We start from the raw sequence: 144,179 nt of genomic DNA on the forward strand, positions 1-144,179 counted from the left end.
ACCTCATTCATCCAGAGGGGCACGGTTGGCCCAGTCGTCTAAGGCGCCGCGATTCGCTGTGCAGAGTTGCGTCCCTTGGGCACGCCAGAAACCTATGATTGTGGGTTCGAATCCCGGTAAGCCCCGAATATGTTTCTAGGTTTGTCTAAGACCTGCATCAACTCGGGCTTTCCTCCCACATTAAGCTGACACGCCGTGATATAACTGGAATAATGTTAAAAGCGGCGTTAAACCGACCTCACTCACTCATTCATCTAGAATAAATTTGAGAAATAATCTTCCTTCGTGTGGTGGAACAAGCCAGTGATTGGTCAGTCGGACCCAGGCCTACCCGTTATGGCCACTGCTAATTGCCAATGTTACCGTGGATGTTGTAGGTGGGTGTAGGGTCCCCTGTCGATAGCTTCACGAGTGCCAGTTAAGGAGTTACAGACATCGTTACAGCGTTACATTGCAAGTGCAGATATAAGATGACGGCTCACCCAGTGCGTAGGCGTGGCAGCTTTGTACGGCTTCCGTGCGTGATAAATATTTGTGTATTGAGCGCCGTACGACCAATTTTTCTGCTTATGTAACACTATAAGTATATGGAATAGAGTTAAGTTGGTTGGTTGGTTTGTTGTTTAACGCCGCACCCAGCAATATTCCAGATATATGACGGCGGTCAGTAACTAATCGACCAGATTGACCAGACAATCCAGTGATTAATATCATGAGCATCGATCCACGCAATTGGGATCGATGACATCAACCAAGTCAGCGAGTCTGACCACACGATCCCGTTAGTCGCCTTTTACGACAAGCATAGTCGCCTGTAACGGCATTGCTGGCCGGCAGAGGTTAGGCTTGTGCAACAAAGTGCCACTGCCATTGTGGTTTTCCCTGGATTATGACTTATTCTGAGGACAATAAAATGTTGACTGTGTATGTGTCTCTAGGGCTCTAGGTAGGTGTGTGTGTGTCTTGTGGTGTTTGGGCACGAAGGTACTGGCTCAAATTAATAACATTTCTGGTTGGAGTGAAGATTGTCGCGAATTAGTGGCTAGTCCACCTGTTCACTCAGTAAGTGAATTGCAAGCTTACTTTTGACTCAAACTGAGGGGACCCGGCAGCGTAAGCTGTGTTTTAAATAACTTTAGCAAGTGTAGAATATCGTCTAGTAATCACAAATATTTTTATATTCTAAGATGCATTTCTAAGAACAAGATCCCTGATAAAATCATCCATGTTTCGACCAATTATAGCCGTTAGATGCCTGACCACTTGTAAGAAGTAAGTAAATGGCTCAAGCATTTGTTGTTTTATGTCAATAATGTCATTGGCACTATTTAGCGCAATAATTGAGTTCGGGGAATTTCATTGGGAAATGTTTTCTTCAAGATTTGCCAGGAGCAATTATCTCTCAATTACCTCGCCAAGCCGTGCGAGGCCGGTGATGATCCCGACGTTAATCGCCGTCAATTGTTATCAATTAATGGTGGCAATTGGTGTACCTCTTCACCTGAACTACGGTAATCCCCTCGTTCTTGGTGCTGACTGTAAGGGATGAGCGAGAGGTACAATGTCAGTACCCGAGGGCCTTGGACCTATTACCGTAGTTCCTCCAACAAGCACAAAGAGTGATCTTCGTTTAACAGCTTTTATTCCCACTTTGTGTTGCCGGTCAACCCACTCTAGTTGTCACTTAAATACAAGACTTCGGCCGCAAAGCTTCAGTCTCAGTCGAAATGCTGGTGCTTAAGTTTGGTTTCTGGTTCGAAAGATCGTGACAACAAGCCGAGAACGGAGTACCAGTCCAGATGTCGTCTCCCCAGCCGCTCTCTAGCCGCTCCCTAGCCGCTCTCGATCTGGGGGCTTTTTCCCCTATTTAAACCGGTACCTACGTCACAGTTCTACTCATTTGTCCATGTATCATTGTCAACCACCTTTCCCCCCACACTAGATCATTCTAACCCACTCTTGACTAACATCAAGGTCCTTTTTAGGACTTGTGGTAATGTGACCACCTCAACCTCCGGAATCTGGACTATTCCCCCCCAAAACCATATATGAACCCGAGGGCAATTTCCTCTACGTTTCCTCTCCCAATCTATTTTGTCTCTGGCAACCTGCACATTCCCTTGCTATGTTACTTTTATTGTTTTGCTCTAGTACTCCGACCCTCGACCCACTACTGTCACCCCTGGTTATTAGTGACCCAGTATGTTCCCTGTGCTCTTCAACTCCAACATCGCCTGCCCTCAATATATCTTCCCATGTGTTATACCTATATCTTACTGTTTTAGCCCCTGATATTGCCTACTTATATAATTACTGTAGATGTCTTATTGAGTTGCTAATTACCATTATTTCATGCCTATAATACTAAAATTGATATATGGATTACTGAAAATCAGTGATGACACCAGGTAATGACGAAAAAGAAGGTACCGGTAGCACCCGCCACTCACACAATTTGCATAAAAGAGGCAAAGCATTGCGTTACCTGGCGCTGCCCAACAACAGTACGCCTGCCATACAACAGCGACCCGTCGAGCCCCGACCAGACAATCAAGTGATGGACAAGACAACCCAGTGACACGATTGCACATTTACCGAATTTGTTGAAACTAAAAGCCCTATGTTAATGTTGAATTACGTCTGCAATGTACAAGTGCAGAGATTCTGCTGCGCACAAGTAAAGAGAAACGTTTGACAAATATTTTCACTTTGCAACACAATGGGGGTAACATTTCATTTGCAGTTGCTCAGCATAATAGATAAATCCCACTGAGCTCATGCTGAAGCTTGGGGACCAGCAGACACACCAACGCAGTTCAGTAACTATATAACGCCAGAAAATAACCAGTCTCGATTATCTGCTGAAACAGTTTCTAGTGGGCGTAAAGGACAAACAAAGCGGTGAAAATAACATGAATGGATCAGCGACCATAGAATTTGCCTGAAAAGTAAATGTTTGTTTGTTGTCTGACGTCGCTTAGCAGTATTCAACAACCACAGCTTGTAGCATAAACTAAAAAGTAAAATCTTATTTTTATGCTGTGAGCCTGGAGACCGTTGGCGTGGATAGGTTGCTATGAGCGCGGCATGTATTTATCTATTTCACCACAGACGCTTTTGCCAAACATTTCATATCTCTTTGTAAAGTACCCAACAGGGCAAACAATTCAAACGATCTCACAGGCACATTCACTGGGGATCGGAGCGACGCTATTCTTGTACAATAAAAAAAACCAACATGCTCGTTTTTCATTTGAATGAAATTGATATGAAATATTTTTTAGTCTTTTCTTATTTCTGTCCTGTGAATATGATTTATGATATATATTTAGTGAGGAGAAATTATTTACTTCCAGTTATATGAGTTTAACAAGTTTAACTGAATGTTGAATTTGAATTCACTCTTTCACACATTCACGTATGCACGACCGCCTCCATGGTCTAGGGGTAGAGCGTCTGCCAGGAGAGAGAAGGTCAGTGGTTCGATCCTACACCGCGTCATACCAAAATACGTTAAACGATGGTACTTCTTGTTACCCTGCCTGACACTCGACATTAAGGGGATAACACAAGGACTGCTGGATTTTGAGTCAGTGTACTGTGTCTGAGTGGGTTATCCATGTTAACGTACCAGTTTACAAGGATGCAATTATGAATATACGAAACGATATTTCATGCCATTGTACCATATGCTTGAATCTAAAAACTAAATTCTAAACTATTCTGGACAAGCTTAGGAAACAAACATATCAAGGAATCAAGACACGTTTAAACAAATGGTTTAATGATAATGAGAAATAAGTTATCATACAACATAGTTAGTACCTATGAGCCATTTTTTATGGGGCAGCAAGTGCTCTCTACTAATATGAAGACAGTGAGTGAGTGAGTTGGGTTTAACGCCGCTTTTAACAGTATTCCAGTTATATCACGGCGTGTCAGCTTAATGTGGGAGGAAAGCCCGAAGTGATGCAGGTCTCAGACGTTTACCACTTCGGTGAAACCCACGAGTACGGGTATGGTACTGACAAACCTTGAAACAATTGGGGCGAACCGGGATTCGAACCCACAATCATAGGTTTCTGGCGTGCCCAAGGGACGCAACTCCTTAGACGACTGGGCCACCCGTGCCCCCTAATAATTGAAGACAGGGTTTATATTGGCTGAATAATGATAAGGCCCAGGTGTTAGGATACTCACCATCTTGTATTGGCACTTTTCAAATATTCATTTATGGCGTGACATGCTGAGACGATAACTTTTGGAACATTAGTTCTTGAAATGTAGTTTCCTTTAGGTACGCAGAATGTGCGATATATATTATAAGAGACGCAAAAGTAGTAAAATCGTAAATATCGGTGTTGCCGATATCCATACAAAATTAATACCAAAAATGTTTGCATGGATTAGGCTTGATTTTTTGTTGAAAAGATGGGAATATCGCAAAAACAAAACCACATGAGACACACCAACACGACATGCATGTGCAACATCACTTGTTGGGCTATGAAAACGTTGGGTTTTCATTTGCATGCCATCACAATCTTACAGCAAGTGAACAGCGAAAACACGACTGACGGAAGTCCAACAAAACAGCGCCATCGGCCGACTGCATACAGGAGAATCATCTTAAGCATTATCCAGGTTTTTCCACGTAGCACCAAATAGTACCAAGCACCATTACAAAACTGTGGAACCGTTATCAGACACGCTTGACAACACGTGGCCTTTCCAGATCCGGTCGACCACGTATCACTACCAGGGCACAGAACAGATTCATAAGGCACGTAAAACTTACGTGAAAGAACCACCACGACCGCCTCTACAACTACGGAAATACAAGGTAGGATACATCAGCCCAGACAGTGAGGAACCGTTCACTCGCTGAAAGTATTCGCGCTAGACGACCAGTTCGAGGGGTCTACATGGTCTGCTGCTACGTTTATGGTGTCAAGGTCACAGAGTATTGAAGGCAGGGCGGGACAACTTAGGAATGGCCAGGAGTCCGAACTTGACCACACAGAAGGAAGCGAGCTACAAAAACATGTTTTATATCATTGGAAAGATCTCGAGGAGACGAATCCCAATTATATGTGTCCCAGTGTGTACACATGTTTACAAGCTCAAAAATTGGCTCAGAAAATGCATTACTGCAGAAATTTCTGGCAGAATTTTTTTTTTCTGCAGAAATTTCTGGCAGTATTTTTTTTTCCTACAGAAATTTCTGGCAGAATTTTTTTTTTTCTACAGAAATTTCTGGCAGAATTTTTTTCTGCAGTAATATTTAGCAGGATTGTTTAAATTCAGGAGAAATAAGGTTCAATCATTGGATAGTTTAATCTGGAGTTGCTTTAAATGACCTTTTTCCCCCCCCAAAAGTTTTAGTTCACATGATTACAAGCACAAAAAATAAAACTAATTTCGTGAGATCTTTCAAAAACATATTTATTCACATGCTATATTACAAGACATGTCCTTGGGCGACTTTGCACTATGTCTCATGGGTGAGGCGATGTTTCCAGCGATGGGTCCTATCACAGAAGAAAATAGCTGTATAGATGAGTGGATCCATATTGTCTAATATAGCATCAGATAAATTGCAGCCTATATGCAGCCTAGAGTTTACAATAGAGCCTACGGCATAAGACGTATAATGAATGTAAATAGTCTACTTTACTTACGTTTTCTTCTCAACATACTTGAAATGAATTCTTTTTTTCGTCTGGTCATTGAAACCTATGTGCACATATTCTGAAAAGATATGAAAAAACATTAAAATGCTTTTCATTTCAGTAATAAACACATACCACATGCCTTAGCCACATGAACAATGTAAGAGAGGTGAGGTGAGTTGAAATTGGGTTTAACGGCGTGTCCAAGATTAGTGCACATATATGGCGGCGTGCATGCACGTACCTGTGTGTGTGTGTGTGTGTGTGTGTGTGTGTGGCTGCTTGTACTAGTCCGGACTGATTCTAGCCCACTAAAATACCATTCCGCAGTTTAACATGAATACCCTACTCAGTACACAGTACATGACTCCAAGCTGACTAGTCCCTGTTTTAGCTCCCTAATGCAGAGCGCGAGACAGGGTAACAACAAGTACCTTCTTTTAACGTCTTTTGGTATGACGAGGCCAGGGATTGACAATGTAAGAAATTATTGATGGTATGAAAATCATTAATCATGTTGTAATCTGTGTGAAAACTTTTATAACTGATTATGTTTATGCTCTATCTTTGTATTCTGCTTACCTCTAACCTAATCTTGTTTGTTGATAGCCACTCGTCTAAGTTGTAGCCAGTCCAATGTAGGTTCACTTTCTCCTTTTGGACCGATAATATTTTGGCTTTATACCTGTATTTGTTTTATAAAGATAAAAAATAAATCATGATTGAGGCAGAAAATGAAGGATAACATGAATTTCCATTTTCACTGTTCTGTAAATAACTGTTGCCCCACTGACATTTTCCCAGAATCTATTATTAGCAGATGGAAAACACAACACTACTGGAATACAAAGTGTATAGAAGTTCTTTTAAAAACAATAAGTCAAACCAACCAACTCAAACCACTATGCACTTCCTGTCAGAAAACATTTAACTGCTATCACATGTCTCCCTAATTTCGATAATACAATAACAAGTTCTTTTCAGTAATTATAAGCATGAACTGGACTTCAAAAGAACATCAAATTATAAGAATCATACTACTCAGATGCTACCAACATGTGTTAATCTGCATGTCATCACATAAAATGTCAGCTTAAAACCCAGAGGTTTCGAAAGAGATGAAAACTGGAGTTACTTGGCATAGGTTGTAGCTGGGTAACAGATGGGAATCATCAGACAGAAAGGACATATGTTATTCAGCATAAACTCCAGAAATGGTTCCGTAATGAACACAAATGTCATTTTCACTACTGCCACAATGCATTTATGTGAGCAATTTCAAGAGTCACAAAAAGTGTGATCCTTCAAGCAAAGTTTCTGTTTCAAAGAGCTAAAAAGTTCAGATGAAATGCCTAGTATGAAAAAGGGGGACAGACAATTGATTTTCAGTCAGGAGAGTTAAAGCAATTAATTGATATGAAATAATAAATATTGATACATAAGGAAGATCATGATCCATCAGTATCTTAGCAAATCGTTGCAATCTGAACATAATCATAAAAAAATACTTGTGTGAAACGTGATGAAAACAATTCAATATATGAAATTTCCTTCAACAATGCAAACAGTAATTACATACCAAAAGCCATCCTCCTCAATGCCTCCACAATCATGCCAACATTGAATTTGCAGGGGGACATCTATGGACAAAATCAGTGTTATATGTGTTTATATTAAAGCATGGTACTAAGTGGACAAAGAGGATTCAGTCATTTCTGTATATTCTATTTTGAAGTTTTCAATTTATATTTTAACAATTTAAAGCAAGGGCATATCAGATTGTTTGAACTGGATACTGATAATTCATATCTTATACCAGATGCTGTATGACAAATAAGCCAAATAAGGGAAGAAAGATACACAAATACAATCCACATTGTATTAACACAGTGCCTGTACCATTGCCTGTGTTAATTTCCAGTTTTTCACAATACTGATCTTGCTATAGGAAATGTGGTGATTATCATTTGGATAAGACAGTGAATCATTAGCTCTAATCTGAATGAAACCCATGTGGATAGTAATGTTGCCAAGGATCATAATCAGGGTGAGTCATCAATTTCAGTTATAGGCATGCACAGCAACAGTGTCCATGGCCCATGAAAATCCACATACATATATACACTAGCATATGAACATGTCAGTTACTGCCCATTATTTCTACAATCTGCTCACCTTTTTATTGTGCCGCCTTCTTTGCAAGTATGTCTCAACCTGAAAGAGAATCAAACAGTTGGTTTACATATATCAGGAACTATCTACCATTTTTAACATATTAGGGTTTAGTCAATTAACTATAAATCAGTTACATATATATTAACTTACCATTTTCTCAGTTTGCACAATCTTAGATGCCTGAAAATAATAGGTCAGATTAATTAGAAGCATAAAAGGTCATAAAAAGATCCTAAAATGGGTCCTTTTTATAGAATTGGTACTTAAAATGTAGTCTACACCAAAACAAACAATCAGGTGCTTGATCAGTCTGCCTGACATGTATTTGACATTGATATTCCTTTTCTATGACCTGGCACTTAGTTCAGAGAAGATGACAAACGGAAGTTTTATAACTGACAGATAGATTGAGGAACATTGCAGTGAGAGCATTTATTTGTGTTAAAAAATTAACTATTACCAAAAACAACATTATATTCATATTCAAGACATGCAGTCACTGAGCCTTACCATCACAGCAATAACATTACTTTTCAAGCTAATATAGTAATTTATTTAATATACCGGTATGTTGTTCATGAAATGATTAAAGTTTAATTACCTTTCAACTCTTTTGTGGTGCTCTTCCTTTGTAATAAATCACCTGAAAATAGTAGTTTTTCGAAAAAATACCCTAGTAGGTACATAAAGTTACATAAATTGCATACTTCTCTTATCATAGGTATTCAAAATAGCTTATTTGATCATGTGGATCATAATAACTTTCAGTTACATACATGTAGTAATATTTTAGTATAATTAAGAATAACAAACCATGTGTACACACAATGTTTAATATGCACTGTAAAATGAGGTTAAAGTAGTATCAAATCTGACAAAGTACTTACTGGAAGATCCTGGCATTCCATGATGGGTAGATTCTAATAAAAGAAACATATCATATGGGTGTATGGTTCCAAAATATGTTACTCACTAGTCAGTTGAACTTCTCAAACAATTAACACACTTCACTTCACATTAAGTATATGCAGATACATGCAAAAAGAAAACTGCTGAATATTGGGTCAAAATAGCTTTATAAACTCATGGCATTTTAAGTCTAGGGCAAGATTAAGTATACGGTCATAAAGAAGTTAGTGAGTTTAACACCGCTTTTAACAGTATTACAGTTACATGTATATCGCGGCGTGTCAGTTTAATGTGGGAGGAAACCCCGAAGTGATGCAGGTCTCAGACGTTTACCACTTCGGTGAAACCCACGAGCACTGGTATGGTGCTGACAAACCTAGAACCGGGGCAAAACAGGAGTCGAACCCACAATCATAGGCTTCTGGTGTGCCCAGGGGATGCAACTCTGTACAGCGAATTGCGGCGCCATAGATGAATAGGCCACATGTGTCCCCGGTAACAACAGTATGCAAACTTTACAGGTACAGGTGGGCTATCTGGGTTTCTGTTTCTGCTTTACTAACCTCATGACATTCCTGTGCTGATTCCTCATGGAGTAACCCCTGCAACATAATGTCAACGTCAAACTAATTCGGTTGAAAAGTGTACATTATATATAAATGACATTTTTTCTGAGGATAAATAAAATGCCTAGTTCAGACTATCCACTCAAAGAATCAGCAACTGGGCTTCATTGCTCATCCAATATTAGGAGCCTGTACATGTCATGTAGGTTGCTGTTGTCATCATGTCACCGCTAATGGCCTCATGACCAAGATGAAATAATTAAGTAATTGTCCCTGATAAGCCCCAAACATAAAGTAAAAGTATTAGCTCATATGAGGTGACATGGTTCATTTTCATTGAGTATGAATTGTTGTAACTCACCTGAACTAGGGTCACTTGTAGGTCCTGGTCATCATCATTGAATGCATAAACCTGTAAACAAGACAATGCAACAAATACAGAGGTCCTTATCATATATCTCTTATTTTGTAGGAGAAGATAGGGCTCTTATGCTACTGAACTGGGGAATTTCAGGTTAGAATTGGTCCACAGCAACCCATGTTGACAGTGTCATGGCATGGTGGCATGGATTGTTGCTCATAACAACAATCACCGGACCAGGCTGTCTTCAAATGGCTTGAATATTGACTGACTGACTGACTGATATAAAAGATTTAACGTGCGCTTTCCGACTACAGCGTATTTCGCACACGGGCCTGGCCGGACCATTTAGTGTATTCCGAGAAGGGTGAAAGTGGTGTGTGCAACCCAAGAGGGGGCTTTTAGGGGTTGCTTATATTGATTTTTTGAAATTTTTAAATTTGGAATAAATGCCGAGGTGGGTGGAGGAGGGAACTAAGGGAGCCGGGTGAGGTGCGTGTTTGTATGTTTATTGGATTTTGGATTGGTAGATTAATTAATTTTTAGATGCGCTTAATTAGGTCTGTTTTGATTAGGAATACGCCTAGGGCCTTGAAGTTTTCTAGTTTATTTTGAGGGTTTAGTATTTCATCTAGAGTAGGAACCTTATTTAGATTGAGGGCGGTTTGTAGTGTGGTTCTGTGTGTTTGATAGTGGGTGCAGTGAATGAGTGCGTGTTCTGTGGTTTCGGGTTGTTTGCAGTGGGGGCAGTTGCCTGTGGTGTGTCTTTTAAGTTGTTTTAGGTGGTTATTTAGGTTGGTGTGTCCTGTTTGGAGTTTTGTAATTAATCTGTCAATTTTTTTAGAGGGGTGTAGGATTTTAGGTTTGGCTAGTGGTTTTCTGAGCACTTTTTTTATTTGGCTATTTGAGTTTTGATATTGATTATGCCATTTTTTGGTTATTTTTTGTTTGTTTACACTTTTAATTTCTGATTTTGAGATGGGTAGGTTTAGGCTTATTTCTGGTATTTTGAGAGATAATTTAGCTGCTTTATCGGCGCTTTCATTGCCGTAAATTCCTACGTGGGCGGGGATCCACAAGAAGGTTATTTGTTTGCCTGCTTTTGTTAGGTCGTTGGAGCTTTTAAGTATTTGGTTTATTAATTTAGGTCGTTTTTTGGTATTTTTGTTTTGGAGGGCTTGTAGTCCACTAAGGGAGTCAGTGAGAATTAGGATTTTTTTGTTGTTTTTAGATTGTTGGTTATGCAGGGCTGTGGCCATGCCCATAAGTTCGGCCGTGAATATTGATTGGTTGTTAGGGAGTCGGTAAGATTGTGTGGATATAACTGGTTGTGTGGTATGGACTCCGAAGCCTGTGTGGTTGGAGATCGGGTCTGAAGATCCGTCAGTGTATATGTGACACCAATTTGGCCAATTTTCGTGTATGTATGCAAGTGTGGTGGTTTTAGCTATGTTTGGGTCGGTTTGTTTATTTATTTGGTTAGCTAGCGTTGTGTCTATTTGGGGTATTTTGAGTTTAGGGGTGAAGATATTTGATTTTTTGCAGTTTTGTTTAAGATTTTGAGTTTGGTGTTCATTGAGGTAGTTAGTTATTCTTTGGGATATTGGGGTGAGTAAGGGGTGTTTGCGAGCTAGAGCTTGGTTTCTTGGGCTAATGTTTTGGTTAATTAGGTTTTGGATGAGAGGGTTTGTTTGGGACGCGGCCCAGAAATTAAGGCTTAGATGTTCCCTGCGTAGATTTAGTGGCATTTCTCCTGTAAGGGCCTGAAGTGAGGTGTAAGAGGTGCCATGTTGGGTGCGTGTAATTAGTTTGAGAGCCTGATATTGTATTGAGTCAAGTTTTTTAGAAAGAGAGTTGTTTAGGGTATTGTATATGGCACAGCCGTAGTCTAGTTTTGATCTAATTAGTGTTGTATATAGTGAGAGGAGAGTATCTTTGGAGGCTCCCCAGTTAGAGCCGGTGAGACATCTTAATGTGTTAAGGTCTTTGCTGCATCTAGTTTTTAGGTTTTGGACGTGAGCCTCCCAGGTGAGGTGTTGATCGAAAATAAGTCCTAAGAATTTTTTTTTTTTTTGTAATTTGATTGTTTGGTTGTTTAGCTGGAGGATTGGGTAGGCAGGTTTCATGTTTTTATGTTTGAATACTATTCCTGTTGTTTTATCTGAGTTAAGGGAGAAGCCCCATTTGTCTGCCCATTGTTGTATTTTATTTAGAGATTTTTGGATTAAGTTTTCTGCCATTTTAATGCTTTTAGTGCGGATCCATAGGGCTCCGTCATCCGCGAATTTTGAAGTGTTTAGTTTAGGGGATAAGCCCTCGAATAGATCATTTATCATTATATTGAAGAGGGTTGGGCTGAGGATGCTGCCCTGGGGAGTGCCATTTTCTAGGGGACACTGGTCCGATAGTGTATGGTCTATACCCACGGTAATTTTGCGATTGTTTAGGAAATCTTGGATGAAGTTTATTATTTGACCTTTTAGTCCTATTTTTTTTAGTTTTTGTATTAGCCCTTGGTGCCATACCATATCGAAAGCTTTAGAGAAGTCGAGGAATATGCCTATGGTGTATTGCTTGTTTAACTGTCCTGTTTTTATATCCTGTTCTAGTCGGGCAAGGTTATCGAGAGTTGATCGGCCAGGAGTGAAGCCGCTTTGGTCAGGGTTTATGATGTTGTTTTGGTCTAGGTAGTGCTGTAGCCTATTTTTAGTCATAAGTTCCATTATTTTGCAGAGATTTGAGGTTAAGGAGATGGGCCTATAGGAGTTTGCCTGATCTGCTGGTTTATTTGGTTTAGGTATTGGGATTACTAGAGCTTCCTTCCATGAGGATGGGACCTGTCCGTTTAGGTAGACTAGGTTGTATAGTTTAAGTAAAGTTTGGAGTAGTTTGGTAGGTAAGTGTTTGATTATTTGGTAAGAGGTGAGGTCTAGGCCAGGGGCTGTTCCTTTTTTTCTATTGTTTAGTACGTGATTTAGTTCTTCTATGGTGTAAGGTTGATTTATTTCTAGGTTGTCTTGTCTGTTTTCTTTGGAGAATTTGGTTTCTTTATTTAGTTTATCTTGGAATTTCTTACTGAAGTTACTGTTGCTGCTAACTTTAGAGAAGTGTTTGGCTAGGTTGTTGGCCTTTTGGGTGGGGTTAGTTGAGTTGTTTATATTGGGGCTTTTTTTGTGCCGTTTGATGCCTCGGATGGCGTGAATTTTGCGCCACACCTTCCTAGCGTCGGTGTGGTGATTTAGCTCCTCACAGAATTTTTTCCAGTTTTTGGTTTTAGCAGTTTTAACTAGGTTTTGCACTTGGTGGTTAAGTTCATGAGCTGTTTTGAGATGAGAGGGGTCTCGTTTAGCTCTGTTGAAAGCTGATTTGCGTTTTAGTCTAGTTAGCTCTATTTCCTCATTCCACCAAGGGACAGTGGGTTTTCCTGGGTTGGATGATTTGAAGGGGATTGCGGATTTGGCTGCGTTGATTATGAAGTTAGTTAGGTTTTGACAGAATGTTTCGGGGTCTGTTGTTTCTAAATCGTTTAGATTAGCTTCGTTGCATAATTCTTGGAATTGGTCCCAGTTGGCGTTTTTGTACTGAAATTTAGGTTCCTGTTTAGGGGTTTGATTTGGTATTTTTATATTTCCTAGGGTTATATTTATGGGAAAGTGGTCGCTGCCTAGAGGTACTGGGTGGACGTCCCACATCAGACTTTGTGCTAAGTCTGGCGTACATATTGTTAAGTCGATAGCCGACATGGTGTGGTGGGTTTTGTCGTACCTAGTTGGTTGGTTATTGTTTAATAGTATTAGGTCATTTTTTTCGATCCACTCTGATATTAGTTGTCCATGGTTGTCTAGTTTATCTGCAATGCCCCAGGTAGGATGATGGGCATTGAAGTCTCCTAGGAAGATGGTTGATTTATTTCCTAATTGGTAAAGGACATCTAGGTCTGTATCTTTAATTGGTTTTAGTGTTGAGTGATAGATGTTAATGATTTTTATTTTTTGGTTATTGATGGTGACTTGGATTCCATTAGCTTCTAGATTAGGAGTGTTTACTTTAACTTCCTCGTAGTTAATATCCTCTCTAACGTAGATGATTAGACCTCCTCCTGTTCTGCCTGGCATGGTTTTGGACCTGTCGGTTCTCACTGCGTTATAATTTGGTAGGTTGAATTTAGTTTTATGTGAGAATTTGGTTTCTTGAATACAAGCTACATGGGGACCTTTATCTATTTTGAATTTAGCTTTGAGTTCAGAACCATGGCCGGCGAGGCCATTGGCATTCCATTGAAAAATGTTTAGGCCTTCCATTGGGAAAATGGGTGGATTTATGTTTGGTTTAGGCTTGGTTTAGGTATTTACTTTAGTAGGTTATTAAGGTTGCTGCTGAAACGTTCGAAAGAGGTGGTGACGAGTTTTAGTTTATGTGCTACACCAAAGAAGGCTTTGGAGCTGGCTTCTGGATTAGACTGCTTTAACACGTAAGCTAGTAGGAGGACTAAGTTGTTCAGATTTTTGCTTGCTACGTTTTGGGTGAGTTTTTTTCTATAGCTTTTGGTTTTTGGGGCTGACAAGGTAAGCTCGTTTATTTCCTCTGAGGATGTGTACTGGTCCTCTTCGGTTAAGTTGTCTTTAGTTTGGTCAATCTGTTCGGTGGTGGGTTGCATGCTGGGTTTGGGTGCGAGAGTCTGAGTGGTTTCTGTAGTTTCCCTGTTGACTGGGTGTTCGGGGGTTGCCTGTAGGTTTGGGAGTGTTGTTGCCCTTGTGGCTGTGATGGCTTGTGTTGGTGCTGGTTGTGTGGTGGTCGTTGTGCGTTGGGTTTTGCTTGCGGGTGTAGATGTGGTAATTGTAGGGTGAGAGGCGGGGAGGGTGAGAGTGTGAGTTTGTGGGATGTGTGGGGTGTTTATTTCATTTGCGGTGTATGCGTCTCGCTGATTTGGGTCCCATACGGAGACTGGGTATACTGTTTTGCGTGCGTGAGTGTTGTTGTTTGGGGGTGGTGTTGGTAGTAGTGGTTTGTATGCTTGCAGTGTGGGTTTTTTGGTTTGGATTTTGGCCGTGTTTATGTCTATATGTCTGTTGGCCTGTTGGGTGAGTGATAGTCTGTGGGGGCATTGGTTGGAGAGTGATGAGTGTTTTATGGATTTGCAGTGGATGCACCAGGGTGTGCATATGCCTGGGCAGTCCGTTTGAGCACAGTTTTTGCATTTAGTTTTTTTGAAAGTACATTGGTTAGCGGTGTGATTATATTGTAGGCAATTAGAACATTGCTTTACTTGCTTGATGTATGGTTTGACCTCTAAGTTATGGTTAGCGCCGAAAGTGATATGTTTGGGGGCTTCAGGGTGTTTAGCTGTTTTTTTGAAGTTTATTATTACAATAGGTGTGGGGGTGGTTTTCCCGTTTCTGTTTGATTTAATCCTGCGGAGGCTAGTTATTTGTGGTTGGGTTTGGATAGTGTTAGCTTCTTTGGCGTATATGTCGAGGTCCTCGTCGGTTTCCCTTGGGTGCACTCGAATAACTCCCCTAGTGTATATTTGCCAGTTAGGTTTAGAGCTATTTACGGTGAATTGGAATATTTGTTTAATTTTAGTTGCTGCTATGTAGGATTCTTGATTTGGGAAGATTATCTGATATCCTTTGAAACTACGTTTGATGTTTAGGTAATTGATTTTTTGTTGCCTTAGCCACATGCCTATTTTATTTATGGTCAGTGTTGGAGCTAGTTGTACTGAGGGGGTGGCCGAAAAAAAGTAGAGGGCCCATGTGGTGATGAGGGCTGCGGGTGAGAGGGTGTGTGAGGTAGGTGATGCCGATGCGTCTAGTTTGCGTTTTTTTGAGTTGCATGCTTGGGGAGGTGGGGTGCTGGGTTGAGTTTCCATGTAGGAGGCTTGAGGGTCTTCATCGCCGTAGCCTGCGGGAATGAGTGAGGGTGTTGCCCTGTCGGAGGTGTTGTGCGCCTCCGCAGGTGTAGGGGATGTAATGCCAGATATTTCGCATATCTCGATTTGTCTTTGGTCTGTCATGCTGGGATTGGGTGTATAGGATGTGTGTGTGAGTTTTGGTGTTTGAGGTGAGGGGTTGTGGATGGAGTGTTTTGGAAGGGGTGAGTAGTGTTTGCGGTGTTTTGGTTGTTTTGGGTTTGTGAGTTGTTTAAAGCTTTAAGAGATTAATTGGAGGGCTTGTGTTTTAATTTGAAGTGTTTGAGTTTGTTTAGGTGGGCTTTGTGAGTGTAGTTTTAGGTTTGGGCTTGGGTGTGAGCGTTGATTAGGAGGTGTAGGTTGTTGTGAATGGATGGGTGAGTGGTTATATAATTACCTTTGAAGTTCTCCCTGGGCTTGCTATCAGCGGTGCTGTGCGTGGGCTTGAGGAGGCTCTGGAGGCTTGGAGAGGTGTTGCTGGCTTGGAGTACAAACTGCAACTGCTTGAATATTGCCAAGTGTGGCATTAAATAACACGAGGGACTGAACTTGTCATGATATACATAATGCACAAACCACCCAGAGCGCCATGCGGCCAGCCTGGTACAGGACTAGGATGCTCCTCACCACTGACACCAGCTGATCACTGCGCCGGAATGTATATTTGGCGTTGCTGTTCAATTTCGAATTTCCGATAGGCCTGTCTCTACTCAAGAAAATAAAGAAATGTCTTGAATTTCCGACAGCATAACCTGGTGTCCGATCTTAAAAAAGTTCGGAACGAGTGTGAAGCCATGATAGAAATATTATTATTAATGATTGAAGCCACCTTCCCAAATGTGTGTGCTGCATAAGCTGGAGTGGTTCCCCTTTGATTTTCCAAAATATGAATCGACAAACGAAAAGAAAAGTAACTCGGCCACCCCAGGGACTAATGATATTTTATCATTATTGAAGTATACCGTATACAGTCTGATTGATGAGTGACCAGGTGAAGAACCAACACCCTCCCTAAACCCTCCCCCCTCCCCATAGTAGCACGCTCACGGTTTTCAATATATACAATAACATACTAGATGCGAACTGTTTAACTGACAACTGTTAATTGGTATTGGTCAAGCCTCAGTGAATTTGCTTTTGGAGTGTGTGTGTGTGCATGGGGGGGGGGGGGGGGGGAGGGCAAGTCGGAATAAGGATAAGATAATGATCACATAAATTTTATTGGAGGCTTTGAAAGTTGAGGATCGGCGAAACCGTAACACACAGTGTAATTAACAAAACGATCACATGGCATGATAAAGGTGGCGCTGATAAACAATACCCTTCGACCACGCGCGCGAGACAATGTATCACCGTATGAAGTGACAATACCCGAGAAAATTTAATTGCCTTGTTGGCAGGAAGTCTGGCGGCACAGCACGTACAATATGCATCGCGTGGGTATTCCAAATCGTCCCCCCCCCCCACCCCCCAGCACCAGCTTTGATGGATATGTGTTGATTTTAGGAAAACATTAATACAAATTTGTTATATTCATAAACATCAGGTCTTAATAGTTATTTTTATCGAAATAATTCGAACGTTATAAATAACAGAGTAGCTCGCATGTAAATTATCTAAATACTGCATGGATTGGTAACCGTGTTTTCACTTTCACCGATCACCACAGGCAAATTCATACAGCTACACAAACACAACAAGTGTCGCCATACAGCAACAACACGTAGACAGTATACAAGACATAATAAAACCACAGGAGATGGATCTATCTCCTTTTCAGATTATTTTGTTTGCGTATCTTTTATCAAAATTGGTAGAAATAAATACGCTACACTTAGACTCTTACAAAACGCGTTTCGCATGTCAGCAAAGCCACACATTTAAATTGTATATTTCCACGTTCTAGGGTCGGCGTATCCAGAAATAAAACAATACATATTTTGACGACTTACCTGTATCGTAACTGCAAGACGGTAACCAGACGTAACATTGCTGACTGCGCGTGGTTCGGGATCTTTGCTGTGGCTGAAATAAAGAGTGCTATTTTTCACAGAAAGAGACCACGTTGCTTGTGCCATTGTGCAAAGACTTTTCAGGAATGCGAAGGTACTATTCTTACTTACTTACTTACTTTGGAGATTTAACGTGCGCTTTCCGACTGATGCGTATTTCGCACACGGGCCCGGCCAGGCCATTTAATGTGTTTCCGAAAGGGGCGAGGGTGGTCTGTGCAACCCAAGAGGGGGCTTTAGGGGTTGCTTATATAGAATTTGGGAATTTTGAGATTTGGAATAGATGCCGATGGGGTGGGTACTATTCTGAATATACACGAATATATACAAGTCACAAGCCAAAGAAGGTATTTACATGAAAGATATTTCAAATCTCGATGTTAGAGACCCTGAGAAATGTAGATTTAACTGAATCCAATCCAATCAAGTGTTACTATCATTCATTACAAATGGATAATACGATATTGCATTATAGAGAGGGTAATTATAGCTACCTGAAGGAGCAACCATTTGTCCACTCTTTGAAGTTGCCGCCAAACCGGACGCGTAAATGTAACTCGCAAGAACACTGTGTACACAGCTTCTTTCTAAATTTGGAGAAGCGTAAGTGTGTTGAAAGAACAATATGAATGTAAGTCAGGCATGAAGTTGCACGGAGGAACCAACGTGAGACTTTATAATCCGACAGTTGTTCATATATGTTATTTAATGCGTGATTGGTATTACTGCTTAACATGTAGGTTTGTATTTATAATAAAAACTATTCGTTTACATTTGCGATACAATATAGAATGTTGAAATAGTTTTGTCCGGATAGCAACATAACTGTTGCATAGGATATGTTGATTAATGATAATACTATATGAAAATTCCTCGAGCTGACTTACACTATGGATAGTGTACAAGACAACAGTTATAGAACATCACGTGTTAAGGTTGATGGAAACGGCAAAATATTTATTTACAATATATGTTTTTCCAGGGGAAGAGCCTGTTACAAAGTCTATGTCTAAAAAAAGAGTAAACTCGCTCCTTGTCGGACAAAACTAAATGTAATTAGGATAACTACCTATGTACATTATCAGTGGATTACTTGAATTGATATCAAATTGTAACCTGAGATGCTGGTGCCAAACCTTACAACAGACTACGTGACCACCCAGTGAACACTCAAGGGGGCGTGATATACACCCTTGTGTTTGATTTGCAAAACCAATCAGCCGTGGACGCCCGACCATAAAAATGGTGTATAAAGATTTAACCCTACCGTGTGCGAAATACGCATCAGTCGAAAAGCGCACGTTAAATCTCCAAAGTAAGTAAGTTTAACCCTAATTACGTATCGTTAAATCTTCGAGAACGTTCAGTCAGGCGGTCAAACGATAACTATTCGACAAGTAGGTAAATCACATCGAAAACCCAAGTTCTGGTCGCAGTGAGAAGCTCTGGATGCCTAAGCAGGGTTCACCAGCTCTGCTTCAACAACGTTATCATGGGTAAGAAGCATTTTATTCTATTTTTGTACACCAAACACTGTATATATCTTGAAGAACGTTGACCTTCTGTTTGTATCATGGTTTCTTTATGAACATATTCATCGAACATGTTGCTACCCATTACAGATATTACAAACCTCATCAACAGTCAAGACAGACACCTTTCTTCAAGAAATCTGCCCAAAAAGAAAAGCACTGAAATTGGTAAGTAATGTTTATGTGCAATATGGTTAAATATAGTTCATTTATTGCATCAGCAATATAAGATAGAGTTGAGCTACGAACGCGAGAATAAACATGTCAGGCGAATGTAGGGGTGAGGTACTCCATCGGTCTTGCGTTTCGCTGGGTGTTTTTACCATCACCGGTGGTGTTGCCAATTTAAATTTCGTTTCGGAATCTAAGCACGATGCATGATTTTTTATCAAAATTTCAACATGAGCTAGGAAAGGAAGAGCCGAAGAGCCAGGGCTCTGTGAAAGTACGCGGATTGTGTAGCCTATATATGGCTTCACGTGACATTATATTGGTGTTACGTACGTAGTATACCAGGTAAGTGTTGCCCTCGTTGCCGGCAAGGCCATGACTTAATTAGGGTGTGAGTTGGTGGGTGGCTCGGGCTACTCTGTGGTGCTTACACAGTAGGCGTGGGGCTAGGCAAGTTTACGAGACACACTGTCGAGTGATCCTAGTGATAGAATCCTTTCTTTGTTTTTTATAGGACATGTCGATATCGAATTTCTAAAAGCCCTGGAATAATGCAAGATCTTTATTAATAATTGCTGTTTCCAACTGGATACATGTAAAAGTGACCTTCAAAATGGAACCGAATTTAGCATGAAAACAAAATTCAATAAACGTAAGGGTTTGACAAGGAGTATTATGGATAAGACCTGATACTAATTATATACAGTCACTACCAGTAGTCTAAGGCATTGCAATTCACCGTGCAAAGTTGTGTCCCTTGGGCACGCCAGAAACCTATGGTTTGAATCCCGGTTCGTCCAATGTTTCTAGGTTGTCAGCACCATATCTGTGCTCGTGGCTTTCCTCCCACATTAAGCTGACACGCCACGATATAACTGGAATACTGTTAAAAGCGGTGTTAAACCAAACTCACTCATTCAAGACTCACAACTTTATCGTTGATCCAATGTTTTCTGGTGCGTGTGGGGCTATGTTAGTGATGAGTCACAACTGTATATTTTAGGTTACCCAAACATGCATCATACATTTTTATTATAAAACGATATGTCATATTGTCATAGGAGCAGTAATCATAACATACAAATAGGTTGACAGCATTGATTGCTAATTCCTATGTAATAAGAACGTGAAGGGGCCCTCACAAGCAGGTGTGTCACGTCTGATTACAGGTGAATGGGTTGTCTGATTACAGGTGAATGGGTTGTCTGATATGGTCGTGTATGATAACACAGTATCACATGCTGAAAGTAATTAGTGCTATTGCACATACACAGTATCAATGAATGTATTTTTTTTAACTATTGTTTCATTATTACTACCAAGCACACATTTGCTATCTGCATAATAAACCTAACTTATTTCTCATCAATTTACAAACAATTTAAACATTATTAATTTTCATTGAAATAACTTGTTGATACAATAAGGCAAAACCTTCACATACGTATATGAATAGACTCCATTCTCTATGCAAAAGCCAAAAGTTGAATGTTGTGCTTACGAAAGGTTGGGAGTGTCAGATCATATGTACCTGGTAACTCTTTCGGGGACAAAGTGTCTTAAAACATAACTTAGGATTTATTCATGTTCAAGGCATCTATTCTCAAATCTCACAAATCATCATCCTTGGTACATAGTTTTTCAACCAAAATTTTGTGAAACAGGAATAATCTTGTGAAAATAATAACATGTTTTTGTTTCCTGAGGTAACAAGGTTATCAAAAACATTGACAAGAATCATTGATCACCAGTCAGAATGTGGATAAGGATTAAGGTACTTTGACAGAATCATTCGTTCTTAAAATCGCGAAATCGTCATTACAAAGCACATCGATAACAGAATTGCGTGGCATAAATTGTGGTTGTAATACAGATGGGATCATGCACTATGAGAGATTCAAATCCACACATCTGTTTGTTTTTATGAAGGCTCACATTTTGCTGTTGTGTTTTATCTCTGCCTGTTTATTTGTCTTTACTGTTTTAGTTCAATTTAATATCCATTTTGATACAAATATTATTAAGTAAGTGAACTAGCCACAAGTTCAAAACATACTTTACATAACTTGTTAACTTTAATATGATATATTGTGTTTACATGTTTTAAGAGTTTGGCATACTAAAGTAGTATGCATAAGAAAAAGACAATGAATAGACATAGTCTGATGTTTGTCAGGTCATTCATACCATTCAGTGTATTCATATTATTATTTCACAAGGGGTTTGTCAGCTAGGTTAAATGTAAGTTTAGGAAAGCGGACAAAAAATCATGTTCATGACTGTCCATCAGTGTAAAATGCATTAAAAAGTTTATTAAAGTCTCGTCACTAACATTGATTTCAGATGTAGAATACGACTTATCTTGACGTGCCTATTTTAAAGTTTTATGATAACAAGAATTTTAAATGGAAGAAATTCAGTAGTCATTGTAAGGGTTATGTAAACTAGATAAATATCTAAATAGATATTTGTAACTCTTGAGTTAAATCTGATAATGATTAACATAACATTCTATTATACAAAATGTTTTTTTATGGAAGCATGTGTACAATGCATGAAAGACAAAGTTGATATTCACGAAAAAAAAATTCAGTAGTGAAATCGTGAGACAAATCAACAATAATTCTTTTTCACAAGCAGTGCTATAAAAGAGATGTTTAATTGATGCTTTATTAAGTTTTTGGATAACCATTAACATTTCAAGAAATCTTTAATCTTAAGTTGCCCCTGCACATCCTTAATGTTTGTCTGCCCTGTTTGCTGATCCCTAAAAGATACTTACATTATATTAATGGCAGATTGCCTTCCAAATATGATGTTTTTATTGGTAATTCATGTTTTATATAAAAATACACATTATAACTTATTTCTACTTATGTCATACAAAAGCAATAACTGCTGATATAGGTTTAGGGAAAATGAATGTAATTTAATAACCAACTGGATACTTTTTACATTATTATTTTAGGGGCGGTCGGGTAGCCTAGTGGTTAAAGCGTTCACTCGTCACGCCGAAGACCCGGGTTCGATTCCCGACATGGGTACAATGTGTGAAGCCCATTTCTGGTGTCCCCTGCTGTGATATTGCTGGAATATTGCTAAAAGCGGCGTTAAACCATACTCACTCACACACACACATTATTATTTTAACTGCCCATTCAAGCAACAACAAAAAACCACACACTTGCGATTCTTATGTCAATTGTTTAAACTTCAATATCATTTAAAAATAAACACTTGGAAATAAAAAAGTTGGAATAATTACATCAGCTTGGAATAATTACGTGAGATAATACTGTTTTAATATCTCAAAGGTTTAATTTTTTTATATACAGCAACATGCGAGCGCGACTGTAACACTGATGCAATTATAGGATCTATAGGCTACATGTATCTGAGAGAATTTGATTAATCTTGACAAATGTTGTATGATTTATTCATCATTCTTGTTGTGAATTTCAACCAGTTCCGAACACTACAGCTGGGGCACTGACAATATGGCCCAAAACATACAGTTTATGTTAAGTGCGCACGACATTGTCACAATACTTAATGATAGAATACCATTTTGAAAATACATGACACTGATCTTATTGCATCACAGTTTTGTGAGATGTTTGTTTATGAATGTTTTTTGTATGGCATCATCAAAATCTTTAAAAATTAAGTTTTCATTAAAACATGACATTTTCAGTATTACATGACATTTTCAGACTAACTAGTGTCTTTAGACTTGAAATTAATATCATTCCCATGTTACTGTCACTTTATCTAACTCTATTAATACCTATATATATGCTACCAATTTTATTCAGTATATCAGGAGATAAAATACTGTGTTTTCAATGTTTCTCTTGGTAACCTGTAAACTGCACTAAATTGAACTTGGAAACGAAAACAGAGAATGAGGTTTCAAATCTTAAATTAAGCATGGATAAATCTACAGGTAACCGTGCTCCACATTAAAAACATGTTGTGTTTATGCTTGTCGTAAGAGGCGACTAACGGGATTGGGTGGTAAGGCTAATTGACATGGTTGACGCTTGTCAACATATCCCAATTCATAGATTGATGTTCATGATGTCAATCACTTTATTGTCTGGTCCAGACTTCTGTACAGACCACCGTCATATAGCTGAAATATTGTTGGAGTGCAGTGTTAAACAAGAAAGTGAACAAACAAACAAAATCACCGACAGTGGTGCTGTATATGCTTAAACAGTTTGTTTACACATAGGTCAGGCATTGAAAGCATGTAACTACCATGAAGTGGGCACCCCAAAAGAAAATTAAGCTAGCCACTAGGATGACATATCACTCACTGTGACACAAAAGATATGACGTAACATTTCGAAAATGAAAAGTGCCAATGTCAAGCCCTCTGTTGTCCTCAAAACTTGAAATTCATTCTCTCTGTAGATTTTTATGGTTTTCTGCACAAAATGTATTGCCACACATCCTTTCAATATTGTAGTGAAACTTTGCATGTTGTATCCTATAAATATAAATATTTTAAAATGCTTATAGACAATGACTGTAAAAAAGTACTACTTTATAAAATATTAGTTTCCGTTTCAAAACAGCCTTTTTAATAAGAGGGGGATTATTGTGATTTCATAACCTGATTGTCCAATCAGAATCAAGTTATTTCCATCAAGTATTTGTGGGAAATCAACTCATCAAAAATGGAATTGGAATTGACTGCCACTTAGCCGTCTTAGATTTAGAACAAATATTCTCCAAAACTTCAAGTGTGTTGATGCCATAACAACAATATTGATAAAGCTATTTACGGCCATTACTTCTTAAGTCATTTCTGTTTGAAAGGTGATACATGTGCTGTAATTTTAGTGCTCTAATGAAATCCAGTATGTAGAGATTGTAATGGGGATCATCACAGATTCTGTTTTCGTAATGTTTTATATTTTGACCATTACATGCCCTTAATTTGCACTCTCTCAAAATGCAATTCTTTGCACAATACAAGTAATCTTCTCAGAGACCACTGGACAATGAAACTTTACCTGATTGACAACCCCAATTTCTTGAATTAGAAATTCACCCATAACTCTGTTATTGCTAAAAATAATGACTTGTTCCTTTTCACATTATAATGACATAATAATTCTTCCAATATTAAGGGTGTTTTTCACTTCTTACTCCTCGGTGTTCGGTTCATGGTTCAGCATCATACACATGCTCATGGGTTTGACCAGTGGTAAATGTCTTAGACCTACATCACACTGGGCTTTCCTCCCACATCAAGTTGACACGCCGTGATATACCTGAAATACTGTTCAAAGCGGCATCTAACCTAACTCACTCACTCATTCCAGGTGAGCGAGTGTTCATGTGCCACAGTGAATAAAAGAAACCATAATTATTATAAGGAAGTATGTTGCACAAAGTTATTTAATTAAATGTTACATCCAGTTTCATAGTAAGTCAATTTGTCCATGTGTCTCTGTAACTGATGGCAACCAATGAAACAACACTTTCAGTACAAAAGTTCCCCCAAAGTACTAGTTACATGTGCCATAAGCCAAAATTAGCTGCCCGCTGTGGCTCATTGTATACTCCTGAATGGAATTTGCTGATATTAGCTATATATATGGCATGCATCACAAAAGGTCTTCAGCAACCCATGCTTGCCATAAGAGGCAACTATGCTTGTTGTAAGAGGCGACTAACGGGATCGGGTGGTCAGGCTCCCTGACTAGGTTGATGCGTGTCATCGTATCCCAATTGCGTAACCTGATGCTCAAGATATCAGTCCCTGGATGGACTGGTCCAAACTCAAATATTTACAGACTGCTGTCATATAGCTGGAATATTGTTATAGAAACAAGCAAACAAACACAACAATAAGTTCACTGCTGCATCCTAGCAACAGTATTTTTGTAAACAAAAAACTAAACCAAAACATATATTACTGTCTACATATCCTATTGGTAGGGAGTTATGTAGATTCTTATTTAGAAACCAATGGAGCTTAGTATCCACAGTGCACATATATGGGTTATGTTATTGTAGTTTGTCCAGTATTATTAGTAAAGGATGTAATGGGATTTGTTTTGTAACGGGATCGTGCCATGTATGTCAAGACATTTGTTTGTACATTATATTTGTAACACACGTTTAGAAGGATAGAAATTTATCTTTGTCTTAGCTAAATGCTTGGTACGGGCCTGTTGAATAAATTCGATGTTTGTCTGGTAGGCTTGTCTAATTTTGGAGGCATTGTGGATTTCTGAGAATGGAAATTGGCAATTGTTATATTTGTATGACTATCCAATTACATTAAAGTTGCAATTTATGTATTGTTCAAATATTTATTTGACATTTCCAGGACCAGTAAAGCTGCAAGATTTTGTCGGCCAGTCAAAAGTGGACGCTGCAATCCAAGGTATCACTTTTAGTGCTATCATGAAGATAGTTATCAATGAAATTATTGGTATATGATTCCACATACAATATCATGTATTGTGTATTTATTCCTTGAGGCTATACTATACAATTCAAAGTAAATGCTGAAATCACAGCAGTGGTTAATATTTTTATAATTTATGTAAATTATTTTAAACCACATTAGAATTGTTTTGAAACAAAAGCATTTCATGTCCAATTGCTCATCCCCAGTATAAAAGAATCTGCACACTATGTTGAAACTTGAAAAATGCATAAGATTGATTTTTCTCTCAATATTCTCAATAATCAAATCAGTATTCTGTAAATAAACAAGTTTTGTACAATTTGATTTGTTTTCATAGTGCTAATACTGATGTAAATACTATTTTCAGGTGAAACTTTCTTTCTCATGGTGGGGCACATGCATGAAGATTTGGATCAACTGTTTAGTGTATTTGCAAGGGAACTTAGACAGAAGCCTGCAACAACCCGCGATGCCCTCCTTCAAGATTGGGGACATCCGGACACCCACCACCAAGCTATCAGACTTCAAGCCCTTCATGCCTGCCCCAAAGGAAGCGACAACCCTCCCAACTAAAGTTTAAGAGGCAATAGAGAAGAACAATGAAAAACTGCAAAAACAATCAAAGGTAATTTCAATAAATATTGCATTTCTTTTGAAATATGTATTGTGATGTGTAATATTAGGGTTAGTCAGCGTTACTTAGAATATGTGTAATGTGGGCAGAGAAACAACCCAACTTCATGAGGTTACTATTTTTGCTTTTATTGTATAGATGCACTGTGATTTTAATTATGTTCTCATATTCTTTACATTTATTTTATTACTTTCAGATCACTCTGACAAAGCACCGAAGACGAGCGTCAGTATCAGAACAATAATGAAGGAGCAGCAAGTATTGCTGAAATGTACATATTTTTTGTCTAAGCTATGTGGCTAAGATATTGCCGAGGATTGCATATATATATATTAGATGAGATGTGCACAATGAAATTTATGAAACAATACATGCAGTTATATCGTAAAATCTTGGTTGTGTTTTTTTTTTTTCCATGTCTGAAGTTAACCCTACTTTCAAAGTACAGTATATCACATGTAGGTTGTTTCTTTGAATTTCAACAGGGGATTATATATTTGGTTGGCCCCATGGAATAATTATGAAATTTATTTTTTGAGAATCACATTCACCTTTAATGTTGTACACTTCAAAGTCGTAAAAAGGCCATTGAAGATGGTCACTGAAATTCTCATAATAATTTAGATAATTATACGGTAAGCTCAAGGTTCAAGGATTTGCATCTGTCTAGTATACAAAGGTATGAGGCCAACATAATATTATTGTTCCATTGTTTAATTCGAGTGACGTCAACTTTTCCTGATAAATTTGGTAAATATAATACCAAGATAAATATATTCAATTGCTGAATTCAATTTAAACTCTCCAAAGATTGATGCTTGATATTACTGCAGAAAAAAATTCTGCCAGGTATTTCCCTAAGAAAAAAAAATTCTGCTGGAAATTTCTGTAGAAAAAGGTCATTTAAAGCATCTCCAGATTAAACTATCCAATGATAGAACCTTATTTCTCCTGAATTTAAACAATCCTGCTAAATATTACTGCAGAAAAAAATTCTGCCAGAAATTTCTGTAGAAAAAAAAAAATTCTGCCAGAAATTTCTGTAGAAAAAAAAAATACTGCCAGAAATTTCTGCAGAAAAAAAAAATTCTGCCAGAAATTTCTGCAGTAATGCATTTTCTGAGCCAATTTTTGAGCTTGTAAACATGTGTACACACTGGGACACACATTATTGGGATTCGTCTCCCCGAGATCTTTCCAATGATATAAAACATGTTTTTGTAGCTCGCTTCCTTCTGTGTGGTCAAGTTCGGACTCCTGGCCATTCCTAAGTTGTCCCGCCCTGCCTTATTGCCACAACTGTGACACATTTGGCTTAGTGATGAGTGGGCAGATTTGGTGGTGGTAGTGTGGTGATGTGGGCAGCCATATCCTATGCTGGTAGAACAGACTTTGTGCAAGTTCAAGGGAATCTAATGGCACAACGTTACACGGATGAGATTCTTCGACCACATGTCCTTCCCATTATGCAACAAGCGAACGTCATTTTCAAACAAGACAACGCCCGACCTCACACGGCAAAGCTGACAACAGCTTTTTAAAGAAATCACAACATCCAGGTCCTGCCATGGCCCTCCAGGTCTCCAGATTAAAACCCAATCGAACTTTAATAGGATGCACTGGATCAACGACTGCGAGCACGTCAGCAACAACCCCAGAACCTCAGACAGTTGGCACAAGCACTGAATGAAGAGTTGATGAACATTCCCCAGGCCACGATTCCTGATCTAATTGCTTCCATCTGACGAAGTTGCCATTCAGTTTTGGACTCTAATAAATCCCATACAAGATATGGAGCAAAGATGACCTTCACCTTGAAACTCTACTGTACCATGTGTGCCATATTGAAACTGGGTCAATGACATTGCTGTGTGCCAATTTTCACAACCGATTACCATCTGTTGATTATTTATATGACATAAAAATATACATCTAAAATCACTTTTGCGTTTCTTTTTTTGCCGTGTATACCTCTTAATTGTGCCGAGCTCAGTTTCTAGGTGAAAGAAGAAAGATACCTGTCTGTTGGTAATTGTGAGCTGGAGGAATAGCTTGATACAACGTTTGTGATATATTTATGGTGAAGAACAGCTTACACATTTGCTTATAAGGTCATGCCTCTGTTTTGAACTAATACATGAAGGTCCCAGGATATTATTGTAAATGTGTTGACTCAAGGTGTGTTCATTTAGTCAGAAATAAAAAAGGCTCGCCATCCTGATGTAAAGAGTCAAGAAAAGCAATGGATTGCAACCTAAAAGCTTATTATAGTTTCCATTCGAAGATGAGGAATGGCGTTTAAATACATATTAATGTCTGATTTTCATCCAACCTTTAAGACTCTTGACTGTGTAGTACTGTATTTTGCACGACTCCGTCAGTCCCACCACATTGTGTGTGACTATGAATTTCCTACGTAAACACAAACTAGGACCAGAACAAACTATTTGTCCACCTTACTACTAAAACTGATAACCCCGAAAGTTTTGAAGGTGTACTTTTTGTGATTTTTTTAAACAGAATATTATCATCCTGACAAGGTAATATGCTAAACTGAACAAATATTGAACCTTGAGCAACACATGGTCCTTTGTGAAGCTTCACTATGAACAGTAAAAACAACAAACGCAATATTTGTGTAGAATAGAATATGGGCGCAGTTTATTACAACATTTGTGACGAAACCCTGGGGTGGGGGGGTGGGGGTAAAGGGGGTAGGGGGGAGTGGGTTAAGACTAATAATAAAATATTAACTGAGCGCCGATATATCAGACGTGAGCATCCCAGATCATAAACAGGAGGGGCTTGTCTCACTGGGTCGCCACAGATGAGTACCCCCCCCCCCCCCCTTGAGCTAGAGTCGACAAGTCGCCGACTCCAATCTGGTAAATATGCACAACCCGGCCAGCCGCCGGTAACCACCACTTCTGGCCAGCCGCCAGTGAAGCCAGCCGTCGGTGAAGCCACAGCCAACTAGCCGCTGGCTAGCACCAACCTACCTTATTGGAGAATGTTATCTGTGAGGGGCATCACATCAACAAATCCATTCTTTCCCACATCAGAAAGGTGAATGTCATCATTGCGATATAAGTTGGAATCGCTTGCTATTATATCATGCTTAATTCGACGTCCCCCTTTTTTCAGATTAAATTCGTAACGACACGGTTTACTCTCTTTCTCTTCCGGTCAATAGCAGCCCCGCTCTGTGCGCCAGTAGTCTCTCAGGCATAGACTCTGTGATACCAGAAACCAACCCTTCTACTTTCTGACTTAAGTTTACACCATTATCCATCACTAGATCGTTTGATCCAAGATGTAATATGAGTACCTGTGGAGGAGGATGTGTCTTGAGTCTATTCTTGATGCATGGTCTCAAGTCGTCCATCTTAATTCCTCTCTTGCCAAGCCACTTTACCTCAGCACCCAGCTGGTCTAGTCGCAAATTCTTCCCAAATCCTAACCGCCGTGAATTCTTCTGAGCCCAATACACATAGGAAGATCCGACGAACCAAACGTCTGAAAAACTTAGTTGACAGGTTAAGCATACACATGAAATGTAACAGTTCCTTATAATAAACCTATTCTGATATATCTTCTGAACGCATCCGATTTCAACCTTTCCCAACACTTAAAGACGTCAGTCGGGACACCCTGTGTAGCTGCAGAAGTAGCTGCACCGATGCGAAAAGAGTGAGACTCCAGACCAACAAACCCTAACGCTTTTGATAACATTGAAGAAAACTGGTATCTTGTAACTAGAAAACCATCAATATGTATGAAAAAACTCTCTTGGGATGATGAATGGGGTCTGATATCCAAATACAATCTCAGCAATGCCACTGGGCAAATTGAAACATCAGCATGGCTCCAACTTGCATTTGAGTTGCTCTCAAATCGGTTTTGGACATGCGAATTGTCATAACAATACTTGATGAATTTAATATCACATCAGATCCCAGCAGTCCCTGATACGCTGGGCCTCTGTTACTCACTAGTTCACCTACGCGCAAGCATCCAACGAATGCCAAGGAGAACATACTCTGAAACAGAATAGCCTTGTACACAGACTTTGAAACAGATCTCAAGGATTCCGTTAACTGTTTTAACAATGGTAAGGTGATAGGAGCTCTTGTATCCGGCTTCTGGGCACTCTTCTTATTCCTTGTAACAACTTCTTGACCACAAAATTCTCTGTAGGGTCTGAAAATGAGGCTAATTTATGATATCTACTGATAGCTGAGATATGCTGATAAGCTGTTGCTGGAGACTTACCCTCCAATGATAGGTTGGCTATGTAATGAGCAATCTGCGCAGCTGGAACCGGCCAGGTCTGATCTAGGTTATTGCTGAAACGAAACTGTTGAAATCCATGCAACGCATACCTGTAGGCCTTATTGGTGTTTTGAGATACTGACATACTTAATAGCCTGTTAGCTTCGTCTTCCATATCTGCCATAGAGAATCTGGTATTGGGGCTGGCTGCGGACAAGCCTGGGGTCTTATAATCCGAAACTGCTGCAACTGAAAACGGGACAAAGAATCTGCTATGCTGTTGCAGCACCCTGGAATATATTGAGATTTCATGATTATGTTAAGCTTCAAGCATTTGAGAGTAAACAAACGGACTAAAACCATTACTCTCGGTGATGACGATGTTAACCTAGTCAGTATATGCACTACTGCCTGGTTATCAGAATTAAATATCACTTTCTTGTTTGTGAGATGTTCCCCCAAAATATGAACTGCCACAAATATTGGGAAAAACTCCATGAATGTGATGTCTGAGGTGTAACCGTGGAGTCTCCATTCCCTGGGCCATAATCCAGCTGCCCACCTGCCTTAGAAGTACAAACCAAATCCACAAGGCTCTCCACCCGCACTATCTGTAAATAACCGTAGAGAGTCACTTGACATCCAGTATTGGTCTGGGAACACTGTATGCCATTGTGACAGCTTAAAAATTCCAGCCATGTATTAATATCTCCCTTCACCCCTCTAGTCAGCCGGATATGCTGATTTGCTCTCATTATATTTCTTATTTAATCTATAAATCGCCTTGAAAATGGGCGTCCCATGGGAATTGCTCGGCAGATAAAGTTCAACAAACCTATAAGTGACTGTATTTCCCTCAACTTCACTTTAATACGATCTGCAAAACCGTGAAGTAAGTTTTTACTGTCGGTATTCTCAATCCATTGTTACAGTATCAATTTCATTTCCAAGGAATGTTAAACAAGTCCATGGAAGCACTGTCTTCTCACAAGCAATAGGAACTCCCAACTTCTGACATAGCAACATGAAGGTGTCAAGAGCGCCTTGGCAATGATTAGGGTTAGGTGAGCTACCAAAAAGAAAGTCATCCAAATAGTGAAGTAATGCCCCTTGTTTCAACCTGCATTGAGTAGCCCAGTGTATAAAACTTGCTACTTTTTCAAACGCTGCACAGCTGGTGCGGCATCCCACTGGGAGGCACATATCTACATAATAGTTATCCTGGAAAAAATATACCTAAGAGATCAAAATCCTGCTTATTGACTGGACACAATCGAAATGCGCTTTTTATGTATGCTTTTGCTAACATTGCCCCTTTGACAAATTGCTGGACTAAGTCCACTGCTTCGTCAAAACTTGTATAAGAGACTGAGGAATACTCATCATCAATAAAATCACTGACTGATGTACCCTCTGGGGATGACAAATGGTGAATTAAACGATATTCTCCTGGTACTTTCTTTCGAACGAGCCCAATTGGTGACACCCTTAAGTTTGGGAGTGGTGGGACACTAAATGGCCCTGCCATCCTACCTGATGTAATTTCTTTCTGTAATTTCTGCTTGACTACTTCTGGTAGCTCTGTACATGATTTCAGTGTGTGAGTGAGTGAGTTGGGTTTAACGCCGCTTTTAACAGTATTCCAGTTATATCACGGCGTGTCAGCTTAATGTGGGAGGAAAGCCCGAAGTGATGCAGGTCTCAGACGTTTACCACTTCGGTGAAACCCACGAGCACGGGTATGGTGCTGACAAACCTAGAAACATAATCGGGGCGAACCGGGATTCGAACCCACAATCAAAGGTTTCTGGCGTGCCCAAGGGACGCAACTCTGCACAGCGAATTGCGGCGCCTTAGACGACTGGGCCCCCCGTGCCCCCTCATGATTTCAAGTTATGGGAATAACATGATTCCTTTGGACCTGTATAATTCACACTAAAACCAATACAAAAACCCCGCCATTGATATTCAGACGTATTTCGGTCTGGGTATTTTTTCAACAAAGCCAATTAATATTCTAGATTGACTGGTGATTAACCTATCAGGCAAAACTAGGTTGCTTTCCCATTTTGGGGGTTACATGTGCCAACTTTGACATATTCTTACAAAGGCGGGAAGGGTGAGGCTTACTGCAACTGGTACACACATGTGCATATCTGCACACACTGCGGCTACATTTCGTCAGATTGAAGTCATAGCATGGAAGCTGGCGTTTTGTCCGCATGTTGGGCTTAACATCTTGGCCTTGCCTGTAGTATATGGATTGATACTAACACTTGATGGATGGTTGGTTGGTTGGTTTGTTGTTTCACGCCGCACTCAGCAATATTCCAGCTATACGACGGCGGTCTGTAAATAATCTGGACCAGACAATCCAGTGATTAATATCATGAGCATCGATCCACACAATTGGGAACGATGACATGCATCAACCAAGTCAGCGAGCCTGACCACCCGATCCCGTTAATCGCCTTTTACGACAAGTATAGTCGCCTTTTACGACAAGAATGGGTTTCTGAAGACCTATTCTATCCCGGATCTTCACGGGTCGGATACATATATATGAATCATTCTCTAAAAGGCATTCTATACAAGTGATGGTTGTTCATAACGCAACTATGTAGTCATTTGATTATATATGAAGGTGCAACTAAAACCAACACAATCCCCATGCACATGCACGTAAAATTACGCTGTGATTTAGAAGGTTTCTGGGAGTGCAGGCGGCTGGAATTTATGTCGTCAATACAATTGTGGTTGATACAAATGACTGTCGTGTTGGTACATGCGTGTTGCTATTGGTGTTTGAATGTTTGGGGTATATATGAGGACTGTGAACGTCAACATAAACACAGGTACACCTAGGTGTCTGTGTGTGACGCCTACCCGGTACAGGGGTGGGATAATAGACCACACAACAGAGAACTGAATTATGTCTGTCTGCTTACAATAAAACTATACCATATAGGCCGTAATAGCGTTTCCGAGGGGAATGAATGTGTATCAATGTTACACATAGTTCACCTTTTATATTACCGCCGGTGACTCCATACCCCATAAACTAATGTACAAAATCAACATGCCCCCACCATATCGCTGTCCATGTCCCTGCTCACGAACGATAGGCTTTTTATCCAGTCAGTCAGTCAGTTCAATTTAAACCTGTATATCAGTGACAATAAGAATGGGAAAGTGGTTGATAAAACAAGGAGTCCAGTGGTTTTTCCAGTGGTTTTGACCATGTTCTCAGAACCTCTTCCACAGTACTACTTTATTTCGTTTTATTTGTTTGTTTGTTGTTTAACGCCAATATTCCAGCTATATGACTGTAAATAATCGAGTCTGGATCAGACAATCCAGTAAAAGACATCATGAGCATCGATACACGCAATTAGGATACGATGCCATGCGTCAACCAAGTCAGCGAGTCTGACCACCCGATCCTGTTAGTCACCTCATACGACAACCATTGTCGCCTTTTAGGCAAGCATGGGTTGCTGAAGACCTATTATTCACCCGGATCTTCAAGGGTCTCTCCATTTCGCAGATGGCTCACTTTGATAAACAATAAACGCGAACGACAAAGTGGGATATATCCTGAAAGTGAGGAAAGTCGTGGAATGCATCGATTGGAGTGAGTGAGTGAGTGAGTTAATATTTAAAGTCACATCGGCAATATTGCAGCCATATCGTGACGAGAAGTTGGTCATAAATAATGCATATATTTAAACTGTATAAAAACCTGTCATCGAAGGACAGTACGATAACTAGCATATCACAGATTAGATTTAAAACTAGTCGAGGCACATTTAAAAGAAGAAAGATTGAGTTGACATCACAATATAAAAATGGGCTTGAGATTGCATCGATTGGATCTCAGTGTTGCCATCTGTGCTTCACCGCGTCAGAACATTTACCGTTATATTCTAATACATTTTAAATCTTATTGTCCGCATACAAATTGTTCTAAACACCAAATTGTTTGTCCACAATATCTTTGAAATGTAACCATTTTAGAGTATGGGGAGTTTGTGTTTTGTCGGGTGATACTGGCCCGTTTCACGTATTTAAGTTCCAAACACCTTTAGATTAAAGAGGTAAACCTTTCATTCCGTTTTGGATTTACAAACATTTCTAAGCGCTTTTGAGCATGTGCAGCATGTGTATAATATCCGAACATAGGTTTTGACAGTGTTGCCTTTTGTAAATGCTTTGTTCACTCGTATCGAAGGTTAAAGCTGAATGACTACTTAGAAACTCTCCTGACGTCCCATGTATGTATCCCCAGATCTTCACACAGGGAGGGATCCTATCGGAGTAGAAAATTGGATATTAATGAACTTGTCCTTCTGAGAATTGTCACCTATTCCCGAGGAAAGCTTAAGCTTCAATATCTATTGAACAAATCAGTTTCAAAGAAAGCGCCTTGCTACAAGGACAAGCAGAATGTGGTACTTTCGTTTCCCCGAGAACTAAAAATTCAAGCTTTTCATTTGTTTGAGGTGTGTCACCAACTAAAGTCCAACAGGGAACACCACATAAAAGGCCATTGTTACCTTAACCGAATCTAAGTGATATGTTAATGGAAAGTAAGTGGTGACAGAAGAAGTGGTAAAAGAGCGCTACATTTACAACTATCCCGCGGTACATTTTACATACAGGCTGTACTGGTCACTGCATGTTGACAAATCTGCGCTACTAGATGCACTCATGTTCATATGCATTTTTCAACATCTGACAAATCTGAGCAATATTAGATATATATCATATTATATTAGAACCAAGCAATATCCAATATCTCTCAGCTCTTATGTTTTTTTATGAGGTCGAGGCACATGGGAAAAGAGTATTTTCAGTTTAAGCAATAAAGAAGGTGAAGATGTATGTTGACATACGAAAACATTCTCTCAATTAATATTTTATTTTTGTTAGTCCCTTCTTCCAACTTCTACCTGGTAGTAGTGTAATTATAAGAAATATACTCATAGACACGTTTCATGCCACGAACTTGAACAAATCAATGCAGTCTCGATAAGGTACAATGTATCTACTGTATCAGAGTCACATGTTTTATAACGCCTATCTAGTTACTGTACTTTAAAAGTACTGATGTTGCCTGGTAGCATATCTATGATGGCATAAACGTTTCTTTCAATAAACAATTTTCAATAAATACGTTACTCAGAGTTATAAAGTTACTTATATAAGTTCATAATTTACACAAATCTTGGTTTGGAATAAGTTTTACAACAAAATAGCTCAATTACTTTCACTGAAATGATTTGAATATGAAGTGCTGACGTTATTCATCCACTGATTTTCCAGTACACTCTACTACTAACAGAAATGTAAACGTAATTGACCATTTCGATGAAATATTTTGAATAACATTATCTGATCTATGTTGTGACCTCGAGTGGTAACGCAAAGCAAAGTCAGGGACAGTTGTGACGTGTGCAGCAAGTGACGTTGGATGACGTCATCGTGTCCGTATAGGCAGACTAGCTGACATCGGTTTTTACAAGACTGTGCCTAGCAAGTCTAGGAATTATTAGACATTAGACATAATCCTAACATATATTTCATAAAAGAACGAGTTTTTTCGAGTGTACGAAATTTTGACCGCGAATGTTAAACCATATTTCACCTCACTTCACCTCGAGTGTACTTGGGCGTATGTCTTGACTGGTTGAAACTTATGTTAGCAGAAGTAATTGATAATCTTATATCATTTTGTGTTTTGGAATATTCAGATGCTGGGAGTTTTGTCATATTTCCAGTATGAGACTAACAATTGTTTACGCACAACTCGGTATTTTCAAAAACTGAGGCAACATTTCTTTCCAGTATGAGGACCACAAAGAAACAATGCAAGTATTTAATATTTAGGGGGCTTGTAAAACAGAACCATTACTATGACACATACATAGAGACCCGTGAAGATCAGGGTTAGAATTGTTTTTCAGCAACCCATGATTGTTGTCGCAAGAGGAGGCTAACGGGATCGGGCGGTCAGGCCTCGCTGACTAGGTTGATACTCGTCATCGTATCCCAATTGCTTATATCGGTTCTCATGATGTCAAGCATTGGACTGTCTGGTCGACACTCGACAGACCGCCGTCATGTAGCTGGGGGTATTAAAGACTTGAAGACCAACCAAACAAACAAATATATATATACGTTTGAGTGTTGGTAATAAGCTGGTTATGAGTTCTGAACTATTATTGTAGGGTTTGGTTTGTTTTACGCCGCACTGAGCAATATTCAAGCTATATGACGGCGGTCTGTAAATAATCGAGTCTGGACCAGACAATCCAGTAATTGACATCTTGAACATCGATACACTCACTTGGGATCGATGACATGCATCAACCAAGTCAGCGAGCCTGACCTCCCGATCCCGTTAGTCGCCTTTTACGACAAGCATAGTCGCCTTTTACGGCAAGCATGGGTTGCTGAAGCCCTATTCTAACCCGGATCTTCACGGGTCCGTTATTGTAGGGATGGAGCTGGGACGTGATATGTCGTCCAATGAATAGATATTCGTGAATAATTACGTTATTCATAGGAATATGTTGCCTTGCCTTTGCTTGTGTTTGTGACGGGTGCTACCGATGGATTCGCTCACATTTTAGCCTTCATCTGATTACCGTCACTATTCTAATAGTGTTGATAATGTTGTTGTCACTAGACAAATGGACTTTTTGCTGAGATTTCATATGATTATGAAAAGGGTTGACACAGAGATTGAATTAAGAGACAATTTCGGAAAATGTACGAACGGAAATATTTGTACAACACACTATTCAGCATTAAACATTCAGTGGTGACGTGATAGAGGAGCAATGACAATCCTATAGACTGTTGATCCAAATGTTGTACAAGAGAAAGACGTTTCAAATGACTTTGTGTTTCAATGCACGATTTGAAGGAAATGGTTCACCTTGACCTACCTAAACTACCCAGAACACAAATGTTTCTTTTGTGTATATCAATAAGTGGCATGCTAACTGATACTGTTTTCGAGGTGTTCTCAAACAATAACTTAACCATGAAACTTAAAACTCTTTTATCAATGAATGGATATAAGATTTTATAGAAGTTCAATCCTTCGTGGGTTTTTTTCATGTCAATGACGTCGACGTCAACACCAGTTGATAAGACTAGCTAAATTATGTTGATACCCGTCGATGAGGTAACGCCGCAGTTTTGCTACTTCAGTTGTACGCTATCAACCAAGTGCCCAAGCTTCTCCGCCGCCATCGTATATACTCAACAAAAAATCAAAGTAAACACAATGGAAAATCGATTTATTGCATTGGAAACATATATGAAATATACAAATTGTAGAAGCACCATGTTTCACCAAAATGGTAAGTGTTCAGTTCGACTGTGACACTTACAGTCCAAACGACGTACCATCGTGCATGTGCATTGTCCTCGTGTTTTCCATGATAGTTTCAGCCCATGAAATACCAGACAAAACACAACCAATGAAAAAGCCAAAGTTGTATACTTTTGTTTCTTTTGTTGAGTATCTGAGTGCGGCGTTACGCAACACACAAACAAGCCGATCGCGAGCTCCTGGCCCCCTGATCCATTCAATTACCTCATACAACAGGCATGGGTTGCTGGGGACCAATTCTAAATTAAAAATCTCAACGGCAATTGGGCCGTGATCACAGGCTGCATTATATGGAATATGTCAATCATATTGCATGGCCCCATATAAACAAACAACGACTGCGTGATCCAAGACACACCAGTACGACAGCCCACATAGTCTGATAACTACAGCTGCTTTGGTGCTCAGTAAGTATACACTTATGTTCAGATATAAGTTTTAGGCACAGTCACAATTTAAGGTACTATGTTTTGTCATATTTGTTAATTCACAATTATGTTATTGAATTATGAATAATTCCAGTAAACTTGTAGTGTTTTCAATGTTCCTCTTTGTGCCAGCAGAGCTGGGTCCTCAGGATTGTCAGAATCCTATAATCGTGGTTGGAAACATGCTCCGGTTATACTTGTTGGTTTGTCTGAACCATACTGTTTTGAATTTCGCCTACAGTTTGATGAAGTTATGATGATGATAAAGTACGGAAGCGTAGTAGGGCCACGGTGAATCTTTTTCTGTCTAAATATCTCCTACGTAGGACATATTATCTCCTACGTAGGACTTAGTATCTCCTACGTAGGAGATAGGAAGTCCTACGTAGGACATACTAAGTCCTACGTAGGAGATAGTAAGTCCTACGTGGGTGATAATAAGTCCTACGTAGGAGATAGTAAGTCCTACGTAGGAGATACTACGTCATACGTAGGTGATTCTAAGTCATACGTAGAAGATACTAAGTCCTACGTAGGAGATGGTGATTCTAGGCCATACTAAATCATACGTAAGAGATAGTATGTCCTACGTAGGAGATAGTAAGTCCTACGTAGGAGATACTAAGTCCTACGTAGGACTTAGTATCTCCTACGTAGGACTTAGTATCTCCTACGTAGGACTTACTATCTCCTACGTAGGACTTACTATCTCCTACGTAGGACTTAGTATCTCCTACGTAGGACTTACTATCTCCACGTAGGACTTAGTATCTCCTACGTAGGAGATGGTTATTCTAAGCCATACTAAGTCATACGTAAGATATAGTTAGTCCTACATAGGAGATAGTAAATCCTACGTAGGAGATAGTAAGTCCTACGTAGGAGATAATAAATCCTACGTGGGAGATAGTAAGTCCTACGTAGGAGATAATAAGTCCTACGTAGGAGATAATAAGTCCTACAGAGGAGATAGTAAGTCATACGTAGGAGATAGTAAGTCCTACGAAGAAGATACTAAGTCCTACGTAGGAGATGGTGATTCTAGGTCATACTAAGTCATACGTATGATATAGTTAGTCATACGTAAGATATAGTTAGTCCTACGTAGGAGATAGTAAGTCCTACGTAGGAGATACTAAGTCCTACGTAGGAGATACTAAGTCCTACGTAGGAGATGGTGATTCTAAGCCATACTAAGTCATACGTAAGATATAGTTAGTCCTACATAGGAGATAGTAAATCCTACGTAGGAGATAGTAAGTCATACGTAGGAGATAATAAGTCCTACGTGGGAGATAGTAAGTCCTACGTAGGAGATAATAAGTCCTACGTAGGAGATAATAAGTCCTACAGAGGAGATAGTAAGTCATACGTAGGAGATAGTAAGTCCTACGAAGAAGATACTAAGTCCTACGTAGGAGATGGTGATTCTAGGTCATACTAAGTCATACGTATGATATAGTTAGTCATACGTAAGATATAGTTAGTCCTACGTAGGAGATAGTAGGTCCAACGTAGAAGATACTACAGTCCGTTTGACTCCAAATGAGAACGATAAATTGCAAAATAACTCGAAATCCAGAAAAGTGTATGAAACATCAATACGGTACTTGACCATGAATACCCTGTACCCAATAAAATCTGAATTTTGTTTATTTTAAGACCCATGACGGATGAAGTTCTTTAAGAAACTATCATGTAATTTTGTATAGAAATGTGTACATGACACGTAGGGGGACAAACCGTAAAGGAGACATGGTTACTTGGCTGCAACGGAGGAACATTACCTTTCCTTCTCGAGCGACGAAACCACAGCTCTATGAAATCATCAAAACTATAAAACCTGACCCCGTGTATAAAGTTGACAGTTACATCAAGGATCAGGGTCACGCTATCTTACGACTGCCACCTTATCACTGCGACCTGAATCCAATCGAGTTGGTATGGGGCATCGTCAAGGGTGACGTTGGACGATCGAACACAACGTTCAAATTACGAGGCGTTGAACAACTCGTAAAGGAATCTCTTGGTCGGGTAACAGTAGAAACATGGAGGCGTTGTGTGGCCACAGTCGTTGACGAGATAGAGCCACGTTATTGGCCAGCAACAGTCCAACCTATAATAGTGGCAGTCGGTTCAGGCACCAGCAGTTCCGACGACGAGATCTATGGCATGAGCGAGTCAGATTGCGACTGAAATTATCATGAGACGGCCCCTCTAACGCTCTGTCATTTCCCCTACCACAGAACGTGCAGTGCATGCGTGTTGGCGCTGTGCCTTCCACGGTTTGTCCCCCTACGTGTCATGTACACATTTCTATACAAAATTACATGATAGTTTCTTAAAGAACTTCATCCGTCATGGGTTTTAAAATAAAAAAAAATCAGATTTTGTTGGGTACAGGGTATTCATGGTCAAGTAACGTATTGATGTTTCATACACTTTTCTGGATTTCGAGTTACGTTGCAATTCATCGTTCTCATTTGGAGTCAAACGGACTGAAGTCCTACGCAGGAGATAATAAGTCCTACGTAGGAGATACTGAGACAAAAAAAAATATTTCACCGTGGCCCTACTACGCTTCCGTAATAAAGGGAGTCGTACCACAGCTTATATAAAAAAAGAATGAACTCTTGTTCTGTAGTTGGTGTTGATGATGTGGATATCCCTGCAGGATGTAGCCCGTGATTCCTATCGCTAAGTCGTGTAAGTCTTGCAGTGTCCTGTGTTTTGGTTCTTCGATTATAGTCCGACATACTGTAAACAGTGCCTCATCATTGTCGTTTTCGGTGTAAAACTCGCTTAGTTTGATGCACGTTCGACAGGATTATTGCTACACGTGGTTGCTTGTACTAATCCGGGCTAATGCCGATTTTATAGTGCTAGCCCACTGAGATACCACGACACAGTTTAACATGAATATCCCACTCAAACACAATATACTGACACCGAGCCGACCAGTCCTTGTTTTAACCCTTTAATGCTGAGCGCCAGACAGGGTACCAACGAGTACCATGTTTTAACGTCTTTTTGTATGACGCAGTCGTGGATCGAAGCCTCTAGACCACGAAAGAGGTCCCATGTGCTTGAACGAAATTACTGAAAACATTATCTCGGATTAACGAATGTGATCTGTAAGAACAACCCACTGACAATAAGCAACCACAAACTTTGGCAGCTGAGGTTCGATTCTAATCACGATATTGTGGGCTCAGTCGCTCTTCCACGTCATGGAACAGGAACATGTCATGGAACAGGAACCTGCTTTCGTCTGAAAGGGATTTTCTTCCAGGTTCTCAGATTCCAAGCCCCATACCTAACGGAACCGCCGATGGTGATCTGTCAGTTGGGTGCATTTGGTGACACTCTTACAAGTGGTTACTCAAGGTTCTGGTGGACAAAGTTGCTTCAGAACGAGACTCGTTGCAAATGGCTACGCCATACATGGATAATATGCAGTTATGTTCTGGCAGTCCCAATTCACAGACCCACCCCCAAATCTGTCATGTAACCTTACGTTGACGTTCGTTAGGGCGCCTCCAGACACGTCCACGCCTATACAGAAAATCCCGAGTGAATCTCGACTCATCAGAAAATAATACACGACACCATCGACACCGTCAACACCATCCCCCAGTTTCCACGCTACAAAGGTGTCTTGGTAGAATGTGGTCGCCGAGCACGCAGATCAGCTGTTTGCAGACATTTATAATTTTCTGGTCAGTAACATATACTGTGGTGGCCTGGCGTAAGTGAACAGTGACTTGACTGACTGTTTAGGCTCACTTCCTTAAAGCCTGGTTTCTGATTATTCAATCCCGGGCTGGCATTGACCTCTGGTCCGCGCCTTGTGCGGGGCGAAGTATTAACATTATGTCTGCAGAAACATGTTCCAAAGTCTGCAACTAGTTCTACTAGTTTGAAGCATGCCAATAACCCTTAGGTGTTCATCACGGTGTTGACGACGCATTTCAAATCTGATCACAAATTCTGCATCAAAGCAAGAGTAGATAGCTTACATGTTCCTGATAATGGAAATCAACAATACTAATGGCTCTGGGAGATTTGAAGACCGTTCACTGAAGTGTCAAAATCTAGAATGATCCCACATCCACGTGCACGGAGGAATTGCATGGCCCACGTGCAATGTTTTGGGGTGTGTTTGGGCGAAACCGTTCTATATTCGGGCGGTTACTTTTCAAAGCTGATCTTACTTCTGATGGCCGACCATGACCATGTGTTTTGTTGGCAGTATGCGGAATCAGAACATCTTCCCGGTATTAATACTCTCTGTTATAACACTGCACTTGTGCATACATGAACAGAATCTATCACTTGTACATAATACCATTCAGATTCAAATTTACTGAATAATGATTCATAACAAATTAAAATCTAGTATATTATATAATATTAAACACTAGCAATGGGCCAAGACTTCAACATTTTCAAAATCTCAGCATGTTTGGAACATGAACGTGTTCACGAAAAGTGAGGAATGTGGTCATTTGTCGTCTTTGTCAGTTAACTCCGTACCTATAAGTCCATTTGAAGTGTTTATGGTTACAGAAGATTTATTGTCGTAATAACTGTTATGTCAAACTTTCGAAAAGTCATGGGGAAATTCAATCTTAGGGCAGTGAAATCAAGCATTAGAAGAAAAATGTCCGTCGTTGTGGGATACCATTAAATTTCTAAAAATACTTACTTTTTTATGCAAATTGTGTGAATGGCGGGTGCTACCGACAGATCAGGTCGTACTTACCCTTTTTCGCGAACTTTCACTGACTTTTGGCGATCCATTCATATAATGTTCACAGTTACTTTGCCCGTTACGCTAAATGGAATCTGTTTCAGCGGATAATCAAGACTGGTTACTCTCTTGCATTGATGCTTTACATTTAAGTGATCAATTACATCGTATCCTGGTGTAACCATGGCAGAGCAAACTACACCAAGCAGATTTCTATTTAGGTTTAGATTTTGAACACGTTTAGAATCTAAGCATTATGCATTCTATACAATTCCAAACAATTAAGGACGTGAACATGTTTCGTAATCAAAACGCAAGAGTAGTTACCTCTTAGTCGTCGTCTTTGTGGGTAGGAACTGCCCACTAAGAATATATAGACATGTGCGATCACTAATTATTACCTGAGATAATTTGAGGATCAGGACTTATGAAAGCAATTTGAACTCGCAGTATTGCTAGAGACCTTAGGTGCAATCGTTACACTATGCAAATAATGTTTTATGGTAATAGGGTTAAGTCATACTTTTAAATTAAGGCTTTTTGTTTTGAAAAATATTTCTTGAAATGCATGACGTAGTTTCCTTCAGGTACTCAATGTGTGCTTTTTTCACAGTTTATTCAATCACCATTCCTCGGACATTATATAATAACGTTCGTTATTCCAACAGAAGATGCAATGGAGGCTAGAAGAAAAACGTTTTCGATGATTAATGAAGAAAAAACTTTAGACATTACAGGTAACATGCGACATGAACTTGAATAATAAAGAAAACACATTAAAAGACTTTATTTATGTGCCATAGTCAACTGGACTATATACATTCCCATACATGTTTTAACACGATCCTAAGTTGCACAGAGCTCAGGTTGATGGTGAAACAGGTTAACCAATTGATAACTGTGATCTAGAGGAACAGATAGAACCGACACTTGTGATATTCTTTTAGGTGGATAGGTACAGGTTATTAATTCATTCTCATGGACATCCCTCTTTTAAGATACTACGAAACAGTGTGGGTTTCAGATTTGTTTATGTTGTCAGAAAGAAATAAGTCGCAGAATGCAATCAGTAGGACTATTTTTGTATTCAATTACATATCAGGATTGACCTTTACATGTGTATTTATTCGGAACATCGCCTTGAAAAAGCGTGTGTATTGTACCATTATTGTTTGCATGATGTCTGGTTCCTGTAGACCATTGCATGTCTTAATTCCAGATGATTGGATGATGTGTAGATCTTGTGACAGACCAAAAGTGCGAGGCCAGTTGCTTCTTTCGTTCGTCAAAATTGTCCGATGTGTCGTTGGATAATTTCTTTGTTATGGAATATTCCATCAGCAGATGAAAAAAGATATTTCAATTTGCACCAAGGATTCCCCTCGTCACGGTATGGCTGAAGTATTGCCGATGTGACGTTAAACTTAAACTCACTCACCCCATCAAGGATTCCTGCATTGTTATTGGTCCGAAATCTACCTCAGACAGAACAATTTATTTGAAATCACTTCTTTCGAAAAACCCACCAGTTGGCAATAACTAATAATAATTCTCCCCATGAAATACCGCAGATTGTTTACAGCGATTGAGGCAGTAAATTAGTTAGAGTCCTCTTTTATCTATTTTCAGGGTTAAAACTCTAAAATGGGAACGATCAGACACGTGCTTGAAGATCCCATGTTGAACCTTGTGTCCAACTTAATGGACAAGACCGTGGATGAAAACGAATTGATTAAGTTTTTAGAGAATAAGAGGGAGCACAAAGGCGAAAAGGGGATCAACAAAGAAAGACTAGTAAGCTATAGATTTACTGATGCGGAGAAGAACAAACGTGATACATTACTAGCGTCAGATTCTGGAGAGTCGCTGCTTCATATTGCCGTCAGCTGTAAAAGGAATAAAGTTGCCAAGTTTTTAATTGATTGTGATCCAGGATTAATCAACTGTAAGAGGGAGGGCGATGAGTACTGTGGACAGACGCCATTCCACATTGCCATTGCCATGGCCAGCTCTGCCACAACAGATCAGCTGGATCTACAGGAAGACATGACTGACATGACAGACATGAAGGATAATCAACGTCCGCAATTTCTTCCGGAATGCATGATTGATGCACTGATAAGGGAAGATAAGAAGAAAATTAATGATAAAAAACATCATAGTTTGCTCAAAAAGGCGATGGGAAGTAAAGTAAGAGGAAAGAAATTAAGAGGCACTGTGATGTTAGGAGGGACACCTTTGTCCATTGCTGCTTTGAAGAATGATGAGACGATGGTAAAACTCCTCCTTAACAATAACGCTGAGCTGCATGATTCAGATAGTGTTGGGAATACAGTTTTTCACTCGCTGGTCCTGTACGCATCTTTCTATCCAGACAAAGAGAGGGACATCATCAACATGATTGATATTTTGGCAAAAAGCGGCAAAAAGCGGCAAAATGTACAACTAGAGAATAAACAAAATCAAACAGCTCTCCATCTTGCTGCCGTGTTGGGTCTGGACAACGTGTTTCAACACATCCTTGATATGGAAGATGCATACAAGTTCTTCACTAGCCACGACGGCGTTTTTGATATCTACGACTGTGATGTAACAGAGATTGACAAGGGAACTTGGGATAAAGCTGTTCTTCAGATGTCGCCTGACTTCATGAACACAGGACACAGAGCTGAGGGGCTGGCAAACGGCAAAGTGGAATGTCCCATAGTGACCTATTGGAAGCAATTTAGACGAAGTACGAACCAGAGTATTTTGGAAATCATAAGCAGTTTGAAGACAGAGAAGGCATGTAATTTTCTGAAAGTCTACACTGTCCGAGAAGTGGTGTACTTAAAGTGGGAGAAGTACTGGCATTGTTACTATGTCGGCCTGCTTCTTCACTTATTGCTAATGAGTACACTCACCTACCATTCTGAACGCAAAACTTTTGTCATCCGCAAAGCTGGAGCAAACCATATGGAGACCTGGAACATCAAGGCTTGGAATGGCGTCTCATTGGTCATAAGCCTCCTTTATATAATTCCAGAATTTCTTCGGAGTTTTGTTTCATGGCAACCTTTTCATTTTACAATACTGCATCACAATGGCATATACCGATGTATATTTGTGCTGTTTGGTTTTGCGTTACTGATTGACACGGCGTGGAATGCTGAAACTGTTACAAGTAATTACTGGCTGGTGATAGCATTGCTCTTTGGTTGGTGGTCAACAACGTTCTTCCTGCGAGGAATCCGACAGTTCAGCTACATAACAGTTATGTTACAGAAGGTCCTCTTTGCGGATATGTTGAAATTTATACCAATCATTTTCATAATGATTTTAGCATTTACTAGTGCAATGCACTATTCCATGTCAATGGCGGAAGGTCCGCCTGGAATCTCAACAAGGGAGAACTCAACATGTTGTGATGAAAACTCAGATTTTGGGAACTTCACTATCAGTCTAATGACGATGTTTAAAATGATGACCGGTCACGAAGAGATAAAAGGGCTTGAGCAAGAATGGGGGCATGGATCTATCCCAGTCTTTGTCCTTTCTGTGATATTCATCCAGATGTTCCTCCTCAACATCCTCATCGCTATAATGACAAAAACATGTGACAACTGCAAGAATACAGATGAACTGCTGTGGCTACAGAGATTGTCCATTGTCTTATTCATTGAAGATATGCTACCTAAATGTCTGAGGACGCCCATCGGGAAAGAGGAAAAGACAGATTATGGCAGTACGCGATATCTTCTTAAAATTGATCGTGTGCGAGTTGGAGACGCTTTATCCGAAGATACGTTTGAAGACACTGTCACGTCGAAGGCTGTTAGATCACTGCACAACCTACTGCACAAAACAAAGGTAGCGGAGGAAATGACAACCAGTAGCGACAGAACCCAAACTGTCCAGTATCTAGTTATTGATGACTATGGGATAAGAACATAAATAAACCAAGACGTCATAGAAAAAGTGACAAGTCACTTACAAAGTTGAAGACTAGATCATTGTCAATAGCTAACATATGACCTAACACATGCACTATTGTGGGCTTCGGGCAAATAGAGGGTTCTTTACTTACAGCTTACAATCATTTGCCTCCTACACAACAACAACTTGTTGTTTGGCATATCTGGAAAAATATTATCTCTAGAAAATGGCTCACTTACACATTTGTTTCTGAGAGGTCTGTGTAAAAGTCTGATTGGTTCAAAATGTGGTGTTTATGAACCCGAAAATGTTCCAGATATGTTAGATAGTTTATTGTGAAGGATTAGAATTTCACCTCTTCAAGATGATATGTTGATGTTATTTGTGAAAACGTCATGACACCTGTGTGTAATCTAGTGTATATATCCAACTGCACCAGATTTATCGGGTAGCCTAGTGGTTTAAGCGTTCGCTTGACATGACGAAGACCGGGTTCGATTCCCGATATGGGTACAATGTGTGAAGCCCATTTCTGGTGTCCCCGCCGTGATATTGCTTGAATATTGCTAAAAGCGGCGTAAAAACTCACTCACTCACTTGCTCCTTCGAAACACAAGAGCGATTGTTTCAGGACGGCGATTGTATAATCTGTAGAAAAATATTGCAGTGCAAGTTGACGCCGGACTTCTGTCACAGTGTTGACACTCATACCTTCGCAAGATATTCTCTAAGATTGACCATAGATTGACAAGATTAGCTTTGTGTATGTGTTACTAATGTTGATATGATTAATTACCAATCCATTTTCGGAAAACAAGCGAAGATACTCAGCGTCACCACACCCGCCACCGATGAATATAAACATCCAAAAGGAACCTCCAAGTTCATACATGTCCTGTGATTATTACCAGAATTTTACAAATGAACATTGACCTATTACGATCCGTGTTTCTTGAACTTGAATTGTTTTTTAAGTATATGTCTTATACGGTTCCTAGTTAATGACAGTTAAGACATGGATGCATGTTTTACTTAAAGGGGAGTGATGTTTAAGTGTGACGCTCACACCTTTTTGATGTGCCATAATTTATATTTATTGGTTGTGTATATTGTTATATTTTGTATTGTCGTCGTTGGTTTGATGTTTAACGCCGCACTCAGCAATATTATAGATATATGACCGTGGTCTGTAAATCGAGTCTGGACCAGACAATCCAGTGATTGACATCATGAGCATCGATCCACGCAATTGGGATACGATGACATGCATCAACCGATGAGAGCCTGACCACCCGATCCCGCTAATCGCCTCTTACGACAAGCATAGTCGTCTTTTACATCAAGCATGGGTTTCTGAAGACCTTTTTCTACCCCGGATCTTCACGGGTCTATATTGTTGTCGTCGACTTCTGGTTATTTTATGATTGTACCACCATGATGTCCGTGGGAATCCCGGGTTTGCGTTGGTCCCCAACAAGCTTTGCTGGTCGCAAGAGGCAAATTAATGGATCGGATGGTCAGGCTCGGTGACTTGGTTCATTACCGTGTCATAATATCCCGACGGCGTGGATAGTTATTATCAAACTATTAAAATCACAGGATTACTTGGTCCAGACTCAATTATTTACAGGCCGCCAGCTGGAATGATGCTGATTGCGACGTTATACAAACAAGAAACAAATCTTTGATGAGGTCATTGTTACACAAGGCTTAGAATACAATAGCTGTGTTCAATACACATCTTCTTCTTTATCTGTAATTGTTTAATGAGCAACTTGTCATGATAACGTGATACCTTTATGAATATACCGTCTAAGTTCGTGAAGAAACGGCTTCCTCACTGGGACCTCTCTACGTTTGTCAATTCAGCGTTGGCTTTCCCACTGGCGTGGTATATGATAACGAGCTGACAGGTATACTAAAACCAGTATATCAGAATAAGGGAGATCCACTTGATGCCAACTCATATCTCCGCATTATGATGTTTAGTTGCAGAAGGTGTTCACTAGTATACTTAACGGTAGATAACAGCTTTGTGATGCACACTATTATGCATATGTGGGCATGTCTATTGATTTTACCAGCAGTTGATTGGTAAATATTATACTAGGTTTGTTTCAAAATTAATAATATATTATAATAATTGCATATACACCCATTTCTATATCGCATTGTACCATAAGCCCATAGCCTTTCAATATTATGAATAAACAATATGAGACGTTTGCCAAATCTTCTAACAACGGGTGAGAACTCTTTCTTATGGGACGGCCAGTTGCAAAATTCCAACAAATATAGAAAAACGTAAATGTATTGCATTACCCAAATTCGATTGCCACCTAGATTTTACTGCAATAGCACGTACGGCAGCGTGGTCTACTATTAGGGCTTTGGGCTTGCTAATTTCCAAAGAAAAGAACAAAGGCGGTATGCATTTCCAAACCTATTCCGAATTGTACGATAGTAAGGTGTGGTCATTTTTTGACTACCGGGCGGCTATTTGGGTTAAATTGCTGAATATCATAGAGCCATTAAATGAAAAGTCTTTTCACTCTAATGACAGCGTAGAAGACGGGATTCATGTTTTGCTTCACTGCGTATCATAGGCAGGACAGGACAGGACAGGACAGGACAGGACAGGACAGGACAGGACAGGACAGGACAGGACAGGACAGGACAGGACAGGACAGGACAGGACAGGACAGGACAGGACAGGACAGGACAGGACAGGGCAGGGCAGGGCAGGGCAGGGCAGGGCAGGCAGGGCAGGACGATATCAGGGCACCTCTTTTTAATGAATGTATTGTTAAGTTAGATAAACCTGATATTGACAAACTTTGTTTTATATATTTAATGATGCCAGTGTGTTTTATACTTTTATACTTTTATACTGCTTTTTAATTCTTAATCGTAGAAAGCATCTTTTATATGGATAACCTTTTATTAGATCATCCTTATTGCATATCTGTACGAATTGTATGATAATTTAACTCTCATAATTCTATTGAATGGTTCTGTACATTTTATCAATGTTTATTTCACAAAGTTGTTTTATGCATGTACATAAGTGAGACATAAGTGTGTGTGTCTGTCTGTACGGATTAATGTCGGCAGTATAGCGCTAGATCACTGAGATACCATGCCGCAGTTTGACATGAATACCCCACTCAGACACATCACACTGACTCCGGGCAGACTAGTCCTTGTTTTAGCCCTTTAATGCCAAGCGCCAGGCAGGGTAACAACAAGCAAGATCTTTAAATGTCACATGGTTGGAGATCAGACCACCGACCTTCTGCTCTCCCAGCAGACACTCTACCCACTGGACCACTAGCGGACAGGTATAATTAAAACAGTATATGAGAAGAAAGAAGACTCACTTGATCATGACTCATTTCGCCGGATTATGATGTTCGTTTGGAAAGCTGTTCACCAGTATTCTTATCGTTACATAACAGCTTTGTGATGCGCGCTATGAATATGAATATCTTTACGAGTTTATTGATTTTACCAAAGCTTTCGATAATGTATGGGTTTAATAGGTTTGTTGTTTAAACTATCAAAAATAGCACATTTGGGCTTTTAGTGAAGTCATGGAGGTTGTTGTAGAGTGTTTGGACGTTTTCCCAGTTGTAAGGCGCAGCAATTCGCTGTGCAGTGTTGCGTCCCTGGGCACACAAGAAACCTATGATTGTGGGTCCGAATCCCGATTCGCCTCGATTATGTTTCTAGGTTTGTCAGTACCATACACGTGCTCGTGGGTTTCACCGAAGTGGTAAACGTCTGTATCACTTGGGGCTTTCCTCCCACATTAAGCTGACACGCCGTGATATTACTGGAATACTGTTAAAAGCAGCGTTAAACACAACTCACTCACACACTCTGATAATAGTTCATGCCATGTAAAAGAGCAAGAAATATACCCTTAACATTTGACTGGTTTCTAAAAGTAGTTCATGTTACAGGAAAGAGCCAGAATTCTAAACATCCATACTCCATACATCCATATTCCACACATCCATATTCCATTAATCCATACTCCACATATCTATATTCCATACATCTATATTCCATACATCCATAGTCAATACATTCATATTCCATACACACATATTCCATACACACATATTCCATAACACCTATATTCCACACATCCATTCATCCATACACCAATATTGCATCCACTCATATTCTATACATCCATATTCCATACATCCATATTCCACACATCCATATTCTACACATCCATATTTCATACACCCATAGTCCATACACACATATTCCGTCAACTCATATTCCATACATCCATATTCCATACATCCATATTTAACACATCCATATTCCACACACCCATATTCCATACACAAATATTTCCTACACCTATTGTCCATACACCAATATTCTATTGTTTTTGTGTGTGTTTATTTGTTATTTTTGGTTTAATTTAATTTTTATTTTATTCTTACTTTTTCAAGTTTGGGAAATTATCTTTGATCATACAGTTATAGAGTGCAGTTCTGACAATGAGTAGATGATCAGAAGATTATATTATCATTGACATAACTGTATAATGTGACAGTTGGTAAACTCATCCTTTTCCCTGTATATGATTATATTGCTTACACATTTGGATACCGTCTTCTTACTATCCTGTATCATAGTTTGTTTGTTTTTCCGTTTTCTACTCCATTGGTCCCAATTATACTCTCGCCCTTCTCATGCTTGATAAGCTCATTGTTTTTATTTTCTTGTTTGTTTAAATATCAACTCACTGTGGTATGAATCAAGACAGAACATAACTACAACAAATAACCAGATAATTTAAACTTGATTCACTACTTGGTACAGGAGGTTATATTTAACAAAACATACCCAATTCTCCACCTCTTGTGTAAAACATTGCGTGTTCGATGGGAGGGGATATTAGTCAATTTTGAAGGAGAATTGGGTTATTTCATTGAAAATTATGTAATGACCTAAGGGGTAAAATTGATGTTAATGTTTATTATGTTTCGATATTGTTCTACATGTTTGGAGTAAGAGGTATACAGAATTATTAACATGCTTGCTTTGTTGTGGCGATATACATCCGCATCTTGGTCCTACCAAATATGGTCGTAGTATCATCCATATCAATGTTTGCAGCTTTAGAGAGAAAATTTATTTAGTTTATGCAGAACTTTACGAATACGATGTTATTTGTATTTCTGAAACATGGCTACACTCCGTTATTTCTGACAAAGCAATTCTTTTACCTGTCTTCTTTCACCCACGATTGCGTAAGGATATAATGACACAGAGTGGTGGGGTCGCCATATATGTACAAGACACAGTATTTTATAAGCACAGGGCTGATTTATAATTACAGGGTCTAGAAGCAGTTTGGGCACAAATATCCACCCCTTATAAGGCATAAATTGTTGGCACGTTCTATAGAGAAGGCACAACAACCTACTACTGGGATTGGTGATTTTAATGTGAATCTATCAAGAGACGTTCATCCCAGTATTGAACAATTAAAGTCAGTTTATTATCTCGAACAGGTAATTAACGAACCAACCCGTGTTACTTCTTCCTCATCAACACTCATAGATCTTGTAGCCTATTGTTTCCTATCCGGACGGAAGCCTAGAAATTGTCCCAGTCCAATGTCTTAATTGAGGTACTTGAAACCAGGAGGCAGGTAACAAGTCGATGTATTGTAACGGAAATTTACAGAACTGATTACCTTAGCAACGACCGGAACAGGATAGTACCTCGTTTCATACGTGTGTTTTTGCATCCGGGCCTTCTGGAAAAGTTTACTTAAGGCCGTGCGTGCCGCACGAGCTTTAGTGAGCGTCTGGCTCCGAGGGCAAGCTTGCCGGGATCTGTCTGTACACACACGTTTTTTCGGTATGGTGAGATAATTGTATTAGTTTTTGCCCAGTCACACCATTTTAGTCTAGGTTATCATGTTTATCATAATGATATAGCGTGTGTTTTACGGTGGCGTTTTCTGCTAGAATCTATGTGCTAGTGTTATTTTGAGACTTTCCCAGTCTTTGAACCCGATGTGTCAACCGAGTGATGTGTCAGATATATTGGAAGACTATGATTATGAAAGCGTTTAACGCCTACAGTGTTGCGGAATTTATAATCACCTTTGTTTGAACTGTAGCATTGATTTTATGAATCTCGAGTGTTGAGGCAGACTTAGTTTAGCTTTGAGCTTTTTCACCACTGAGAAGTATATTGAAGATTGAACGGCTGGAAAGCTAGCCAGATAGACTTACTCCGGGTCCCAATTATGTAATTTGAATACTGTGCCCGGCGAATTTTGCTGTTGTGAAGCATTTAGCTTAGTTTAACATAAACTCAGTGTTTTCTGGCTCATTTGTACTGCCTGTGGTGATCTGTCTTTAAGACAGATAAGAATTTTGCTTGGTCCATCATTGGTGTATTAATACTTCCATTGGTTTATCAGATATTACACAAACACCTCTTGGAACAATGTCTCCATATATTTCTGCGCATGGTTTGTAACCAGTCGTGACCGGACCTGAAACACATGTATATCGTTCGATGTATAGTGACCTAGACTTGTAATAAACCAGTATGTGGAACAATTTTGTTGTTTGTCCCTTATTTTGAAGACTTAAGCATTAATCCCTCGTTCAGACTGCCACACAAACTCGGAGAACCTTTTTGTTAATTTTGATTTGTAAGCGTAACACGAGTTTATGAAACCTCTTGAGGCGGAAATGATGCTATAATGAAGTAAATCGCTTAGAGTATTCCTTCCGCGCTATGCATGTAGATATGTCGCACGTCCGATCTGTTAGATACACACCTTTGGAACAACGATAAGCCTATACATGCACCATTTCCTATAATGTCTCTCTCGGTTACTGATGTCATGCTCCCATGGATTCCGTTTTTCTTTAACAAGAGGAGGTAACTTTCAATACTTTGCATCAGCTGTGACAGTTCAGTGGTAGACATTGTACGAGCGCTTCAATTAGCGTCCACTAACAATCATCACAATTAAACATTATATGCAAACGTTTAGTTTATTGAAAGTCTTTTTCTCATTCATATGAACATACCTTATTACATTCATACTGATGTCTGATTTTGTTTGCTCATATCTTAAATAATACATTACCATTGCATTTCCTTTGTTCCCAATTTGTTCGTATCTTTCTTGGTACAACATCGATGAAATGAAAATATTCGGTCAAGGCCAGTTTCAAACCAGGGCCCCAACCTATTCCACACTATCGAATCATGCTAAACGCGGAGTAACATCCCTTTGTATTTTTGGTAGGTTCTTTTCTTTTACGACAGTGGAGGAAAGCCAGTAAAGCAACTACAACCAGAAATAGAGGCAACAGGTAAACACTTCAACCCAGAACACAAGACTGTCCACTCCGGTGTAACTTCATCTTAAACGTACTCAACTGTATAAACACTGCCCCCCGTCCTGTATATATTCTTGTCAACCATACTCTGTACTTCACTTGCTTTATAACGGTGTTAAAACCTACACCGAAACGTCGTTCATAATTGTAATAAAAAGTTGTTCATCTATATATCTTATCCTTACTGAGTTAGTTCCCTGGAACAGAATAATGTTTATCATTGCTTCCGCTGTCAATACACGCTGTCAGTTTGACCCTTCCAGATGATAGAACGAGTTCCTATTCACGAGAATGCCTGGGAATAAATCTGCTGCTTGTCTTGTCAGTGTAGAAATATTTCCACGTTCTATTCTGGCCGTTCCTTCCACAAGGAAAACGTTCATCGCAATCGACGACGTCACATTGTAGGTGTTGCACACGACGGGGACCCAGTCGCCGGCCACGTCGTGGATGGCTGCTTCTTACTATTGTTAGTGGTAGTGGTAGTGGTAGTGGTAGTAGCAGCAGCAATGGTAGTGGTAGTGGTAGTAGCAGCAGCAGCAGCAATAGTAGTAGTAGAAGCAGCAGTAGTAGAAGTAGTAGTAGTAGTAGTAGTAGTGCCAGTATCAGTTGTCATGGTAGTATTGTCAGACGTGATGGTAAGTAACTAAAGCCACAGGAGCGCTGATGTCAATAGATATGCCATAAACCTATGATTGTGGGTTGGAATCCCGAATCGCTCTGATAATATTTCCAGGTCGATCCACATTATACCCGCGTTCGTGGGAAGGGGTCTAAAACCTGCATCACTTCCGGCTGTCCTCCCACATCAAGCTGACACGCCGTGATACAATTGATATAGTGTTAAACCTTCTCACTTCTCAATAAAGAAAACTCATTACGACAATCATGAACGTTTGTAATGTCATTTCGTAAAATATTGACTTCACCTTAGATTTCAAACCTTTATGTTCAGATTCATTTGCGGAACAAACTGTTTGAGTTTGCATACTCTGAGCAGGTATAGTTACCACCGTGTTGTCACAGGTCACGTGACACCGATATGTCACATGTAGAGACGACGTTTAGTGATCAAGCAGAATGTTAAGGGTTCGTTATCACACTAATCAACACGAAGGGCCCAACACGCCCAGTGTGATTATATGGCGACATATGACAAAGGTTTCAGATGTGATCATGTACTGGTATCAGTCTTGTTCAGGGGAATAAGCGGGAAACTCACAGCTGACGGTAGTTAGTGAGACAGTCATGCCTCACTGATATAGTCACGTGAGTGGGTTAATATCAACATGATAAAACCCCCCTCCCGGTATGTAGGTGAGGTGAAATGGGGTTTAACGTCGCGTCCAAGATTATTGCACTTCTATAGCGACGTGCATGCACGCGTGTGTGTGTGTGTGGCTGCTTGTACTAGTCCGGACTGATACCGATTTATAGTGCTAGCCCACTAAGATACCATGCCGCAGTTTCACATGAATACCCCACTCAGGCACAGTATACTGACTCCGAGCCGACCAGTCCTTGTTTTAGCCCCTTACTGCCGAGCGCCTGGCAGGGTAACAACAAGTACAATCTTTTAAGGTCTTTTAGTAAGACGGGGATCGAACCCCGGTCTCCGGGCGGACGCTCTACCACTAGACCACGGAGGCGGTACATTGCGGTCTGTAAACAATCGACGTGAAAATCAAACACATTTTTTTTCTCTAAATGAAGCTAAACAGTTTTGTTTGACGAGTCATTTTTTTCGGGCCATACATCACATATAGCGAACCTTATATTTAACTAAGGATTTTCTTTAAATTCTAAAATGTCTTCGTACATCTCTTGTATGTCTCACTCTTCGGGATTCCGGGTATATATACGTCTACTGCAACCTATGCTTGTCGAAAATGACGACTAAATGGATCGTGTTGCAAGGCTCAGTGACTTGGTTGATTGCATGTCATCGTATTATAAATGAGTGATTCGATACAAATTATGTAAATCAATGGGTAATTTCAGGCCGACATCAAATAGCTGGAATATGTCTAAGGGATAAAAAGTGACGTGAAACAACAAAAGTTATAGTACATAACTGTCTTTTGAATACGGTATTTTATTGGCAATACTTCATCGTTCTGTATCAATAACTGAACAAAAAAGCTCCGAGGCACACGGACATGTCCCAATATTGACTGATCACAACTGACTATATTAACCGAATCGGACATACAATATTCAAACCTATTCCAAAATGTTTCCCTAGTACTACTACTACTACTACTACTACTACTGTGACGACGACGTGTTCCCTGTTTGACACCGAGTACTACTACTACTACTACTACTACGACGCCGCACTATATGAAGGCAGCCAATAAAAAAATAGTCTGGACCTGACAATCAAGTGATTGATATCATGATCAACATCGATCAACGCAAGTGGGATACGATGACAAGTAAACAACCAAGTCAGTGAGCCTGAACACAAGACCCCCCCCCCCCCCCCCCCCCCCCCCCTTAGCCTTGTGGCCTGAAAGTATTTTAACATTATATTAACGCATGGGCGAGGAAGGTCAGGCTTCACGAGGCTGTGTTGGACACACTGCAGAGGTAGGTCATGCGTCAGGGGGTTGCGGTTGCGGTGGCACACTGGAGAGGTATGTCGTGCCTCATTGGGTTGGGTTGGACACACGGTAGACTTATGTTTTGCCACATGGGGTTGTGGTGGACACACGGGAGTGTTATGTCATGCCTCATTGGGCTGTGCTGGACACACGGTAGACTTATGTTTTGCCACATGAGGTTGTGGTGGACACACGGGAGTGTTATGTCATGCCTCATGGGGTTGCGGTGGACACATGGGAGAGGTATGTCATGCCTCATGAGGTTGTGGTGGACACACGGGAGTGTTATGTCATGCCTCATGAGGTTGTGGTGGACACATGGGAGTGTTATGTCATGCCTCATGGGGTTGTGGTGGACACACGGGAGAGGTATGTCATGCCTCATGGGGTTGTGGTGGACACACGGGAGTGTTATGTCATGCCTCATTGGGTTGTGGTGGACACACGGGAGAGGTAGGTCATGCCTCATGGGGTTATGGTGGACACATAGGGGAGGTAGGCCATGCCTCATGGGGTTGTGGTGGACACACGGGAGAGGTATGTCATGCCTCATGAGGTTGTGGTGGACACACGGGAGTGTTATGTCATGCCTCACGGGGTTATGGTGGACACACTGGAGAGGTATGTCATGCCTCATGGGGTTGTGGTGGACACACGGGAGTGTTATGTCATGTCTCATGGGGTTGTGGTGGACACACGGGAGTGTTATGTCATGCCTCATGGGGTTGTGGTGGACACACGGCAGTGTTATCTCATGCCTCACGGGGTTGTGGTGGACATACGGGAGAGGTATGTCATGCCTCATTTGGTTGTGAAGGACACATGGGAGAGGTATGTCATGCCTCATGGGGTTGTGGTGGACACACGGGAGTGTTATGTCATGTCTCATGGGGTTGTGGTGGACACACGGGAGTGTTATGTCATGCCTCATGGGGTTGTGGTGGACACACGGCAGTGTTATCTCATGCCTCACGGGGTTGTGGTGGACACACGGGAGAGGTATGTCATGCCTCATGGGGTTGTGGTGGACACACGGGAGAGGTAGGCCATGCCTCATTTGGTTGTGAAGGACACATGGGAGAGGTATGTCATGCCTCATGGGGTTGTGGTGGACACATGGGAGAGGTATGTCATCCCTTATGGGGTTGTGGTGGACACACGGGAGAGGTATGTCATGCCTCATTGGGTTGTGGTGGACACACTGGAGAGGTAGGTCATGCCTCATGAGGTTGTGGTGGACACACTGGAGAGGTAGGTCATGCCTCATGAGGTTGTGGTGGACACATGGGAGAGGTATGTCATGCCTCATGGGGTTATGGTGGACACACGGGAGAGGTTTGTCATGCCTCATTGGGTTGTGCTGGACACCCGGGAGTGTTATGTCATGCCTCATTGGGTTGTGGTGGACACACGGGAGGGGTATGTCATGCCTCATTGGGTTGTGGTGGACACACGGGAGGGGTATGTCATGCCTCATTGGGTTGTGGTGGACACACGGGAGGGGTATGTCATGCCTCATGGGGTTGTGGTGGACACACGGGAGTGGTATGTCATGCCTCGTTCGGTTCGGGTGCTTTGCCACCTGGGGTTGTGGTGGACACGTGGGGAGAAATGTCATGCTTCTTGATGCTGGCGTGTTAGCTCAATAAGGAAGGAAAGTGATGCAGATCTCAGACGTATACCACTTTCGTAAAACCCACGAGCACGGGCATGGACCTAGAAGGCCCCCTCTGATGAACCTAGAAGCAACACTTTGTCGAATCGGGATTCGAACCCACGTTCATGCGTTTGTGGCACAGCTCTGCACATTGACTCAGCTTTTAGCAGAGATCTTTCATAGTCATTGAAAGGGATTTGTAGCTTTTGTTAAGGAACATGAATGTGAAAATCCCAGGTAACCAGCTATCAAACATAATACCTGTCTCATGGCAAATAATGGCATAGTTCATGCTTCTTAAATCAAACCCTCCGTTCAAAGTATTCAACTTTCAGCAAGTACACCGCAGTTAATGAGGAATAATGTAGATGCATTTGCACTAGTCGCGCTCGTCCTTGAAAATGTTCATACTAAAAAAAATGAGAAAACTTCGAACCTGTGGCAAGAAAAAAAAACTGCATTTGAAATACTCCAGCAAGCAGGTATTCAGCTTCGGAAATCATGTTTTAAATCTTCTGCCAAACTTGTCACAGCATGCATGCTAGTGTATACAGCAATAAACGATTGGCATACAGTGTACGTTTTAAAGGTGTAGCTTCGTGGGAAATAGACGCCCAGAGTTCTAATCGGTTTAAAATCCAGCTTTAGGTCCCATGCTTGCCAAGTACATTTTAAGCAGGAGTATTTCTCAGAGCTCGGGTTTTGCTTCTTGCCATGGGTCACAAGGTTTGCCGAGCTCATGTTGACAGCGGATCCCTGTCTACTGGATATCGGGGTCTTTGTCTGATAGCGTCACATATTCGAGTTATATGTTCACAGTATTATATTACAGTGCAGATATTGATTGGATCAGGAGCAGGTGCTGCGGTCAAGGTCGAATTTTAACTCAATCTCTAGGAAATATCCGGTTGGCCAGGGCTGTTATACAGCGAGTCAACCAGCAAAAGCATATCTTACATTGTTTGGAAAATAGAAGGTTTAACCAACAAACTGTCAGATATTGGCTTTGTTTCTTTCGTATCTCAACATGACATTGTTGCATTATATGAAACATGGTCCACAGAAAATTACTTTAGTGACATTTTGTTCAGAATATAAACTTTTTGTTTACCAGCCACAACAAAAATGTCCCATTTCGTGAGGTATTCGGGAGGAATACTGGTTTTGATAAAATATTCACTGGTAAGATATGGTGTTGATGTTCGATACGGAGAAACTGCTTTTACTATTCTGTTTGATAAAAGTATAAGGTTTCAGTAGAGATACATTATGTGTGTTTATATTTCCAACCGACCTGGTATGATAACAAAGAGAGACAAAATGTGGGTCGAGATTTTACTGTATTTTTTTTATTGAGTACACTGATAGAGTACCCAGCTGTTTTTATCATTGTACTTGGATTGGTTTGTTGTTTAACACCGCACTCAGCAATATCCCAGCTATATGACGGCGATCTGTAAATTATTGAGTCAGAGTGAGTGAGTGAGTGAGTGAGTGAGTTGGGTTTAACGCCGCTTTTAACAGTATTACAGTTATATCACGGCGTGTCAGCTTAATGTGGGAGGAAAGCCCGAAGTGATGCAGGTCTCAGACGTTTACCACTTCGATGAAACCCACGAGCACGGGTATGGTGCTGACAAACCTAGAAACATAATCGGGGCGAACCGGGATTCGAACCCACAATCATAGGTTTCTGGCGTGCCCAAGGGACGCAACTCTGCACAGCGAATCGCGGCGCCTTAGACGACTGGGCCCCCCGTGCCCCCTTATTGAGTCTGAACCAGACAATCCAGACTGAGTGTTTGACATCATGAGCATCGATGCGTCAACCAAGTCAGTGAGCCTAACCACCCGATCCCGTTAGTCGTCTCTTATGACAAGCATAGTCGCCTTTTACGGCAAGCATGGGTTGCTGAAGACCTATTCTACCCCGGATCTTCACGGGTTCATTGTACTTTGAGACATGAACAGTGGAACCGGTGTGACGTTGAACTATATTTGGAGAACGATTTCACCATGTTGAAGGTAATGATGACTTTGTAGATTTTTTTGCACAATTTGAGATGGAAAGATATTCATGTGACAAATAACTAAATAACTTTGAAAAAAACACTTTTGGAAATGTGTCAATTCTGAACATCTATATTGTGAATGGAAGATTTGGAACTGACTATCAAATCGGTGACTATGCATATATTGGACATTTTACGGTGTAGTGTGATAGATTATGTCTTAGCATCGAGTGACATGTTCCCCGGTACCATCGATTTTGATATATTATCTAGATCGGAATCGCAGCATCTACCTGTACATTTAGGCATTAAAACAAGCTGTTGGACAAAGTCAGACCCCTTGGGTAACCCTAAAGAATACCGACATACATGGAATGTTTTTTCACGGCGTTTTGTCCACAGTATGGGATCCTCTTCGACAACAGACTTATCAGAAAATTCAGCACTGTCTTCTCTTACAGACGTATCTGGTGCAGTCGCATTATTAACTGATGCTATTTCATCAGCCGCTTCTGTGATGAAGACACGAGTTATAACAATAGACGTTCACCGTGGTATGATGATGAATGTCTCTGTAAAAAACATGAACGGTGCCATCAAGGCCGTAGTTAACTTTTTTTGACAGGGTGAGGCTCGCACCAGGTGTTCGTGAAAAGGGTAATGATATCCTGCTCTACCGGTTGCACCCGCCACACACGTGTTTTGCATAAAAAGTAAGTGTTTGATGCATGGCGCCTCACAGCAGTCATCCTTCCATGCGACGGCGGCCTGCAGACAATCTTGCCTGGACCAGACAATCCGGTGACCGCGCACATACTGACGTGAAAAAAAATAAAAAAGATATGTTAATTTTGAATTAAGTCTCCTGTGAACAAGTGGCAGACAGTGGGGGCAGTGTCAATGTCTGGCAGTTCAATCCACTGTTTTATCCGTGTCTACGTCTCTGTCCCTTCCCACGTCCCTTCTGATGAATGTTTTTCCCCCTGCTCCTGCTCCTGCACCTGCCACTACTCCTGTCCCTACTCCTGTCACTGCTCCTTTGATTGCTCCTGTCCCTGTCCTTGTCCCTATTCCTGTCTCTGCCCCTGTCCCTGTCCCAGCCCCTGCCCCCGTCACCGCCCCTGTCCCTGTCCTCGTCTCTCCCCCTGTCCCTGTCCCTGCCCCTGTCCCTGTCCCTGTCCCCGTCTCTCCCCCTGTCCTTGTCCCCGTCTCTCCCCCTGTCCCTGTCCATGCCCCTGCCTCTATCCACCTCCCTGTCCCTGTCCCTGTCCCCGTCTCTCCCCCTGTCCCTGTCCCTACCCCGTCTCCCCCCTGTCCCTGTCCATGCCCCCGCCTCTATCCACCTCCCTGTCCCTGTCCCTGTTCCCGTCTCCCCCCTGTCCCTGTCCCTACCCCCGTCTCTCCCCTGTCCCTGTCCATGCCCATGCCTCTATCCACCTCCCTGTCCCTGTCCCTGTCCCCGTCTCTCCCCCTGTCCCTGTCCCTACCCCGTCTCCCCCTTGTCCCTGCCCCCGCCTCTCCCCCTGTCCCTGTCACTACCCCTGTTCCTGCCCCCGTCTCTCCCCCTGTCCCTGCCCTTGTCCCTGCCCCCGTCTCTCCCCTGTCCCTGTCCCTGTCCCTGTCCACGTCTCTCCCCCTGTCCCTGTCCCTGCCCCCGTCTCTCCCCCTGTCCTTGTCCCTGCCCCCGTCTCTCCCCCTGTCCCAGTCCCTGCCCCCGTCTCCCCCCCTGTCCCTGTCCCTGCCCCCGTCTCTCCCCCTGTCCCTGTCCCTGCCCCCGCCTCTCCCCCTGTCCCTGTCCCTGTCCCCGTCTCTCCCCCTGTCCCTGTCCCTGTCCCCGTCTTTCCCCCTGTCCCGGTCCCTGCCCCCGTCTCTCCCCCTGTCCCTGCCCTTGTCCCTGCCCCCGTCTCTCCCCTGTCCCTGTCCCTGTCCCTGTCCCTGTCCCTGTCCCTGTCCCCGTCTCTCCCCCTGTCCCTGTCCCAGTCCCTGCCCCCGTCTCTCCCCTGTCCCTGTCCTTGCCCCCGTCTCTCCCCCTGTCCCTGTCACTACCCTGTCCCTGTCCCCGTCTCTCCCCCTGTCCCTGTCACTGTCCCTGCCCCGTCTCTCCCCTGTCCCTGTCACTACCCCTGTCCCTGCCCCCGTCTCTCCCCTGTCCCTGTCACTACCCCGTCTCTCCCCCTGTCCCTGTCCCCGTCTCTCCCCCTGTCCCTGTCCCTGCCCCCGTCTCTCCCCCTGTCCCTGTCCCTGACCCCGTCTCTCCCCCTGTCCCTGTCACTACCCCTGTCCCTGTCCCCGTCTCTCCCCCTGTCCCTGTCCCTACCCCCGTCTCTCCCCTGTCCCTGCCCCCGTCTCTCCCCCTGTCCCTGTCCCTGTCCCCGTCTCTCCCCCTGTCCCGGTCCCTGCCCCCGTCTCTCCCCCTGTCCCTGCCCTTGTCCCTGCCCCCGTCTCTCCCCTGTCCCTGTCCCTGTCCCTGTCCCCGTCTCTCCCCCTGTCCCTGTCCCAGTCCCTGCCCCCGTCTCTCCCCTGTCCCTGTCCTTGCCCCCGTCTCTCCCCCTGTCCCTGTCACTACCCTGTCCCTGTCCCCGTCTCTCCCCCTGTCCCTGTCACTGTCCCTGCCCCGTCTCTCCCCTGTCCCTGTCACTACCCCTGTCCCTGCCCCCGTCTCTCCCCTGTCCCTGTCACTACCCCGTCTCTCCCCCTGTCCCTGTCCCTGCCCCCGTCTCTCCCCCTGTCCCTGTCCCTGTCCCCGTCTCTCCCCCTGTCCCTGTCCCTACCCCCGTCTCTCCCCTGTCCCTGCCCCCGTCTCTCCCCTTGTCCCTGTCACTACCCCTGTTCCTGCCCGAGTCTCTCCCCCTGTCCCTGCCCTTGTCCCTGCCCCCGTCCCTCCCCTGTCCCTGTCCCTGTCCCTGTCCCTGTCTCTCCCCCTGTCCCTGTCCCAGTCCCTGCCCCCGTCTCTCCCCTGTCCCTGTCCTTGCCCCCGTCTCTCCCCCTGTCCTGTCACTACCCTGTTCCTGTCCCCGTCTCTCCCCCTGTCCCTGTCACTGTCCCTGCCCCCGTCTCTCCCCCTGATCCTGTCCCTGCCCCCGTCTCTCCCCCTGTCCCTGTCACTACCCCTGTCCCTGTCCCCGTCTCTCCCCCTGTCCCTGTCCATGCCCCCGTCTCCCCCCCGTCCCTGTCACTACCCCTGTCCCTGTCACTACCCTTGTCCCTGTCAATTCAATTCAATTCAATTCTTTATTGTATGAAAGGCCACAGGCCCATATACAACGGAGTTACATAACATATTTTATAAAATACAAAGTCAAGGTAACAATTCACTTCGTAACAAAAAAGCATTTTGTATGTACAAAGCCAGTTGATGTTGAGTTATAAGATCCTTGCAAGACAGTAATGAAAACAATCTTTTAGCATTAAAATGAGATAGAGACCACTGCGGTAAGTACTTGTCTCTTAGATTTTCGTATATAGGGCAAATAAACATGAAATGGTATTCATCTTCGACAACAATGTCACAAAATGGGCATAATCGTATCGATTTTTCAATAGATGAAAATCTCCCTGTGTTAATTTTTAGATCATTCAGGCCAAGTCTGAAACGAATAAGGGTGTTACGAGAATTCCTGTACCGTAAATTTGATAAATAGGATTCTGGTTCAAGCAATGACTTGAATTGGCGATAAGTATCATATCTTGAACTTTCATAAATATCTTAATGCCATTTCTGATGAAACATGTCAATGGCACGCACGCGAAAGTACTTAATGAAAGCATTTGCATTACCAATTGTCTGGGACAGCCAAATGAAACCAAAGCCATGCGTAAAAAGCAATGTACGAATACAAGAAGCCCATGTGTTCTTTCCAAGATTGTCGAGGTGTAGGAGCATGTTGTAGGCTTTCTTGGGTAAACGGTGTTCAGGCATTATTATTATTTTACACCAATACTTCAAACAACGAGTGTAAGATCCAATGTACAATGGGAGTCTCCCGCATTCTCCATAAACCATATTACTTGGTGTTGACATACCAACATTCAAAAACGTTTTACAAGCGAGGAGATGAACCTTTTCAATTGTATAGAACTCTTTACAACCCCATATCTCCGACCCGTATAGTAAAATAGGTTGTATTTGAGAATCAAATAATTTAAAATACATTTTTGGTGAAATAACTCCGAGCTTAGACATAACAAAGTGGACTTGTAACAGAGCTTTCTTTGCTCTGTTTGTGAGATTAATTACTGACTTATTCAGATTCAGTGTATGGGTAAACAATATGCCAAGGTATTTGTATTCATGCACAACATTAATACATGTACCTTTAAAAAAACATTTCTCTCTTGTGGCTACTCGACCACCTCTACGAAATATAACAATATTTGTTTTATCAAGATTAACACTAAGTTTCCATTTATCTGAATATCCCTGTCACTACCCCTGTCCCTGTCACTACCCCTGTCCCTGTCCCCGTCTCTCCCCCTGTCCCTGTCCCCGTCTCCCCCCCCTGTCCCGGCCCCCGTCTCTCCCCTGTCCCTGTCCATGCCCCCGTCTCTCCCCCTGTCCCTGTCACTACCCCTGTCCCTGCCCCGTCTCTCCCCCTGTCCCTGTCCATGCCCCTGCCTCTATCCCTGCTCCTGTCCCTGCCTCTATCCCTGCCTCTATCCCTATCCCTGTCCCTGCCTCTATTCCTGTCCCTGTCCCTGCCTCTATCCCTGTCCCTGGCCCTGCCTCTATCCCTGTCCCTGTCCCTGTCCCTATCCCTGTCCCTGCCTCTATCCCTATCCCTGTCCCTGCCTCTATTCCTGTCCCTGTCCCTGCCTCTATCCCTGTCCCTATCCCTGTCCCTGCCTCTATCCCTGTCCCTGTCCCTGTCCCTGTCCCTGTCCCAGTCCCTGTCCCTGTCCCTGTCCCTGTCCCTGTCCCTATCCCTGTCCCTGTCCCTGTCCCTGTCCCTGTCCCTGCCTCTATCCCTGTCCCTGTCCCTGTCCCTGCCTCTATCCCTGTCCCTGTCCCTGTCCCTGCCTCTATCCCTGTCCCTATCCCTGTCCCTGCCTCTGTCCCTGTCCCTGTCCCTGTCCCTGTCCCTGTCCCTATCCCTGTCCCTGTCCCTGTCCCTGTCCCTGTCCCTGCCTCTATCCCTGTCCCTGTCCCTGCCTCTATCCCTGTCCCTGTCCCTGTCCCTATCCATGTCCCTGCCTCTATCCCTATCCCTGTCCCTGCCTCTATTCCTGTCCCTGTCCCTGCCTCTATCCCTGTCCCTATCCCTGTCCCTGCCTCTATCCCTGTCCCTGTCCCTGTCCCTGTCCCTGTGCCTGTCCCAGTCCCTGTCCCTGTCCCTGTCCCTGTCCCTGTCCCTGTCCCTATCCCTGTCCCTGTCCCTGTCCCTGTCCCTGTCCCTGTCCCTGCCTCTATCCCTGTCCCTGTCCCTGTCCCTGCCCCAGTCCTGTCCCTGTCCCTGTCCCTGCCTCTATCCCTGTCCCTGTCCCTGTGCCTGTCCCAGTCCCTGACCCTGTCCCTGCCTCTATCCCTGTCCCTGTCCCTGTCCCTGTGCCTGTCCCTGTCCCTGTCCCTGTCCCTGTCCCTGTCCCTGCCTCTATCCCTGTCCCTGTCCCTATCCCTGTCCCTGCCTCTATCCCTGTCCCTGTCCCTGTCCCTGTCCCTGTCCCTGCCCCAGTCCTGTCCCTGTCCCTGTCCCTGCCTCTATCCCTGTCCCTATCCCTGTCCCTGTCCCTGTCCCTGTCCCTGCCTCTATCCCTGCCTCTATCCCTGTCCCTGTCCCTGTCCCTGTCCCTGTCCCTGCCTCTATCCCTGCCTATGTCCCTGTCCCTGCCCCTGCCCCTGTCCCTGTCCCAGTCCCTGTCCCTGTCCCTGTCCCTGCCCCTGTCCCTGTCCCTGCCTCTATCCCTGTCCCTATCCCTGTCCCTATCCCTGTCCCTGTCCCTGTCCCTGTCCCTGTCCCTGCCTCTATCCCTGTCCCTGTCCCTGTCCCTGCCCCAGTCCTGTCCCTGTCCCTGTCCCTGCCTCTATCCCTGTCCCTGTCCCTGTGCCTGTCCCAGTCCCTGACCCTGTCCCTGCCCCCGTCTCTCCCCCTGTCCCTGTCCCTGCCCCCGTCTCTCCCCCTGTCCCTGTCACTACCCCTGTCCCTGTCCCCGTCTCTCCCCCTGTCCCTGTCCCTACCCCCGTCTCTCCCCTGTCCCTGCCCCCGTCTCTCCCCCTGTCCCTGTCCCTGTCCCTGTCCCTGTGCCTGTCCCTGTCCCTGTCCCTGTCCCTGTCCCTGCCTCTATCCCTGTCCCTGTCCCTGTCCCTATCCCTGTCCCTGCCTCTATCCCTGTCCCTGTCCCTGTCCCTGTCCCTGTCCCTGCCCCAGTCCTGTCCCTGTCCCTGTCCCTGCCTCTATCCCTGTCCCTATCCCTGTCCCTGTCCCTGTCCCTGCCTCTATCCCTGCCTCTATCCCTGTCCCTGTCCCTGTCCCTGTCCCTGTCCCTGTCCCTGCCTCTATCCCTGCCTATGTCCCTGTCCCTGCCCCTGCCCCTGTCCCTGTCCCAGTCCCTGTCCCTGTCCCTGTCCCTGTCCCTGTCCCTGCCTCTATCCCTGTCCCTATCCCTGTCCCTGTCCCTGACCCTGTCCCTGTCCCAGTCCCTGTCCCTGTCCCTGCCCCTGTCCCTGCCCCAGTCCTGTCCCTGTCCCTGTCCCTGCCTCTATCCCTGTCCCTGCCTATGTCCCTGTCCCTGCCCCTGTCCCTGTCCCAGTCCCTGTCCCAGTCCCTGTCCCTGCCCCTGTCCCTGCCCCAGTCCTGTCCCTGTCCCTGTCCCTGCCTCTATCCCTGTCCCTATCCCTGTCCCTGTCCCTGACCCTGTCCCTGACCCTGCCCCAGTCCCTGTCCCTGTCCCTGTCCCTGTCCCTGCCCCAGTCCTGTCCCTGTCCCTGTCCCTGCCTCTATCCCTGCCTCTATCCCTGTCCCTATCCCTGTCCCTGTCCCTGACCCTGTCCCTGTCCCTGTCCCTGTCCCAGTCCCTGTCCCTGTCCCTGTCCCTGTCCCTGCCCCTGTCCCTGCCCCAGTCCTGTCCCTGTCCCTGTCCCTGCCTCTATCCCTGTCCCTGCCTATGTCCCTGTCCCTGCCCCTGTCCCTGTCCCTGTCCCTGTCCCAGTCCCAGTCCCAGTCCCAGTCCGAGTCCCAGTCCCAGCCTCTATCCCTGCCTCTATTCCTGTCCCTGTCCCTGCCCCTGTCCCTGTCCCTGTCCCAGTCCCAGTCCCAGTCCGAGTCCCAGTCCCAGCCTCTATCCCTGCCTCTATTCCTGTCCCTGTCTCTGCCCCTGTCCCTGTCCCTGTCCCTGTCCCTGTCCCTGTCCCTGTCCCTGTCCCAGTCCCAATCCCAGCCTCTACCCCTGCCTCTATTCCTGTCCCTGTCTCTGCCCCTGTCCCTGCCTCTATCCCTGTCCCTGTCCCTGCCCCTGTCCCTGTCCCTGTCCTTGTGCCTGTGCCTGTCCCTGTCCCTGTCCCTGCCTCTATCCCTGTCCCTGTCCCTGCCCCTGTCCCTGTCCCTGTCCTTGTGCCTGTGCCTGTCCCTGTCCCTGTCCCTGTCCCTGTCCCTGTCCCTGTCCCAGTCCCTGACCCTGCCTCAATCCCTGTCCCAGTCCCTGTCCCTGTCCTTGTCCCTGCTCCTGTCCCTGTCTCTGTCCCTGTCCACCTCCCTGTCCACCTCCCTGTCCCTGTCCCTATCCCAGTCCCTGTCCCTGTCCCTGCACGAGCAGGTTATATCTGGGTCAAGTACACGTGGTTTCATTCACTTGTGTTCAAAAATGGCCGAGGAAGGGGAAGACTTTTTTATTATACAGTCCACATTTATCAATGAAATTTCCGAAATTCTGATAAAGATGATGTAGACGATTTTGCGTTTCGCTTTGGAGAGCCATTGTGTGACCGGGAGATAGAAGAAAAATGTGCCATACAACAAGATTATACCGTGGTGAAGTTGATGAGCAAATGATCTTCGAAGTAACTGGTAGGTATAAAAAAATAAAAAAATATTACATTATCGGACATTTTTTCGGAGAAATCAGTCTACATGGTATTTAATTATTTGGGATACTTGAAATTGCTCGAAATGATCATTGGAACAATGCAGAAAGCCGTAAAATCAATTTGTTTTATCAACTGTTCGTAAGGTATCACAATGGTGATGTAGACTTTTCACCTGCTATAAATCGGGTGACCCTGATGACTGAAGATTTGCTGAAAACCGTTTAAATAAATCTGATAACCGCGATATGACAACAAAATGTTGTATGTTTTGAAATGTTCATAGTATTTTCGAAAAGCCTCTTATCTATATACTCTAGCAAGCGGGTCAGATGAATATGTGTTATAACTGTTTGAACATATGTTTCAGGGCATAGAAGTAATGCCGTACGTACGTATAAACGTACTTCAGACGAGCAAAGGAGGACCCTGTCGGACATCATTGCCAAAAAGAGGAAGCAGCATGTTATCTCTGAGCCGACGCCGATTGTAACTGAAGCCCGAGACTTCCCCCGAAAAAGATAAAATGGACATTGGTCGTCGTTTTGTACTCAATTTCACTTTTCATTAAACCTACTTCATAAGTGTTGCTTTCATTAATTTGCACTTTGAGGCATTTGGGAAACGAGGTTTGTCCCTAGGCCCATCTGCACAACGCGATTTTAGTGCTAAAACTATTTTAAACTATTTAACTTTGGAAACTCAAACATCAGCACTAAAATCGCTTTGCGCATCTGAAGCCAGATCTTGCATGGGAATGCCCAGGTCTTACCAGCAGAATGCCCGGGTCTTACCAGCAGAATGTCCAGGATATACTGCTGGTAAGACCCGGGCATTCTGCTGGTAAGACCCGGGCATTCTGCTGGTAAGACCCGGGCATTCTGCTGGTAAGACCAGGGTATTCTGCTTGTAAGGCCCGGGCATTCTGCTGGCAAGACCAGGGTATTCTGCTGGTAAGACCCGGGCATTCTGCTGGTAAGACCCGGGCATTCTGTCGGTAAGACCCGGGCATTCTGCTGGTAAGACCCGGGCATTCTGCTGGTAAGACCCGGGCATTCTGCTGGTAAGTGGCTGCTTAAAACTTCACCTGACGCTATTGCCACCCTGGCGGGTATCGTATTGCAGATCAGATGCATTTTTTATGGTGAGATTGTGCTTCAGTGACACTCACTCACTCCCAGGGAACGCAGGATACTCCCGGGGAATGTAGTGAGTATTGTACATATCATTGCAAAGGACCGCACTGCTATGCAAGTTGTGACAAGCTGCGCATGATTTTTACACCTGTGTGTGCTCAGCTTGAACATGTTTTAATTCCCGAGGAACAGTCATTCGTTGCATTTGTTTGAGTTGTATTACAGGCCAAAGTCCAACGGTGAGACACAGATAACAAAACAATGTTTTCCTTAACCGAATATATGTAATATGTTATTAGCAAGTAGGCAGAGACAGAAGAAAGGGTTTCTCAATTGCGTGGATCGATGTTCATGATGTCAATCCCTGGATTGTCTGGTCCAGACTCGATTATGTACAGACTGCCGTTATATAGCTGTAATATTGTGCGGCGTTAAACAACAAACAAAACAAGTATAATAGAGGGATATATTGTACAAACGGGCTATCATGGGCAGTGAAGGGATCTGTCCAAAACATTATCCAGTATACCCCGCCACTGACCAAAATGTAAACAGGGTCAATTGTGAGGTTGCCTGCAAGTGACGTCACTGCAAACGCGATGACGTCATCATGTCCGTAAAGTCAGACCATCCGCCTTACATGTATGTTTCTACACGCCTAGCCAGTCCAGGTATTATGAGGCGTTATGATCACTATTCTTCCATAAAGGAACGAGTTATTTCGAGTGTAATTGGATATGTGTCTCGACTGGTTGAAACTTATGCCAGCAGGAGTGCTTGAAAATCTTATGCTAGTCTGTCTACTTCAATGATTCTGTCAGACTTGTGTCAGTTATTTCATAACTCCTGAGGCAATAATTATGACTGAATAGATGTTCGTGAATATGTTATTCATGTGTCAGTAAACTACGGTTACAAAGAACTCGGAGACCACTAATTTTAGATCGTTATAACCGTAGTTCGTTATAAGCATATACACAGCATATATACAGCAAATCGACCGGACCAAAAAGCAGTTCGTTATAACCGTCAGTTCGTATAAACGTAGTGTATAATTGTCTTGCCTTTGCATGTGTTTGTAACGTATACCAGCGGTAGCTATTCTCATTTTTCGGCGAAGCCCATGTACCATCACTATTTGATAGTGATTCGTGGACAAAGTGACTCTGCTTTTAGCACACATCTCTTATAATTATGGAACGTGTTTAATCGCTTTTATGTAAGAGTTATCACAGTGACTGAATCAAAACCGACCTCTGAATAAGTATGAACGGAACGATTTACATGATTCAGTATTCAGTATTAAGCATTCAATGTGTGACGTCACTGGGGAACGAAAATCCTATAGACTGTTGGACCGCCTCCGTGGTCTATTTGATAGGGCGTCTGCCCGGAGAGCGGAAGATCTGTGGTTCGATCCCTGGCTGCGTCCCACCAAAATGCGTTTAAATGTGGTAATTGTTGTTGCCCTGCCTGGAGCTCGGCGTTAAGGAGCTAAAGCCGACTGCTCGAATCGGAGTCAGTATACTGTGCCTAAGTGGGGTATTTATATTAAAATTGCGGCCTGTTATCTCAGTGGGTTAGCGCTATAAAATCGGTATTAGTCCGGGTTACTATACTGAACCGCAAAAAGAAACGTCACTCCATGTAGCATGAAAAGTTGTCATTTAAATATCTGGGTAATTTGTGTCAAAGTCTCTAAACTTTAACATTACCTTGTCCGGAAAAAAATGATGATAAAAAAACAAAGCAAATGACAATAGAACCGATCGCCCCAACGGCCATGGTAACCCGATGCACGTGAGTTCCATGCAAGTTGAAATGCACATGCGTCCTTCACCGACCGCCTTATCCATTCCATGTATCGACGTTTGACGGCAGTTATCAATGCACATGGCGGACACACGAGATACTGATTTGTGATGCCATTTTCTCACAGGCTAGCGTTGTGTTTCACTTTGAGAACATTTGACACTTTAATTTCAACCTTGATGATCAGTTTTTGCGAAGTTTCATCTATTGAATATGTCTCAAAGTATGATTACAGTGTTTGGACAAATAAGGTTTCTCATATATCTTTCCATGGTGACGTTTCTTTTGCGATTCAGTATACAAGCAGTCTCTCGATTCGGGTTCGATTCTCCACATGGGTACATCGCGTGGAGTCCATTTCTGGTGTCACCCCCGTCATATTGCTAGAATATTGCTAAAAGCGGCGCAAAACCATACTCACTCACTCACATGCTGCGTCTAAGGACGTCTGAGTCGAATTTCTGTTTTAATACACGATCTGAAGGAAATAACTGACGTTGACTACCAACCTAAACCACCAAGGCTTCTGTTGAGAATATCAATATGCTGTTTCTATGTGATGCGGTATGTAACTTAAATTAATACATCATGATTCAATCAATGATCCAAAATGATATAAGGTTTTATAGGAATGCAATACTGTCGTGTCTTTTTCATATTAATAGTATAAACATATCATAAAATAATCTCAACAATCTAGCCAGTCCAGGTATTATGACGCGTTATGATCACTACTCTTACATAAAAGAACGAGTTATTTCGAGTGTAATTGGACATGTGTCTCGACTGGTTGAAACTTATGAAACGTTGACTACCAACGTTGACTACCTATAAACATATCATAACATAATCTGAACAATGTTAACACTTGTCGATATGGTAACGAGCACTCTTGCAACTTAACAGTGCAAAGGTCACCAGTCTTCTCCGCCGCCCTAATATAGCTGGAATTTACTGAGTGCGGCGTTAAGCAACAAACAAACAAACCAACCGAGCTCCTAGCCCCCCGATTATCCAGTAACCTTGTAAGACACGCTATGTTTACCGGGGACCAATTATAATCTGTAAAATCTCAACGGCAGTTGGGCCGTAAAGAAACTGCATTGCAATGTAATTGGCCAATCATCTTCCATGGCCCCACATACACAAACAGCTGCTGATCCAAGACAAACTGCACGACAGTCTGCATAGTGGGATCGCTAGAGCTGCATTGGTGCTAAGTAAGTACACACTTCTGTCTAGGCTTTAGATATAGGCTTTCGGCATGAAACTAACTTCTTGTTGGTGGAGGGGGCAAGGATTTATATATGTGTTCAGCTACAGTTATAAAACTACGTAGAATTTTATTTCAAACAGTGAGCCTCAATTTTCTTAAAGATATACACTCTGCAACAATATATTTTTTTCGGGTGCAATTTATTTTTGGTTATAATATTCCACCCAAAGAAACCAGATCGAAATATTTGATCATCCTTTGCTGTATGGGCAAGCACCAATGTCATGAATGCTATGAGATAACTTTTTTCACAATTTTCCAAACTTGTCTTCCTGTTAGTAGCTACCCCCAGTAAATTACACCTAATAGCGTATTTCAGATACATTTCTTATGATTTTCTTTTGAAAACTTGGGGCACGGCTAGCCCAGACATCTGAGGTTCAGCAATTTGTTGTGCAGTGTTGCGTTCATTGGGCTTGCAAGTACCCTAAGATCTTGGGTTTGAATCCCGGTTCGCCCCGATTGTTTCTGTCGGTCAGCACCATACCCGTGCTCGTGGGTCCCGCTTCAAACCAGCATCACTTCGGGTTCTCCTTCCGCAGTAACTGGGATACTGTTAAACCCAACTCACTTACTTCCGAAAAGTTTCTAAGGATTTGAAATATGAGCATTTCATATGTATGTTTTCATCCCTTAGAAAGTTTTGTATGATTTCGGATATCAAGGGTATGTTTTTTAATAGTGTGCATATGGTCATAGGTCGGGTAGCCTAGTGGTTAAAGCGTTCGCTCGTCACGCCGAAGACCTGGGTTCGATTACCGACATGGGTACAATGTATGAAGCCCATTTCTGGTGTCCCCCGCCGTGTTATTGCTGGAATATTGCTAAAAGCGGCGTAAAAAATACTCACTCACTCACTACTAGAAGTTGATGACGGATCAGTAAGGATAAGATTTATTGATGAACATCTTTATTACAATTAATAGCGACGTTTTTCTGTAGATTATAACACCGTTATCAAGTTTGATAACGGTGACTTGCTTGATAACGGTGTTAGAACCAACACCTACATGTTTAAATACACTATTTTAGACCATAGATCTGGTATAATTCCGGATGAATTCACGATGTCTCGTTCTTATGACAGAGAAACAATGCTATGCAAGTTGCCTCAGTTGTCATAATTGCCTGATGTGTTGAATAAACTTTAAAATGGAATACTTCATCCTCTTATGAAAGGGGATGTTTCAGTTTCTACCAAGACATTATGGATTCTTGCATTCTAATTGGATCACAAAGAGAGAAAATATTTATTTAAGAATTGCTCACCTCAAAACCTCACCTGTCGGCAATATCAAATTGTAATTGTACTTGATGAACGTTGTGAAATTCCATGCCTACAGATTGTTCAAGACAATAACTTAGTTAATTAAACTTTGGTTTATTTTCAGGATAAAAACTCTTAAACAGAAAAGATGGCACGAAAAGGTAGAAATAATATGTTCAAATTTGTATCCGACTTAATGAACAAGACCATAGAGGAAGATGCTTTGATTAAATATTTAGGCCAAATGACGGGAAAGAAGAAAGACAAGGTGAAGAACAAAGACAAACTGTCAAGCTACAGATTTAATGATGAGGAGAAGAACAAGCATCAGAAATTGCGAACGACAGATTCAGGAGAGTCGGTGCTTCACATTGCCGTTAGCTGTAAGAGGAATAAAGTTGCCAAGCACATAATTGATTGTGATCCAAGTTTAATAAACTGTGCGAGGAAGCATGATGACTACCGTGGGCAGACGCCATTCCACATTGCCATTGCGATAGCCCGACGTGACACTGCTGACCAGCTAGATTCACAGGATGATCGGCTAGACCTATTGGAATATATGATTAACTCTCTTGATGATGATATGCTCAAGGAAGCGATGGAACGACGTGTTGTAGGAAATAAACTAAGAGGAACTGTGATGTTGGGAGGGACACCTTTGTCCATTGCTGCTTTGAATAATGATGAAGATGTAGTTGACCTTCTCCTGCAAAAAAATGCTGACCTGAAAAGTTCGGACACATTTGGGAATACAGTTTTTCACTCGTTGGTCCTGTACGCATCTTTCTATCCAGAAAAAGAAAGTGCCATCCTCAGCATGTTTGACACGTTGGCAAAAAAGAACAAGAAGTATATGAGCCACACTAATAACAGAGAAAATGTACAACGAGAAAATGCTCGTAAACAAACAGCGCTCCATCTTGCTGCCGAGTTGGGTCTGGACAACGTGTTTAAACACATCCTTGATATGGAAGATGCATACAAGTTCTTCACTAGTCATGACGGCGTTTTTGATATCTACGAGTGTGATATAACAGAGATTGATAAGGTAACCTGGGATAAGGCTGTTCTTCAGATGTCACCTGACTACAGGAATACAGACCACAGAGCCGAGGGGCTGGCAAAAGGCAAAGAGGATTCAGGAATAAAAACCTATTTGAAGAGCTTGAGACAAAATACGAACCAGAGTATTTTGGAAATCATATGCAGTTTGAAGACAACAACGGCTTATGCGTTTCTAAACGACTACACGGTCCAAGAAGTGGTGTTCTTAAAGTGGCAGAAGTACTGTCATTACTACTACATTGGCCTCTTTCTTCACCTGTCACTGATGAGTATCCTCACCTGGCATTTAGATCTCAAAGTGGATGCCATCCTGGATCCTGACCCGACGCAGAAGCAGACCTTGAACCTCAGGGTTTTGAACATCATCTTTATCGTCATAAGTCTCCTTTATGTAATTCTAGAAATTCACAGGACATTCTTTTCGTGGCAACCATTCCATATAACAAGACTGCATCACAATGGAGTATACAGGTGCATATTTGTGCTGTTTGGTTTGGCATTACTGACAGACGCGTCGTGGAATGTTGTATCTGTTACAAACAACTACTGTCTGGTGATAGCATTGATCCTTGGTTGGTGGTCAACAACCTTCTTCCTCCGTGGAATCTCACCTTTCAGCTACGTTACTCTTATGTTACAGAAAGTCCTCTTTGGGGATATGCTGAAATTTATACCAATCATTTTCATAATGATGATAGCATTTACAAGTGCAATGCACAGTGCCTTTGCGGAAACCCAACCTGGAACATTTGGGAACTTCTCTATCAGTCTTCTTACGACATTTAATCTGATGACTGGTCAAGGACAGATAGAAGGACTTGAGGGAGCATCGAGTCATGGGTCCATCCCCGTCTTTGTCCTTTCTGTGATAGTCATCCAAATATTCCTCCTCAACATCCTCATCGCTATAATGTCAAGCACATGCGAAAGCGTTAAGAATTCAAATGAGCTGTTGTGGCTACAGAGATTGTCCATTGTCTTATTCATTGAAGGTATACTACCTAAATGTCTGAAGAAAGTCATCGGGAAAGAGGAAAAGACAGATTATGGCAGTACGAGATATCTTCTCAAAATTGACCGCTTGAGAGAGGTTGACTCCATGGACGACAAGATGTTGAAAGACAGCGTTAATTTGACATCACTGCGCAACTTATTGAACACAAAAGTGTGGGAGACAGCAACACTCCCTGGCGAGAGCACACAGCCCGTCCAGTATCTAGATATTGAGGACTATGGAAAGAGAATATAAATAAATACAGACATCATCGTAAAAGTTAATAGTCACATGCAAAGTCTAACACCATATCCTTGGCAAAAACCTATATATGTGTAGAAACATGCACCATTCGTGCAAGTAGAAGGTTCTTCAGGTACATAATACAATCAGGTTTCAACCCACAACATAGTGTCGGTATATCTGTAAAAATAGTATCTCTTGATAAGGTGAGACAACTTACATCTCTTACTGACGCATTTGTCATTGTAAGGTCTTCATTAGTCTTATTGGTTCCAAATGTGATGTCTTTTCACCCGAAAATGTTCCGGTTTTATCATGAGGTACATTATTTCAATCTCATTTTATAAGATGAGATATCCATGGTATTTGTCAAAACGTCACGATACATGTACACGGTTCAAAAAAAAAAGAAACGCATAGTTAAAAAAATAAGGATATTTATTAAGCGGATGTAAAAATATTTACGCAGAATATGCGTGAACACAATCAAATGAAATTAGACACAGTGATCGACAAAAGCATTGTCGTCATTGTCAGCATTAATTCAGTGCAGTCATTGCACATGTGTAGCCACAAGGGGGCGTCATGGTCAGTACCTGGTCACACCACCTCTTGCAGCCGTCACTGCTCGACACCTCCATGGCACAGATTGCACAAGTCGTCGGATTTTTTCTTTGGGAATTCTTCGCCATTCCTCCCGTAAGGCGTTGGCGAGTTGTGACAGAATGTGGGGACGCTGGTGACGTTGACGGCGCGTCGATCAAGTTCGTCCCACAAATGTTTAATCGGGTTGAGATCAGGCGATTTGGACGGCCATGGAAGGACATTGATGTTCACATTATCAAGGAAATAACTGTTGCACGTAATGTGTGGGGCCGAGCGTTGTCATGTTGGAACAGCTCCCTCTGGCGGTCCAAAGTTGGGAGGAGGTGAGGACGCAGAATTTGGTCTATGTATCGGTTTGCTGTAAGATTGCCCTGGACAACCACTAATTGTGGTCTACTCGTGTAGGATATGGCTCCCCACACCATGACACTCCCTCCACCAAATCGGTCCACCTGTCGAACGCAGTTCGGCGCAAAACGGTACGGTCGACGTCGGTACGCGCGTTGCCTTCCATCCCGTCGTTGAAGAAGAAAACGTGACTCATCGCTAAACCAAACGCGTCGCCAGTTGCCGAGATCCCATGCCTGTACTCTGTTGCACCACCGGACACGTCGTTGACGGTGAAGACGTCGCAAGACAGGTCCAACTTTTGGTCGTCTCGCTCGAATTCCCACTTCCCTCAGACGATTTCTGATGGTTCGGTCGGAAATTCTTCGCATACCAGGCACTTGTCCTGCAGTGTCCGTTGCTGTAGCATATCGATTCCGAAGGTGATGCAACCGGATGTACCGACCCTGAGCAGGGGTGGTCACTCTTGGTCTTCCACTTCTGGGATGATCTTGAGTCGAATTAGTGTGGGTATATCGATACCATAGTCGAGATATGGTGCTTTGTTGCAACGGCAGACTGGGACTCCCCTGCTTCAAACGTCAAATGGCGATATTTCGATCAGCTGCAGTTAATCTTGGCATTTTTCGATCTCCGTTCACGTCAGAAAGTTCGTAATGAACTTTGTACGGTCTTTTATAGACAGTGTCTCTACTCTTGTTTCCAACATTTTGCACGTGCATTGTGCTGAAAACTTTTTCTGAAAGCAATTTCCGTGCATCCTTTGCATTTTTGCTGATAAACGTTTACAAAAACATTTTGAGATGTGTTTGCGCGCTATGCACAACAAACATGACATGATTAACGGGAATCAAACAAAAGAATTGTCTTTATGACCATTGCTGGGAAAAAAATGTAATTGGAATTCTCAAAACACCTATGCTTTTCTTTTTTGAAGAGTGTATTTGCGCTAGATTTAAAGGGATTTTCTCCTGGCCGAAAACAGGCATAGCTCGCACTGAAGTTACGCCATCAGTGTCAAATGAAATAATTCTATATAGTATGAGCAAATGTCAAGCTATTAGTTGAAGCTTTTATAAGTACCTGCAGATGTAGTTGGATGAACTATTTAATTACAATTATTTTTTATCAATTTGTCGGGATTTTTGTCACGTGTCTATGCGATTTTCAAATTATGGATGTCAGTTGTATCCTGGTTTAATTAATTCCTGTAAATATTAACCAAATCTCTCCTGTCAGTCAGTCCATGGTCAGTCTAGAACTTGTTGTGTTTCATCTGCAGTGTGAAGAACCAAGTCTTTTGCTACTTTGAACCAACAGTGAACATATACATATGATGGATTTTTGTCTTTGTCGGACATACTCATTTCTTTGAAACACAAAGACAAATTGGTCAAAGCGATTGTCACACGACACCAATTGTATTTTCTGCATTAAAGTATTGGAGTGCACGCTGCCGCCGGACTCATGTCACAGTGTTGACCCTTACTCCTTTTTTAGATATTCCATAAGCTTCCTCATTCGCTTTGTATACGTGTTCACGTTGTCGATAAGTTTAATTCCATGTGTGTTTAAGCTCCGTTCATCGTTCTGGCTGTGGTGTTTGAACAGTGATCATGAATATGTATTTGATGTGTATTCTTGATAGTATGTATTAATTTTGTGGAACGGGGTACCGATGTTGTCTTCCCTTCCCCCAAGACTACTCCCTGAAGACTGCATAGTGACAGATGGCGGAAGGCAGAAACAAACAGATCCTTCAATTTCTATTGTGTTCCTAAGACGATGTCCAAAACGGAATATACTCAACGTCACCACACCCGCCACCGATGAATATTATCATCCCAAAGGAACCTCCAAGTACACATGTACTGTGACAAGTACCAGCATTTAACAAATGAACTTTACGTTTCACAATTCGTGTTTCTGGTATGTATATTGTAATGTGGATTCTTGTCGACTTCCTTGACCCCTGAGAGGGGCGTTCAGGTAGCCTAGTGGTTAAAGTGTTCGCTCGTCACGCCGAAGACCCGGGTTCGATAACCGACATGGGTACAATATGTAAAGCCTATTTCTGGTGTCCCGAGTCGTGATGTTGCTGGAATATTGCTTAAGGCGGCGTAAAACCATACTCACTTAACTTAACTTAACTTAACTTGACCCCCGGGTAATGAATGTCTAGCTTAAATGAGAGTCATGTTTAAGTGTGACACCCATCCAGAGATGCCATAATGGTTTTGCGTGTTGTTATGTGACTATTTATCGATTTCATGATTGTACCTGAATTTACTTAGGGTTTCCGCGTTCGGAGGTGACACCCAACCACTCCTGCTTGTCGTATGATGGGACTTCATGGATCGGATGATCAGGCTTGGTGACTTGGTTGATTGTGTATGATTGTATCCCGACTGTGTGGATCGATGATCATGATGTCAATCACTGGATTTTCTGGCCTGATTATTTACAGGCCGCCCTCATATAGCTAGGATATTGTTGAATGCGGTGTTAAACAACCAAAAAACACCTGATCAACACATGGTAACAGAACCCTCACAATACATTAGCAGTGGTCAGTGTGACCCCTTCTTAATACATCTACTGTGCAATTGTTGAACGAATAACTTTATGTGTCTTGAACTGTCTAGGTGTAAACGACTTCCTTAGTGGAACCTCTCTATGTTACTCGATTCATATAGCTTTTATTCAAGATTATGTAAGAAAACAATTGTGTTATCAGCATTTAGCTATAGGATATTGATTCTTGTTTTGTTGCAGTTGCTTTCATATTTTGCAATATGTACCCGCGAATGCTTTTTTTAATTAAAAACCTTTGATGACTTGATGAGAATAAATGAATGTGAAAACGAATCTCAATCTGTCTATCTGGCATACCGCCTCTTTGTCATCGCGAGCAGGATGTGCTGCTCAAGAGAACCATAGAGGTCTAGTTGGAACACATCTCATATCATCTGAGTTCGAACTAGAAACTCCACCAATAGTGTTTGGGATGCAAGAGAGGGAATCAAAACGTTTTCAGCCAAGCATACATAGAACTGAAATAGTGTCATGAGTTTTAATTATTTTCAACATAGTTCTCTTGCAGCCCAATACACTTCCCCGGGTTAGTTGCCACTGTTTGCAGGTCAGATTATGGGCTATTTACTAGCCCTTCACAAAGGCAACCAATTCTTCGTCCTCGTTAAGTCTTTGTCCATGCTTTTGTTTCAAGCTTGAAAACAAGTGGTCGTCACTCGGGGCAAGATTGGTAAATAAGGAGAATAGCAGAATAAAATAACAGCCTCACCATAAACCGTTCATCAATATTCTTTGATGACTGAACCCGTGAGGATCCGGGGTAGAATAGGTCTTCAGCAACCCATGTTTGCCGTAAGAGGCGACTAACGGGATCGGGTGGTCAGTCTCGCTGATTTGGTTGATGCATGTGATCGTATCCAAATTGATCGATGCTCATGATGTCAATCACTGGATTGTCTTGTCCAGGTTCGTTTATTTACAGACCGCCGTCGGAATATTGCAGAGTGCGGCGTTAAACAAGAAACAAAAAACTCAGTTTTGTCCATTTCAAAGCTAGGGTAGCTCAGAATCGATGAAATCAATCGATTGAAGCAGGACAAACTGTGAAAGTTGAATGACCCAAAAAATATGATATACTCGTAAGCATAACAACAACCAAGATTTGGCAGGGTCAAAACGTTTTTGGGGCGGTCGGGTAGCCTGGTGATTAAAGCGTTCGCTCGTCACGACAAAGACCCGGGTTCGATTCAATGTGTGAAGCCCATTTCTGGTGTCCCCCGCCGTGATATTGCTGGAATATTTCTAAACGCGGCGTAAAACCATAATCACATACTCACTCACTCACTCACTCACTCATTCACGAGACCATGTAAACACGGACGGACGACCTCCACCTTCCCGGGGGAATTCCCAGCACGAATACATAGAAAAGCGTTCTTGCAGATGAGTAAAACCCTCTTATCTTGAACTCAGCGTGTTAGTTAACATTGAGAAACGTCAGGGAGTTTGACTGCATGATCGTTCACGAATATCCTCACTTCGACCCATCCTAGTCAACAAAAGGAAGAAAGGCACATCCAAACTATCGTAGTATCGACTGGATCCGTGTCTAACCTGACAGTGACAGTCTACAGCAAACTATGAATTTACCTTAATATCTATTGGACACATCTTTTCAATCGCCTTTCAATGATGGGCAGTAGTTGTGTACAGCGGTCCAGAACCGCTCCTGACTTCTGTTTGGTCGAGAGGATCACGTGACCTCTGTGACGTCACATCCGGTTTCGGTTTGGTCAAGTGACCTGCGCATGCGCGCAGGGCATGCTGGGAGTTGCGCGCGCATCCAAGATGGTGTCGCATGCGTTTCCGGTGTCGCGCGCCTCCAAGATGGCGTCTCATCCGTTTCCGGTGGCGTGCTCACCTCCAAGATGGCGTCTCATCCGTTTCCGATGTCGTGCGCCTCCAAGAGGGCGTTGCCTCCGTTTTCCGGTGGCGCGCGTACCTTCAAGAGGGCGTCGCTTCCGTGTCCGGTGGTGCGCGCACCTTCAAGAGGGCGTCGCCTCCGTTTTCCGGGGGAGGAGCAGGAGGATGAGGAGGGAAGGGGTAAAAAACCCAGAGAAGCGGTCGTAAAAGGTGAACAAGATCGCCATGGTTGGTGTGGGTGTGGTGGTTCTAAACATAGACAAGGCGGTGGTGGTGAAGGGAGGAGGGAGGATGGTGGTGAAGGGAGGGAGGGAGGGAGGGAGGAGGTGGGAGGGGAGTCGGGTTCTTTGTTTTGTTTTGTTTTGGTGTGTGTGTGGCGATGGCATGTGGAGATGATAGCTCACTGAGACGAGCTTATCATACACAGTCGACGACTCTGCCACTTTGTTGCTAGGTTGACGTCATATCGGCGAAGGATCTTTTTTTTCCAAACCGGAAATACCCTTATGATGGATGTACAGTCAGTCTGTCTTACAATGGTGTACATTCAGTCTTACAGGGTTGCATGGTGAATATTACATGGGGTGTACACTCAGTCTTACAGGTGTGTACACTTAGTCTTACAGGGGTGTACACTTAGTCTTACAGTGGTGTACACTTAGTCTTACAGCAGTGTACACTCAGTCTTACAGCGGTGTACACTCAGTCTTACAGCGGTGTACACTCAGTCTTACAGGGGTGTACACTCAGTCTTACAGGGGTGTACACTCAGTCTTACAGTGGTGTACACTTAGTCTTACAGGGGTGTACACTCAGTCTTACAGCGGTGTACACTCAGTCTTACAGGGGTGTACACTCAGTCTTACAGCGGTGTACACTCAGTCTTACAGGGGTGTACACTCAGTCTTACAGGGGTGTACACTCAGTCTTACAGTGGTGTACACTTAGTCTTACAGGGGTGTACACTCAGTCTTACAGGGGTGTACACTCAGTCTTACAGGGGTGTACACTCAGTCTTACAGCGGTGTACACTCAGTCTTACAGGGGTGTACACTCAGTCTTACAGCAGTGTACACTCAGCCTCACAGGGGTGTACACTCAGTCTTACAGCGGTGTACACTCAGTCTTACAGCGGTGTACACTCAGTCTTACAGGGGTGTACACTCAGTCTTACAGCAGTGTACACTCAGCCTCACAGGGGTGTACACTCAGTCTTACAGCGGTGTACACTCAGTCTTACAGCGGTGTACACTCAGTCTTACAGGGTTGTACACTCAGTCTTACAGCGATATACACTTAGTCTGACAGGGTTGTACACTAAGTCTTACAGGGGTGTACACTCAGTCTTACGGGGGTGTACACTCAGTTTTACAGCGGTGTACACTCAGTCTTACAGGGGTGTACACTCAGTCTTACGGGGGTGTACACTCAGTCTTACAGGGGTGTACACTTAGTCTGACAGTGTTGTACACTCAGTCTTACAGCGATGTACACTTAGTCTGACAGGGTTGTACACTCAGTCTTACAGGGGTGTACACTTAGTCTGACAGGGTTGTACACTCAGTCTTACAGCGGTGTACACTCAGTCTTACAGGGTTGTACACTCAGTCTTACAGCGGTGTACACTCAGTCTTACAGCGGTGTAAACTCAGTCTTACAGGGTTGTACACTCAGTCTTACAGCGATGTACACTTAGTCTGACAGGGTTGTACACTCAGTCTTACAGGGGTGTACACTCAGTCTTACGGGGGTGTACACTCAGTCTTACGGGGGTGTACACTCAGTTTTACAGCGGTGTACACTCAGTCTTACAGGGGTGTACACTCAGTCTTACAGCGGTGTACACTCAGTCTTACAGCGGTGTACACTCAGTCTTACAGCGGTGTACACTCAGTCTTACAGGGGTGTACACTCAGTCTTACGGGGGTGTACACTCAGTCTTACAGGGGTGTACACTTAGTCTGACAGTGTTGTACACTCAGTCTTACAGCGATGTACACTTAGTCTGACAGGGTTGTACACTCAGTCTTACAGGGGTGTACACTTAGTCTGACAGGGTTGTACACTCAGTCTTACAGCGGTGTACACTCAGTCTTACAGGGTTGTACACTCAGTCTTACAGCGGTGTACACTCAGTCTTACAGCGGTGTACACTCAGTCTGACAGCGATGTACACTTAGTCTGACAGGGTTGTACACTCAGTCTTACAGCGGTGTACACTCAGTCTTACAGGGTTGTACACTCAGTCTTACAGCGGTGTACACTCAGTCTGACAGCGGTGTACACTTAGTCTGACAGGGTTGTACACTCAGTCTTACAGCGGTGTACACTCAGTCTTACAGCGGTGTACACTCAGTCTTACAGCGGTGTACACTCAGTCTTACAGGGTTGTACACTCAGTCTTACAGCGATGTACACTTAGTCTGACAGGGTTGTACACTCAGTCTTACAGCGGTGTACACTCAGTCTTACAGGGTTGTACACTCAGTCTTACAGCGGTGTACACTCAGTCTTACAGGGTTGTACACTTAGTCTGACAGGGTTGTACACTCAGTCTTACGGGGGTGTACACTCAGTCTTACAGCGGTGTACACTCAGTCTTACAGGGGTGTACACTCAGTCTTACAGTGGTGTACAATCAGTCTTACAGCGGTGTAAACTCAGTCTTACAGGGTTCTACAGTCAGTCTTACAGGGGGTTGTACAGTCAATCTTACAGTGGTGTACAACTAGTCGTACAGGGTTGTACAGTCACGTACATGTAATATTGACCATGCAACACTGTATGACTGAATGTACACCACTGTAAGACAGACTGACTGTACATCCATCATAAGGGTATTTCCGGTTTGGAAAAAAAAGATCCGAGACCAGGCGCCAGAACTAACCAATCAGCGTGCTGCGTTTTCGACCAATCAGGAAGCAGGGTTTCAGTGCCTCTCCTACAAAACAAGAGCGAAGCCACGCACACCGTGTGCGACATACGCTTGCAGTCGGAAAGCGCACGTTAAATCTCCAATATAAGAAAGTAAGAAGACGCACACCGTCACAGTCCGAGCACTGAAGGAGAGATCAACCATGTCGCCTCGATGCAACTGTCTGACGTGTCAGACCAACTGTCAACAATGCCAACGGAGGAGGAAAGTCTATTCGTGGACAATAGTGGCCTACCCACGAGGTGAATCGGAGACGATCCTATCGCAGAGCCCACACTGGTTAAAGACCAAGTCTGAGGCTATGGCAGCATTACAACGAACTATTCAACACGGAATTGACGTACCCGACGGTTGGGGTGGTCAATTCCGTGTTGAATAGTTCGTACCCGACGGTTGGGGTGGTCCGTATTATTATCTAGTATCGAGATCAAGGAAATGTAATCAAGGAGACAATCCTTGTCCAGCTTGTTTCCAGTTTGTTTCCAACGGCCCTTTTCAGGGCCACCCATCTCACCCAAAAGAACGCTTTTCATCCTTTGCTTTGTCAACCCAAACAACAATCCAAAACAAAGAACCCACACCCTCCCCAGTCCTCTTGGAGGTACACCATGGTATGTCTCAAAATAAAATAAAATAAATATGTATGTATGTATGTATGTATGGTGGTGTACACGAGTGGCATCACGTTTGCCTGGAGACAGCTAGGAATCAAACACCACGTATGTCTATCGACCAGTAACGTCTGTTTGAAGACACGCATGACACCACGTTTGCATGGAGACACGCGTGACGTTACTTTCGCATCGCGACACGAAGTACATCACGTTTGCAAACGTCACGCATGTATATCGAACTACACTTCTAGTAACGTGTTTGTAGTCACGCGTGGCACAACGTTTTGCATGGAGACACGCATGACACCAAGTTTGCATGGAGACACGAAGTACATCACGTTTAATGGAGACACGCGTGACAGTACACATGTAGACATACACGAGTACCAACTCCTCAGCAGGGATGAGTGAGTGACAACGTCATCATCCTATGGATAAATGTTTGAAGACACGCGTGGCACCACGTTTACATGGAGAGACTTGGTACATCACGTTTACATGGAGAGACTTGGTACATCACGTTTACATGGAGAGACTTGGTACATCACGTTTACATGGAGAGACTTGGTACATCACGTTTACATGGAGAGACTTGGTACATCACGTTTGCATGGATGCAAGTAGTACAGCATGTGTGTTTGAAGACACGAAGTACACCACTTCTGTTTGCAGACACGTGTGACAGTACACATGCAAACATACACAAGTGCCAACTCCTCGGTATAAATAATAATCCTATGGATAAACGTCTGTTTGTAGTCACGCGTGTCACCGCGTTTGCATGGCAACACGAAGTACATGACGCGTACATGAAGACACGTGTGACAGTACACATGTCAACCTACTCGAGAGCCAACTCCTCGGTATAATTCATAGTAATAATCATCCTATGGATCAACGTCAACGTCTGTTTGTAGTCACGCATGGCACCACGTTTGTATGGAAACATGTAGTACATGACGTTTGCATGGAAACGCAAATGGTAACAGATATATAGACATACACGAATGCCAACTCCTCGGCATGGATGAACGAATGACAACGTCATCATCCTAAGGATAAACATGTGTTTGTAGTCACGCGTGACCCACGTTTGCATGGTAACACGAAGTACATGACGTTTGCATGGAGACACACGTGACAGTACGTATGTAGACCTTCACGAGAGCCAACTCCTCGGTATAAATAAACGAGTGACAACGTCATAATCCTATGGATCAACGTCTGTTTGAAGACACACACATGACACTACGTTTTGCATGAAGACATGAAGTACATCACGTTTACATGGAGAGACGTAGTACACCATGTGTGTTTGAAGGCATGAAGTACATCACGTGTGCATGGAGACACGCGTGACAGTACGCATGTCAACATACACGAGTGCTAGCACCTCGGTATAAATGAACGATCGAGTGACAACGTCATCATCCTATGGATAAACGTGTGTTTGTCGTCACGCGTGGCACCATGCTGGCATGGAGACACGAATGACAGTACGCGTACATGAAGACACGCGTGACAGTACGCATTTCAACCTACACGAGTGCCAGCACCTCGGCATAAATGAACGAATGACAACGTCATCAACCTAAGGATAAACATGTGTTTGTAGTCACGCGTGTCGCCGCGTTTGCATGGCAACAGGAAGTACATGACGTGTACATGAAGACACGTGTGACAGTACACATGTCAACCTACACGAGAGCCAACTCCTCGGTATAATTCATAGTAATAATCATCCTATGGATCAACGTCAACGTCTGTTTGTCGTCACGCGTGGCACCCTGTTTGTATGGAGACACGAATGACATTACGTAGGCATATACTTACATCACGTTTATGTCTGTGCCTGTCGATTCACCTTTAGAATTCAGCCAACACCTTTAGCACCTTTAAATTCGCCACTCACCGACTTTTAACTTAGACGAACGGCTGTCATAGTGGGCTACAATAGGGGGTGTAAGTAGGTCACGGGACTACGCGAGACATAACGTTATTTAGTACTTCCGGTGACAAACAACGTCTCGCGGCAATGGCGACAGCAGTGTTACGTCGGACAGGGCCCGGCGAATCATATTTGGAACACGCAGGTGTAACTTAGAAAAACATGACATTGTCACAGGCATTAAAACACTCGAGATGGGGAACATGAATAGCAAGTGTTGGCTTGTCAAAGCAGTTGCAGTGTTGTCAAGACGTCCTATGGTCGATGTGAAACTGGACGCTACCCATTCATAAATATTGAGGTAAGTTTTTTGCACACTTCTGATAAGTTGGTATAATTGTCAGTGTTGATAAGGCAATACTGGTCGGTTCATGGTTCATCATCACACGTACAATGGTGTTGGCGTTGTAAAATGAGCATAAACATTCGTTCTGAAGGTATTTCAATATGCTCTCGGTTTATGCACCATACAATGTTATGGCAAATTTTCATTACATCTATCCTTAACCTTTTCCAATAATAAATGTTCAGCTCTGATAAGGAACGTCACAAAATTATATTTGTAGGTCCAGGGGAGATGACACAAACTATAGTCATATTTAAAGAAGGCCTATCATGTGCATGTTGGCAATGCAAATTTTGTCAATACTTAATGTTGTGCAAGGAGACTTATGGGGAGGCCTGTGTAAATAAATAAGGATATGTGCCAATATCACGATGATAATGTTATGTGCACTAAAAAATCAGGTTTTATTCACACAAAAAAAAATATTAATCTAATTTGTAAATAATGATGATTAAATCCTTGCAGTGTTTGTTTTTAAGATCTCTGAAAAGTGACCTCACTTAAATGTATTCTGTATGATGTGAATAGACTTGATCATTACAACCCCATTTAGCATTTGTTTATCATATTCAGTTGAAGGTACAATGTACATGCTTAATTTATTAAGTATATCTTGATGTGGGCATTGTAAGAAATGACTGGTATTTTAGAAGTATATATTATATGATCTCATTAGTGTTATTTATCTTTTGCAGTTGGGCCATATTTCCATGTTTGAGGGGAGAAAGATTTCCTCATCTGACCCACGAGTAGATGCATATGGATCACCAGAATTACCTTGATGCCAAACATAACTGCACCTCAAGAGCATCTCGGACAATAACATATTTTTGGGAATATTTTGTGGTTAAGCATTGCATTGCCTATGAAAGAACAACTCTTGTTGTGTATACAGATGTAAACATATTAAAGTTCTATCTGAAGTACTGGTTCTGTAAATGATGTCTGTGAACATCAGAATACACCATATACACTGGACACTTGCTGGAACAGGACCTACTTGTCATCAACATGGTGTTGCAGAACATCTTGGGACTCTCCAGTCCAGTGTGAATCTAGATACTGACACCAGTAACAGTGCATGCTGGCACATTTATTTGTTCAGGTTTGGCATTTGGGAATATTTGCCATGAATGTTTAATACTTGTGACCTTGGAATAAAATTACTGAATAGATCTGAAGCTTATTTATTGATTTTTGTCTGGGATAATGCCATACAAAAAAAGTCTTTTTAATATTTCTGGTATCAGCCATGATACTGAATTGATATTGAATATAATATCATAACAATGCACATGGAATGTTTATGGGTCAAGAGTTTCCAAAAAAATACAACAGATGCTTACCAATGAAAATTTAACTTAACCAATGGCATGGCAGTTGTTGCTTTGTGAAATGAATTCTTTGTTGAAATATCAACATGTCTTGTTTTTGCATCGCTGTTTTAGGGTCCAGCATGCAAATTACACTGATTCATAGAACAATAGCCAATAAACATTGACATTTCTTGACCAGATCTTAAAACAGATTGGTCCAAATGGATAGCGAAAAATGTGAAATGTCAGTTACCTCATTTGTTTGACTTGGATTTTGAGCAGAATATTTGAAATACACAAATATATGAAAAATAGGTGCAATTGTTTCTATCTCTGCATCAAGTCAATATGGTTGCACTAAATTTGTGTTCATCAGTGTTGATTGAGTGATAAGGTAAATGTATTAATGTTTTGGACTTGTGGCAATTTTCTTTACTTGGTTCAATTGAGCCTCACAACCAGAAATATTAATTTAAAAAACCCTACCGTTCATCACAATTAATCCTGCTATCAATCACAGTCTGCAGTGTCATAACAATTATATTGCTGACAAGGTGTAACACTTTTATTTCTTCCCTCAGAATAACATTACACTTCATATAATAGTAAGAATCTTTCTTAATGTAGGACATGTCATTGGTGATCGCCTACACAATTCAGTGTATTTGTCTTGCATTTTGGCCACTTCTGACTTGAAGTTGCTGTGTGCTGGATGCTGCTTCGACTTTTGGTTGCTGTACAGCAGAAATTCACTCCTGCATAACCAAGAAAAAAAACATTCATGTTCTGCAACAACATAGAGCTAGACATCAAGTACATACACAGTGTAAAATTACCATTGTCTAACACCAGTTCTATTCATCACCGGACTAACAAATAATGTTTACACAATTTGAAAAATAGGTATATCACTGTGAATATTCATATGGAATACTAACAGCAGTTACTTGTTGCACAAACCTGAAACCACCTAAGACTAAGAGGTCTTCAACTGAATTTCGCAAGTAAAAAAAAAAAAAAAATTTTGACTGACACAATTTCATTATGCCCATAATATTGTATATTCGAATGGAATTCGAAATCAAGGGATATGTGTGTTTTACAGGTTAGGGTTTGATATATTTATTTCAAATACTAAATTATAGTCATCGATATAATGTATTGATTTGGTTTCATGGTTATTTGATTAACTATTGAGTGATTTGTGACACTATAATTTTGTTTATGTTTATAATAGAAGTTTCACATATATTCCTTTTTTGGTGCATGTTGAGAGGACATTTATTTAATTAGCGTAATTATTTTTGGGATTAATATATATATTGGCAGGGCTATGAAAATCATTCATCCAAAATAGGTTATTAAACTTTTAATTATTTCAATAAACCATTTTTGAGTGTGTGTGTGTGTGTGTGTGTGTGTGTGTGTGTGTGTGTGTGTGTGTGTGTGTGTGTCTTCCTTAATTTTTGTCATCCTTTACATTTAGATGAGAGTAAAACTTTAGTTCAAGCCTACCAAAGTGCAAATAATAATAACTCTGCATGTTATTATAACTATTCACATTAAATATACAAACTAATTTTGATAATTACACAACAATTTATGCATATGCTTTATACATTGCATAAACCTTCCTTCATAAAAAACATATTTTAAAAATAAGTTTCTCATCAAAGCTAACAAATGCCATAATGGAAAATTATTTACTTTATTAAAGGTGAGTGACAGAGCAAATATATATATATATATGACCAAATATAATGCATTTTTTAAATTTAAGTTTCAAACATATGACTGGTTTATTAAATACTATAAATACTAAAAAAATAAATTAATAGAATATCCTTAAATATATTTCACGTTTAAAAATATGTTCATAGCATAAATATTCCAAATTTCATCCTCCAAATCTTGCCTAATAATTTAATGCCTATTCAAACTGTCAAAGGCACGGCTTCCTTGACACTGCTCATGCTGTCAGATACCAGAATACCATGGTAAGTTGGGTAATGTGGCCTACCTATTAGTAGTTACATCTTCATAAATAATCTAACATCAGAGAAACATGTAACACATCCTCCGTAATCATAAAACACTGTCCACTGAGACTATAAATACGCGTCTGAACGATAGTACCGCACTGGTTGTTAAAATTATTTTAAAGGTAAAGAAAAGAACACATACCTTTACGAACGGTCCTATGGTTGTCAGTTGTCAATCAGGAACCAATACACCTTGCAGGAATGACAAATAACCGATCATATTATACCGAAATAAGTAAACTTTTACGACTGTCAACAGCGGTGACAACCAAGTATGGTAGTATACTTGGTCCCGTCTACAGAGTTAGCTTTGGCGGTCGCGCATTTCGAAAGCAGAACTAGTTCATGAATATTGGCATGTCACCGGAAATGCTGGTACCGGAAGTAGCGCTTCGCGAGACTTACGGGCCCTATACACGGTCGCCTTGTTGAACGAAACCTTACACCTCAAAGTTGACAAACACATCACCATACCCGATGACATGATTTGTGGCATCCTTCGCCGATATGACGTCAACCTAGCAACAAAGTGGCAGAGTCGTCGACTGTGTATGATAAGCTCGTCTCAGTGAGCTATCATCTCCACATGCCATCGCCACACACACACCAAAACAAAACAAAACAAAGAACCCGACTCCCCTCCCACCTCCTCCCTCCCTTTACCACCGCCACCCTCCCCCCTCCCTTCACCACCACCGCCTTGTCTATGTTTAGAACCACCACACCCACACCAACCATGGCGATCTTGTTCACCTTTTACGCCCGCTTCTCTGGTTTTTTTACCCCTTCCCTCTTCCTCCTCCTGCGACGCCCTCTTGAAGGTGCGCACAGCACCGGACACGGAAGCGACGCCCTCTTGGAGGTGCGCGCACCACCGGAAAACGGAGGCAACGCCCTCTTGGAGGCGCATGACATCGGAAACGGAGGCGACGCCATCTTGGAGGTGAGCACGCCACCGGAAACGGATGAGACGCCATCTTGGATTCGCGCGCAACTCCCAGCATGCGCATGCGCAGGTCACGTGACCTAACCGAAACCGGAGGTGACGTCACAGAAGTCACGTAATCCTCTCGACCAAACAGAAGTCAGGAGCGGTTCTGGACCGATGTACACAACTACTATGGGCCAATTGATCAGTGATGCATGACACTTATAAAATGCATAGGTTCATTAACAACTTCGGAAATCGTTTTCCAATTGTGTAGATCGAAGCGCAAGATATCATTCACTGTCTATTGTCTGGTCCAGACTCGATCATTTACAAACCGCCGTCATATAGCTGGAATATTGCTGAGGGCGGCGGTAATCAATAAATCTATTTTTTAAATACTACATTACCTTAAAACTTTGACCTTCCTTCCTTAAAACTTACCGTAAACGCCTTGGAATACTTGCATATAGTGGATGTATTCCACACTAATGTTTCTCCAAACAGTAGAACATAACACGGAAGAGATCATCATTGGTACTGATGTTTTCGGTGGCGTTTTCAATGTCACTTTTAATTTTTAACCATTGAAGTCGGGAGATTGTGCTAGTCACTCCATGATGTTGATTTCGCCTCTAACAATAAGCATAATCGCCTTTTACGGATTTTATAGGGCTCGTCCCCTGAAATACCATGACGCAGTTGAACAAGAACACCCTACTCAGACACAGTATACTGACTCCGAGCCGACCAGTCCTTGTTTTAACCCTTTAAGGGGCCGTCACACCATGACGTTCTGGTCAACGTTCTCTGAACATTTCAATCGTTCAATTTTTGAGTGTTCTAGAATGAGGATGACACATCTGGCGTGTGATTAACGTGTGCCTAACGCATGACTAGCGTGTGTCTAACGCACGAGAAGCGTGTAACAGCGACCAAGTAAGATACCCCTGAAAACCATTAGCGTGTGCTAACGTGCCACTGGCGCGCGACGAACGATTTGTCATCGTTAGACGAGCGTGTTGAGCGTGTGACTAACGTGTGAATAACGACAGAATAGCGTCTTGCTGGCATGTTATTGTTATGGTGCGCTAGGGAACCGTTCAGCGGTCGTTGACAGGTCGCCAGTGAGTCGTTCAATGCAAAGCAAACGATTAGTAACAACCAAGTAACGCTAGAGTAACGACTGACTAACGATAGCCGAACGCGTGCAACGCTCGGCGAACGTTAGTAAAACGTTCCACGAACGTTCTTAAACGTTCTTCAGCGTTTAAAATTGAACGTTGAAGAACGCTGGTCTCAGTGAGAACTTTTGTGCATGTTCAAAACTTTTATTCCGGACCAGCGTTCTCCGCCGATTCCCGGCGATCACCGACGTTCACTAGCGTTCACACAACGCTCTTCTGGCGCTATCCCAGCGACCATGGGCGACTACCAACGTTTCCTCAAACGTCATAGAACGCTGACTAGAACGTCATAGTGTGACGGCCCCATTAATGCCGAGCGCCAGACAGGGTAACAACAAGTACCATCTTTTAACGTCTACTGGTTAATGCGGCCGGGGATCGAATCCCCGACCTTCGGCTCTCTGGGAAGACGCTCTACCTCTAGACCACGGAGGCGGTACTTTCCACAAGAAATCTTGATCTACCTTCTGATCATTGTGTAATCATTAAATAACCACACACGATCAATAAACATCTAACACGTTATATTGAAACACACATGATTGGGAAGCAGCAATAAATAATAGACCCTATTACATAGGTCAGTGTACTCACGGATATCTAGTATTTGTCACAGTTGAGGCAAGTGTTCCGTTCTTGAAGCCAGGAAACAGTGTTGGAAGGAGGCAGTTCAGCCATATTTCCCGATAAGTATCCCGTCTCACTCACTGGGCTAGTAGATAAGTCGCAACACAAGTTGTGGAAGAAAGGCCTCGGATGGCCTTGGTCACGTATAATCAGCCTTCTTGAGACTTCTACGTCGAAGCGCCTGGAATCATGTAGCCATTTTCCAGAAGTGATGACAACCTATAAGGGGCTGGTCATTTATTATAGGGGAGGGGTTGGGCAGTGAGATAAAGGTGGTGGTCATGAAAAATGACACAGAGAACGAGGGGGATATCGCCAAAATTTGATCCAACTATACTCTATATAAGGGAGCGAGTGGCGGAGGACACGTGAGACTATGAACATTAGTTCAAATAAAAGAAATATAAATGTGGACATTATTTAAGGGCTGGAAATATATTATAGAGAGGGGGGGGGCATGAAAAAATACCATACCACAAATACCACATAAATACCACGAGCACGGGTATGTTGCTGACAAACCTAGAAACATAATTATTTATGGCGAACCCCCATGTCATCCAAAACCTGCCCGGAAAGCTGCAATGAAAGGATTGTAGACTAAGAATTGTTTCATACAGCTTAGAGGTGATGGGCAAAAAGCTGACTGGTCTGTAGTTTTGTTCATCTAGAGGAAACTATTAGGAAAGTAGAGGCTGGTATGGCGACGTTTATTAAGTTACAAATAGGTGGACTAATGAGTTAAATACAAGATGTGAGGAATAAGCATGTGTGATCATCCTCACATTGCCTTGCATGTCCAGACTAACCTCGACAAACATGCCCACACTCACATCGTCAAAAGTGTCAAAATTCACCTTGTTACGCATGAACAAACCCTTTAAGCATGTTCATAATCACCCCGTCCAACATGTCCCATCTCACCCAGTCAAACGTGTCCCCTGTCACCCAATTAAACTTATCCCCTCTCACCGATCAAACATGTCCCATCTCACCCAGTCAAACATGTCCCCTCTCACAGATCAAACATGTTCTCTCATCCATGTCAAACGTGTCCCCTCTCACCTAGTCAAACATGTCCCCTCTCACCGATCAAACATGTCTCCTCTCACCGATCAAACATGTCCCCTCTCACCCAGTCAAACGTGTCCCCTCTCACCGGTCAAACATGTCCCCTCTCACCGATCAAACATGTCCCCTGTCACCTGTCAAACATGTCCCCCCTCACCCAGTCAAACATGTCCCCTCTCACCGATCAAACATGTCCCCTCTCACCAAGTCAAACATGTCCCCTCTCACCCAGTCAAACATGTCCCCTCTCACCGATCAAACGTGTCCCATCTCTACCAGTCAAACATATCCCCTCTCACCGATCAAACATGTTCTCTCATCCATGTCAAACGTGTCCTCTCTCACCCAGTCAAACATGTCCCCTCTCACCGATCAAACATGTCCCCTCTCACCGATCAAACATGTCCCCGATCACCCAGTCAAACGTGTCCCCTCTCACCGATCAAACATGTCTCCTCTCACCCAGTCAAACATATCCCCTCTTACCCAGTCAAACGTGTCCTCTCTCACCGGTCAAACATGTCCCCCCTCACCAAGTCAAATATGTCCCCTCTCACCCAGCCAAAAATGTCCCCGCTCACCCAGTCAACTATGTCCCCTCTCACCCAGTGAAACGTGTCCCCTCTCACCGGTCAAACATGTCCCCTCTCACCCAGTCAACCATGTCCCCGATCACCAAGTCAAACGTGTCCCCTCTCACCGATCAAATATGTCTCCTCTCACCCAGTCAAACATGCCCCCTCTCACCCAGTCAACCATGACCCCGATCACCCAGTCAAACGTGTCCCCTCTCACCCAGTCAACCATGTCCCCTCTCACCCAGTCAAACATGTCCCCTCTCACCCAGTCAACCATGACCCCGATCATCCAGTCAAACGTGTTCCCTCTCACCCAGTCAACCATGTCCCCGATCACCCAGTAAAACGTGTCCCCTCTCACCGATCAAACATGTCTCCTCTCAAACAGTCAAACATGCCCCCTCAAACCCAGCCAAACATGTCTCCCCCCCCCCCCCCCCCCCCGATCAAACATGTCCCCTCTCACCCAGTTGTGAGTGAGTGAGTGAGTAAGTTGGGTTTAACGCCGCTTTTAACAGTATTCCAGTTATATCGCGGCGTGTCAGCTTAATGTGGGAGGAAAGCCCGAAGTGATGCAGGTCTCAGACGTTTACCACTTCGGTGAAACCCACGAGCACGGGTATGGTGCTGACAAACCTAGAAACTTAATCGGGGCGAAATGGAATTCGAACCCACAATCATAGGTTTCTGGCGTGTCCAAGCGACACAACACTGCACAGCGAATCACGGCGCCTTAGACGACTGGGCCATCCGTGCCCCCCTCTCACCCAGTAAAACATGTCCCCTCTCACCGGTCAAACATGTCACTGCTCATCCCATTACATGATTAAGATGATGATGATGTGTGATTGGCAATACCATTTGCTTTAATCTATCGATTGGCATTTACATGACTGACGGTTTTAATTATTTAATCAATACAGACTCCCAGACTTGAAATTCCCAGCAGGGACATGTTACTTGGCCAGCAATCCCAAAATTGGACGGACAGGCACTAGCACAAAGCACGGACAGGTCAACGTGCAACCCTTATTCCTACAAACAAGCACTTTTATCTATACCGTTGCTACGACATCTCTATGCGCGGAATTTCATATTTCTTGGAACCAGCGCTTTTCAGGGAGAGCTGATTTCAAAACAAGGCTAAAATCGTTATCACCTAAGAGACGGTGTAAACAGTAAACAAGTTATGCAAAGGATATAACTCACCACCTTCAGAAGCCTCGTCATATAGTGTTTGCTGGCTGGGACGCACAAGAGCAAGGTATGTAATATGTATGAATTCCCCAGAATAACATGAGCACCATTTTTGGCCTCGTGATCTAACTATATAAGCTCGAAACATTGTTTTCTTATTTTGAAATATTTGTTAATGCATTTTATTCGTCATCTAAACAAGAGCAGATGATTTTGTTTCTTAAATAAATGATGGGTGGCAGCTTAGTTCTAACCACTAAACACCATGTAATGTTTCATATGGGACACTGGAGAGGAAGCCATGTTACGGAATGAATAATTGCAATCATTTGCCATTTACATACTTACACTGTAGCTAAGTGCAATTCTTCATCAATACACGTATCCATGAGTTTCATTTAAATTAGGTCAAATAATGCCGAATTATTGTCGCTACATGTTCCTTATTTCCATTCTTCTTAAAGCTGAGACGGAAGTATGATACAATAAGTCATGGTAATATTGAAAACTTGAAGACTTGAAACCCTTTTATTGCATCTCATGTTTAAAGTAGGAGATCGTAAACGTATGCACAAATAGGGTATCAACTTCCAAGCAAAAATTATTTAAGGATTGATTGTGTATTGTTTTCGGTTCATTGAAGTATGAATAAAAAAGCCGATGTGCAAACTGTATGAATCTGCGTTGCGGATTCATACAATTTGCACATCGGTTTTTCGATTGATACCTCAATGAACCGAAAAAATATACTTATAATAAAAATCGACAACGAAAATATATGTTGTCTTAAATAAGTTAATAAAATAAAAAATTATATAAATCAATGCAGACAAAACGTGACGCGATTGATATATATTCCAGGCGCAGGAATACATACTGTGGCGTGACAGGAATCAGGTTTTATTTAATTATGCACATATCTTGAGTCACTAGCCAATCAACGAAGAATAGCCTCAAGCAAACTTCATAGGACCTGTCAATCAAGGCATGAGGGGCGAGAAGAAGAACTAAAATATCAGGGAGAACGCGGCCGTTTCAAATGACAGGGAAATCACAGTTGAAAAAATGCGAGTTAGAAATGTAGTCCGAAGACATGAAATTTGTGGAACCCAGGCGAGCGGAAAGAATTTAATATTTTACATTCATTTGGAAATGATTGCAGTGACTCTTTCCCAGACGAGCCCCCTTGTTCTGTTTCATTTTGATTCCTAATTTGAAACGTTAAAGTTGACCCAGACATTGGTACAAATATATCACCTTGTCACGCATAACCACAATCATCCTATCAAGCATGTTCCTACTCACGCCGTCCAACTTATCCATGCTTACGCTGTAAACTATGTTTACACTCACCCTGTCAAGCATGTCCCCGATCACCCTGTCAAGCATGTCCACACTCACCCTGTCAAGCATGTCCATCCTCACCCTGTTGAACATGTCCACACTCACCCTGTTGACCATGTGCACACTGACCCTGTCAAGCATGTCCACACTCACCCTGTCAAGCATGTCCCCGATCACCCTGCCAAGCATGTCCACACTCAACCTGTTGAGCATGTCCACACGCACCCTGTTGAGCATGTCCACACTCACCCTGTTGAGCATGTCCACACTCACCCTGTTGAGCATGTCCACACTCACCCTGTCAAGCATGTCCACACTCACCCTGTAGAGCATGTCCACACTCACCCTGTCAAGCATGTCCCCGATCACCCTGTCAAGCATGTCCCCGATCACCCTGTCAAGCATGTCCACCCTCACCCTGTTGAACATGTCCACACTCACCCTGTTGACCATGTGCACACTGACCCTGTCAAGCATGTCTACACTCACCCTGTCAAGCATGTCCCCGATCACCCTGCCAAGCATGTCCACACTCACCCTGTCAAGCATGTCCACACTCACCATGTCAAGCATGTCCACACTCACCCTGTTGAGCATGTCCACACTCACCCTGTCAAGCATGTCCACACTCACCCTGTTGAGCATGTCCACACTCATCCTGTCAAGCATGTCCATATACACCTCGTCCAACGTATCCTCGCTCACCCCATCAAGTATGTCCACATGCACCCCGTGAAGCATATACCCTCTAAAATACTTCAATTATTAACCCTTAGTCCCTCGACAATAATGTTATTGATAATGATAATGACAATTCTTGGAACCAGCGCTTCTCGTGGGGAGCTGTTTTTCAACAAGAGGCAAAATCGTTATCCCCTTGGAGACGGTGTAACAACAAATATGTTGTGCAATGGATATAACAAGCCACCTTCTAAAGACCTTGACTTATGGTGTTTGCTAGGTGGGACGCACAAGAGCCAAATATGTAATATGTATGTATGAGGGCTGGTCAAAAAGTTCTAAGCCTCAAATAACCTTCAAATGTGGGCCGTAACAAAGTGAACTAGTCAATGTAGTACATTGTTTGAGTAGTTCATTGCAAGTGTATTTGGTCTGTTGAGGCCGTTTGTATATTACCGACAGCCAGGTTAACGCCATGGGGTCCAAATGGACACATAACGGAAAATAACGAGTACCGAGCAGTCATCAAGTTTTTAACGTAGGGGTAAAGTACTCCCCAAGAAATTCATGACCGTATGACACAAGTGTATGGGGATAAGTGCACTAGCCATCCACTGTTAAACGTTGGGCAGCTATGTTTAAGGCTGGGAGAACAAGTCTCGATGATGACCCTAGTTCTGGATGTCTCTCAACTTCCACCAATGAAGATTCAGTCAAGGAGGGGGATTTGGGTAGCCTTGTGGTTAAAGCGTTCGCTCGTCACGTCGAAGACCCGGGTTCGACTCCCGACATGGGTACAATGTGTGAAGCCCATTTCTAGTGTCCCCCGCCGTGATATTGCTGGAATATTGCTAAAAACGGCGTAAAACAATACTCACTCAATCAATCAAAGAGGAAAACTAAAAAACTAATACAGTCAGATAGACGAATTACCATTGCTGAACTTGAGGAAGACACAGGTCTCATTCAGGGATCCATTACAAATATTGTTCTATTATCAGAAGCAGCGACAATGCGAAAATGCCACAAGTCTGACCTTGAAAAATGTGGCATTGTCACGGTAGGGTTAATTTTGACGCTTTTTGCTTGTGTTTGTAATGGCGACAACACGACAATGTCCAGGATTATATACTGACATTCAATTAATATTGTTCATATTCAGGCAAGTGTATATGTTCTTAGTGAGTCACATGAATACACAATTAGAAGAAACAAATGTATTATTATAAGGGTGTATTGGTATCCATCAGCAAGTGTGAATCAGGTCATAGCACATCTGTTTAAGAATTCACGTGTCGTCCAGCTTGTCAAATCGCCAATGATCAATTCAAACCTACCTCAAAATGAGGCAGCATGTATATTTATATATATTTATTCAAGCAGAAAACAATGGAGGGGAACCCGGGCATTTCCCTCGAAGCCATGGGTGTCCATCCAGCTTCATAACTTATTACAATATAAAAATAATTTTATGACCCAATAGAAAATGTATCATTGTAGATGAGGTGAGGTGAAATTTAACGTCGCGTCCAAGATTATTGCACTTATATAGCGACGTGCATGTACGTGTATGTGTTTGTGTGGCTGCTTGTACTAGTCCGGACTGACGCCGATTTATAGTGCTAGCTCACTGAGATACCATGCCGCAGTTTAACATGAATACCCCACTCAGACACAGTATACTGACTCCGAGCCGACCAGTCCTTGTTTTAGCCCCTTAATGCCGATCGCCAGACAGGGAAACAACAAGTACAATCTTTTAACGTCTTTTGGTATATCATTGTAGGTAGATGACGTAGTGCTGTTGGTGTCAAGGGCAAAGAATTTACAAAATACGTTAGACTCATGCCATAGACATTGTAAAACTGGAGGATTAATATTCATATTTCCATGGCTAAAGTAATTATTTTTTCATTGATCTAAAGGTGATAACAGAGACAGTTTCAATGTAGGTGAATATACTTTATGAAATGTGGATGCCTATAAAAACCTTGTTGTTATCTTGCAACAAAACCCTTAAATTTACTAGTACAAAGCAATAATTATCAGAACAAGCCACTAAAGCAATGTATTAAATTCTATCCTAAGGACGGAAATTACATGTGTCAATAGGATGTCAACTGCGCCATTTGGACGCTATGGTTGTACCAGTTATTTTGTTACTGTAGAGGAGTAAATCATTTTTAAATCTATCTGACACAGAAACTATTCATTTGTTTTTTCCTGAATCCTAAAAATCACTTTTTCTTGATTTATAATTTAATGAAAATTTGTATAAAAGTTACTTCTTATAACTTTAATGAAAATTTGTAGAAATGTTACACCATGACAGGTGTCTGATTTTGTAGACTATTGAATCTTTTAATTCCGAGTGATTGCATGATGTCTGATTATTGTGGCAGAGAAATAGTGCTGTGCCAGCTGCCTTTCGTGGTTGTCACAATTGTCTTAAATGTCATTGGATAAACTTTGTAATGGAATGTTTCATCATCCAATGAATGGACCTATTTCAATTTCTACCGTGCCATTGTAAATTCCTGCATTTCTATTGATCGGCCATCTACTTTAGACAGACAATATTTATTTGAAATCACTTCGTTCTGAAAACCCACCAGTTTGCAATATCCAATACCAATTTTACTTGATGAACGTTGTGAAATACTGTGACTCTTCATTGTTTGAAGCAAGTGTGGCAATACATAACTCATATTTGGTTACTTTTTTATTTATTTGCAGGGTTAAAACATACGATGTTAAAGATGTCACGAAAAAGTAGCGATCCCATGTTGAGATTTGTGGATGACTTAAAGGACCATTCCGTGACTCAAACCGAATTGTTGAAATCTCTGAAGGAGATCATGGGGAAGAACAAAGACAAGGGGAGGAACAAAGACATTGTGACAAGCTATAGATATAATGATTCCGAGAAGAACAAGCATAAGCAATTTCGACAGTCAGATTCCGGAGAGTCGCTGCTTCACATTGCTGTCAGCTGTGAGAGGAATGAAGTTGCCAAGGAAATAATTAAATGTGATCCAAATTTAATACACTGTTCGAGACTGGACGATGACTACCGTGGACAGACGCCATTCCACATTGCCATAGCCATAGCCGACAGCGGTCAGCAAGACCTACTGAAATACATGATTAACGCACTTAGTGCTGATTTGCGTAAAATATTATTTGCGATTGATAGACAAGTTGTTGGAAAGAAATTAAGAGGCACTGTGATGTTAGGAGGGACATCTTTGTCCATTGCTGCTTTGAAGAATGATAAAAGTATAGTTGAACTCCTCCTTCAGAGTGGTGCTGATCTGAAAGATTCAGACATTTCTAGGAATACAGTTTTTCACTCGTTGGTTCTGTACGCATCTTTCTATCCAAAGAAAGAGCAGGAGATCATCAGCATGTTTACATTTTTGGCAGAAAAGAGCAATGGGAATAAGAGACAAAACATACAACGAGAAAACCTTCGAGGACAAACAGCGCTTCATCTTGCTGCCGAGTTGGGTCTGGACAACGTGTTTAAACACATCCTTAATATGAAAAATGCATACAAGTTCTTCTCTGGTCATGACGGTGTTTTTGATATCTACGAGTGTGATATAACAGAGATTGACAAGGTAACTTGGGTTAAAACTGTTCTTCAGAAGTCGCCTGATCACACAAACATATCACACAGAGCTGAGGGGCTGCAAAACGACGGAGAGGATTGGAAGATACAAAGATATTGGAAGAGATTGAAACAAAATAAGAACCAGAGCATTTTGGAAACCATATGCAGTTTGAAGACAGCAAAGGCCTGTGATTTTCTGAACGACTACACGCTTCAAGAAGTGGTTTATCTAAAGTGGGAGAAGTACTGGCGTTTCTACTATGCTGGCCTCATTTTGCACATATTGCTAATGAGTGTCCTCACCTACCATTCTGCATGTAAACTTGATGTCATCTACAATGCAGGAGAAAAATGTAACTGGAATTTCAGGGCTTGGAATAGCTTCTCAATCATCATTAGTCCCTTTTATATAATTCTAGAATTTCACAGGGCATTCCTTTCATGGCAACCTTTCCATATGACAAGACTGCATCACAATGGAGTATACAGATGGATATTTGTGGTGTTTGGTTTGGCATTACTACTAGACGCGTTGTGGAATGTTGTAACTGTTACAAGCAACTACTGTCTGGTGATAGCATTGCTCCTTGGTTGGTGGTCAACAACCTTCTTCATCCGTGGAATACGACCGCTGACCTACTTAACACTTATGTTACAGAAAGTGCTTTTTGTAGATATGCTGAAATTTATACCAATCATCTTCATAATGTTTTTAGCATTCACTAGTGCAATGCACAGTTCGATGGTGGGAACCGACCCTGGAAACGAAGCATTTGCGAATTTCACTATCAGTCTGGTGACGATGTTTAAAATGATGACTGGTCACGAAGAGGTAAGTGGGCTTCAGGAGGCATGGATGCAGGGATCTATCCCATGCTTTGTCCTTTCTGTCATATTCCTCCAGATGTTCCTCCTCAACGTCCTCATTGCTATTATGTCAGACACGTGCAGTAATGTCAAGAATTCCGAAAACTTGTTGAGGCTACAGAGATTGTCCATTGTCTTATTCATTGAAGATATACTTCCTGGATGTATAAAGAAGCCCCTGGGGGAAGAAGAAAACATTTCTAGCAGTAAGAGATATCATCTCAAAATTGATCGTTTGAGAGGGACAGACGTGTTTGAAGAGGATACCTTTACATTAATGCGCAATTTCATAAAGAACACATCAAAAGTAGAGGAGGTGGCAAGGCCCCATGGCCATGATGTCACAGCACAACCAGTCCAGTATCTAGTTATTGACAACTATGGGACGAGTACATAACAAATCAAGATGTCATCGTCAAAGTGACAAGTCCCATTGAAAGTGTCAGACTGGATGATTGTGAAAACCTATATATGGCTAAGCACTCGCACTATCGTAGAATTCGAGCAGTAGCAGACGAGTGCTCCTTTGTTACGACAACTTAGTGCTCAGCATATCTCTAAAAATGGTATCTCTGTAAAAGGTGCGACATCTGATTTACACGTTTGTTTATCGTGAGGTCTGTGTTCTAGACTCATCATAGGATAGATAATATGATTTGAAGAAGAGAAACATTAATGTAGTGTGCTTCAATATATCCCACTGCGCTAGATTTGTAGAGACTTTTTCACATTATGTATACTTTTCCATTCCACTTGCCGGATTTAGGACGTCACAAATGACGTCATCGACTTTTCACAGACGAGTATCTTCACTTGGAAGAGTAAGAATCGAAAACTACCAACATTTTGTATTTACAATGCCTAAAACTACCATTGTTTTACGCCATCGGTATCAATGAAATATTTGTAAATAATAATGGCAAATATAAAACTATTACTTTAAGGTTTTAAAGTAACTGCATCTGCAGTTGAAAGAACAATGATAACAATGAGTTTTGTCATTTTGTCATGTTTCTTGTGATGTTCATTCAAAATGAATACAGATTATGAATGCCACCTGTAACTTGATTTACTTAAGTCCTGTAAATATTCACCGAATCTCTCCTGTTTGATCAGTCTAGAACTTTATTTCATCCGCAGTTAGAAATTCCGCTATTTAGACCCAAAAGTTAAAGTGAACATTAAAATGTGATGGATGTTTGTCTGGGCCGGACATACAGTCTACTCACTTCTTGGAACACAAGGACAAATTGATGCGAGTGACTTTTGAGCTGCAGCAGAGGAACTGTCTGTATTGAAGTATTGGAGTGCACAGTGTCGACACGTACACCTTTATATCCCCCGCCACGAAGTCGGCCCGTCTGTCCGCTTCTCAAAGGTGACAAATTTTCTCCAAAACCATTTATGTCAGAGAAATGAAATTTTACAAACTGATGTCACTGGTCATGATCTAAAATGAGTTCGAAAATTGATGTCGTAAATTGATTGTTTACAGAGTTGTGGCCCTTGCTCCGTGCTTTTCATCTTATTGCATACTGTCATGATATGGGAACACGTTTTCTCACAAACTACTGAGGTTAGTTGAACGTAATTCTGCATGCTTATCAAAGAGATACTTGTCAAGTTCGGAAATAGGAGCTGCAAATTATATGTGTCCAGAGTTACTGCCCTTGCTCGATACGTTTCAACTTTGTGTATAGTGTCTGCAGTGGGAACAAGTTTTCTCAGAAACTTCTGAAGTTGGCTTATCTAAGAGGCACTTATCAAGACACTTATTTTGTGTAGAGAAGGGGCATTTTGTGTATATCAATTTCATATGTAATTTTTTCTGATGACATAAAGCAGCCCAGGTGCTTAGGTCTTCTTAAGGCTTTATATAGGACTCTTTGTTGGACATGTAGTTTATATTGACTGCTGTATGAACAAAACAATTCTATAGTGCCCAGTGGCGGGGGATAGTGATAAAAATGTTTTCTTGTTTAGATACTGCTTTATCACGATACAGTCGGAATCGTACAAGATTGAGTCATTAGCTTTGTGTGTGTTTACGTTGTCGACAAGTGTAATTCTCATTTGTGTTTGAGCTGGAAACTCCGCTCGTCATTGTGCTTGTGATGTCTGTGAAGCGGTTAGGCTCATCATGTATTTGTTGTCTATTGTTAATTAATGTATTCGATGTTAGGGAATTCCCTTTCCAATAAGAGTGGATTCCCAGAAGACTGCACAGTGGAAAACAGTGGTGGTATATTGAAAGAAACTAACATCTGTTGTACCGAACTTCTAATTCCACCTATTTCCGTAAGAAGACGTCCACTTCAGAGGAAACACATCCCACGAAGCGCAGTTTTGGAAAACTATTTTCACAGAAGACACTCAACGTCATCAGAATCACACCCACCACCGATGAATATAACTAACCCAAAAGAAATTACCAGCATTTCAAAATGACTTTAAAGGTATTACATCCGTGTCCCTTGAAATTAGGAAAATGTTTTAGGCATATGGCGTGTACGGTTCCATGTCAATGACAATTAAGACATGGGTGCATGTCATGCTTAAAGGAGAATCATTAACGTGATATATATATACCGTTTGGATATGCCATATTTCCCAATTGTTGGTTTTGTATATTGTTATAATATTTGTTTCTTTGTTATATTGTTGTCGACTTCTATCTCACAATTGTACTTCCTTAAACCCCAAAGGTTTCCTGGTTAAAATTAGTCCAAACAAATCTTTTGCTGGTCGTAAGAGGCGGATAAATGGATCGGATAATCAGGCTTGTTGACTTAGTTGCTCGCGTGTCACTGTATTCCGACGGCGGTAGATCATTGTTATAATATCAATCACTGGATTCTATGGTTTTGTTTATTGTTATATTTTGTATTGTCGTCGACTTCTGTCTATTTTATGATCGTACTGCCATGATTCCCGTGGGGGCGGTCGGGTAGCCTAGTAGTTAAAGCGTTCGCTCGTAACGCCGGAGACCCGGGTTCGATTCCCGACAATGTGCGAAGCCCATTTCTCGTGTCCCCCGCCGTGATATTGCTGGAATATTGCTAATAGCGGCGTAAAACAATACTCACTCACTCATGATCTCCGTGGGGATCCCGGGTTTGAGTTGGTCCCCAACAAGCTTAGCTGGTCGCAAGAGGCAAATTAATGGATCGGATCGTCAGGCTCGGTGACTTTGTTCATTACCGTGTCATAGTACCCCGACGGCGTGGATAGTTATTATCAAACTATTTAAATCACAGCATTATCTGGTCCAGACTCAATTATTTACAGGCCGCCAGCTGGAATGATCCTGAATGCGACGTTATACAAACAAGAAACAAATCTTTGATGAGGTCATTGTTACACAAGGCTTAGAATACATTGTTTGATAGGCATAACTTAGAAGTTGACGGATGACAAGATAGACACAATTTTATGGATAACAACTTCTTTAATACTGTGAAAAGTGACGTTTCAGTATAGATCGTTATACCGTTGTCAAGCAAGACTGAATGAGGTCTTGCTTGACAACGGTATAAGGATCTATACTGAAACGTCGCTTTTCACAATATTTAAAGAAGTTGTTATCCATAAATTGTGTCTATCTTGCTTAGAATACAGTAGCTGTGCTCAGTACATAACTTCTTCTTTATCTGCAATTGTTAAATGAGCAACTTGTCATGATAATGTGTTCACATATATCGTGAAGAAACGGCTATCTTTACTGTAACCGCTCTGCGTTCCGTATACGTTACTACGTATATTATAACTAGCTGACGGGTATTCTAATAATAAGGACCCCGGCGGTCGCCGTTCTCCGGTGACTTTTTATTCCTTGTCAGAGACTTAATGACACGTACATATTATTCTCTAGCGGTTTAATCGAATACTTGTATCATGTATTGATTTCATATCTGTTATCTGATACATGTTTACTACCTTGTTCATGTATAGAAAATGTTTTCGTAACTGATTTTCAGGCAATAGCGCGATTATCTAACATTTGTAGATATTTCTCGTGTATTTATTGTCACATTTTCCTCCTTGATAATTGTAGATATCTGGTTGTAATTATATCTTTAGTGGTACCGTAGGATAGATTATGTTCAGTGCTTTATGTTGGTACTTACATCTTGTGTTTTGGTTAATAGCTAGTTTGCTGTTCAGGTTTCTCCTACATGTATGTCAGAAAACACACTTTGTTTTGCACTTCAGCATGTAGCATTTCCCCAGTTGACCAGGACGGGTTGTCCTCTCCGAGGTCCGCGCACACATATATAACCTGTGTCACACTGTGTCTTTACCATCAGGGATCGCCAAGGCCGTTAACGGGTCGTTTTGCTACTGGTTGGTCATTCGAAACTCAGGTTTCGTTCGTAAGAAATTACGGGGCAGTTTTAATCTGGTACTGACTTACCCCGGTTGTATTGAGCTAAACATATTACATGTAGCTTGTTGTTTTTGTAGTAATCCGTGGATAACCAGCTTTCCCGTGATTGGCTAGTTAAGGTCAAGTACTTATTAACGATTGGGAGTCAAGTTACTCATTTGGTCAAGTACTTTTCTAAATGATTGTGAGTCTAGATACTCAATAAGTTAAGTATCTTGTATTTGGGGGAAGTTTAGAATTTCCCTGCTCAGTCCAAGTGACTTAAGTCTATTAGAGTAGTTTGCTAATCAGACGTTTTTCGTCTACTTTATTGTCCAAGAGAGTTATTTTCGGGATAGGCCCTCTATGTTTTCTTCTCCCTATTTTACTTAGACGGGGTTATTCACTCATTAGAGTGTTGACTTAATTAACTCTTAGGTATTAATGGGTCGCAGCCGACTTAATTGAGGTGTCTGTGCATTTTGTCAATTGTCTTGTCAAAGTGTTGATTTAGCCACCCTCTTTTGTTTCTGTAATACAGCTGCTTAGCTTGTATATTTGTTCTGGTTTAAATAATCAGTGATCGTTGTTAGTGTAAACTGATTTTTTTATCCTTTCTATTGTCATATATACATACAAGTTACAACTTGCTGATGATAATAAACCTGTGAACCCATTACCACGTTTTAATTATTATTTTTTTATCTTGTTTAATGAGACCCCTGAAGATTCCGGGGTAGAATAGGTCTTCAGCAACCCATGCTTGCCGTAAAAGGTGATTATGCTTGTCGTAAAAGGCGACTGACGGGATCAGGTGGTCAGGCTCGCTGACTTAGGTGATGCATGTCATCGATCCCAATTGCGTTGATCGATGCTCATGATATCAATCACAGGATTGTCTGGTCCAAACTCGATAATTTACAGACAGCCGTCACGTCATATAGCTGGAATATTGCTGAGTGCGGCGTTAAACAACAAACCAAAAAACCAATCTTGTTTAATGACACCCTGGTCTCTGGAGCACAGCTCTGTGACACCCTTCTACTATCAACCAAATCTTCACAGTAATATAAATGTTTCGTTGCCTCAGAAATACCAGTCCATGTGTCATTTTTCAACGCTGACTGATTTTAAGCTTTGTTTGAAAAAAGCGATCAGCTGGCGTAAACTTTTGAACATACAAGGCCATAGAATAGAACACAAACGCGGACATAAAACGCGCAGTTATGTGCATTTAGACGTGCTATCAATAAGAAATTGTCTATATATGAACTGTGTCAAATAAAAAGTGACGATGGCTACTGTGACTTACCCGGTTATAGTCAACGCGTTCACTTTATTGCTAGTAAAAGTAGCGGAAAGTGGCAGTGGTAGTTGTAGTGGTTGTGTTTGTAGAAATAGTAGATACTGTTTGTGTTGTGTTGTTTCATAGGAAAAGTCAAGGTATATATCGAGTCTAGACCAGATAATCTGGTGATTGATATAATGAGCAATGACACGGCATCAATCACGTCACCGAGCTGGACCACCCGATCTTCTAATTCTCCTCCCGGCTTACAAGCACAGCAGAGGGCCTCTTCTGACCTGGACTCCCTACCAGTTTCATTACGATGGTTTGCTCCTATACGACACCTGCCTGTAGTAATAGTCGTAGTAGTAGTAGTAGTAGTAGTAGTAGTAGTAGTAGTAGTGGTAGTAGTGGTAGCAGAAGTAGTGGTAGTAGTTATAGTTATAGCAGTACTAGTAGTAGTAGTAGTAGTAGTAGTAGTAGTGGGGAAGGTAGTTTAAGTAGAATTAGTAGTAAAGTAGTAATACTAATAGTCGTAGTAGTAGTAGTAGTAGTAGTAGTAGTAGTTGTTGTTTATGTTGTTGTAGCAGCAGCTGTAACAGTGCTAGTACTTGCTGTTTGTTTGTTTGTTGTCAGATACAACAACAGTAACACGGGCGCTAATGTCAATAACGTTGCCTCCCTAAGATGTGCTTTAAATCTGTTATCGAGGTTTGTCCTGTGGTCGTGGGTTAACCAACGTTGCAAAACGTCTAAGACTTGCATAACTTCGGGATCTTCTCCCACATCAAACTGACGCGCTGTGCACCTGAAACACTGTTCAAATCGGCGTTAAACCAAAGTCCTCTCACTCAAAGAACGCACTTTCTATCAATTTAAACGACAAACATGAAGGCTTCCAATATCATTAGGTAAAAGATAGTGTTTAGCTTGCATTTCAAGCTGTGAGGGGTGGAGCTTCTGTTCGCTGAGCAAACGGTTTGAGCGTTATATACGCTGAGCCTGTAGATCGACCACTATGTGGTCACAGGTCACGAGATACCGATATATCACATGTGGAGATTACGTTTCATAGAGAAGTCGTATCGGTGGATAGTTTGATAGCAATACATGTTCAGGGTTCGTAATGAATATTATGGGGCTCCATATCCCCATTATCACTATATTGCGACACACAACAGAGGTGTAAGGTGTCGTCGAATGTACTATTCTCAGTTTTTCCATCTTCGAAGAATCACCTGTCAGAGGGAGAAGCCGGATACTCATAACTGACGGCCATTAGTCAAACAGTCACGTCGCACTGATATCGGCACTTGAGTGGGTATCAGCATCACAACTTCATCATTGCGGTCATGTAAACAATCGACGTGAAATACATGTCCCGTCTTAAATCATGGGGATCTTACAAGACATTTAAAAGGACATTTTTGTGTTAAGGTCTGTTCTTTATTTATACGGGAGGATCGGGGCATTTTGTGTGTGTGTGTGTGTGTGTGTGCGTGCGTGCGTGCGTGCGTGCGTGAGAGAGAGAGAGAGAGAGAGAGAGAGAGAGAGAGAGAGAGAGAGAGAGAGAGAGAGAGAGAGAGAGAGAGAGAGAGAGAGAGAGAGAGAGAGAGAGAGAGAGTCCTTAGACCAATCTCACCCACCCTATCATCTCACACATCTTTTTGCCACCCTCACTAAAAATAACCCGCAAGGTGGCGGTGTTTCGAACAGTGACTGACAATGTAAACACAACCGAGTGTCGAGACAAGCTTTTCGATAACCGTAAAAAATCAACACAGACCGTCAAACTTCGTATCAACTTTAATTACAAACCTTGTATACCACAAATGTCTCCATACCAAGATATACACACTTCAAAAAAAGAAACGCACAGGTTGAGTTTTATTAAATTTATTGTACCTAATAAAGTCGATATATTTAATTTGATATCATAGATACAAATATGAAATTTTGGAGCTCGATAATCACATGTTGTCGTTCTACACAGGCATTGAAAACTGTTCACTGTCATGTCACAAGGTTCCGCGGAACTCAGTAGCAGTGACCTCCCCGGCCAGCAATCACGCCTCTGCATCTCCTCTGCACTGACTGGATAAGGCGGAATTCTGCGCCATTCTGCTTGTAAAGCGTTGGCAAGTTGGGGGAGTGTCTGTGGCGTGTTCTCAGGTTGACGTACACGTTGATCAAGTTCACCCAAGAAGTGTTCGACTGGTTTGAGATCTGGTGATATCGACGGCCAGGGCAAATCGTTGATGTTGGCATCATGAAGGTAGTCTACCGTAACACGAGTTGTGTGCGGTGAAGCGTTGTCCTGTTGAAACAGTTCCCTCTGCCGGTCAATGATTGGAAGAAGGTGAGGTTGAAGAATTTGATTCATGTAGCGATTTGCTGTCAAATTTCCCTGAACCACAACCAAGTTAGATCTCGTGGTGTAGGATATGGCCCCCCACAACATGACACTGCCGCCACCGAAATTGTCGAATTCACGTTCACAATGTGGGGCAAAACGATCATTTCGACGACGATAAACACGTTGTCTTCCATGTCGCCGATGAAGAAGAAATCGTGATTCATCGCTAAACCACACTCGCCTCAAGGTACCCAAATTCCAAGGTTGTAAGGTATGTCACTAACGCAAGCGTCGCCGTCGATGGATCTCTTGCAAAACAGGGACGATAACTGGTCTTAGTGGGTCGGAATCCAGCCTCGCGAAGATTGTTTTCTGACAGTCTGGTCCGATATCCTCCTCAAATCAGGGATGCGTCCTGCAGTCTCCGTAGCTGTGGCATTGCAATGACGTAAGTCGAACAGTCGAATGCAGCGACCCTGTGCAGGGGTGGTATCTCTTGGTCGGCCGGTTCTCGGACAGTCTGCAGTGGAATTGAACTGTGTGTAATGGTGCTGTGGCGGACTTGTTGACTTGGTTGATGCAGGTCGACGCATCCTAATTGCGTCGGTCGACGCTCACGATGTCACTCACTGGGCTGTCATGGACAGACTTGATTATGTAAAGACAGCCGTCATTCAACTGGAAGTGAGGCGTCAAACAACAAACAAACCGGACATCACAACCGCCCACTCTCAGCACAGAAATTGAGTATTGTAATTGGGACAGGTTCTCGGGAGGTTCCAAAACAAAATGTGACCTGGCCGTGAATCGACTGGTTATTTACATACCACCACGGAATACATGTAATGATAGCAGCGTAAAACAACATTCACTCACTCATTCTAAACGAAGAATCAGTGGCCGTAAAGGACATTTTCCTGTCGTAATTGCACATTTTGTAACGACATACGTCTTACTGATAATCAAGATCATAATGTGCATGTTGGGAAACGTTGATGATAATAATTGTGTGTGTGTAGGGGGGATAATTTCGAGAAGGGAGGTAATTCCCGTTATGTGAGGCATCTCTCGTTTTTTTACCTTATATGAGTTCACGTGTCTTTGTTTTGGTTGGTTGGTTGGTTTGTTGTTTAACGCCGCACTCAGCAATATTCTGTCAATAATCGAATCTGGACCAGACAATCCAGTGGTTAATATCATGAGCATCGATCCCCGAAATTGGGGATCCCGTTAGTCGCCTCTTACGACAAGCATAGTCGCCTTTTACGGCAAGCATGGGTTGCTGTAGACCTACTCGACCCCGGGTCTTCACAGGTACGGTCGTATGGCGAGTAAGGGTAGTAGGCCCAAACTGACGCCGGTCGTAGACATTTGGTGAAAGTTATAAGCACTGGATAACATGGATAATATGTTGCTGGCAGACAAAGAATAACGATGCGTTATCCACATGCCCCGACATCCTTGTATACTTCAAATTGTAAACAGACTATATACTATTGGTAGGGGATAATTAGAATTAAGGGTAATAAACTCTATCACATATAGATTCTCGATGGCGGTTTTCATTACATATTCATTACTTAACTCTTTCAACACCGCAGGCCGGTTATCCGGCCAAGAAGCATCGAGTCCCCAGACACCGCAGGCCGGTTATCCGGCCAAGCCGTAGTCACGTCAGAACAGAATATATTTTTATGGACCTACCTGTGATATCATTCATTTATTAAATCTATCACATTTCACAATGTCTGAAATACGTATTCCATTTCAATTTATCATTTTTTATCGATAAATCAAAAAATTATTCACTATTTCCCGCGATGTTATTGAAAATAAAATTCTCGGACACACATTTCGATAACGGGTCCACATCGAACATGTCAAAGAGCAAAATAAAGACGTTTTAAACAAATCTTTAAATATATTATACAAAGTAATAAATGAAATCAACAAAAATATATCTAAAAGTAATCAAACTTACATCTAAGTTATTATTTCCATCTTTTCGTGCGATCGCGTGTAATGTAAGTCAAATGACATCTCGGCTTTCGTCGCCTCGAATTCTCGGCTCGGACACGATGTTTAATGCAAAAATATATGCATGAAAAATCTTTGTCACAGCTCGTAACCTAGCACGATACATTCACGAAGTTCCATATTTTTAATATATATCGTGATTTCCTGCTTAAAACGTTCAGAATAACACGATTTAACAAAAATCTTTCGCCAACTTGTGAAATTTATCAAACACGAGCTTGGTATCACAGCTGTAATTTGATTGGCTGCCTTAGGTCACGTGCTCAAAATAGACCAATCACGAAACTTGTTGCAGATTTCAGCAAGAAAGCGTCATTAGAAACCAATTTTAATCCAATGAAATCGCTTGTTATAACTACGAAAAAAAACAGGCGATGTTACGAGCATGTAGATGAAGGAATAAGCTTTCCAGCGATGTGTCACATGCCATTCTTCGACGAACGTGCTTTTCATACGAAGCCTCGAAAACGGGGGTATTTCTTCATGTTACTGAGCGGACAGCCGCTGTTATCGGGAAATGGGTGATGATATAGATACTGTTTATAATTCTTTTTAAAATGATTTTCAATCACGTAAACAATGAAAATAAAACAGAAATAGGTAAGTGGATTTTATGAAATCTTATATTTGCCGAAAATAGTCAAGTTTTCGCTTCCTTGGTCCCTAATCTGGACGTTAACAACGTGTTAGCTTACATTTTTTATTTACAACAAACTTAAATAAGTTCTAAATGCATTATTTTAAATAATGTGAAAAACATAACTTTCATATTTATAAACCATAGGATCAGACCTTTCAAATGGTGTATAACATGTAGTAGCAAATATATTTTACAAGCAGATATTTTCTTTGATAAATGTTGGCTTCATCTATCACACAAGAGTCTCTGGGAACTCGGTGTCCCAGCAGTAAACACTTCTGGTTGACTGGTGTTGAAAGAGTTAATGATGTATTCAAACTTCCATTTTCAGTGTATTGTGGCTTATGTGCATGAGTGAAACCACCTGAGACCCTTACCCCGCCACACATACTACAATAACTGAAATATTGTTCCAGGTGCCTTTAAACCAAGCTCACTCTCTGTCAGACAGCTTGAATATTATTGAGTGTGGCGTTAAAAAAACAACAACATGCATTTCATAACCCGAGTAGTCAAAGATCGAGATGCACGTGCAAAAGGCTCGGTGACACATTTCACGTGCATCTCGCAGAGCCGGCTCACACAGTGTTCTCACAGTTTATCATAGATATCCGCAGGTGCTGGGGTTCTTTGAATGTTTGTTTGTTTGTTTATTGTTTAGCGCCGCCTGTAAATAATCGAGTCTGACCAGATAATCAGTCCTGGGCATCGATCCACGCAGCTGGGATACGATGACATACATCAACCAAGTTAACGAGCCTGACCACCCGATCCCGTTAGTCGCCTCTTACGATAAGCATAGTTGTCCCTTGCACTCGTCGATATAAAACTTAATTCTCTATCTCAAATATTAAGGTGCGCGTATTTACCACGCGGTGAAATGTGGTACAAAATGTTCCGGAAAAAAGTAACATGACAAACCGTTGAATGTGATTGTATTTAAACCCGGTAATGAATTATCCAATTCATTTCACAATAATGATAAATCGATGCCATTGAGTATGAAAGGCGATGATAAAACCCAAGAGTACCCGTGAAAGGCCAATTAGACCCGATCTCGATGCGCAATACGCTGAACGACCAGCCAGACTGACGACACCCATTTGTAACGACATATTGATGATACGTCCCCAACCTGCAACATCACGGGAATGATAACTGATACAGACACAATTGCGAAACACTTTTCGGTGAATCTTTAGAGAGAGAAAGTGTCCAGTTACCACGGATTTGACTGCTGCGCTTGGACATCAGTCATTACCCGGAAGCAACAGCGTTATAATGTGCAGCATTCTGTTGGAAACAACCGTTGCAACATGTTGGCAAAGTATTGCTTAGGAAAACGCAATCAAATTTGAAAATGATTAGATAATTCTAGTAAATGGATAGGTTGAGAGTTAGTGATGACACTGATGAACATTCATCAACATGGTATTAGTTCAGGAATAGTTATATTCAATGTTGTATTTCTGTTCCGCATTCAACGTTTCTAGCCTGCCTGTTGTAACAGACACTAAAGATGTGATTCATGCCAGGGTTCGACTTCAGACGTTCAGTCTGTGAAGCAAACACGCTTACCATTAAACTATAACTATTTTATAGAACAAATTATCAATTATCAATTGACTGCCTTGTATTGTTATAAGGGAAGTAATCTGTGCTCGTGGGTTTCACCACGGCGATAAACATATAAGACCTGCATCGTTTCATGAAGCTGACACGCCGTGATATAAATGGAATGCTGTTCAAAAGTACGTTAAACACAACTTACTCACTTACTCAATTTTGGGTAGTAGATATAAAATTATTGTAAGTTTTTTCCTGATAATTGTTAATGGCTAAATGCTTGTAAATGAGGGTGACCTCCCTTAGTTGTTTACCGAACAAACTCCATCCCAACGATGGACCAGAAACAATATACCGATGGTCTCTGGCAAAACACATTCGTTACCCTCCTCATTTAGAGAGCTGCGCTTACAATATATTCACTGCCGCATATCTTTATTTCCGAGAACTGACTGACAAAATTACTTCGGAGAGAAAAACGTCTTATACGCTTAATTTACAAGATTTGTAGGAAACCTATCATCTTTAATTCAACATGTCGAATAACAATCCATCAACTGTTAGGATTATTACAATAAGCAGGAGTAAGTAAAACCTTTTTTCAACAATGTTACCTTTTCATCAGTGAATAGATAAAATGACATGCGCAAATATAGAACATTTTCTTATACTGGACAACATTCACCTTTTTTCTTCATCCCAGGTAGGAAGTGTTTGATGAGGAGGAAGGGTGATGTCACAGACACTGCCATGACGTCATTCCACTTGCCGAGAGGCAGCTCTTCTACCGGCGCGATGTAGATTGTTCCTGGAATATAACAATATAATTTGGGATATTAAAACAGAAAATGGGGATACCAGAAATGTGCTTCACATATTGTACCCATGTGGGGAATCGAACCCAGGTGTTCGGCGTGACGAGTGAACTCTTTGACCACCAGGCTACCCCGCCGTCCCTGAACAATGTTTAAGGAAACACCATGTTCTCCATTATCAATATTTTTATTCCCTACCTTCCTTAATCACCCGTTCATACATGCATCTGATATGCAGTCAGTGCTGTAATTTTGTATTGTTACATACGATGTGAGATTACATATATTGATCGACCATATGCAAGTTTTTATTTTAGAATGTGTTTCCTGCAGAGTTTGTTGGCTTGTTGATTTACACAGCAGTCATCAATGTTCACGCCGACCTGTAAGTAATCGAGCCTGGGCCAGAAGAACTAATGATTGATATTATGAGCGACGCCGTCGGAATACGCTGGCACTGAGCCGACCAAGTTACCCTACCTGATCACCCGACCCCCTTTGTATGATCAGCAATAGTGCTGGATCCCTACTCAAAGCCGGATCCCTGCATAGACAAAAACATGGTAACGGTAAAGACCGGCTCAAAATAGGTCTTCAGCAACCCATGCTTGTCGTAAGAGGCGACTATGGTTGCCGTAAGAGGCGACTATGGTTGCCGTAAGAGGCGACTAACGTGTTCGGTCGGCCAGACTCGCTGACATGGTTGATGAATACCATCGTATACCAATTGCGTAGGTCGATGCACTTGATGTCAATCACTGCATTGTCTGGTCCAGACGCGATTATTTACAGACCGCGGTCATAAAGATGTAATATTGCTGAGTGCGGCGTTAAACAACAAACAAATTAACTAACAGGCCGTCGTCAGTAGTATAAAAGTACGTGGAAGGCGCCCTATGAATATTCATGAGTCTAGTGTTATGCTAATAGACATGCATGACGTCACAAGGAGAATGGCGTCATTATGCATGAATGTTAAGTATGTGAAGAATGCGGCCTTTGTTAAGAAATGTCATAGATGAGGAATTCTTTAGGAATGCCAGCTATGTGGAATTCTTTAGGAATGACAGCTATGTGGAATGTAGTCGGGGTAGAATCCTTCAGATGTATACTAGAATGATCGTCATCAAATGGAATGGCACCCTATCGTGAAAGAATGTGGACATGTGTTAACACCCTTCTCTGCATAGGGTAGTCTATCTCCCTTCACCTTAATAAAACAGAACCAATCATTTTAAATGTTAATTATAGACATGATGCCTAAAGGTTATCTAACCAATCAGCTCACTTTTCCCTTTCAACAACCAATGAATTTAAAACTTATTTCTAGATATAATGTATGCGTGCATTCGTTTGTCCTTCCATTTTCAACTGTCGAGTTGAGTTGGGAAAACGTCTATGTGTGTGAACGTCTCATCATGGCAACAATCTTTGCAGATAGGTTCGTATTGTTTTATTCTAAGTTCTCTCCATTCAGTTAACACTATGCTAATGCCATTCATATTGATGATAAAGAATTTAACTGTGCTGAACATGTATTGCAAAGCAGTAACGTTTGAAGATTGGGACACAGCCGAGGAGATATTAAAATGTTCATCACTTGCAGAGCAGAAACGATTGGGTAAATGTATTAGACAGTTTAAACAATGGAAGTGGGACAGTGTTAGCTGTGACGTAGTGTGAAAAGCATCTCTAGCAAAATATCGTCAGTCTGCTTTCTTAAAAGACATTCTGATCAACTCTTACCCTAAAATTCTAGTAGAGCTAGTCCTTATGATAGGCGGTGGGGTGTTGGACTATCTCTACATGACTCGAACATTGTATTTCCATCGAAATAGAGGAGAGAATTTATTAGGGAAAATATTTATGGAAGTCAGAGACATTATCATGTCAGAAAATATCTGTTGCATTGTACAGAAAGACCACATGGAAATATGTGTTGCGTGAAGCTGACCAGCTCAACGAAACAGTCATTGTGCAGTCATCCCAATGGTTTCAAGACAGAGACCAATGCGTGCAAGATGCGAAGATCAAGTTCCATGACGACGTGAAAGCAAGCAAACGGGTCATCGTCAAGAAAATCCGCCCGCAGAAAGTTCTAGTAGATGAAGTGGAACCTCCCATGTCATCCAGTACATTGAATCCTTGCTGACATTGTGTTATACACTTGAACACAGTAAAATCATCAAGGGTTTGTGTATTGAATTCTGTTTGGTTGTATGTTTGATGGGGAAGGAGAACATGTTCACACTTGTCGTGACTTGTCTGAACAAGATAAAGTCAATCAATATTTCAACTTGGCTCTATCTGAAGTCAATGTAGATCATGTGATTGAAAACTGGTTAAAACTGGTTCACGATGATTCGAATTTAAGTTCTACGCCATCTTTTACTTTGTGTCAATACCAGTGCAAAGACTATCCAGATGTTTACTTCAAAACTCCCCTTTGGCCCTTTGGGTAACAGAGTTAAGAAAACGCATTGTAAAAATGTTGCAATTAGATCGAGTGTTTATATGAATAAAATACGCTGTTTATCACTCTCTGATTAATTTGTCCTCATTGCTTATCATTCTTAGATATCGTTAGTTTATCTTAACAGGCACTGATGTAGAAACGAATATGGCCCTCTCCCAGTTGAATCATGGCTACAGACACAGGACATTCCTCTATGGATAAGGCTTTAGAAAATTGTTATTTTAACCCTCGTAATCCGGGTTCCTTCTATGGTCCGATAAAATTCCAACAAGCATTGCAGAAACAGAGAAACAACAAGTATAAAGTCAAGAGAATAAGACAATTTTTGAATGACAAAGATGCTTATTCGTTGCATAGGCCAGTGAAATATAGGTTTCCATGTTTGAGAGTTCGGGTGAACAGCCGAGATGAAATGTGGGATATTGTTTTGGCAGATGGGAGTCGGTATGCTAAGAAAAATGATGAAATACGATATTTACTAATCGTTATTGATATCCTCTCGAGTTATTTGTGGGTTGTCCCATTTCTGAATAACAAGACTATGACGGTCACCAAGGGGTTGAGAACAATCTTCAAAGAGGGTCGTTTTCCGATAAAAATTCGCGTTGACAAGGTCAAGAAATTTTCTGGAGAGTTTAGAAAGTATGTGACTAATCAAAACATAAAGCTGATTGTGACTCAAAACGAAGATATAAAGGCTAATTATGCTGAATGAGTCATAGTGAAACCAAGAGCAACTTCCCTCATGTCTCTGTCATCAACAGAATAAACAGAAGGTTTGCTTCTTCCAAGTTTCACTAAAGGCTTCGTTCCCAACAACGGTTAGTACGTGCCATACTGTAAAAGGGCACCTTTTACACAAGACACACACACACACACACACACACACACACACACACACACACACACACACACACACACACACACACACACACACACACACACACACCACATCACACACACACGTGACACACACACACGACACACCACACACATCACACATCACACACAAGACACATACACACCACACACACACACACACACACACGCGCGCGCGCGTTTATGCACTTTACCTTAAACACATATTGGATGGTGGTAACAGTGTCTCGACTACCGTGGCAAAAGGAGTAACAAGCAATTCCTCCTATCATTTACATTCAAGTATTTTTATTCGAGTACATATCGCTACAACTCTGGTCGAGTGCTATATTCTATGGCATGTAGGTTTTCATTGATGAGCGTAGTAAACTTCAAGTACATTCTTCTTCTTTTCATCGTCTTTAAGCCCATTGTTAATAGCCTAAATATGTAATTTTAAATTGTTTGTGGAGATCATTCTGGCCGTGTTCGTTTATTCTTTGTCCGTTCATTCATGGATCTGATTTGTGCACGGATGAAAGGTCTCAGACGTAACATTATTTTCCATTCGCCATCAGTAAGCTTATACCTTTTATTGTTGGTTTCTCATTCAGAAACTGTCTCACGTCAAGTACGGTGCAATTTTCGCTACGACAAACGACAGCTCGTGTTGAATGGGATAAGACAAACTGTGTGTTTGAGCACTGTGAAGGAGCGTTGATAGACTGTAGACTGAGGGTTGGTTTAATAGGAGGGTCGTCAAAAAATAGTTCATTGTCTATTCAATTCGAAATAGTAACCGCATTTACGATAGTCAAAGTGGTGATTGCTAACATCTGTAAACCAACTACAGCTTCCTGCCTGTGAAAGGGTCTGATACATATGCCTCTTCTACGTTCGTCAGCAACTTGATGATTAACCTCAGATCTCGCCAATAAATCTCGGGCTCACTTTCCATCGGGAGATGACATGTTGTACAATTTTCGTTCAGTTACAAAAAAAATAACCAGGAAGTAAACATGAACTTCAACGGAAGACGGTGAATATTGCTTCCACTTTAAGCGAAGAAACAAACTGGAATGATCGTTCACTTTTAAACATAGTAGTATAGGTAATGGGGATTCTGGACCACTTCCACTGGAGCCGGATTTATATACCTATACTGCTACTACAGGTGGCATTTTTCATGTAAAAATGATGATGCGATTCAAGGATAGTCATAAGATTAGGTTAAATTGACTCTAGCTCACCACCACCTGGAGCCAATAAATGATACTATTAGTATAAAAACGATGATGAAACTAAACTAAATTGTAATGAAAATATTCTCTATTATTTTTACTAATACATATACCATCATTTTTAACGAGGTGATACTCAACATTTTTACTAAGTTCTTCGTTCATTTAAGTAGGAGACCAGACTATATATTCTTCTTGATAATTGGAAAGAAACAATTGATGACCATATTTGATTGGTTTGACATCACAAATATAATATAAACCTTGTGGTAATGCTCTCCATTTGATAATTTTGTCCCTGAGCATAAATGTTTCTATAGCTTTTCCGAGTTCTTCCTTTGTTGGTTTGTAATTCTCCATTATTATATACTTACGTAAGCATTCGTTTAAATGTGATCTAATGATAGTAAGCAATCTATTTTGAATCTCCAACCAGTTCTTTGGTTTTGGCACGGAATAACTGACGCGCTTGTTGTCTCCCCTGTTCTAGGAACTTTTTTTTCTCATCTTTGCTAATACCACTGGTCTTACGAGATTTTGATCGAATCTCCTGCTTCGTTACGTTGTATTTGGTAAGTTCCGACAACACTAAACGAAACTCCTCCTCGGATATCTTACAATCAGCCATTGCTGTTGAAATATGATCCTCAATGCTGTTCAACTTTGCTTTGGCGAGTATCCGAATATTATCGTGTTTTAAAGCTTTCTTTTGCAACCTACGAGAAATGAATTTTATCACAATTCCTGCCAGTCCTGAGACTCCGGCGGTTATTTCCATGCCAAGTACGATAGGGGCGGCGATTATAGTTGATAGTAAACCAACACCGGCTACACCAAGTCCCATGCCAGCTGTTACAAGCGCGGTGTCAACTCCGTCCAGAGCATTCACAGCTTTGCGATACTTTTTATACAATCCAAGTCTCAACTCCCTCTCCTTCTCTATTCGATGTTTTATGTCGCTTATTTGATGTAATCGAAATCCATCAACAGTATCCATCTTTTCAAATGCCTCATCAAGCCCCGGATATAAACTCATAGTGTATATTACGGTCATATAATAGTCTTTAATTGATCTTGCTTAAATGTTTTGAGAGTATACATCAACCTTATCAAATGAATATTATACGGCAAGAATATCTTAGTAAGAGAAATGCTGTCACTTTTAATAATTTGAACCCCCTCAAGGGTTGCAACGGGTGATGCTCCAATATGAATAATACTGCAACGTCGACACTCGTGTTTCTTGAGCCATTTAATCGATAGACCTGGTAATATTTCGAAGGCATCTTCCGGTGCATCTCCGAACAAAACTTCAATAATAAGCGTAGAAATATTAGGTATTGCACTCAAGTTAACTTTAATATCATTGAATTCAGTAACCAAATTAAATCTAACATTTTGGACTGCCGGACGACTAAATCACATATGACCTGGGTCTTCTGGCAGGGAAGAGACTAACACACTTCTTCGTTTTGATGGGATATAAGCCGCAAGTACAATGCCACTATTTATTATCTTAGTTAAATTATGTGCCTTACCTGTCATCACGGGTAATGACGATATTCAGTAGCCTCCATAGTCCATTTTTTATCATCGTTGAGAATAATATTGTATGAAGTATTTTTAAGGAGTCTACTAACGTCGACATCGCTTAAATCTTCTAGATTACCTGTGAATGTAACTTTTTTCCGCTTGCATACATTATCTTGTAAGTGTAAAGCGTATAACTTACCATCGGTAGCGGGTCTACCGAATCCTTCTGTGTCTTCGAGATCGGAAAGCGCAATTGTATTGCATTGTCTCAGTGTTCCTGGACCTGATGAATCAACCATTATTTATAATATGGAGTGTTACACTTAAGTATCCTATATGTACAGGTTGGTGTTTTACATCTAATACAGAAATTTTGAGGTCTGAAATAATACCACGCTTTAAATTTTTATTGTAATGTTGAGAAAGATTCCGTTCTACCGCTATCGTATTTTTCATCTTTCACTGGAACAGATCTGAGCAGAGTTGAAGGACTTTCTAGTTGAATATTATCCGTCGTGGTTATTTGATCAAGATGGATGCACAACTCTTTATAGGGAACTAAATCGGGTAATGTCTCCGATTGCAAATCCAAGTGTAATTGCTAAGTTCTTATAAAGCTTTACATCCTTTTCTCCAGCGTTCAAAATCAGCATCCCATTCGACTCATTTTGTGTGAGACTAAATCAATTAGGCTTAAAAATTTCATCATTGAGTGAACATACGATGTAATACCCATCAGGCATAATAATGCATTTTTCAATAACATTGCAGTCTAATATATGTATCTTATTATTATTTCTCACATCATTTATATTGGTCCACCTTGGGTAATATGTTACATCGCATAGAGCAACTTCAAGTTGTCTATCCGAGTTATCGATAGTATGAAGCAGTTGAATATACTGGCCATTTGTTATTCCCGGGAGTGTGACATACATATTAAATATACAATGATACTATATCATAACTTAAATATGGAATCAACCATTATTTATAATATGGAGTGTTACACTTAAGTATCCTACATGTACAGGTTGGTGTTTTACATCTAATACAGAAATTTTGAGGTCTGAAATAATACCACGCTTTAATTTTTTATATTGTAATGATGAGAAAGATTCCGTTCTACTGCTATTGTATTTTTCATCCTTGACTGGAATAGCTCTTAACAGAGTTGTAGAACTTTCGAGTTGAATATTATACGTCATACTTATCTGATCAAGATGGATACACAACTCTTTATAGGGAACTAAATTGGGTAATCTAAGTCCATGCCGTGTTTGGTTGGGTTCTATTGTTATTAATTTGTCTCCTATTCCAAATCCAAGTGTTTCTGCTAAGAACCTTCTAAAAGATATTTCCGTTTCTCCAGCGCTTAAAATCAGCATCCCATTCGACTTATTTTTGTGAGACTAGCTCCCAAAGGCTTAAAAAATTCATCATTGAGTGAGCATACGCTGTAATACCCATCAGGTATAATGTATGCTTTTCTATCTTCAAATATCCATAACTTATTATTACCTCTCGCGGCACTTATATTGATCCAACGTGGGTAATACGTTACATCGCATAGAGCGACTTCAAGTTGTCCATCCGAGTTATCGATAGTATGAAGCAGTTCAATAGACTGACCATTTGTTATTCCCGGGAGTGTAACATACATATTAAATATACAATGATACTATATCATTACTTAAATATGAAATCAAGATACATTACTAATCAATCGATTATAGTAACTGCCTCTGGTTTTGATTTTTTCGTTAAATTCCCTGATATCTTTGAAAAGTACAGAGTCACGGCAACTAGCGATAAAATGGTGCACGATTGGTTTCACAATCCGGTGCAATTTTGGCAGAATCAGTTAAACTTTGCCATATGGTGTGCCACAACGGGATGTGATGTATCTCTTTATGCCCCAGGATTTGAACTGAATAAGTCTGTTGTAACATTTACGTGTACTATCAGATTAGACGTATACTTAAAGAAATTAGTGCTCCATTACCACAGGATCGAGCATGGAATTCCACAAATAATCCGTACAATAGGTTCGCATATGAACGTAATTGTCAGGAATTTAATATTTCTAAGAGTAAAGATTGGCGTATTGAAGGAGCAAACCATGGTTTAGGTGTTCCATACAGTGGACAAAGAACTGTTAAAGAAGTCAGCAATGATTTAGTTAAAAAAACTCATCAACCATTCGATCCATTTAAGTTGTTACAGAAAAACAATCTTTTTGTAAGATTGCATAATCTTAATCATGGCTGGGAACTTTCGAGTAACGATTGGAGAGGTTCTCTTATGAGTTTTAAGGGTGGTTTGGTTTATATTGTTACAAAATTTATATAAATGAACAATACCGCAAATGCTTGGAATGAATTTCTTAATGATAAAACGGAAAATAATTTTACTAACCCAGGAGTTGTAAGAGTTAATGAATCAATAAGAACTTATGTATGGGCAATTCTCGATACACAATCGCAAACACGAACGTCCATTACTGGTTCTGGGACGGCGCTCAATGCGCAAAAACAGTTTTGCAAACGTGGAGGATGCTATTAATTCACGAGTTGACATACCATCGTCTACAAAATGTTATCAAGATGTATTACAGTACACTCAATCCAAAGTGGACTATGTTTATGCGCCGGGACTATACATGTCTCCGAGTAATATGGAACTTAAGATCGGTCAAGTGATAGGTTATAATAATAAAATTGTTATTGCTACCGATCAACAAAAACCGGGTATAAATTCAGATATGAATGCCGAATTAATAACGCAAACAAACACAGGCGAAACGGGAATAGTCAAGCCACAGTTACCACATGTTTCACAACCATCTACTAACGCACAACCACAAGTACCACCGCATATTGTGTCTAAAAACCAACAACATATCTATGAAAAAACAGCGCTTGTAGTGGGTGGAGTCGCGGCTGGTTTACTCATGATTTGGTTAAATAGTCTTTAGCGAATACGTACAACAGCCCTGCAATTGCTACGATCAGTGCCCACAAGTTTTGACTACGCCAAGTGGTGGTCTTAGCTAATAAATTCAAGAGCCAGGAAACTATACTCCCTATCATACAGGAAAGTGCAGACGTGGCTTTCCCAGCGAGCTTTCCCAGTGCTGAACCTAATGCTTTTAAATGCTTTTTTATCCACTCTTTTATGCCATCCCTATCACTAGGCGGTGATCCGCTACCACCTGTACCACCGATATAATAAATCCCAACGTGGTTAAAATACTGGCAATGGTTATCCCCTGTTCTCTGAAGAATGTTTTAATTTTTATCGGCTAGTGTAGTGTCATCGTTGAGGACTTGATCGATAGTTTCTCGAATTTGACTGATTTGTGAACGAAGTGCCTTTCTAATACTGGAAGCAGCCTTGAGACGGGCTGATCTTTCGTCTTCTAAGTTACGCAACCTTTCTGCAACGCGACGTCTACTGAATTCATCGCCCGCCTGTTCAAGTTTTGTTTTCTCATAAGCTATATGCTTGTCGATTTCAGATATTTTGGCTATATCATTGATGAGTTCACCCCGCATTGTTTGCATTGCCTTGTCAAGACATAGTAATTCCCTAATACTGAACTCTGAATATGGTGATACACTGACCGTGGAATTATCGTAGTAGGCATCCAAGATTTCTCCGAGTCCGTCCGAGTCCACCTTGGAGCTTTCTTCCAAATTATCTATGTTACCGAGTTCATCACGCACAGTCCGAAGAACCTTAGTAGTCTTCGCGGAAAGTTTTGCTCCTCGTGAGTAGTCTACAAAACCTAATTCATCACGAACAGTGCTGATACCATGTTTAGGGGCTATCGTAGGCAAGGCTAGGTGCTTACGAGTACGAAAATTGATAAGATCAATATCAGGTTTGCTACGCAGTCGCAATATTCCTTTACCATCTAATTCAAACTTTGAATAGTCACGACCAATAGGACTAACATCTTTATAGGTATCGTAATAATCATTAACGGTTGATTGTAAAAGTTCATCGTTAAGATTCATGCCACCGAAGCTGGTTTTATCAGTACCCTCTTTGATTGTACTAGTATCAGTTATGTTATCTAGATTAAAATCATCCATTTTTATATTAAACATATGGTAATATAATTTCAATATAACAATGTCTTCGCAATACGGACGCAAGTTAAACCCACAAAGTAGACTTAGGAATATTAGGGGTCAAAGCAATTCGTCAGTCTGTAACTATAACTAATAACCCGAGTACCATCGATCAGAATCAAACGCTTCTGGTTCACTTTCCCAATCTCGGCGCACATTATGTGTTAGTTCCGGGAACTGTCCGACTAGCATTTACGATTATTTTGACTTCTACCGAGGTTAACAGGGAGCCCATTCAGAACATAGGTCGTGGTATCCTTAAGAAAATCACGATTAAAATTAGTGGTAATGAAGTTTTGAGTATCGACGATAGTGATGTATACGGTTGTTACATGGATCTCTGGAGAACGGATAAAGAGCGGGAAAACTTACAGTACCAAGGTATTAGTAATCAGAACACATTGAGACTGCCTGTAGATGCTTCTAGTGGTGATGGTACCATCGTAAAAGATCAAGCCGTTGCCGACGCATTAGGTAACCGATTCTATATTCCCCTAGACTTTGAATTACTAGATTCCCACATGCCCTTTTATCAAGCATCTCTAGGTGATAGGTTAGAATACGAACTCACTTTTAATGACTACGGTAGAGTAATCAGAGCTGCTGAAGATGCTAGCTATTCCATTGACAATATCTCGCTGGATTTTGATATGATAACAGATCCCGAATTAGCCAGACAAATTCGTAACCAGTATACCGGAAGTTTAGCCATTTTGTACAATTGCGTGCTTCGACACCGAAAGATCACCAGGAACAAAAAAGATATGACGTGGAATATCAATCTAAACTTTCCCACGAGGTCGTTGAAGGGTATTTTAATGTTGTTCGAGGACACCTCCGATGCATTTAAAAGAAATACCGAGAAGTTCTACAATCCCAAGATTACAAAAGTAGAATGTTATCATGGGATAACATTTATACTAAGTTATCCTATAATAATTAGATCCACATCAAGTGCTTTTATGAGTTATCATGGTGTAGTGAGTGAGTTAAGTTTTAAGTCACATCGGCAATATTTCAGCCATATTGTGACTAGCAATGGTTAAGTATAATACATAGATTGAAGCTTATGTAAAAACCTGTCAACGAGGGACAGTAAAATAACTAGATATATCACAGAAATAAATGTAAAACTAGTATTTAATCATAAAATCAATAGCACTATACAAAACATGACAGTATAAAAACGGGCTATAGATCGCCAGCAACTGAAGGTAGACCACCATGCTAGGGTCCATGGGGACTTACAGTACTTTTGCTACCTGCATGGACCCCAGCCGGATTTACATCATCCCTTCAGCTGTTGGCGATTATGACAAATTTAGCCAAAGGTAAACGAACAGATATACTACTATTAAAAATGTGGTCAAAATAAATATACTTTGAAAGACGTGGTCTTACATATCCTCTCAGGGGGACAATAATTTTACACTACTTCAACCCCCTTCGAGGATACAGCCACTAACAATCTCAGTTATCAAATTTATTTTACCAATTATAAAAATTATACTATATACGAAACATATCAATCAAAATTTATGCAAGAATTCAATTTCTTTTAAAAAGGCAATAATTAAATGAACACTGATATTAAAAAGATCCTTTAAGGTTGAAACATTGAAATATTTATCCCTTGTGATGGAAAAATCAACACAATCAAGCAGGACATGCTTGACGGTGATTCTCTCATCACAAGGGATGCAAAATGGAGGATCCTCACCTTTTAAAAGATATTCGTGTGTATACCTGCTATGGCCAATACGACATCGTCGCATAATGACCTCTTCAAATCTGGACTGACAGCCCAAGTAGGTGTAACCAATATTTGGTTTAATTGCATGTAATTTATTGATACCGACTTGGGAGTCCCACTTCTTTTGCATAAGATCACAAATATAAGATCTGATTACAGGTTTAAAATCAGTGTATGGGATAAGAAGTGGTGTCACAGATTTGTTGAGTGCTGCTTTAGCAGCAGCATCAGCCATTGAGTTGCCTTTGATGCCCACATGACTGGGCAACCAACAAAAGACGATGTCATATTGGCCAGTAGCAAGTTCATTAAATAATTCAATGATTTTGATTAAAAGTGGATGTTGACATGATACGTTATGGATAGCCTGCAGGCAAGAAAGAGAATCGGAAAATATGATAAATTTCTTATATTTTGACTGTTTACTGATATATTGTAAAGCTGTTAAAATGGCATTGGCCTCTGCTGTGAAAATGGAGCTATTATCGGTTAATCTGGAGGAGATAATCCTGGATCCAATGACAGTGGCGCTGGCAACAGCCCCACTATCCTTGGATCCATCTGTAAATATAGATTTGTAAGTATTATATGTGTTTCTTAATTCATTATATTTTTGTTGATAAATAAGTGGATTAGTTTCCGATTTCTTTAAGTTAGTTAATGTCAGATCCACCTCTGGCTTTACTAACTGCCAAGGTGGAGAAGACAAAAGCTGCGTGGGGGCTATATCGTCAAGATTAATTTGAGCAGCTGAAATATCAGATTGAAGTCTTATTCCAAGTGGGGGAAGAACCGTTGATTTTTTTTGATAGAGATTTTCATAGAGGGGGTTAAAAACACAGTCATATGCTGGATTCGAATTATTAGAGCGTAATTTAGAGACATACTGTAAGGATAATTTAATGCGGCGTTGTTTAAGAGATGGCTCATCAGCTTCAACGTACAGACTGTGAATAGGAGAAGTTCGGAAAGATCCAAGACATAGTCTTAGACCTTGATGATGGATAGTATCTAAAAGTTTAAGGTTGCTTTTGCAGGCTCCACCATAGACGATGGAGCCATAATCCAGTTTAGAGCGAATTAGTGCTCTGTATAATTGGAGTAGGGTTTTCTGATCCCCTCCCCACTTGGAATTTGAAACAACTTTCAGTAGGTCAAGGGCCTTCAGGCATTTATTTTTCAAATATTTTATATGTGGTAAAAACGTTAAATGGTGGTCAAAAATAATACCCAGGAATTTAGCCTCTTTTACAACTTTAATCGGAGCGCTATCTAAAACTAACTCAGGGTCTTTATGAGGTTTGTATTTCCTACAAAAGTGTAAACAGTTTGTTTTGGATTTCGAAAATTTAAAACCATTTTCTAAACACCATTTATTTATCTTATTGAGACATAATTGTAATTGTCTTTCGATAGTATGCATGTTTTTACCACGACATGATATGTTAAAGTCATCCACGAATAAAGATCCATCAATGGAGTCATTTAAAACCTTAGAGAGGCTATTTATTTTAATGCTGAACAATGTGACAGACAAAATACTGCCTTGTGGGACACCCTGATCCTGATTATAATGATCAGACAGGGTAGTACCCACGCGGACTTGAAATTGTCTGTCAGATAAAAACTTGGATATAAATTGAGGCAAACGGCCTCGCAATCCAAAGTCATGTAAGTCTTTTAAAATACCGTGCTTCCATGTAGTGTCGTATGCTTTTTCTAGATCGAAAAAGATAGACACTCCATGTTGCTTATTTACAATGGCATTCTTAACGAATGACTCCAATCGAACTAAATGGTCAATGGTACTGCGATTTTTACGGAATCCACATTGGATATTTGTGATTAAGTTATTTGATTCTAAGTACCAGGTTAATCTGTTATTGACCATGCGTTCCATGGTTTTGCAAACGCAACTAGTCAATGAAATTGGTCGATAATTGGAAGGATCAGTATGATCACGACCAGGTTTAGGTATGGGAATTACAATAGCATCACGCCATGAAGAAGGAAATTCTCCTGACGTCCAGATTTTATCAAAGATCATCAAGAGGGTTTCTAAACAGGATTGCGGTAAATGTTTTAAGAGTTGATAATGTATATTATCAGACCCGGAAGCAGTGTCATGAGCTTGCCCAAGGGCAATATTGAGTTCATGAATGGAAAAGATTTCATTGTAATCCTCCCCATTATCGGAATTAAAATTAATAGGTTTCTTTTCTTGTTGCTTTTGATATTTTTGGAATTGAGGGGCATAGTTCGAGGAGGAAGAATGTTGAGCCAGAGTTTCACCAAGTTTGTTAGCAATATCAGAAGTATCAGTTAATAATTCATTCCCATTTTTAAGGTGGTGGACACTAGATTTAGAACCCTTACCTTTTATTTTCTTAATCATGTTCCATACCTTAGATATCGGCGTACGTGAATTTATCTTGGAGACATAATTTTGCCAAGATTGACGCTTGTTTTGTTTAAAAGTACGCCGTGCTTTAGCGTTTAATATTTTAAATTTATTTAAATTGTGGACCATAGGATGGCGACGGAAATAGTGTTCAGCTTTTGTCCTTGCCTTCCTAGCTAGCTTGCAATCGTTGCTGAACCATGGTTTACGTATGTGAGGATTTGAGGAGGACTTCGGAATACATTCATCAGCTATTTTATTAAGTTCATCAGAAAAAAGTTTAATAGGATCGGTAACATCAAGAAAACCATCAGGTTTTAGTTGATTAGTGCAAAGGACTTCATATAAAGCCCAGTTTGCCTTAGTAAAATTCCATCTTGATGATGGCGGAACATCAGATGGTGTCACAGATTTTAAAATGGTAGGAAAATGGTCACTTCCACAGAGGTCATCGTGGACTGACCATTCAAATTCCTGAAGTAAATTAGAATCTACAACTGACAAGTCTAGACAAGTGTACGTGCCAGTTCCAGGATGTAGATATGTGTGAGTATCATCATTAAAAATGCACAAATCGTTATTTATGAAAAAATCCTCAAGTACTTTTCCTTTATTATTAGTGTCACTACTACCCCAAAGAGGGTTATGGCCATTCAAATCTCCCATGATAACACATGGCTTAGGGAGTTGGTCATATAGTGCTTGAATATCAGACTGTCGAAGAGAGTACGACGGTGGTACATACAATGAACATAATGTAAAAACAATATTTAATGTCACACGTACCGCAACAGCCTGAAGAGGGGTTTTGAGAGGAACAGGACTGTGAATAACGCCCTGCCTCACTATAACAGACGATCCTCCAGTTGCCTTATCCCCCGGAGGGGAAAAGCAATGGTAGGAGTCGTACTGTCGTAAATCAAACTTATCGGAGGTTTTGAGGAAAGTTTCCTGTAAACAAATAGTTGATGGTTTCAAATCTTGAATTAGTAGCTGAAGATCATTAAAATTATTCCGAAGTCCTCTACAATTCCATTGAATGAGGGTAGCAGAGCAACTCATGGGGGTTCAACTGGAGATCTTGAGCGGGAGGAAGACCCTCTCCGTTGAATTGGTGGAGATGGGGTGACTTCCATATCTAGAGGTTCAAAGGGGTTATGAACCTCCAGAGGGACTGTCAATGGTAAAGGCACCTCGCAGTGTTTCAGGGCCTTTGATTCTTTTTTCTTTTGTTGTTTTTTTCCTTTTCTTGTCATGCTTACATTATGTAGCATTGCAGTGATAGTTTCAGGTTCAGGTTCAGGTTCAGGTGCAGATCGTGGCCGAGTTTCTGTAGTTTGTGAAGCTGTTGACGATGAAACAGTGGTCTTGTCAGTATTAACTGGAAATAAAATGGTCTGTTCGTCTGAGACCCAGTTAATAGCCGTTTGGCATGAAGCATCAACTTTGAGTGGAGACGAGGAGACTGCAGCAGAGTAATTCAGCCTAGAAGTGGAAGTAGGTGACTCTTGGTCTAAAAGCTTTTTAGCATCTGTGAAGGAAATGTCATTATTGTATTTGATTTTTAGAATTTTTGTTTGTCTCACATAACAGGGGCACGATTTAAATGTGGACATGTGAGCACCGTTGCAGTTTGCACATTTGATGGCATCTGTGCAGTCTGTGCTGTCATGAGACTGGCTGCAGCGGGAGCAAACAGGTGAGTTGCGACAAGATTTAGCACCATGTCCAAATTGTTGGCATTTGAAACACCGGAGTGGATTTGGTATATATACATCCACCCCGATGTTGAAATACCCCGCTTTGATAGACGATGGAAGCTTTGCGAGAGCAAACGTGAAAAGATATGTATTTGTTTTTACGAAGGAGTCACCATCTTTCCTTGTGAATCTCTTCACAGAAGTCACACCCTGATTTTTCAGTTCCGTTGCAATCTCCTCCTCAGACATGTCGGAAAGGCATTTAGCACGATCACGTACAATACCTCGACATGAATTCAGAGTCTTGTGCACTGATACAAAAATCTCAGTGTTTGCAAAGTGATGAGCTTGGAGTAGATTTAGAGACTGTTGTCTCCGTGCACATTCCACAAGCAAGGAGCCGGAACGGAGACGAGTAACATTGGTCACATTTCCACAGATACCTTCTATGGATTTGGAAACTACAAAGGGGTTGATTTTGAGGGGTACACCATCAACTCCTTCTACAACAAGAAAACGGGGCCAAGAATCAACAATATGTGCAGACTCTTCATCAGAAGAAGTTGCATTATTTGTGTCAATATGACGTCTTTTTGTTTTTGATCGAGAACCAGTGGACATGGGGGTAGCCATGATGAAAGAAAGATATTCGACACCCCTGCTCCCCACCCGCCATGGAGTGTCAACAAGGACAGTGTTGTAGTGGTAACCGACTACAAACACCAGGGTTACAAGGGTGCTATACTCCAGCAAAAAGGACACAGGTAGCTAAAATTGTCAAACAGGGTAAAAGTCAGGCTGGTTCCGCCCAAGACAGTTACCTGAAGACCAATAGAACCTGGAGGTCAATAATGCCAGATTGGCCCCTGAGCCACCGCCTTCTGGCATAGGACTCTAGGCAAAGTTATTTACAACATGACTTTTAGTATAATATTACATGTTGAAGACACAGTTATAACAATGAATTGGAAGTGCAACTTATCCATGCACAGGGCATGGCGTGACCAGCCGATTGATAGAACCGGGCCCATTCTACCACCCGTCTAGGTGAAGTTAGGGTCAAAGTGGTGTGTTGGGCAAAAGGAACACTGTTCCTGGCTCCAGAGCCCTCAACCACCAGAATCCCGTCCTCCACCGACACAGGGGCGCAACCCACGGCAAACGGGCTGCCCACTTTGGTCGCCTCTTACGACCAGCAATGGGGTGCTGTGGAAATATTCTACCCCGGTTCCACACGGGGGAAGAGCTATTAGCGCTACCCAGCACTCACCACGAGGAGGTTGCTCTTCACGAGTGCCTATCATGGTGTAATATTTATACATCATTTCATATAATTATAGTTTAGCAAGTAATATTTATCATCAGGTAAAATATATATATAAAATATCAGTAGTTTCAGTTATAGCTTTTTAGATAGATGCTAGCCTAAGGTAATGGGAGCGCATCTAGACATACTATTCAATACGACAGTGTTACGTCTACATAGTTTAATAGATTAGAAGCTTTTAGATAAATGCTAGCCTAAGGTATCAAGATCCCATCTCCCAGACAAAGGATATTTATTTAAGTATATCTGTCATCACCTACCGGGGTATATTAGAATAACATTACTTCAATTAAGACTCATTAAGGATTAGCCCCCATACAAGCTCGTCTATAGTGCATTAAGGATTAGCCCCCATACAAGCTCATCTATAGTGACACCCTAATCTCTTTCAAAGCATCCAGTAAATATGTCAACAAGATTAGTGCCAGTCCAACAGGATTAACAGGATTTAGTATTCCCCTCTGTCTAGCCATCCATTTAGCTTAGGACACAACCAATCGTGTATCAACCAATCACATTCCTTTCTATTGTTCAAACTTTCATTAAATACATACTGTAGCCAAGTTCTAGGAGAGAAGGGGTTTGACTCTCTTACCAAGCAGACCTCTCTCCCACAGCCCAGAGTGTGTACCGACTCTCTGTGGCACCCTCAGTTATTATCTAAGTATAAATTGTAAATTGTTAATTGTTCTTGTAAATAAAATTGTGATTAGTCTCCTGTGACTCTGGCTCTTTGCTGACTAATTCCCCAAGAAAACCAGCACGTCATTTGGAAGGTATTGTTCACCTAGAACAGTTCCATGATAATTTGGCGGAGAATCATCGTTTTCGGAACCACAGAGTCCAGGAACTAACTACAACCAACTACAAGAACCCATTGGAGGACATGCCCAACCGTGATCATCTGATGGAATAACAAGCAAGCTGCATCTACCTCTGACCTCAACACTGGATTAAAGACAACCAACTCCTCCAAAGACACCAACAAAGGAAGAAAAAGTCTTCAAATATTGTAAGTACTACATTGTTGATTACTTGTCTTCCTTTAATTTAGTACGGTACATACTAATAGGTGTCATGGCAAATATGGAGTCTGGTATGGAAAGTAACTTCAAAAGTGAAATTCCAACAGTGTCTTTAGTTACGCCCCTTGCCAAAAGTGTAATTCAGGCAAAATTTGGCACAAAAACAACAAATTGTTTAGTAGATACAGGGGCATCCATTTGTTGTATTTCGTCTGCTTTTCTGAGCACAGCTTTTGAAAACCTTACTCTTGGAAACTCACCCTTTCCACAGGTTAAAGGTGTTGGCGGCGAATTGCATAAAGTGTTAGGTTCAGTTGTGTTAGATTTTGTCATTGAGGATCAGGAATTTTCTCAAAGATTCTATGTTCTGCCTACACTACCAAAAGCAGTGATACTAGGTGAGAACTTCCTTGATGACAATGATGCAGTCTTAGATTATAGCTGTCATTCCTTGATACTTAACAACAGCACCTCAGATAGGCAATATATCAATTTCATAGCCAATTCAGTGCAAGAGATTAGTGGATTAGCAAAAACAATAGATCAGATTTACATCCCCCCTCAGAGTGAAATTCATTTCAAAGTCAGACTATCAGAGGTCACAGAGGATTCCCTCATCCTGATTGAACCCATTGCTTCCCTCACTGCTCATTCTGAAGTAGCAGGTGGTAGAACTCTTTCCAAAGTGAAAAGCAAAACTGCTACATTTAGGCTTATGAATCCCTCCCAAGAAGAAAAAGTTCTTGACAAGGGTACAGTTGTAGGCAAATTTAGTTACATTGACCAAGACTCTGTTTTTGAAATCGGCTCTGACCAACCATTCATCAGTACCGTTAACACCGACAATGAGAACAGAGACAATGACACCAGGGATTATGTTAAAATTGCACAAAAATTAGGATTTGATTTGACCAATACACAACTGACTCCTGACCAACGACACAGACTACTTAGATTCTTGGGACAAAATAGAGACATGTTTTCAACGAGTCTTGCAGATTTAGGAAAGACTGACATGCACCAGCATATCATTGACACTGGCGACCACCCACCCGTTAAGTGTAGACCATATCGCCAATCCCCTCATCTCCAAAAAGTCACTGAAGAGCTTATAGATGATTTTCTGAAGTATGATTTGATCGAGGAGTCTACTTCTATGTATTCAGCTCCCATTATCCTAGTCAAGAAACGTGATAGCTCATATAGATTTGTTTGTGACTACAGAAAGTTGAATTCTGTCACTTTACCAATGTCATGGCCTCTTCCAGTTTTTGATGATGTTGTTGATAACATAGCCAATGCACAAGCTAAGATCTTCTCAACTTTAGACCTTGCTAATGGCTTCTTCCAAGTGCCATTACATGAAGATTCAAAGCATAAAACTGCTTTCGTCACCCATCAAGGCCTTTATCAATTCAAACGTTTGCCCCAAGGTTTGACAAATTCTCCACTTTGTTTTCAACAGCTCATGAGCAAAGTGCTAAGAAAATTGCTTTTTAAGGTTGCGCTGATCTACATTGATGATTTGATAATTTACAGCAAAAACTTTGAAGAGCATCTCCAACATTTGGAGCAAGTATTTTACTATCTGAAACAGGCAAAATTGACACTAAAGCCATCCAAATGCAATTTTGCAACAGACAAAGTTTCTTTTCTGGGTCATGTTTTATCATGTGGAGGTGTTCGAGTTGATGACAAAAAGATTGAAGCAATTAGAACCTTTCCAGTGCCCAAATCACAAAAGCAGATCCGCTCCTTCTTAGGTCTCACAAACTTCTACAGGAAGTATGTGAAAAATTACGCTCACATAGCGCTTCCACTGAATGCCTTGCTAAAGAAGCATTCAGAGTCAGAAGTAGGAAAGAAACCAAAGTTCCAATGGTCACTTGAGTGTGATCAGGCATTCAACACCCTCAAACATGCTATGAGTAATACACCTGTTCTGGCGTATCCAAATTTTGACAAAGAATTTCTTCTTGCAACCGATGCCAGTGATATGAGCATAGGTTTTGTTTTGAGTCAAAAAGACGAGAAAAATAATGAACATCCAATAGCTTTTGGTGGTAGAGCTCTTCATGGCAGTGAAAAGAACTGGAGCATTACAGAAAAGGAAGGCTTAGCTCTAGTTGAAGCCATTAGATCCTTTCGTCCATACCTTGCAAATTCCAAATTCACAGTCTACACTGATCATATAGCATTGAAATGGCTGAAATCCATCAAGGATGCCACAGGTAGGTTAGGGCGATGGTCTTTGGAACTTTCTACCTACACTTTTGACATTGTTCATCGCAGCGGCAAAGCCAATGGGAATGCCGATGCTCTCTCACGTAGGGAATATGAGGAAAATACTAACTGTAATGATCAGACAGAAGAAGATGCTGAGAAAACAGTCTTCTCAGTAACTTCAACTCAGCAAAGCAAATCAACTAGCAATACCACAATCTTGCCAAACACCCATTCATCCACACGGGTCACACAGACAACTCAGACTGAGGATATTTGCACACCTATTGTCAATCACTTAGAATCAGACACACAGACAACACATTGGTCAGTCACCTTTGAATATGAAGAGGATTATCAGTCAGTACCAGTTAATGTTGTCGCAGCATTACATGCTACAAATGCTGATGTTACCCAAGACGCATTGGTTGAAGTAAGTATAAAAGAACATCCAAATTTACGTCACCTACAAAGGATTTGTCCAGATTTCATCCAAATCTTTGACTACAAAGAGGATGATGTCCTTCCACAAAATGAAAAGGATCGTCAAAAGATTCTTATTGAAGCCAATACTTTTGAAATTGATGAAGGCATCCTATACAGATTTGTTCCACAAAGACAGAAAGGCCATGCAGACAAGTTCATTAAACAGCTGGCAGTCCCAAGAACCCTCAGAAATCAAGTCCTGCAATCCTATCATGACTCAGAGTTTGGCGGTTGCCACCATGGGAAAGAAAGGATGCACAACACCATGAGACCTAAGTACTACTGGCCCAAAATGTACAGCGATATTGCCACTTATGTCCAGACATGTGAGGTATGTCAACAGACCAAGAGGCACTACCATGGCAAGAAGGCACCACTTCGTCCACTACCTGTAGAAGAGGTCTTCACCCGATGGCACGTTGACATTCTCGGTCCCCTGCCAACAACACCAGATAAGTACAAGTACATTTTGGTCATCACAGATGCATCATCTAGATGGTGTGAAGCTTTTCCACTTCGGACCCAAGAAGCTATCATGGAACTGTTCTAGGTGAACAATACCTTCCAAATGACGTGCTGGTTTTCTTGGGGAATTAGTCAGCAAAGAGCCAGAGTCACAGGAGACTAATCACAATTTTATTTACAAGAACAATTAACAATTTACAATTTATGCTTAGATAATAACTGAGGGTGCCACAGAGAGTCGGTACACACTCTGGGCTGTGGGAGAGAGGTCTGCTTTGTAAGAGAGTCAAACCCCTTCTCTGCTAGAACTTGGCTACAGTATGTATTTAATGAAAGTTTGAACAATAGAAAGGAATGTGATTGGTTGATACACGATTGGTTGTGTCCTAAGCTAAATGGATGGCTAGACAGAGGGGAATACTAAATCCTGTTTATCCTGTTGGACTGGCACTAATCTTGTTGACATATTTACTGGATGCTTTGAAAGAGATTAGGGTGTCACTATAGATGAGCTTGTATGGGGGCTAATCCTTAATGCACTATAGACGAGCTTGTATGGGGGCTAATCCTTAATGAGTCTTAATTGAAGTAATGTTATTCTAATATACCCCGGTAGGTGATGACAGATATACTTAAATAAATATCCTTTGTCTGGGAGAATATCCTTTGTCTGGGAGATGGGATCTTGATACCTTAGGCTAGCAGCCATCTAAAAAGCTATAACTGAAACTACTGATATTTTATATATGCATTTTACTTGATGATAATTATTACTTGCTAAACTATAATTATATGAAATGGTGTATAAATATTACACCATGATAACTCATAAAAGCACTTGATGTAGATCTAATTATTATAAGATAACTTAGTATAAATGTTGTACCATGATAACTTCCCCTCCGTCTGAAAAAGTTTGGACCCCAAACGTGTAAAAATTAAAATAATTATGGCTTAGATGGACAATGTATTAAGTTAAACTGGTAGTATAGTAAATAACAATTATTATAGCGTTTCTTTGATATAAGGAAACATGATATAAAAATGCTGTCATCAGGGAATCTGGATGTGGAGCTGGCTTGTCTTGGCACTCTGTACTGGTAGTTTTATGGGTGATGTAGGAGGCCTTGAGTTCCACATCCTGGATTGGGGTTGTAAGATAGTAGGCTGTGTCCATGGAGGTTTTACATGGAAACAAAGAAAAGAGAGTTAGCATGTTCAAATAATATGTCATATATAAATACTTCCTCAGTTTGTCTGTATTAACTAGAAAATAAAACAAATATGATAATTATGATGTAAAAGATCAGTACATAATTATTACTAAACGGTGTCATGGCCAGGAAGAATGTATTGGCGGCAAATTACAAAAGTATATCATGAGAAAAATAGTAATATCCTTCTATTTTTGGATACAATCATTAGACGAATTATATATACATATATGTGCATGTGCATATAACAAGTGCATCGATTTATTACACTAATACGGTATACAAAAGGTGTTAGAAAGGTGTATATCCTTTTTAGAATTCTTTGTTAGTTTTCGTAACTATTTGGTTTGCCTTTTCTTTGTTTTGGTTCATTTCGGTTGTTAAGTTTGCTTTATTTCAATTTGGTTTGTTTCGCTTTGATTTTCGTTCGGTTCAATGTGATAGGGTTTGGTTTATTTTGCTTCGGTACGGTTTGCTTCGCTTCGGTATGGTTTGGGTTCGATTCGCAGTATGGTTTGCTTCGCTTCGGTACGGTTTGGGTTCGATTCGCAGTATGGTTTGCTTCGCTTCGGTGCGGTTTGGGTTTCGATTCGCAGTATGGTTTGCTTCGCTTCGGTGCGGTTTGGGTTTCGATTCGCAGTACGGTTTGCTTCGCTTCGGTGCGGTTTGGGTTTCGATTCGCAGTAAGGTTTGCTTCGCTTCGGTGCGGTTTGGGTTTCGATTCGCAGTATGGTTTGCTTCGCTTCGGTGCGGTTTGGGTTTCGATTCGCAGTACGGTTTGCTTTGTGTCATTTCACTTCGCTTTTGAGATTGGTTGATCAGGTCAATGCTCAAAATTTGCTGTGATACAAATAACTCAGATGATCAGGCTGATGCCATTTGTTCTCAACTGGCAACCCATAGTGAAAAGACTGGACACAAGTAAACATAACAAGATACAGCTAATAGTTGTTTCGTGATTTGCACCGTTTATTCAGGAGATTTTGTATTTTGATCAAGAATATGTTCAATTGGCATTGTTCGGTATGTACGGCGAGTTGATCCTGGTATGGTCCATGGGGACTAATGTCTGTGAGTGAAATACGGTAGTAAAAGGTGTTGATGTTTCCAAAGTCTTCATGTGGAAAAATAACCCTTTTGGATTTATAAATTGGAGCTTCCTCTGGATCATATCGAGGATTATCTTCTAGACAGGACCAATTACGGAGATCCTCCCAGCTATCATCAAGGTAGCGCTGTATGAGGTGGGGAGGAACACTTTCAAAATAGCATGTGAAGTCAGTATCAGGAAATCCTTTATATAAGACCTTGACATAGCAGTCTCCTTGAATAATTTCAATGCCCAGAACTCTTTCTATTTTATGATCTATTTTTCGTAGGTGTTTTGGAAAAAACAGATATGGTTTGACATCTAATTCTATGCATGGTTTGGTGTTGACTTGCTGGACATTCCTTGACATTGAATTACCTGACAGAACATTGACTGATTTATTGTCTTCTGCTGTTTCCTTTTGGTCGAAAAACTTATGATTCTTCAGTGGACGTTTTCGACGTTTTCCTGACATACTTCTTTTGAGGTGAAATTCTCTCCGAATGGAGTCTGGAATGCTGCTGCCATACTCCCATGTATTTCCTCTTTCTGGATCCTTCCATTTTACTCTGTAGTACATTTTGCCATTTGCTCTCTTGGAACTAACAATTGAGTGGATGTCCTCTGGATTGAAGACTTGAGGGATATCCTTGGTTTGATTACCTGATGTTGGACTTGGAGGTTGTACCTGGCTGTCGTCGGGTTGTTTTCTGGATTTGGGCTGGTGATGCTTACTATTCACTCCTCTTTTCCCTTTGTTTACCTTTTCATTTACCTTGGTTGGAGCACTAGGACCTGGTGTGGCATGATTTTCCTTCATTGTTGCCGTGGGACTGGTAGGTTTTTCTGTTGTACTTGAAGTTGAAGCAGGGTTTTTCTTCTTTGTTGGGGTCTTTTGCTTCGGACTCTTGTTGCTGGAAGTACCTGCCTTTGTTTTGGAATTGACCTTCTTACCTCTCTGTTGTGGAGGTGATTGATCAGTAGCCTGGTAAGTTGAACTTGTTGATGGGGAATTGTTGCTGTCAAACTGAGTATCATTGACTGGTTCCTCGTTGTCATCCATGACTCCTGAATCTATGTCACTGGGGTTATTGAGGTATGGTTCTGGAGGATACTGTGGACGATCAGCAGGATCAAAATATGGCTTCAGACGGTTGGCATGGACCAGTGGTTTGTGTATTTTGTCGTCAGAACTTCGGCGTAGTTTGTAGGTATAATTTGGACCTGTATGGACGATATAATAGCTACCATACCACTTTTTGGTTAATTTGTTGGAAAGGCCTTTTTCAACTTTTTGACAGTAAAGCCAAACTCTTTGACCTGGGGCGAATTCTGGTTCTTTAGCTTTTCTATTATATTGTTCTGAATACACCTCCTTAGCCCGAGCAGTGTTTTCAGCTGCGATTGTTCTAGTGATTTCAAGCTCCTCAAGCAAATTGGAAAGATAACTTTTGTTATTGTGGCCTAAATTTTCTTTTGGAATTAATGCTACATCTTGTGGAGCTCTCATTTCTCGGCCAAAAAGCATGACATATGGGGATTTTTGTGTTGATGAATTTGGGGCCATCCGATAGGCCATCATGATGCCAGGAATAAAACGGGGCCAATCATTTTGAGACTTGTTACAATAGGCTCTTAGTGACTGATTGATATAGGAATTGAGCCTTTCTACACAGCTGTTTGTTTGAGGATGGTATGGGCTGGTATGGGTAAATTTAATTGCCAAAAGTTCACAAATTGCTTTGATAAGTTTGGACATGAAGTTCTGACCTCTGTCTGAAATTAAGGTCCGTGGTGCGCCATACCGACAAAATATTTCTCTGACGAGAACATCTGCTACTTCTTTGGCTTCTTGGGTCCGAAGTGGAAAAGCTTCACACCATCTAGATGATGCATCTGTGATGACCAAAATGTACTTGTACTTATCTGGTGTTGTTGGCAGGGGACCGAGAATGTCAACGTGCCATCGGGTGAAGACCTCTTCTACAGGTAGTGGACGAAGTGGTGCCTTCTTGCCATGGTAGTGCCTCTTGGTCTGTTGACATACCTCACATGTCTGGACATAAGTGGAAATATCGCTGTACATTTTGGGCCAGTAGTACTTAGGTCTCATGGTGTTGTGCATCCTTTCTTTCCCATGGTGGCAACCGCCAAACTCTGAGTCATGATAGGATTGCAGGACTTGATTTCTGAGGGTTCTTGGGATGGCCAGCTGTTTAATGAATTTGTCTGCATGGCCTTTCTGTCTTTGTGGAACGAATCTGTATAGGATGCCTTCATCAATTTCAAAAGTATTGGCTTCGATAAGAATCTTTTGACGATCCTTTTCATTTTGTGGAAGGACATCATCCTCTTTGTAGTCAAAGATTTGGATGAAATCTGGACAAATCCTTTGTAGGTGACGTAAATTTGGATGTTCTTTTATACTTACTTCAACCAATGCGTCTTGGGTAACATCAGCATTTGTAGCATGTAATGCTGCGACAACATTAACTGGTACTGACTGATAATCCTCTTCATATTCAAAGGTGACTGACCAATGTGTTGTCTGTGTGTCTGATTCTAAGTGATTGACAATAGGTGTGCAAATATCCTCAGTCTGAGTTGTCTGTGTGACTTGTGTGGATGAATGGGTGTTTGGCAAGATTGTGGTACTGCTAGTTGATTTGCTTTGCTGAGTTGAAGTTACTGAGAAGACTGTTTTCTCAGCATCTTCTTCTGTCTGATCATTACAGTTAATATTTTCCTCATATTCCCTACGTGAGAGAGCATCGGCATTCCCATTGGCTTTGCCGCTGCGGTGAACAATGTCAAAAGTGTAGGTAGAAAGTTCCAAAGACCATCGCCCTAACCTACCTGTGGCATCCTTGATGGATTTCAGCCATTTCAATGCTATATGATCAGTGTAGACTGTGAATTTGGAATTTGCAAGGTATGGACGAAAGGATCTAATGGCTTCAACTAGAGCTAAGCCTTCCTTTTCTGTAATGCTCCAGTTCTTTTCGCTGCCATGAAGAGCTCTACCACCAAAAGCTATTGGATGTTCATTATTTTTCTCGTCTTTTTGACTCAAAACAAAACCTATGCTCATATCACTGGCATCAGTTGCAAGAAGAAATTCTTTGTCAAAATTTGGATACGCCAGAACAGGCGTATTACTCATAGCATGTTTGAGGGTGTTGAATGCCTGATCACACTCAAGTGACCATTGGAACTTTGGTTTCTTTCCTACTTCTGCCTCTGAATGCTTCTTTAGCAAGGCATTCAGTGGAAGCGCTATGTGAGCGTAATTTTTCACATACTTCCTGTAGAAGTTCGTGAGACCTAAGAAGGAGCGGATCTGCTTTTGTGATTTGGGCACTGGAAAGGTTCTAATTGCTTCAATCTTTTTGTCATCAACTTGAACACCTCCACATGATAAAACATGACCCAGAAAAGAAACTTTGTCCGTTGCAAAATTGCATTTGGATGGCTTTAGTGTCAATTTTGCCTGTTTCAGATAGTAAAATACTTGCTCCAAATGTTGGAGATGCTCTTCAAAGTTTTTGCTGTAAATTATCAAATCATCAATGTAAATCAGCGCAACCTTAAAAAGCAATTTTCTTAGCACTTTGCTCATGAGCTGTTGAAAACAAAGTGGAGAATTTGTCAAACCTTGGGGCAAACGTTTGAATTGATAAAGGCCTTGATGGGTGACGAAAGCAGTTTTATGCTTTGAATCTTCATGTAATGGCACTTGGAAGAAGCCATTAGCAAGGTCTAAAGTTGAGAAGATCTTAGCTTGTGCATTGGCTATGTTATCAACAACATCATCAAAAACTGGAAGAGGCCATG

The 144,179-nt window shown here is 41.5% G+C and overlaps 4 protein-coding genes and 2 pseudogenes across 5 annotated transcripts; 4 read left to right on the forward strand and 2 right to left on the reverse strand.

Annotated features, from left to right (window-relative positions):
• Nucleotides 1–5,474: 5,474 nt before the first annotated feature.
• Nucleotides 5,475–9,776, reverse strand: LOC139448514 (uncharacterized; annotated as a pseudogene).
• Nucleotides 9,777–19,019: 9,243 nt separating this feature from the next.
• Nucleotides 19,020–26,740, forward strand: LOC139448516 (uncharacterized). 2 transcript variants are annotated; one of them, XM_071230073.1, is made up of 5 exons: nucleotides 19,020–19,102; nucleotides 19,229–19,306; nucleotides 25,659–25,715; nucleotides 26,110–26,367; nucleotides 26,573–26,740. In XM_071230073.1, exons 1-4 carry the CDS (start codon nucleotides 19,099–19,101, stop codon nucleotides 26,313–26,315), a joined length of 345 nt encoding a protein of 114 aa, XP_071086174.1. In that variant the 5' UTR covers nucleotides 19,020–19,098; the 3' UTR covers nucleotides 26,316–26,367; nucleotides 26,573–26,740. The 2 variants fall into 2 exon arrangements, 1 of the variants encoding a protein (XP_071086174.1); XR_011652092.1 differs by lacking the exons at nucleotides 19,020–19,102; nucleotides 19,229–19,306; nucleotides 26,573–26,740 and adding an exon at nucleotides 19,425–19,654 and having other exon boundaries at nucleotides 26,110–26,139.
• An 11,698-nt stretch (nucleotides 26,741–38,438) lies between these two features.
• Nucleotides 38,439–106,770, forward strand: LOC139448513 (transient receptor potential cation channel subfamily V member 6-like). The gene is made up of 2 exons (XM_071230072.1): nucleotides 38,439–38,460; nucleotides 101,600–106,770. The coding sequence occupies exon 2, from the start codon at nucleotides 101,614–101,616 to the stop codon at nucleotides 103,741–103,743; it is 2,130 nt and encodes a 709-aa protein (XP_071086173.1). The 5' UTR covers nucleotides 38,439–38,460; nucleotides 101,600–101,613; the 3' UTR covers nucleotides 103,744–106,770.
• On the forward strand, nucleotides 44,879–47,167 carry LOC139448924 (transient receptor potential cation channel subfamily V member 5-like). Its single transcript, XM_071230437.1, has one exon. The coding sequence runs from the start codon at nucleotides 44,879–44,881 to the stop codon at nucleotides 47,165–47,167; it is 2,289 nt and encodes a 762-aa protein (XP_071086538.1).
• On the reverse strand, nucleotides 62,163–66,620 carry LOC139448925 (putative per-hexamer repeat protein 5; annotated as a pseudogene).
• On the forward strand, nucleotides 72,980–76,755 carry LOC139448512 (transient receptor potential cation channel subfamily V member 6-like). Its single transcript, XM_071230071.1, has 2 exons — nucleotides 72,980–73,009; nucleotides 74,457–76,755. Exon 2 carries the CDS (start codon nucleotides 74,481–74,483, stop codon nucleotides 76,647–76,649), a length of 2,169 nt encoding a protein of 722 aa, XP_071086172.1. The 5' UTR covers nucleotides 72,980–73,009; nucleotides 74,457–74,480; the 3' UTR covers nucleotides 76,650–76,755.
• Nucleotides 106,771–144,179: the final 37,409 nt, after the last annotated feature.

This window comes from Haliotis cracherodii, unplaced genomic scaffold, assembly GCF_022045235.1.
Source record: "Haliotis cracherodii isolate W230 unplaced genomic scaffold, xgHalCrac1.p SCAF_7, whole genome shotgun sequence".
NCBI classification, from domain to species: Eukaryota; Metazoa; Mollusca; class Gastropoda; order Lepetellida; family Haliotidae; genus Haliotis; species Haliotis cracherodii.

Coding starts and splice junctions, on each gene's coding strand:
- LOC139448513 (XM_071230072.1), top strand. CDS start 101,614: ATGTTAAAGATGTCACGAAAAAGTAGCGATCCCATGTTGAGATTTGTG.
- LOC139448924 (XM_071230437.1), top strand. CDS start 44,879: ATGGGAACGATCAGACACGTGCTTGAAGATCCCATGTTGAACCTTGTG.
- LOC139448512 (XM_071230071.1), top strand. CDS start 74,481: ATGGCACGAAAAGGTAGAAATAATATGTTCAAATTTGTATCCGACTTA.
- LOC139448516 (XM_071230073.1), top strand. Junction 19,307..25,658: donor AAAGAAAAGCACTGAAATTG/GTAAGTAATGTT, acceptor TGACATTTCCAG/GACCAGTAAAGCTGCAAGAT. Junction 25,716..26,109: donor AGTGGACGCTGCAATCCAAG/GTATCACTTTTA, acceptor TACTATTTTCAG/GTGAAACTTTCTTTCTCATG.